The following is a 118,846-nucleotide window of genomic DNA, read 5'->3' on the forward strand; positions in this document are numbered from 1 at the left end:
TAATCTGAAGAGGTGAATATGGGGCATTATTTGGACTGTCACTTGCTGGCTAAATTCACAGACTCACTATTCTGAACGTTGCTTATGCTCTCATTCAATGCCACATTCCTTTTCTCCATGGTTTCCAGTCATTTTAATGATTAACTTAAAAGTACACTAGGTATTGACATTTTCTTGTCAGTTGAACAAATACTTTGACTGACCGGTGCTCACATGACTGGCCATTCAGTATGTCATAACAACAAGGTAGTGGTATCCAGTAGCACCCTGACCAGAGTCAACTTTCACTTGAATACAAAAAGCCTCGGAAGCCTCATAATCTGAATTAATCATGAAGTATTTCATTGTTGAAGTATTTCACTGCTGCTTCTGGTTGGCAGCTTCCAAATGACGATGAACAAATCAGTGAGCAGGAGAGAGAGACGGCCGAAAAGAATAGTGAAGCGCTTCCTCTTGAGAGCTGGCCACTTGGCATCTGCTCTGTGGTGAGAGAGATGAGCACCATGCTGGGAAAGCAGAGAGCTGAGCTCAGACATACACAAGTGCGCCTTAGAGGCCAGACTGAGAGAATCTAAGGCACAGGTCCAGGAGCTGAAAGCAGAGAACCAAGTGTTCAGATGAAGAACTGACAAGAAAGTTTGAAGAACTACAGAAAGAACATCAAGGTAAGAGGATCAAACAGTGTTTCCTCCCCAAACGAGGAAAGTCACAATACATGGAAGCAGTTTTTTTGTTCGCTTTTCAATGAATGACCCCCCTCAGGGACCCCCACATCGACGTCAAAACTGGCCAGAAAAGCATTTTTCTGACGTTCAGTAGCTTCAAAGGTGCTCAAATTGCATTGATGTCGGCACTGCGAATCAATGAATGAGCTGCCTCAACTCGCCAACCAATCAGCACTCAGCAACAGTAACGCTAGAGCCCTATTGCCAAAAGACCTATTTGCTTTAAAAAAAAGGAAAAGTAAGTTATCGTGGATTTTTTTTTATGTAGGCCTAATACGTTCTTCTACTTTCCCAATATTAAAGCAATAGATTACTAGAAACATATGTCATTAAAGTTAACGTGAATCAGAAATCATAATGCTTTTTCCTTCCGTACTGGGACATGGGTCTATGTCAGGAAGAGTGTAGTATCGTAGCAATTCTCCCCTCTTACCGCTAGGTGGTGTTGTATATGGCTAGTTAGATTTCAGAACTGACCGGGTGTGGGCAGGAGAAAAAAAAGTTGAAAATGGCGAGTCCACAGTGCTGGATCCTGTAAAGGAAACGAAGTTAATAAACAGCCAGTACGTTCATCCTTGTACCGAGTAATTATTATGTCAAGTTAATACAGAGAGTCTCTGAGCTTGATGATAGGTGAGGTGGTGGGAAGGGAGTCATTACTGGTTAGTAGTATTTTATCCCCCCTGCTTGTACACGGTCAGAAGACTTACTAAAAGTCACCACATTCTGATGAAAGAATACGGGAAAACAAAAAGCATTAGCTACATAGCTTTTTATTGCTAAGGCACTGGAGCAGCTCTTTGGCTGAGTGAAGTGGTTTGCAGCAGTGTTAAAATGTTTTATGCTGTTATTGTGCTCAGGAAATGAATGCATTCAGTGTTTAAAAATTATGATTTTGCTCAAATGCTCCATATTAATACATTCATTTTGCCCTCTAGCATTTGACAAACCCGGTAGACAATACAAAGTGGCAGTTCTCTCTACAAATTCTCTGCTTTAGCTGCATTTACATTCATCATGTGGACTCTCTCATACATTCGCTCACGAGGTTTTATTTACGGGTATAACTGTAATTATGCGCTACGGTAGAACATTTTGATAAGGTAGCACAGCTCGTCGGAGCAACGGCACAGCCCGCATTAGTTTCGTGTAGCTTAGTGACATCAAATTGATGCGCAGTAGCTTTAGCTCGCATGTAGCAATATTAGTATTATAGCTCTTTAACGACCTCGTAATTCGCAGGATCCAGTGGTATTCGGGAGAAAAATGTACACAGAACGAAACGTTTAGGGTTCTGAACATTTTTATTTAACACGGGGGGCGATGGAGGCGATTTTTGGAAAACCCTATTCGTTCTGGTTATAGAGAAATGGGGCATAGACCCGGAGTTCCTAATATGGGCATAACGAAGACTACCGAATGACGCACGACTACAGTGTTCTATGCTGACAGGCTTCTTAAGCGCTCTCTACTACAGCTGTTTTGTGAGGTGGGATAGAGCAAAAATCTGGGCTGTCTGAAAGTGCCTGAGGACTGGATTAGAAGCGCCGAGCTTGTTGTTGAGGTCTTTTCCATTTTAAGCTGGTATTCTCTCTCATTTTCTGTTGCTATAGTTCAGTCAGTGAAGCTCGGAGTTCTGAGAGACAGATCCGACATCACTGAGCGAACAGTGGAGGAGCTGAGGAAAACAACGAAGGTGAGAGCTAAGACACTTATTTCAGAGACTTTTTAATTTATTTTAAATCATATTAGTTACTTGTGTGGTATATGCCTAGGCAATTAAGTTGTGTATTACTACAACTTAAATGCAATAATAACCTTTGTAATATTGAAAAAAAAACACATAATTGCCCAACTTTTATTTCATACTTCAACCAAACATTGCTAATGTGGCTAATGCCAGCTACACTAAAATCTATGACTCTGACTATGTACTGTTTATAGAGTAACTGTTTTTTTCAAAAGAGTGGTCCTGTGATGAAACAAAATCAGTAACTTATCCAAAGTAGCCTTTGAAAACAACAAAACAGTTGCATAGATATAAACGATTAAATATATTAAGAGACAAAAGACGTTCTCCTTCTGTCATACATTGTTTCTCATAGTGCAAAGCAACTTGGGATACAAATTCTTAGTATATAAAACTATAAAAACATTTCCTCCTTTCCCTTCCATCACTACTTTTTCAGATATGTACTTATATATCTAAAAATAAATTCAGTTCAATAAAAACAAAATTAATTCATTTTTTGCTTGATATTTAACTTTGACAATCTACATTCAAAGAAAAACGTGCCTCTTTGAAGTTTAAAGAACCTCCATATTATATAAATGTTCTTACACCGATCAGGCATAAATTATGACCACCTCCTTGTTTCTACGCTCATTGTCCATTTTATCAGCTTACTATATAGGTTCACTTTGTAGTTCTACAATTACAGACTGTAGTCCATCTGTTTCTCTGCATGTTTTGTTAGCCCCCTTTTCCCTGTTCTTCAGGACACCCATGGACCCTCACAGAGCAGGTACTGTTTGGGTGGTGGATCATTCTCAGCACTGCAGTAACACTGATGTGGTGGTAGTGTGTTAGTGTGTGTTGTACTGGTAGGAGTGGATCAGCGCAACACACACTAACACACCACCACCACATCAGTGTTACTGCAGTGCTGACAATGATCGACCACCCAAATAGTACCTGCTCTGTGAGGGTCCATGGGGGGCCTGATCACTGAACAAGACCAAGAACAGGGTAAAAGGGGGCTAACAAAGTGCAGAGAAACAGATGGACTACAGTCTGTAATTGTAGAACTACAAAGTGAATCTATATAGCAAGTGGAGCTGATAAAATGGACAATGAGCCTAGAAACAAAGAGATGGTCATAATGTTATGCCTGATGAGTGTATATTGATGTAGAGCCTTTACATACTATATTTACTTCACCTTAAGGGAAGGTTCTTTCAACTTTAAAAGGATTATTCATGCTAACACATGAACCTGGCTTCTAACTCGCTGAATTACACTGCATATTGTTACTTAACTAAGATAGTTTTTGAACTTGATGTTTAATTATGGTCACACACTGTACATCTTACAGTTAATCACAGTCACTCATTCACTCTTTCACATTTAGCATTCAGAAAACTCTCTGCCTGCAACTTCTACAAGGGGTGCTGTTAGCACACAAAAAGCTTCTGGTGCTTCTTAAAAGCAGTGCTTCTCATCAGTTACGCTGCTTGTCCTTGTTCAAACAGGGTTCTTCAGGAAACTAAAAGTTTGTGGCCCCAAATACTTTGTTTCCACAGCTGTTCTTTTGATACTTTTTCTCTGACAGTGAGAAAGGTGGCATTCTCAGCCTCTCTTCTGGCTACTGGAGAGGGACACGTTGGACCCATCAGTACTGAAACCATACTAATCTTTGGAAAGATCCTCTCCAATGTCGGCAATGCTTACAATCCATATAGAGGTAAAGTTTAAATAGCATATACTCCGTGGATCCACAATTTTTTTACTTTCTGGTGCTTTACTGTTCTTTGTGTTTGGTCTTTTACAATAGGGATCTTTACTGCCCCAGTTAGAGGCATCTGCGAGTTCAAACTCTTTGTCTACAATCATGCTACTTCCTCAGTCTCCTCAGGAGCATCCTTGCATAAGAATGGAGGAACATCTGGTGACCGCATACGCCCACAACGATGACAGTCAACATGTCAGCAGCTCCAACAGTGTTAATGAAGAAATGAACCTTTTTTAGCCAACTGTGTCTGAACACATCGGAATTAGACCTCTGTGTTTAACCCATCCGTGCAATGAACACACACACACACACTAGGGGGCAGCCCTATCCACGGCGCCCGGGGAGCAGTTGGGGATCATGTACTGTCAGCCGAGGGGATTGAACCGGCGACCTTCCGGTCACAAGGCTGGTTCCCTAACCTCCAGCCCACGACTGCCCGTAATGTACTGATGGAGCACGGAGATGTGGTCTTTGTGAGACTGTGGGCTAACAGGAGAATATTTGACAGTAAAAATCACCACAGCACTTTCAGCGGACACCTACTGTTCCCTTTGTGACAAACGCTGATGGAAATAAAAGGAATCCTGTCATGTATTCTTTTAATACAGATATGTGATGAGTTTTGTGATCAAACAGCAATCACACATCAGTGTGGAGCAGAGATTTTCAAGTCTGGCCCTCAAATTCTGTTTGCCTTCTCACTGAAAATGGAGAGTGGAAAATGCTGGCAGAATGTTTTTTCGCATTTGAATATATAGGAAAGAAAGACAGAAAAAAGCAACAAAAGTTGCAGCACTGATGCCTTCAAATGTTTAATTTAGTATGAAAATGCCACAGAATCTGTCCTGTCCTAAAGTGATGAAATTCTGTATAGTTATATGATCATCTAATAGTACCTGTTAGATTTTGTTTTTTTCTGTAATTTTTAATACTCGCAACTAAATTTTGATTGTCTATAATTTCAAATAAAATCTGAAAGCATTGATTCCATCTAAATTAACTTCAACCTATATTTGAACAAAACAATACAAAGACAAGATATCATGATATCTATCATCATATCAAGATATAGGTAATGATACTATGACAAGGTAAGGCATTACATATGTTAACATCATCCAGAAACTCTGCCAACTTCTCTGGGCTCTAGCTCATCTGAAATGTACTGTCGCATGGTGGAAACGTCTGATGAGACAACCTTTCAGATTGTTTATGGAAAAAACAGATGTGTTCTGTAAGCCAAGGAAGAAAAGGACCATCCAGATTGTTACCAGCATAAAGTTTTGGTATTGGAGATCGGGATATTAATGGGTAACTTGCACGTTGGTGAAGGCACCATTAACATTGAACACCTATGTTCGATGCTTATTTCAACATGACATGAAGCCTCATTCTGCAAGTTTCAACAGCATGGCTGCTCTTCTGGAGTCCAGAACTGTCTTCTATTGAAAATGTAAATCTTATTAAGCTCAAAATATGACAACAAAGGCATTGTATGGTTGCCCAGCCAAGGACTTGTTTGAGAGAAGAATGGCAAAAAATTATGTTTTTTAAAACTGGATCAGTTGGTGTCTTCAGTTCCAAAATGATTATAAATAGTTGCTAAAAGGAACGCTGATGAAACACGGTAGTAAACATGCTCCCATTTTTTTAGTGTGTTACATGTATTACATTTGGAATATTTACGAAAAATAAGTTCATATGGTAAAACATAAATATTGTAATACAGGTCAAACAGAATTTACTAATCACTGCTTTCTTTTTTTATTATAATCTTACATACTTCTGAACTTTTTTGAAATTGCCTTTGTGTTTTGTTAAAAATTAGAAGATCCGTGTGACCCCTATTAGATTAAATATAATGATTTATGTAATAAAAACTTCATATAAAAAGCTCAGGCAAGCTCAGAGAACATATGAACCAAAGGAAAAGTAACATTTCCGATATGGACATTAATTAAAGGGGAGTTTTGCTTAAAACTGCATTTGAAAAAACAGTTTTATGTTTTATGCTGTGGTAATGAAGACAAAACTTGTAATAAGGTGAACCTACTCTCTCTGACCCCTGCGCATATTAAGCAAGAAGAAACTGCTGAAGTGTTTGCTGAAGTCAGTTGGTTGTAGGAAAAATGGCCACACGTGCGTGAGTGCCCTGGCTGAGGAATGGTTCTTTAAACATTTGTTCTGCATCACACTGAAGCCCCGTAAACAGTGTCCTGTTCAGTTGCACTCACAATGCTTCTTATGAAGACAAAAAAGTGTCTTCTTGCATTCTCTCAGAACAAACAAACACACACACACAGGTTCATTTACAATTGCATTGTTCCTGACGTTTACTAATCAGAGCATTTAACCTAAGCCTGGTCATGGAAATGGCAAACAAAGCCTGAACCACATCTAGGCAAAACCTTTATTTGGTATGGAACTTGTAGATTGTGAGAAATTCTTTAAAATTAAAAATGGTCTTCATGCCAGCACATCTCATTGTACTAAATGGTTCTTTAGAGAATCATCTGCTTGGTTCTTTATGGGACCAAAAGTGGTTCAGTGCAGCAGCGTGTCACTAAGATAATCAAAATTGAAAGCATACATCCACATGACCTGCATTTCAAAGGTCATCAAATGAATATTTTTCTCTTTGCTTTATTTTTTGAGGTTTAAGGATTTTTAAAAAATAAATATTAAAAGCAAAAACCCAATTTGTGCGCACAATTCTACAGTGATCAAACACTGTAAAAAAATATTTGTTTTAACTTTGAAGTTCTAATAGTAAGTTTCTTGTTGCATTCCCATATTCCTGTAGTGCTGCATAATACTCCTTTAAGAAATTGTTTTCCTGTAGAATTGTCTTATAGTAATCTGTGATAGTAATCTATAATACAGTGCACTGTCCTGCAGTATACTACAGTCACTGTCTGAATTTACTATAATATTCTTGTAGGAATCACATAGAAACTCTTTTTTATAAGTATAAATAAGGCAGCAACATTTTAAGCCAGAAGTGCTTGAGGGCTGGTGTCCAGCCCAGTTGGGTGATTTACCTGCTCAAACACACCTGATTACACTCATCTGTTAATTGTCAGGTTTAGTGGTTTGGTTGAGAAGTAAAACTACCAAACTCCTACGCTTTTAATCCACTCGCTCTACATCCTCATGGCATTTCCAGAAATAGACCTGGAGGAACTGGATATTGAAGGCAAGAAGCTGAAACTGAAACCTGACTTCATAAAATACTTCCTACGCTCACAGATATAGTGTCCTTCCAAATTATTGACCCAAATGTATTTTGTGTTTACGTATTTTGTAGGTATTGTACATTCACATTAGCATAGTGGATGTATAATGGATAATGGACGGCCTGGCACCTATTAATTATAACATTTAACAATGAACAATTTAGCTAAACAGTGAAGCTAAAGAAGGAAAATGTCCAGAATTGTAAATGGAAAGATGATTTGTTGGTTGGAAAGCATTTTACAAGTGCTATATCAAGAAAATCATGGGTGTAAACTTACTACTTACTACTATTAAAACCAGTGGTGAACCGTGACTATTAGAGCTAGGCCTTCAATTCAGAAAAGCATGAGGAACATCCGTGACAAAGTTAATTTCTGTTAGTGTCACTATGGGATTCTGATAGTGTGTTAGTGCTAAGCTAAATGTGCTTTGAATTAACATTTTTTGCTGATAAAATATCTGTGCTAGTGCTTCATTCTATATAGACAGACTGGAAAACTGGGCAAGGCCTTCTGGAACAGTCCCTGGCTGGTTCTGATCCTATTTGGAAGATAGGAGCTACTTTATATTGCCATTAACAACCACAAATCTAAATGGGTAATGCTGACCTGGGATGTCCCATAAAGATCCATTCTTGGGCCCCTACTGTTTAATCTTTATATAGCACCACTGGGCCAAATCCTTAAAAAATAATAAAATATCTTACTACAGCTATGTGGATGGCACCTAGATCTACTTAGCTGTCTTGCCAGATGACTACAGTTCTGTTGACTCTTTATGTCATTGCCTAGTGTCAATAAAAAACTGGATGAAAGAAATCTTTCTCCAGCTAAATAAAGTCAGAAATCTTGGCATAATAATTTTTTCAGATCTGAATTTTAACAACCATGTAAAAGTAATAATGAAAGTAGCACTTTACTATTTCAAGAATATATCAAAGTTTAAAAATGGTTGGACTACTGCAATAGTCTCTTTACTTTCCTTCCCAAGACCACAAATAGACAGCTACAGCTTATTCAAAACACAGCTGCTAGAATACTTATGAAAGCTAAGAGATCCCAGCACATTACTCCAGTCTTCAAGGCACTGCACCTGCTACCAATTAACTACAGAACTGACTTTAAAGCACTTCTAATTGTATATTAATAACTGCATGGCCTTGAACAAAAATACATTGCTGATCTGCTTGAAGTATGCAAATAGGCCTCTCTGATCACTAGGAACCACTCAGTTGGTAGTGCCCAGAATTAGAACTAAACAGGGTGAGGCAGTTATGCAGTCATTATGCTGCCTCCTGCTGGAACAAACTTTCAGATGAGACCAGACATGCTTCAAATGTAGCCATCTTAAAGTCCTTTGTTTAGCACTGCACTTTTTCTTCACACAACAGTATTGTTATTTAATTTAATTTCTTATTTTATTTTTTTGTCTTATTGCCTTTTATCTCTGCACTGTATTTTAACTTAAATTTTTGTAACTATTTTTGCAAACGCCTTTCTGATCCCTCTAGGACCAGAGTTTGTCACAAAATATGTCCTGCCTATTGGAGATCAAAACGTGACTAATTGATTCCTTTGTCACTTCGTAATTATGATGATGGTTAATTTAACACATCAAGCCTTCTTTTCAGCTCCTGAAGTCATAACCAAGAGAGCTTTCTTAGCTATATCTACCTTCCAATCATCCGATCTGCCAATCTTCTGATGTGTGTTTCAATAATTAAGCCCCTTTGTTTCCATCTAAAACTTAACAATGGAACAAGAAAAGCACTGTAATATTTGCAGAGTTTAAAACAGTCATGTTTCTACTGAATAAAAATCAACTACAAATTACAGACATGTAAATCATTAGGTCTTCTCTGAAGGTCTAGAAGGCCTGAGTTTTCCACTCTGATTAAAGTATATTTAAAACAAGACTTGGGGATCTTAGGTTCAAGGTTTAGACATTTTTAGCCTTATTTACAATAACAGGCCCCCCTCCTATTCCACTGCTTAAATACTACACCACAAGATGCAAATTATAGTCTATAGTCAAGAACATGACTCCATTGGTTGGTGCTTCATCAGTAAGCAAAATGACCCAATTCTTAAATCTGTGTTCACCTGTGACCAGAAGAAGATGAATTTTTGAGTCTTGGTTCCTCTTTATTTTTTCCTCAGTTCTTAGGGTTTTTCCCCCATTGTCTCCCTCAGCTTATCATATCATTAGCTGAATTGAATGCAATATTGTTTCTGTTGTAATGTAAAATAGTAAATTTATAAGAGAAGGAAAAATATTCTTAAGCATACATTAATGCAATGACATTTTGGTAATTTTGAACCACTTCTGTCGGTCTATTCATCGTGAAAAGTTCACATTGTAAAGTGTAAAGGGCAGCTTGTTGTATTTGCTTAGACTGGTATGTTGCGTTTGTCTATGGTGGTGTTAAAGGCATTGTTATGTGTGCACACAGCCCCTTTCACACCAGAGGTGTACAGAGCAGTGACTGTATCTGCTCTGTAAACTCAGGCTCCTGTTTGGGGAGCTCACAAAACTCCAACAAGGGTGGTCCAATAGTAGGCAAAGGAGGGGGTTGGGGGGCGGGCTTGGGGTGGGGTGGGGGTGGGAGGGAGAAGGAGATTGTTAAGGAGGAGCCATGGGGCTCAAAATCATCTAAAAGAAGACCTAAGAGGAAGATGAAGACAGTAGAAGACAGTTATGGACAATCTCAGCTTTGACTAACAAGTGGAGAAAGAACAAAGCACAAGGAACAGGAAGACTAGAAAAGCAGCAGAGATGCCATTTAACTGGTAAAATATTTTATATGCATTCCTTCTATAACCCAGAAGTGGCATTTTAACTTGGATAAAAATTTCAGCACTTTAATGACTCAGTAAGTGTTTCTGTAGAAAGGAAGATGAGACGTACTGAGAGGTAAAAAAAAGGCAGGTAATTTTACTGTATTTTTTAACATTATACTTTCATTGTGCTGAAAACAAATAAGACCTTATTGATTTTTTCTACCATCATAATATTACCAGACTGGAACCCTCAGGGCCCTTCAGAGTAGCCCTAATGACAAAACATACCTAACATAATTAAAAAAATGACTGGAATAAACTACTCACGTCTTGATTTCCAGTGACCAGTTTTGTGAGAAAAATTTGCTCCAGGTCTTCTGGAAGTCCATATAGATTCATCACTGCCTGTCTAACCAGGTTTCAGTTCGTTTTTTGAAATGGTAAACAGTAGTGGCTTTATGCCGGGGCTCTTTACTTTAACAGTCACTGTAAAACTCCTACAAGCTAAAATATGTTATTTTGTCTATTACAAGCTTTAAATAAAATATAGAATGCTTCAAGTGTTTTTGTTTAATGTAGAAGAGTGAATAGTGTCGATGTGAACGATACTGAAATACTAATTTGCTACTAGAATCCCATAGGGATGCTATCAAAAACTATTGTTGTCACAGATGTTTTTTTTTCTGACTGAGTTTTGACATTTGTGGCCTGAACTGAAGGCCTCCCTCTAATAGTTACGGTTTCCACTGAGCATTTCTATGGTATTATTGGTTACTATGATAATACTAAGATACATATGGTATCAGTAGTTACTGAGTCTAGTGACTGAACTAAAATGCAGTTCTTTGCAGTCAGTATTTTCACAGCTTCTCTTTATTCGCTCATTCTTGCAGGAAACTCAGCTGAGAATTCAAGAAAGATGATCTGATATAGAATGAAGAGTGATGTTATCACATTGTCAGTGCAAGAAAGGAAAGGGAGAATCTAGCAGTCCATCTTCCAACTGCCAGGAAAAGAAATTGTGGAACACAAAGTCACAAGGAGCTTCATCAAAGCAGGGTCAAACATCTTGAAACAACCCAAGAACCTCACTGTTTTTTTTATGCTGCCATCTGCCTGTCACAACCCATGGTGGGTTGATACTTATCCATTTATCCTTGGATTTTTTATTAGATTAACTTATCAACCACAGAATAGTGCCACTACTTTACAAGGACCGATATACAAACTCAAATGTACACAACCTATACAATCCAATTCAAAAGATTTCATGCACTAGTTTCTTATTTAAGCAGTTAACTGACATAATAACAAATGAAAATCGATTAGGTTGCTAGGTCTTCTCAAAAGACCTCAGAACAGAGGAATTCTAAAGCATCTACTTGAAGGAAGAAGCTCATATTTGTTGCTGATGTTCTCCTCCATGTCTGAGTTTGAGTGGTCCCTCGCCTCCCCATCCCCCCTCCCCCAGTGTGACTACAGTGAGTGGAGTGCCACCCGGGTGGTGATTCCAGCTGTTTATCTCCTAGCCTTCATTGCTGGCACGCTTGGTAATAGCTTAGTTCTGTGGGCATACCTGGACTGCCATGGCATAGGCCGTAGGAACTCCCAGTTGGAATGGCCTCAAGAACCTTCTCCAGGCCCGTCCTCCACTTCACGTACTGTAACAGAGTCCCTGATTGCCAGCCTGGCCCTGGCTGACCTGGCCTTCGTCATGACCCTCCCCCTGTGGGCAGTCTACACAGCCCTGGACTACCACTGGCCATTTGGTGGTGCTCTCTGTCGAGCAAGTAGCTACCTGGTGGCTCTGAACATGTATGCCAGCGTGTTCTCTCTGACCGCACTCAGCGTGGAGCGCTACCGTGTGATTACCCGCAGCAGCAGCAACAATGGCATGCAGAACCAAGCCACAGCAAGGGCTTGCTGGGTCGTAGGGAGTGTGTGGGTGGCAGCTTGCAGCCTGGCACTCCCTGCTCTGCTTCTACGAGCTGTCAGAGAAGTGCACTTGGACATGGGGACAGATGATAACTGGCTGGAAGAGGAAGACAGTAGGAATGGTGAGGGAAGTGCCACAGTTTGCTTGTGTGACATGGACTACTCCAGTGTGGTATCTGCAGACCTGGACCCCATGGCAAGGGAGCGAGCGGAGTTGATATGGTCAGCAGCACTAGGTCTAAAGTCCACGCTACTGGGTTTCTTGCTTCCTTTTGTCATTTTACTTCTCTGCTACTGCTCCCTGGGGCGTCTCCTTTTCCGACACTTCAGCCTGGGCCCACGACCTGATCGTCAACGCCAACGCAGGCTCCTCCGAGTCATTGTCACCCTTGTCCTGGCCTTCTTCCTTTGCTGGCTGCCCTTTCACGTCAACAAAACCCTTTCAGCCTTGGTGGAACTAGACCTCCTGCCCTACTCCTGTGGCTTTGACCGTTGGTTGGTGGCAGCCCACCCGTATGCCATCTGTCTGGGCTATGTCAACAGCTGCCTCAACCCTCTGCTCTATGCCTGCTGCGATCCGGCGTTCCGCCGACGTTGCAGAGGCGTGATCCAATACAGATGGACAAGTTCAAGAATGAGGGTCAAGGAGGAAAGAGAGCCAACCAGCAAAAGCTCCGCCATGCTGTCAGGTACAAAGGAGGATGTGGAAGAGGATGACAAGCACAACAGAGTGATGGAAGGCGAGGCAGAGAAGAAAGCGCACAACCACAATAAGAGAATGTCTAAAGAAGAATACTTTGAAAGGCTATAAGAGGCTTTTGTTCACATTTCAAGTCACGCATTAAAGAAAAATATGCCTGTTTTTCTTTATTGCAAATGTAGTTGCTGATCAACCATGAATTGTCTGGTGTCTTAAGTTTGCTTCTTCAGTTTTGCATTGAAGCATTGGATAATGTGGCTAATAAGTAATGAAAGAGGTCACCAATTAGTGCTGTTCTTCAAATCCAGACCTTGAATCTTTATGGTCCTGGATTTTGTTATCGCTTATAGTTAAAAGAACTGTTAATGCATTCGATTGGCTACCTAGATTCATATATGACAGCTGTCAATCAACACTTTGATAACTCGCGGAGGACCCTCAAAGGGCATAGGTAGATACCTCTGTGCCTGACTTTTTGTGAACTGAAATATATTTGTAAATACAACAAAGCTAGCACACAACTGAATTAAAATCAGTGGCAAGTTTTACAGCTGACTATAATGACTTGCTTGATAATGAAGACAATGTTAACTTGCCAACTCTGCCCATGGGTCCCTGGGAAATTAAGTCAGGATGGGGATGTGATACTGGGCTTCGCACTAGAAACTGAATTTATGGACTAGATCTGAATACCTAAATCATCATTCACTTTCTGCAAACAGCTTCAACTTTGACACTAGCGTTCAGAAGTTTGAAATCACTTGCCAAATTAATAATTTTGTTTTATGTACAGAATTAACTTGTACAATGTGTTTGCAAATACAACAACTTCTTCCCCAAAAGGCATTTCAATGTTTTATTTTATATTTTGGGAAAATCTGTGAAGTGAATAAAATGATAGTTTTACATTACTTTTTGTCATATTATCTGCCTCCAGATTTAATGTCCACTTTTAAATTGTAATGAATTTTATTACAACTTACTTCTCAATGTCATTACAGCTTTCTCAGCCATTTAGGAGTCTGCTACAGTTCTACACTTCTTTTTATCAATCTGCACACATCTAACATTTTTTTTTCTATTTTATTTACAGCTTCCTGGGGTCCTAATTATATGAAACCTGTGGACTAGCATATTAGAATCATTTTTATACATTTATCTGCAAACAAATGGGTTTTGTATTATTGAAACATTGACTGAACTTTTGAACAGCACTGTATGTAATCTGAACATATATTATTTGAGCATCTCAAATGATGACATAATACAAGTCTTCAAAAAGTTTACTGTAGTTTGTGTTTGTGTATCTGCTGGCATTCAATGTCCGTTCACAGGAAGTCTATACCCACACAGTGTGGGAACTGCAAATTTGGAATAATCACATTACAGTTTTTCCCATGAAGGGGTGAAATGGAGTCCCACAACAGACTAAACTGCAGGACAGGGGCACGTAAACTTTACAAAGAAGCTTCATGATTCACAAGAATGTGCAAAGTACAACTACAGTGTAAGCTAGAAAGAAATGTGCAAACCTGTATGATAAACATTTTAATGCTGTAAAATATTAAGTAGCTAGGCTGATTAAATTTGTAAAATGTGTATAAGTGCATGCAAAAAAAAAGGGTTTCCGTTTCTCCAAATCCTGGGATTTGTCCAGTCTTGCCAGAGGTCCCCAACAAACAAAAACACAAAAACACATCAAGCTTCGTAGTGAAAAAAAAAACAAGAGTTTATTTTTTTTATGGATTTTGACAAGCAGTAGACTGAAAAATACTCCATACAGGTCGTTACTGAGCCAGTCAAGTCCAAGATGAGCTAAACTGACGTGTTTCCATTTTGATCATTCACACAGCTGAATCCATGCTTTATCCTGACACTTGACCGCCTCTCACACTTACACCTATACCCAATCTATTTCAAACACACACCCACACACACACCCACACACACACCCACACACACACCCACACACACACCCACACACACAGACAGTCAGTTGTCAGGCTTAAGCATAGTATTGCAGGTTGGCTTTTTTCTTGGCCTGCACCTCCAGAATACCCTCCATGTAGTCTTCATGGTTCAGCTCAGTGGCCCCACGACGCAAAGCAATCATACCCTGGAATACAGACAGAAGAACAAGTCTTAAGAATGAGAATTTTTTTGCAGTGATTCAGTTGAGACTGATTGGGATTATCCATTAATAGAAAGACTACATTCCACTGCTATTGTACAAACAACTACAAAAGGTAGTTGCTTCGCTACAGGCCACCACACACCGTACATCAAGCAGGATTATGCCAAACAGTTTTATCCCTTTTGATTAAAATGTAACTGAAGGATATGTAAATGAAATCTAATAGCATTGCCTTCACTTTGGACACACAATATTTCACCTACAAAGGCAAGACTACATTTTAAAAAGCTCAGGGGTCTTTTGGGCTATGTTCACATTACCAGGCAGAAGTGGCACAAATCAGATTTTTTGCCCTAATGCAACTTAGATCTGATGTTTTCAGAGCTGACTGGACACGCAAATCTGATCTTTTCAAATCCGACCTGAGCCACTTTCATATGTGGTCCTAGATATGTATCCATCGGATACGTATCTGATTTGTGGCCATGCGACCTTAATGTGAACGCTCAGATCGGAATTCATGTGCTTTTTTTTCCACTGTGCATGCACCATCATTCAGCGTTAACATGGCAGCAGCGGCGAACAGAGGTTAAAGCCTGTAGACGGTCGAAAAGAATCACCTTTTCGCCTTTATCTTGCTCTAATAATGAAAAGCTGAGAGCTGTTCAGAGTTAATTATCTTCGCAGTGAAGCCTCGTTCTGCTCGTTCGTTTGTTTACTGATGATGAACGTGACACACATGCGGGTCATTTCAGGACACTGTTTCATTCACATTATTGACAGATTTGAATTAGCTACCTAAACGAGCGTAAACCATCCTGTCAGACAGATCGGATTTGAGCAAAAAATCGGATTTGAGCAATGAGGCTTGTAATGTGAATGTAGCCTTGGTCCTCAGGGCCTCCTTGGTCTTCAGAGAATGCCTAATGACTTCTGAGTATGAAAAACTCTTTAGTTTTCAGTTCATTTTCAATTTAGTGGAATAAACATGCTTGCTGTATTAAAACTCTGCAAGTTTTGTAGTACTACTATTTTTTCATTGCTCAGATTTGGTTGGAAAAACCTGAAACTGACAAACTGCAAATTGTCCAATCAAATTTTAACCAATGGGTATCAACCAGTAGTTAAAAATAGGCACCAAATACATACATACATACATACATACATACATACACACACACATACATAAATAAATGGGAAATGAACAGAAATTAGCATTATCAGAGATGTTTTTTTCCCTCTTTTTTGACATTTATAGCTCAAACTGAAGGATTAGTGGTAAAAGTCACAGTTCACCACTGAACATTCTCAATTACACCATTGCCTGAGATGCCAGTCTTTGCCAGAATTATGGTCTTATGTACATCAGACCCCACTGAAATCTCCCCGTTTCTCTTACGCAATTGACAATCTGTGCTATAAGCTAAACTGCAGAACAAATTAAAACAATACTCACTGCCTCCACACACACAGCTTTACACTGAGCACCATTAAAGTCATCAGTGCAGCGTGCCAGCTCCTCATAGTTCACATCAAGGCTAAAGAGAGGGAGAGAAAGACAAAATAAATAGAGGGGCGGTTCTAAAAAAAAAATGCATATACTGAAATCCTTTCACATGGTTAAATGACTCAGACAATCGTTGTGTACCTAACATTCATCTTGCGCGAGTGGATCTGCATGATCCGAGCACGGGCCTCCTCGTTGGGCATGGGGAACTCAATCTTGCGGTCCAGCCGTCCAGAACGCAGGAGTGCAGGGTCCAGAATGTCCACTCGGTTAGTGGCAGCAATCACCTGAAAACACACAGTCAAAAGTTACGGTTATGGAACTGTGCGTTTTAAATGGAAGTTAATTGATTTGCATTTTATCAGGCTACAAACACCCAGTGAGGCTGCAGTAACAGGGAATTTAAGAAAAGGAACAGTACAGACCGCACATAGAACAAATGCGTATAACACTACAATTTACATTCAGCATGAATGTTCAAATGAATCAAGCTACTATTAAAACAGGTGTGTATTACTTTTAACAAAGTATGTACCTTGACTTGCATGTTAGGCTGAAAGCCATCTAGCTGGTTGAGCAGCTCCAGCATGGTCCTCTGCACCTCTCTGTCTCCAGCCTTTTCACTGTCAAAGCGCTTGGTACCGATAGCATCCAACTCGTCAATGAAGATGATTGAAGGGGCTTTCTCTTTAGCCAGAGCGAAGGCATCACGCACTAGCTTGGCTCCATCTCCTATAAACATCTGCACCAGCTGCGGACCAGCTAACTTCAGGAATGTAGCCTGAGAGAGAGGGCAATACCAAAAGGTTGGGTAGGGGGTTATCACAATGAGACAGTGAAGACTAGTCAGCCTTTTGTCCAAAATTAAGTCATGTCAATGCACGTAAGCATCAGAGCACTCATTGTGAACACGTTGAGCGCAGATGCATTAACATGCACAAAACATTGTTTTGGAATATATCCAGTGGGGTATTTCACAAAGCAGGACTTCTCAGTTTAGCAAGATAACTGACTACTGGCTTGACCCGACTCAAGTCACCCTTTTTGGTTTTCCATTAGGTAAACATGGTACCTGGTACTGGGTACTATTTCTCATGGAGCAGCAAAATCTTTCTTTTTTTTAACATTTGCTCCACAGTTGTGAAGCAGGCAGGTAAAATGTTGGAAATTGTTGCTTCTTCCAGTGATGCAATCAACTAAAAGGTTATGCTGTAGGCCCCTTTCAAACACATACAAATGTTTCTGAAAACACCTTTTTCTCCTCTGCATTTTGGCCTTCCATCCACATGAAATCGAGCCTTTCGTCATTAAAAACAGCACCTTTTAACTCTTCTTTGCAGTCTTATATCTTCTTAGGGTCGATGAATCATTTTTGTTTATATTTTATTAAGTACATATGGCTAATAGAGTAAATACTGAGACAAAGTCAGAAGGGGGTGCTATTCGCTTTGTTAGCTGGAATGTAAAGGGCTTAAATGGACCTGTTAAAAGAGCCAGGATATTTTCCCACCTTAAAGCATTGAGGGCAGAAGTTATTTTTTTGCAAGAAATGCATTTACGTAATATCGATCATATTAGACTTAAAAAACCATGGATTGGCCAAATTTTTCATTCCAATTTCAATGCAAGAAACCGAGGTACCGCTATTCTTTTCACAAAAAGGTACTTTTTTCTGTCCAAAACACTGTCTCTGATCCTCAGGGGAGATTTATTATAGTGGCTGGTTTGCTTTTCCATACTCCAGTACTCCTTGTAAACATTTACGCTCCTAACTGGGACGATGTTAACTTTGCACATAAAATAATTTCTTCAATACCTGAAATAAATACCCACAGATTAATTTTTGGAGGAGACCTAAATTGCGTGATGGACCCTGTGCTGGACTGTTCTAATTCTAAAACATTTAACATCTCAAAATTTGCACACACTTTCTCATCGTTTTTGTCTCAAATTGGCTGCATTGACCCTTGGCGTTTCTTTTATCCAGATAAAAGGGCTTTTTCTTTTTTTTCACATGTCCACCATTCTGACTCCAGAATAGATTACTTTTTTGTTGACAAAACTCTTATTTCCTTTATTAAAAGCATAGAATATCAAGCCATAGTAGAATCCGATCACGCTCCTGTTTCCTTAGATTTAATGTTCCCCTCACATTATAAGACACAACCTCCATGGAGACTGAATACTATGTTACTATCAGACCAAAACTTCTGCTCATCAGTGTCAACTGCTATAGGTAATTTTATCCTGAAAAATAAAACTGAATCAATCTCTCCTTCAGTTTTATGGGAGACTTTGAAAGTAGTGATTAGAGGAGAAATTATTACAACAAGAGTTAATTAATGATTTATCAAGGGTAGATCAGCAATATTCAACATGTCCTTCCCCACATTTATACAAAGAAAAGATAAAACTTCAATCACAGTATAATCTGCTGTCTACTGATGTAGCAGAACAGGCCCTGCTTAAATTGCGTGGATATATATATATGAAAATGGAGAGAAAGCAAGTTGACTTTTAGCGCGACAACTCAAAACTAGAGTAGCTGCTCAGCTTATACCACAGATTCGCACTACAAATGGGAACCTCACAAATGATCCTATACAAATAAATAGTACCTTCAAAGAATATTATAAGGAACTTTATTCCTCAGAATCTTCAAATGATTATTCAGAAATGACTAAATTCTTGGAAGGTTTAGATGTTCCTAAACTCGATTTTGCACTTCAAACACAGTTAGATGAACCAATACAAATTGAGGAAATACTAGATTCAATTTCTAAAATCGGAGGGCCTGCGATGGACTGGCGACCTGTCCAGGGTGTATCCTGCCTTCCGCCCAATGACAGCTGGGATAGGCTCCAGCACCCCACCGCGACCCAGAAGGATAAGTGGTTTAGATGATGTATGTATGTATGTATGTATGTATTTCTAAAATGCAAAGTAGTAAGGCCCCAGGTCCGGATGGTTATCCCATAGAGTTTTTCAAAACATTCTCCAATCAGTTAGCACCTCTTCTTTTGCAGTTGTATAACCACACCCTGGAATCAGGTTGCCTACCGCAAACTTTGACAGAAGCCACTATAACACTCCTTTTGAAGCCTGGAAAGGATCCAAATGAGCGTAGTTCTTACAGACCCATTTCTTTATTGAATGTAGATTTGAAGATTCTTGCGAAGTTACTTGCAACTAGGTTACAAAAGGTAATTCTCAAAAATTTTTTCGAATATTCGTAGGCTCCTTAGCATCATATATTCGCCTTCTCCGTCAGAGTCGCCAGAGGTTATATCGCTTGACGCAGAAAAAGTGTTCGATACAGTGGAATGGGAATATATGTTTGCAGTACTAAAAAGGTTTGGTTTGGGCCCTACATTTACATCTTGGATTCGTTTGTTATACACATCTCCTAAAGTCTCTGTAGTTACTAATGGGATAAATTCAGATTATTTTCCCCTTTTTAGAGCAACAAGACAAGGGTGCCCACTCAGTCCAAGTTTATTTTCGTTAGCAATTGAGGCCTTATCGATCTGGCTTAAAACAACTACTAACCTTCAGGGTATTTGGAGAAGGAGAACAGAACATAGAGTAGCTTTGTATGCAGACGACCTGCTTTTATTTATATCTGATCCGGCATCTTCTGTACAACAAATTATACAGATGTTGAAACAGTTTGGTAGTTTCTCAGACTATAAAATAAATTTTGTGTACGCTTCCCCATAAGTAACAAAGATATCCTTCATCCCAGCACTGTATTACCTTTTTCAATATCAGTAACAGGGTTTAAATACCTAGGTGTGAATATTACCCGATCATTTAAAGAACTTTATTCGAAGAACTTTCTACTGTTGTTGGATAACTTGAAACAAGATCTTCAGAAGTGGGAAACCTTACATCCATCATTGGCAGGTAGAATAAATTGCATTAAAATGTCGGTGCTACCCAGATTTATGTTTTTATTTCAGTGTCTTCCAGTATTCCTGAATAAGGCCTTTTTCCGCATGGTGGATAGTATTATACTGTCATTTGTGCGGGGAGGACCTGTGCAACTTGCCCTGTTGTTAGATCGACTTTGAAGATATGGTCCCAATTTCGGCGGCATTTTGGCCTCACTGAATTTTCTAATCTTGGTCCTATTTGTAAAAATCATTTGTTTATTCCTGCTACCATAGATCGGGTCTTTAATGATTGGCATAAAAAGGGCATCAGTGGATTTGCAGATCTGCACATTGATGGAGTCTTTGCTTCTTTTTCTGATCTTTCAGTCAAGTTTCAATTATCACCTTCTTCATTTTACAGATACCTTCAAATTCGGAATTTTATGCGTAATCAGTGCTCTTATTTTCCTTCCCTGCCACCAAAAATTCTCCTAGAGGATATTCTGGAATTACCCATGATAAATAAAGGTTTAATTTCAAGAATTTATAATAAAATTGCTCCACCACATAATACTCGTTTAGAGAAAATTCATACAGCTTGGAACGAAGAGTTGGGTCTGACTATACCTGAAGAAACATGAAAATCAGCTATGAACATAATTAACAGATCTTCGTCATGTGTGCGGATTAACCTTATTCAGTTCAAGGTCCTTCACAGGGTTCATTACTGCAAAGTGAAACTGGCAAAAATTCAACATGGGATAGATGAGCTATGTGATCGTTGTCATTTAGATAAAGCTGACCTAACGCATACGTTTTGGACTTGTCCTGTTTTAGAAGTATTTAATTTAGAGATTGTGCCAAGTTTTGAGTTATGTTTATTTGGGTTGATTAACACAGATTCAAAAATTCCAAATAGGATTAAGGAGGCCTTGGCCTTTGCATCCCTTCTGGCAAGAAGGAGGATATTGATTAATTGGAAATCTCCATATCCACCAAAGACCTCACAGTGGCTCTGCGATCTTATGCTTTTCCTTAAATTAGAAAAGATTAAGTTTTCATCTAGAAAGGATTCTATAAAATTCCATAGAACGTGGGATCACATGAATGCATATTTTGAGAAGCTGAAGTCTCCCAAGTAATTAGCATCCCTCCCCCTCTTCTTCTATGTAGAGGTTACTGTTTAGCTTAAATAATTACTTTCCCAATATCCGTATGTACAGTGATATGACCCTGTATGTATTTTGTATATATATATATATATATATATATATATATATATATATATATATATATATATATATATATATATATATATATATATCTGTTTTCTTCCTAATTAATAGTCAAATTATGTACAAGGTACAAGTATTTCCTGACCTACTCATCACTATGAGAATATATATTTATGTAAGTCCCCTCCAGTATTGTTTTAGTTCTGGTTATGATGTAAAATGTGGAACACATAAGTGTCTGTAATCCTGTATCTGCATAGACCCACAAATAAAAAATAATGTAAAAGAAAAAATAATAAAAACAGCACCTTTGGAAAACACTAATTTTCTTAGCTACTGTGTTATTGCGTTTGCAACATGGTGTCACAACCTCTCATTTCCTATGTTCTTTTCAGGACTTTTGAAATCAAAATGTATGATAAATTACTGCTTTCCTGTTTTATAGAGGAGCTAAATAATGTATTTTACAGAAATATCCAGATACATGTGGATGGGTCTGTAATCAAGCCACTTCAAAACAAAAAGAACTGAATTTCAGTAAATGTAAATTGTAAAATGTAAAAAAAAAAACAAACAAACAAAAAAAAAAAACAAAAAACATATATGTACCTTGGTCTGTGCAGCACAAGCTCTGGCCAGCAGGGTTTTTCCAGTACCTGGTGGTCCATACATCAGAACACCTTTGGGGGGCTGGATGCCCAAATTCTCAAATTTCTCTTTATGGTTCATAGGTAGGACAATCGCTTCCACCAACTAAACAAACAAACACACAAACAAGAGTAATTTCTATATTTTATACATTCTACTGTTAGTTATTTTAAGCATCCTAAGGATTTATATGTACTGTATTATAGTACTGGATTCATTGTCAGTCATTTTCAATTTCATAAAGCAATATTGGGTCTGACAAAGGAGCTACAGTAATATGAGAAAAATGTTATATCCAAGTGTGTTCCTTGTAGAGGCTGCGTCAACTTATTTTCACTTAGACAATCAACAAAACATGTAATCCGACTAGGGGTGTTCAATTTTTTGCATACAACTATATATAAATACAACTAGTAGACCTTATTACTATTACATATTAGCTCTGACAGTTTGCACCTCTTGGATCTGCTTGTCCAGACCACCAATATCACTATACTGCTCAGTAGGCCTCTCATCCACCTCCATGGCTTTCACTCGGGAGTCATACTCAGTGGGCAGAGTCTCCAGAATCAAGTAGGAGTCCTTATTAACGCCCTGCATTCACACACAAAGACAAGCTGGGTTACAAAACTCAGGGGAACATAAAAACTCCAACAGTCTTTATACAATATCCCTGCTTAAATAGCTACTGGAAATGTTCACTCACCACAAGATCCCCAGGTTTCAGTTTCTCAGCATCAACCAAGCCGATTACAGGCAGGAAATAAGTCTACACGCATTACACAATAAAAGAATTCAGTCAGTGAGACAGTAACGTACAAAAAAGATTGGGCCTAATAAACTAAGAAAATGGCCTTCATGTTCATATTTGTGATTGAGTTGGTAATGTCAGTAATTGTGTGCTGAACCCACCTGTCTTGTGGATGTTTTGATGACCGCACACTTGCCCTTTCTCTGCGAGTCCAGATCTATATTGGCACCATCCTCTTCCTGGTCATTTGGGTCCACATCCAGCAGCTGCAAACCACACACAGACAACATTCAGTCGCCATCCATCTCTCAGAAACAATGCACTCCCAGAGGCACAAGACAACTACCTCTAGTGTACAACACAAAGAAATGCATTCTTTTTAAAATAATGTACTTTGCAGCATGACTTGCATTTACTGGCCATATACACATACACATAAGTCAACACTTGTTTCAGTTTTTTTTAGATTAAAGGATATGAATTATAGTTCAACAAATTACATTCAAACCACATATTTTGTCAGGGAAGATGTATTTCATGTTGCAGTTTGCTTCTTTAGTAAAGAAAGAAAAGACGCTACAAGGCTCATTTCACTAATAAGTAATGAAAGCTTATACTGATATCAAAGATGCACAATGATATCAAAACCACATAGGTGTTGGCAGATATTTGTTTAGAAAGAGATTATTGGCATTAGACAGATGTTTAGATATGACCGATGTTCAAAACCAATATTTGACAATGGATTTATCGTACTCCAGAAAAGCTGAATGTTTAGGCGCTGGGCTACTGCCCTAAAATGTCAGCATTTTACTTTTACTGCATATGTAACTCTTTGCAAATCAGTTATATTGCTCTGTCATGCTAATCTAGGTGGGCCTAGTTCCAGTTTCTACATTATATCATCGGCATCGGTCCAGAATTTTCATTTCTGTATTTCTCTAGACTATACCTTAACAACCAGCAATGTGCTTTACACCAGCATACACCTTACCCAACCCATGTATAATTAAAGTGAAATAAATGTGGATTCCAACACTGTATGGCATACTATTATTACACAATCAAAACTAATCTTTAAAGAAACAGAGTCAGAAACCAACTAACATTCTATTTATGATTACTTAACAACTTGACACGTTGAGGCAAATGTTTACTGACAGACAGTTTTCATTATGCCAGATGGAGATCATACGTTTCCATTATTTTCTTCAGATATCAAACATGTCTTGGCTGATCAACTCAATTTTGATCTAAGGGGAAAGTTGTACAAATTAGATTTTTTTTTTTTGAGCAATGGCTAGCAAGTCTAGACTTTCGACACTTTCACAAGGAGTATTTCATCAATACAGCTCTTCTGTTTAGAAATAGCATTAACTTCAGAAAACATGTTCAGAAAACCAGACTTCTACAGTGAGGACTCCAAAAAGACTCCACATAGAAAACAAAGGCCTCATTTGAATTCAGAATAGCTTTGCTTACCTCTATGACATTGGAGACGAGGTAGGGCAGAGTCTTATTCACTTTAATCTTCTCTGTGTTTTCTTTGATCTTGTCCTTCATAGCCTGCAACTCGTGAGTGACTCGCAGCACCTCGCTTTTCATGATCTATAACCAACAACACAAGGAGCACAGAGATTAAACAAGCAAGTCATTAACTCGTTTAACCTGTGGAATGAGAATCATCACCCATTTTTGTGATAAGCATTCAGATCACCTACTTTTATTTCACTGTCCAGTAGCCGTGTCCGCTGAACAATTTCCTCAGTAGACATCTTGAGGACTTCCTCGCCGATCCCATCCTGCAAAACCGCAAGAGGTAGCAAGCAAATCTGTTTAGCCATAAATTTAGGTTTCCATCAGCATTCTTGCGCTTTGATGTACTAAAATAGTAAGACTGCATCAAGTTTGTAGAAACACGGCACTCAGCAGCGAAAAAGTTTTGCGAGTTTTGTTCAGTCAGTGATACACATGATCTATTTATTACTCTCATTACCACACAATTTGTGCATTATGAAAATAGCCATCACTAACAACATTTAGGTAGATAAACTGCTTAAATCTAATGCATTCTTCTCGGTCCTCCAGTACAAGGAACCCATGCAGCTCTCTCTCTTTAGTATAGCTAAAAGGACATTAGCCATTTTAGCAAAGTGGTAAGACTTCTATAAACAAACGTATTCACTAAACAACATTTAAGGAATAAAACACAAGAGGGAGTGTGTTATCGCAAAATAACATCACAGCTGTGATGTTATTCGCGATAACACATGAGCTTGAGTGTTCTATTGCTTTTATACAACAGTTAAAAAAATAAAGTAAGAAATAAAAAAATTGGGACGTGAATGTGGCATTTAACATGTTTTAATGTTAACAATTCCTTCCACCAAATTATAGCTCCTTAACAAACAGCTTGTTGCTACATCAGAGTAACGAGCTCCGCTCACCCGCTGCACAGCAGGCAGTTCATTCTCCAGCTTCTTACACAGACCAACACAATAAGCTTGTTTTTTCCTTGTCCACTTGTTTTCTTCTATTCTATTTCTATTCTTGCTCAAGGCAATTACCTTACTTCTTGGTTCATTGTATGACTTCTACTTTCGCTGCACTAATTCCTGTCTTACTTTGGTTGTGTCAAATAAAACCAGCTTTAGTGCCTTTTACTTTGCTGCTAAAATCCACTTTTTTACTGCCGAAAAATTTTACACTCTCATAAAATAAAGAAAAATACAAAGTAGAAAATGCATCAAGAAACCGCGAAACATTTTATCTAAATGTGCTTTAATATTCTAAAATCTTTAACCCATTTCAGTAGTTCCACCATGTCTGACCAAATCAGCTGTAGGTCAAATGTAATCTTAAAAGTATCAATTTTCTGTTTGTGTGCAAAGTAAGAAGTAAAAACGGTCAAACGTTCAAACGTTCAATTGCTTGGCAACAGCCTCTCAGTGGAGTGATACAGTGTTTGTGAAAAAAAAACATGCTGTTATGGCAAAATAACAGCACAGATGGAACGCTTCTCAACCAATCAGCTTGTGTGGCCAGAACTAACTGTTGTAAAAAATCTTACCAAGTCAGAACTGCTCAGTTTAATGCCTCTAAAAGCTACCTCGCAGAAAGAATTTACATGTAATGGTTATGAATAAGCTGCCTGATTTCTGAGACGTTGTGTTGCAATAGTTTTGTGAAAAAAGGCCTCAAAGTATTTAAAAAAAAAAAATAAAACATTCTTGGCAGAGAGGTACTGTAAGGCAAAATAGTCCCCAAACAAAACGTATTTCTTTAGATTTACCACCATTTTACCACTATCAACATTACATGTAACGACATGTAGGTTCACTGGTTGTTTTGGAAAGCAAATAAAATGGCTATCTATGCATTGTAGACATAGCAAGTCCTTTCTTCTATCAAGTTTCTCTAATGTGCACTCATATTAACGTAATCTCATTTCAATAGACTTTGGGTGACTTTGTTTGCATCTTAATGATCAAATTATACAGAATTTGTAAAAAAAAATTAAAATAAATAACAAGTGCAACTCCCCTTAAAGTCAGATATTTGGCAAATTACTAGTAAAACCAATACATACTCATTTTTAATTTCATGGGGGCTAAATCCTTTTTTCAACTGAACACTGTGGGAAATAGCTTGATAGCAGGTACAATACCTATAACCGTTATAATAAAGGGTTGGCAATATGGCAATATTGTATCATTATGTGATCAATTGCATTACAATGCTTTTCAGAGCATATCGTGGATATCTTCAGTACTTACAGAACAGTGACCAACTGCATGTTTCATTACAAAGAGAGCATAATTTGGCCTGTTGCAATATAAGAAACACTGAATACAAATCACTGTATTGATGGGTTTTATAGTATTTTTAAACGCAATATTACTGGTTCTTTTTCTGTCTGTTTCAACTTATCAAAAAGGTAAATATCGTGGGACACATCTTGCATCCAGAAAATGTGTTCAAATATCGTGATATCAAATTTCTGCCACATTGCCCACCCCTACTTTATAGTACTGCCATTACAGAATTCACAAGCACAGCTTAACAGTTACCTTAGTACCTAGTTTTGTTTTTTAAACGAGTACTTGCTACACTAAAAATATTATAAAGCTTACGGGACCTGGCAGGCAGATAAAGTGGGCTAACAAACAGCTCTTAATGTACAAAACAACAAATCTGTGTTCTTGAGGTTTTAAAAGGTGTAGCAACGTACTGACGCGTCCATTCGTTTTCACTGTACGTTCTCTTGTGATAACGCTCTGAGCCGGTTAGCAGCCTGTGCAGCTAAACATCGCTAACTTAGCTAACTACTTCGCCACTATTATTCTAAGAAGCCATCATAAAGTACTCTGTTATGCGAACGTCTGTACTTTATTATTTCGCGTTAAGTATCTGACAGGTTTCTCCACAAACCAGTTTCTGCTTTTATAAACTCATTAGACTCCTCCAGTGTGCTGGAGTGAGAGCTGTAATTTCACTGTGTCATGCTGCGGACTGTTAGCAACCCGGCAACGGCGAGTTGGCTTCATGACGAACTCGATTTGCTATGAACTAGAACCGTCAGATTTTCAGACGTTTCTGCCTGTGCTGCTGATGTAACATTTTAAAACTTCTACACATGTTAAAAGTACTATTATAACGAAAAAAATAAAAACTAACCTCCACCTCATCCCAAACGGATCTGTCATTCAGAGACGCCATCTTGCAACACTTCGCTTCTTTCTTCTTTGTTGTCTAATTTTCGGAGGTTTTAACTGCTGTGGAGATCTGCTGCCGCCACCTGGCTCGGGTCGGAGTGTCAATGTTGAGGGAAATTTCACCGTCTCCGGAAAATTCTACGTAATTAAATCATTAAGATGTAAACATCTAGAGTGGTTTGATGAGGAATGATCATTTTTAAAACATTTTTAAATTACCACCCTGTCCATGTTATTGGGATTAATATCCCATCATCTTATTCATCCATATCTGAGATTCACCCATCAATCTGTTGGAAACAGCCATCCCTCTTGAAAATGTTTTTGACCATGAGTACACCTACCATATAGATACACTTATACAGGTACAAGTATACTGCACTTTCTGTAGTTTATCTGTTAGTGCACAATTTATCAGCCATTGCCTCTACTTCATCCATCAATAGAGAGGGCCTCCACTTATTACCTTACACCTGGACCACTCAACACAGCAGTGACACCAGTTTATTAAATAGAGCAGCACTGTCCTTTTTAAACACTGCACACTAACTGACCACTTTACTAGATACACAATCCCATGCAAGTGATGGTGTGAGAGAAAGAACACACAAACAGGCCAAGAAAAGGCATATTTAAATTTATTTGGATCAATCAGAACGTTAATACAAATATACGGCCCGAATGCGTCTTAACAGGTAAGGAGCCGAGGAGAGCGGGGGAGATGTTTCACGCCGTCTCACTCATGCCATCGGACTGGAGGGACTCCTACCTGGCTCAGCAGTTTGTGGGTGCGTTCTCCATGGCCTAAACCTTGACCCACACTCAGGTGAGCCAGGTGAGTCTCAGCGCCTCGGGCTGCGTGAGGACACAGACACACACGTGCACAAACACATGTGGGCACACGCAGGCAGACAGCTGGGCTGCCGTTTAACAAAACTCATTTCAACAGCTACATGCACAGTGCCAGCACAGGAGGAACTTCTCTATTTAATCCATCATTTAGTCAGTCAGTCAACATGGATGACGGCTAGGAGACAAAAACATCTTAATTGATAAGCACCTTCCAATCAGAAACATGAAGCAATGGGGATAATAGGAATGATAAATTGCTATAATGTCAGAAATCAGGTGGCAGAGTTTAACCCTTCTTTTTACATTTTTATTAAATCTATTACTTTATTCTTATTTTTCAGAGGGAGGTACATGGAGGAGGCCAGCACATTCATAGTTTCCTGTCTACAGCCCACTTGATTTTAAAACACTAACATTGAGGTCTATTTTGTCTGGGTATGTATACAAATCTCTACATATTAAAATAAAGCTCTTTATGTTTCCAAATGAAAGCAACCTGCAGTGAAAATAATGGGAAAAAAATGAACAATTATTTTGGAAGCTGACAAAGACTGATTTTCCAAAAGGAAAAAAAAAGTCTGTTATCGTAAACAAGTGCATACAAAGAATTAGGAGTTCCCCGACCCAGGCCATCGGGCCATCTCATTTATATTATCACAATTAAAGACTATACTGTTAGCATCCTATTCAGAAAAAGCGCTTCTGGTCAATGGCGTATGTCTTCCCCACTGGTAACTTCCTGAAGAATAAACTGTTGCCTCTGCTCATATTGCCCTGTGAGAGAGAAAGAGAAATAAGAAATTAAGCAACGACTGAGGAGCTGGGGATGTAGAAGAATGCAATTAACAGTTTAACCCAGTTTAAGGCTTACTTCATTAAACCTTCACTCCCATTCGTTTACAACTGGGAATAGTGAAAAATGCAGAAACTTGGCTGACAGTGTGGAGAAAAAGCTGAGCTTTATGCAAAATACAACTGACAGGTGTGTAGAACTGATCAATCAGGCAAACCAAATTTTCACTGTCCATAAACATATATAGGTTTGTCTTGATGAAAGCTGTTCAATTAAACTATGGAACTCCTCATTCTTCTTACAGCTGCCACACTCTGTTCTTTGTTAGGTGCAAGGTGTAGCTTATTTAGAGCATTCAATTTCTATATTTAAAGCCCAATAAACAAGATATTTTTTTAACTACATAAGTCTACCATGTTCTACATAAATATTAAATTGAGAGGTCTCATTCTAGAAGTTTGCAAGAGTTTCCCACTTTAATAAAAAGAAAATTTAGTCCAAGATTTCCTGAACAACAAGTTTGCGCACATTTTATTACTGACTAACTACATGGGAAACAATGCTAACTGAGTTATTCTTAAGTTATAAGAGTGGAATTGAAGCCTGGACCCAGCAGCTCCTGAACATTTAAGGAAGGGGTGTCAATCTTATCTGCAGGGGGCCAGTGTGGCTGCAGGTTTTTAATCTAACAAAGCAGGAGGTCACCTGATGTTTGAAAACTAAGACCAACTGATTAAACAAGTAGAATATGGTGTGCTTCAGCTTGTTTGGAGTGAAAGCCTGCAGCCACACTGGCCCTTTGTAGATAAGACTGGACAACCCTGATTTAACGGGTTCATTCATATTTAACAACCCTTTACATTTAAAGTTTTATGTTTTCAACAACTAGAAACACAAACTAAAATTCAGCATATGGTCGTTACAGTCTCTAAGTTTATTATCCAGGTTTGTTTCATTGATGTGTCTGACCTCACAGCTACTATCAAATACTCCAGTAACAAATGCATCAAGATTACACAAGCCATACATTATGCATGTTTCCCACGTTCACAGAACTAGCTCTGTTACAGCCGATGTAGTTTGCAGTTTCTGATAAGAGCTTTAAGCAGGGCACATATAAGGGCATCCTCAGTACAATGTGCAAATTGGAATCAGAGAGTGCATGCATGTTTACTGACCTCTCGGCTCAGGTGACTCCAGCAGTCAAGCCAAGTAGGGTAGATGGGAGCATAGGGAGGTAGACCCCCAGCCAACCTAGAACAGGTGCAGAGAAAGCATCACTGGGCTTTAATATCTGTCTTACTATATAACAAGTGGGCACACACAATGACAACAATTAAACATGTTAAAATGGACCAAAAAAGGTATCAAAACAAAGACTTCCTGAGAGATTTTTTGTCTACTCACAACATGTAAAACCAAAAAAGGCTCAAACCAAAGTAAAGTGCCCCACTCACCCACAGTTATTGACTGCCATCAGGTTAGACACCAACACAAATGGATAAGTCAGCATACTGGCCAAAAACTGAATGTGAGAGAAAGGTATGTTATTAGATGGCAATCACCAAACACTGCAAGTGGTTTGTCCAAATGATCCTGGTCCTGTTACTCACCCCAGTCACAGCCTGAGAGCAGTTCTTAATCTCGCTTGTGTGACTCATCTATTAGAGACAACAAAACCAGAAACTGTTGTGATTTCTCAAAAAGCTTTGACAATGTTAGACTTAAATAAAGCAATATGCCAGTGGAGGCTGTGGATCACAGTGACTTTACCATAGCTAAGTGATGTTGTTATCCACTATGTGAAGGACCATACCGCAGTATCACTGATTTCTCCAATGCTTATTTTTTGTACACAGATAAAGGTGTCAAAAAGGATTCTTTGCAAACTGCCATAGAGGAGCCAATTTAAATCCCCCCCCCAAAAATTTTAATGGATGGTTCTTTTGAGAACCATTTTTTAAATTGAGAGCATGACTGCGAAGAACGTTGTTAGTTAGTTAGTTCAAACAACCTCAACATAATGTGAATGTTCTTGAAAGAAACCTTAAATTATTATATAACATTTACATTATATGAACATTCCTCAAACTCACAAAACCATTTTGAAACATTTTTTTAAAGAATCAAAAGTAGTTCTTCTGGTACTGCTCAATATTTTTTAAGAGTATAATTTATTTTTTTAAGTGCTACAAACCACCAAGCCTACCAAGCAGTGTAGTTTGCTAACAATAGGCTATGTCTGCCAAGCAACATAATGCTTAAAGACTATGACATTAACAGCATGGTTGTTTTAAATAACTTCCTGCAATAATACACAATTTAACTAATGTGTGCAGTCATGTGTGTTAAAATTAAGTGTTTCACAACTGAATGTAGCTCACTCAATCAGACTATAGAACAGGACCTATCCATTTTATTAGCGTTATTGTGTTTGCCTGCTGCAGCTGAATTGTTTGTGTGATTCTGATGTATGCACAGCTGTAGCACATAGACTTACTGAGTCATCTATTGCGTATGTGTTGATGAGATGAGCGAGCATGTTGCAGATCCACAGAGAGAGAACATCCCCAAGAAGACGAGGAATGAGACCACTAAAGAACACAGAAACAAGGAAACACACACACACATACACACACTGTTATTGATATGAGGTGAAAGAACAAGAAACCCTTGACATAAAAGCCCAAACGCCCAAATTATTATATTCAAGGCCAATTTCAGTACATACGCAAAAAATCCAAGGATTCCCTCTTCTCTGTAGACTGTGATGATGGAGTCAAAGACACCACTGAAAAGAGTGACAGGTCATGTCAATTTTGCAAAATGAAAACCACAGAGAAGAAAGAGAGAAAGAGATAAGACCAAGGCTGACCTGTACTTCGCTTCTCTTCCAATAAACTGGACCATGCATCTAAGGGTGATTACTGAAACCAGACAAACAGAGTGACCTCAGTACCAGATCATACTGTCTGGAACTTGACAAATGTAATCAAAATTGAGGAAGGAAAAAAAAAAAAAATTCAAAGAGCAATACCATGGAATGGGTGTGTGACTATTGTGGCACAGGAGCGTGCTATCATCTCCCTGGTTGTCTGTCATAACAAGAAAGATCAAAGCATAAGTGAAGCTATTTAAGAGAAACTGTGAAGCACAGCAGTGTGACAAATCACACAATATTATAAGGAAGGATGTGAGCTATTGAGGTACACTGAGCCAAAGGTAGTCTTGGTCAAGGCATTTGTGTTTGTTTTGTTTTTTTACCACAAGTAATGAGTGGTAAATATAACTTTATAATATAAAACTAACAGTAGCCCATCATTACGTGTTCCAGTCATTTCATCAACTTTTTATTTTTTGGTCATACAATGACTATATTGTAGTTGTCAGCCGCTCAGATTAAACAAAATAGGGGTCTTAAGTAGGATATGTTTAATAATGTTTCAATAATTTACTTCATATATTTGCTTATGCCTGGCCCCAACTATCAGTGCTACCTTTCATAATAAAAGGAATACTTTAATATCTGCATTCATACAGAATTCAGCTCTGTCTCATAAATGACAGGTATTTTACAACAGCTTAGAGTGTAGCAGTTACTGTTTTATAACTGATATTTTACGGGTCGTGTCCTTTATTTTAAGCACGATTAATCGCCGACTAATGACAGCTGATTTTTAAGAATTGGAAAAAAAAAAACTGCATCACTGTCTGCCAACTTGAATTCTGCGTCTCATATATACACATACACACACACACACGTTCCCAGCATGCACTGAGGTAAAAAAAAAAAAATTACTGTGTGAGCTAAGTACACCCACATACGCATTCTATCATGGTTTAAATGGGAGACATACCTCATTGACAACATGCTGCAATGAGCCCTCCTCTGCTTTCCGCCCGCCACCCACGACCTAAGACAGAAACAAAACGATATGGACAAAACTGGTCTGACGAATATATATTTCAATACACTCCTTCCATTCAAAATTATGCAGCACAACCCTTCTTAAATATCCAGTATTATCAGTAACTGCCACTTAACACATCCATTGCTCACAAACCACAGCACTTAATACCATGTATTTTTTTAATTCATAGTGCTGCAGTGCTATGATATTAGCCTTAGGCTATTAACTGATATCCTTGAATATTGCAATTATTTGAATAAGTGCTAATATTGTGCAAATTATGGTTCTTTTGTTCTATTTCATGTGCCACACATGATTTTTTTTGCCTTACTTTTTTTTTAACCATTTCCTTTGTATAATCATTCTAATCTATGGTTAGTTTAAAACTGTATATCACAGAAAACAATTAACATAATTATATTATACAAACACAACAACACTAACTACTTAACTGCATATTTTGAATGTCACCTTGAAAGATTAGAACAAAGAAACACCAATTAATAAGAACTTATTTTCGTTTGAAAGTTACATGGATAAGCTTATTCAGAAGAAGGGTTCCAGTACACCAATTTTGAACCATTTTGGCTTCAAAGCAAATAAATGTGGACTGAATGTTAACAGTGTTACTAGCCATTTGTTATCATTATAAATTAAGTAATATTAAAAGCGAGCCCTGTTGGTAATTACGTGGTAATTATATCACTATCAGGAAAAATACATGGTATAGCGTAAGGCTCTGTAATGCTCCCATGGTACATAATAACTGAATTTGGGTCCCAATAATATTGTTTATTGCGATAATTCTGCAGGTGACAATCATTTGACTAAGTTTACATTACTGTTTAAGCTTAAATGACAATGTATATACGACAAGTACAGTGTATGGTGACCTTACCTCAAATTTGCTCTCTTGGGATTTCTGGGGAGAATAAAAAAAGTCAAGAGTTAATAAAAGCTGTGTATAAATAGCCTTCTGAGCTGTCAGTCAAGTGCTGGTGCCAGACTAGGGCCAAGGTCAATACAAAGCTCTTCAGTAACAATACTAACCACTTCATACTCTCACTAGCGCATGCACAAAAAGAGACAAGAGTTGCCAATAATCTTCAACAGTCAAATAAACATGGAGCCAAACTCATGACTTACTGTTATGTTACAGATGTACAGCATTCTTCTGAGTTGCCAGGGGTTACATAATAAGCATACTAAAGACAAACCTGCATCATACCTGCAACACTCTACTGTGAACAATGGTGCCAATGGTCCCTGCACAAAGTCTGGGGGCGAGACCGTTGAACAGGCCAGATTTTCCATCAATCTTTATTATGTGTTTAGCTATTAAAAGACACAAAATACAGTTTAATTCTGAAAAGTTAAGCATGGCAGCTAAAAGTTCATACAACACGCAATTTTGTATACCACCATACAAAATGATACCTCTGCAGCAGTGTGTTCATTAAGGCATTATTTGATCACTACATTCCAGTATATGAAAGTAAAAGGTGATGGCGATTCTTACCATATGCGAATAGCCCTGGAAGCTGATACACCTGTCTGCCAAACAAATTTCTTCCTAGAGTGGGTGGAAGAGGTTCATGTCCCACCTGAAACAGAGAAAGTTATACTGTTTACGTTGGAATACAATTTTTCCTGTGGCCATTGCAGTTTTATCATCTTAGGGGAGACCCTTAATAACGAAAGTTTCCAGTTAAAATCTTGTAAATGAATGGGGCATCAAAGAGGTTCTGTAACCGAATTTAAAGAGAAGAATATACATTTTTGTGATATCTGCAGGAGCACTGAAAACTGTAATATTTTAATATCCTCAATCACTCTGCAGATGTCATGGATATAAAAACATCTTACATGACAGTAAATTCATGTCATAAATGTAATATACTACAGGTTACTAAACAAGTATTATAGATTACTACTACATATTAATTTAAGAGGTGAAATCATGACACATTTTTACAGAACTTTTATACAGCAGAAAACCTAAGTTTACTGTAGTATTACTACAGATTTTTGTGTAAGGTGATAGGAAAAATCAAGCTGTTATTAGAATATAATATTTAGACAGTGACAATCACCTAGCAGTGCTTTCAATTATTATCATAAAATGCACAAAGCGTGGCCTCAAAGCCTTTCTAAAAACTGTGACAACACCATACAGTCATATAAATCCAAGTGGGTAGGAGAAAAGCTACAGCACTCACTTTCCGTTTATAAACATCCACAGAACTACACAGTGTAACACTGACCCAGATGTACAGTTTTGTGTCACAATATAGGGTCTCTTATATGCAAAGAGGAGCTCAGTAACCTTTAGACCTGGCCAAAGGACGCGCCTCCATGAAAACGGACTCACCAACTAAGCACAACAATAACCTTGTTAAACTGTTTAGCTAGCTAGGTGGCTAAACAAAAGAAGCTAGCTAGCTGACTTTTGGTTTCGCTTGTTATTCCGCATGAACGTCAGATCTAGCATAAACACTGGACTAAATTAAATGACAGGATATGTCTTTTTACTGTCCTAGCGAGAAGACTACTGCGACCTCTTCATGACAACAAGTGTACGTTAGCATTAGCAGCAGCCCGACTAGCCGGCACTAAATAGATTTTGCACTAGCACTCAAGATAAGAGACAACAGGCAATAAGTTGCAGCCCTGTACAGGTCAAGAAAATTACACAAAAGGCTTTGGTCCTTCATTAAGAGAGTGCTGCAGTAGACCCACACTGCTTCACAGGAGCCTCCCTCTATTTCAGGACCTTCTATAAACTAGATAGCTAACCTAGCTAACGTCTACCCAGTAGACTGTTAGTTAGTTAGCTGTCTGGCCGGCTGCAGCCCCTCCTGCTCGGCTAAAGCAGACAGTGCGGACAATCAGCGTTTATGTCTTTTGTAAATATGACACCAGCGCTCGTACCTGTACTAAAACCTTGATGTACATAAGAGGGTGGGAAAGGACAGTCAGCCCAGACCCTAGGAGTACTTGGCCACATGTGTCCGCCATTGTCCAACGTCCCCTCCTTGACGGGGAAGGAATTTTGGTAATGCAAAGAGACTAATACGGACGTCACGTGATAAGGGCAGAGGGTAAACCTCGATCACGTGATCAAGTCACTATTTCTCCTTTACTCCGGCAGGTGGCGTAAAAGCAAAGACATTCTAGTAAGGAGAATTGCCATTCACTACTGTACGCTGCGCTGAAAGGCCAGAGACGTTATAAATAAGGAGACAGGTCACTGGTGAAAATATAAATGGGGACGCTCGTAACGCTCGACATGGCGTCTGTTTACGGAGAAAGTCCCGCCCTTCAAAAAAAGAGCGAATCCGCTGGTTAGGCCACGAGCGGGTAATGGCCGAGGATATTGTATGGCAGGCCAGGTGTCTCCGGCGTTATTCACGCATGCTACCTCTGCGTGGTGTGTGCGATGCAGCAGCGTGAGCGCTACAGCTCGAACGCACTGGCCTTTCGTACATACAGCGTTTGTGCTGCAGAGCGGAGCACCGAGAAAGTTATACACACATTCCTGTTTCCAGAGGGATAAATGGTCAAATCAGTCACTCTGCTCAACAAAACTATAATTTGTGAAAGTGCACGGTATATTTGTCCTAGACAGCATTCTGACTTGTGAGTAGGAAAAAGTTCCAATGCTAGACCAACCGGAGAATCTGTTTGCAGCACAGAATGTTTAACTAGTATGTCGTCACGAATTAAATGAAATAAAAATAGCGTTTTTAAGTTTGTATACGGTTTTCTATTTCACTTTCATTGATTGTCATGGCTTATTTCAGTGTATTTTGCTGCGTGAAGCGTGCGGCGCGCGGCAACAAATCGTTGCCGGGTCTGTTGTCTAAATACCATCTAAGGCTCTGCCGCTCTCCACGCCACGCAGATGCAGTATGTGTGAATAAAGCCTCAGAATCACCTTAAACGATAATGTGGCGAAAGAGGGGGAAGCCCCCACTCGTTGTGGAAATCTGCCCAAGTGTATAAATAGCCTATGCAAACGATTTATGTTTTTTTGATAGATTTTATCAAGGATTTTTTTTTTTTTTCTAAATGGTGAGTTGACCTTCAGTTTCGAGTATTCATGTCTCTCCCCATTCAAAGATATAGGAGTCTGTTCTTAAATGGCTGGAAATAACTGCCAGGCAGCGTTGTAGAGATGGCTGCAGAGTGAACAGACTTTCTGATAAGGACTTTGAAAGTGCACAAGCATGGCTGCTTAGTTTATCTGAGATTTAATAAGTTGGAATAGACAAAATAAAACCTGTAGTGTCACATTGAGGAATACTGTAATAATAAAACATAAACTACTACTACTATTACTAATAATAATAATGATAATAATAAACCTACAATTACAAAGATTTTTACTGTTTTACAAATTGCACTGCTCTAAATTCAAGCTGGACTAATTTTGCTCACTTTGTAATGAAAGTACATGTTATGAGAAATTCTAACTTACTTCTCACACTCACTATCAAACTCTCTCACACTCACTATCAAACCTCTCACACTCATTACCAAACTCTCTCACACTCACTATCAAACTCTCTCACACTCACTATCAAACCTCTCACACTCATTACCAAACTCTCTCACACTCGCTAGCAAACCTCTCACACTCACTAGCAAACCTCTCACACTCATTATAAAACTCTCACACTCACTACCAAACTCTCTCACACTCGCTATCAAACCTCTCACACTCGCTATCAAACTCTCTCACACACACTATCTAACTCTCACACACACTGTCAAACTCTCTTGCACACACTATCAAATTCACACTATCAAACTCTCACACTCACTATCAAACTCACACACTATCAAACTCTCTCACATACACTATCAAACTCTCACAGTCACTATCAAACCTCTCACATGCGCTATCAAACTCTCACACACACTATCAAACTCTCTCAGACACGATCAAACTCACACACGCTATGAAACTCCCTCACACTCGCTATCAAACTCTCACACACACTATCAAACTCTCACTCACTATCAAACTCTCTCAGACACGATCAAACACACTCGCTATCAAACTCCCTCACACTCGCTATCAAACTCTCACACTCGCTATCAAACTTTCTCACAGACACTATCAAGCTCATACACACACTATCAAATTCTCACACTCACTATCAAACTCTCACATTCGCTATCGAACTCTCTCACACTCGCTATCAAACTCTCACACTATCAAATTCTCTCACACAGACTATCAAACTCTCACACTCGCTATCAAACTCTCTCACACACACTATCAAACCCTCACACATGCTATCAAAGTCTCACTCCCTATCAAACTCTCACACTCGCTATCAAACTCTCACACTTGCTATCAAACTCTCTCACAGACACTATCAAACTCTCTCACACTCACTATCAAACTCTCACAGACACTATCAAACCTCTCACACGTGGTATCAAACTCTCTCACACACAGTATCAAATTCTCTCACACTATCAAACTCACACTCGCTATCAAACTCTCACACTCACTATCAAACACACACACTATCAAACTTCTCACGCACTATCAAACCTCTCATGCGCTATCAAACTCGCTCACACACACTATCAAACTCTCACACATGTTATCAAACTCTCACACTCACCATCAAACTCTCACACTCACTATCAAACTCTCTTACACTCGCTATCAAACTCTCACACTATCAAATTCTCTCACACACACTATCAAACTCTCACACACACTATCAAACTCTCACACATGTTATCAAACTCTCACACTCGCTATCAAACTCTCTCACACACACTATCAAACTCTCACACTTTATCAAACTCTCACTCCCTATCAAACTCTCACACACACTATCAAACTCTCACACATGTTATCAAACTCTCACACTCGCTATCAAACTCTCTCACACACACTATCAAACTCTCACACTATCAAACTCTCACTCCCTATCAAACTCTCACACACACTATCAAACTCTCACACATGTTATCAAACTCTCACACTCGCTATCAAACTCTCTCACACACACTATCAAACTCTCACACATGCTATCAAACTCTCACTCCCTATCAAACTCTCACACTCGCTATCAAACTCTCTTACAACACACACTATCAAACTCTTACACTCGCTATCAAACTCTCACACACACTATCAAACCTCTCACACTCGCTATCAAACTCTCTCACACACACTATCAAACTCTCTCACACACACTATCAAACTCACACATGCTTTCAAACTCTCACTATCAAACTCTCACACTCACTATCAAACTCTCACTTGCTATCAAACTCACACACACACTATCACACTCACACTCGCTTTCAAACTCTCACACTATCAAATTCTCTCATATACACTATCAAACCTCTCACACACACTATCAAACTCTCTCACACTATCAAACTCTCACACTCGCTATCAAACTCTCACACACACTACCAAACTCTCACACTTGCTATCAGACTCTCACACACGCTATCAAACTCTCTCACACTCGCTATCAAACTCTCACACTCGCTATCAAACTCTCTCACACTCGCTATCAAACTCTCACACACACTATCAAATGCTCACTCACTATCAAACTCTCTCAGACACGATCACACTCACACACGCTATCAAACCCCCTCACACTCGCTATCAAACTCTCACACACACTATCAAACCTCTCACACTCGCTTTCAAACTCTCACACTATCAAATTCTCTCATATACACTATCAAACCTCTCACACACACTATCAAACTCTCTCACACTATCAAACTCTCACACTCGCTATCAAACTCTCACACACACTATCAAACTCTCACACATGCTATCAAACTCTCACACTCACCATCAAACTCTCTCACACTCACTATCAAACTCTCTTACACTCGCTATCAAACCTCTCACACACACTACCAAACTCTCACACTTGCTATCAAACTCTCACACACGCTATCAAACTCTCTCACACTCGCTATCAAACTCTCACACTCGCTATCAAACTCTCTCACACTCACTATCAAACTCTCTCACACACACTATCAAACCTCTCACACTCGCTATCAAACTCTCACACACACTATCAAATGCTCACTCACTATCAAACTCTCTCAGACACGATCAAACACACACACGCTATCAAACTCCCTCACACTCGCTATCAACCTCACACACACTATCAAACCTCTCACACTCACTATCAAACTCACACTCACTATCAAACTCACACTCACTATCAAACTCTCACAGTCACTATCAAACTCTCACATACACTATCAAACTCACACACACTATCAAACTCTCACACACACTATCAAACCTCTCACACTCGCTATTAAACTCTCACACACACTATCAAACTCTCTCGCACATTATTAAACCTGTCACATTCGCTATCAAACTCTTATACTTGATATCAAACTCTCACACACTCACTATCAAACTCTCACACACACTATCAAACTCACACACGCTATCAAACTCACACACACTATCAAACTCACACTCGCTATCAAACTCTCACACACACTATCAAACTCTCACACACACTATCAAACTCACACTCGCTATCAAACTCTCACACACACTATCAAACTCTCACACACACTATCAAACTCTCCCACACACACTATCAAACTCACACACACTATCAAACTCACACACACTATCAAACTCTCCCACACACACTATCAAACTCTCACACACTATCAAACTCTCACACACTATCAAACTCTCTCACACTCGCTATCAAACTCTTACACACACTATCAAACTCACACTCGCTATCAAACTCTCACACACACTATCAAACTCTCCCACACACACTATCAAACTCACACACACTATCAAACTCACACACACTATCAAACTCACACACACTATCAAACTCTCCCACACACACTATCAAACTCTCACACACTATCAAACTCTCTCACACTCGCTATCAAACTCTTACACACACTATCAAACTCACACACTATCAAACTCTTTCACACACACTATCAAACTCTCACACACACCATCAAACACACACTATCAAACTCTCTCACACTCGCTATCAAACTCTCGCACTCGCTATCAAACTCTCACTATCAAACTCTCACACACACACTATCAAACTCTCACACTCACCATCAAACTCTAAGGCATTCTTGATGGTGAGTGTGAGAGAGTTTGACAGAGAGTGAGAGAGAGCTTGATAGAGTGTATGAAAGAACTTGATCTTGATGAAACGTCACGTTTTCTGATTGGCCTAGAGAGTCATCATCTAAATTAACAGTTTCTGATTCACTCATAGTCAAATATGCCCGTCCCTCACGTGCGGTAGTTCACTCTAAAAAACAGATGGTGTGATGTGTGTCTTGCAGGCATAAGGACACTACAGATTACACTCGCGATTTTGGTTGTTTCTGTGTGTACATAACAGTTCATCCTCACTTTTCCTTCACAACAAACAGCACAACAGGACCTAAAGCCCAACACAGAGTCTCGCAGTGAGAGTTTAGTTTAATGTAACCGATTGCGCTGATTGGTGCTTCTATCGGAGATGATGAGTGTCTTGGTGAAGAAGGAGACACGAGAGAGGCTACAGAATAACACAAATAACACATACGTTTTAGACTCACAAAACAACAACATTAACTGTTGCTGAATGTTGTCATTTGGATGGCTGGAGCAGAAAAAAACAATTTACAATCTTTGTTCTTATTAGCTCCTTCAATTATAACTGAGGAAACACAGGAAAGTTTAAGGATGGTCCTACAATTAAGCTTGGTGACATTGCTGTGGATGGGTTTACCAAACGCTGCCCAGTGTCTTTCTTGAGAGCCAGGATGCAAGAAAGCACCGATGGAAATGTCTACGTGCCCTACTACATCGGCAACCAGTACTGTGAGTAACGGTTTGCCCCCTGGATTAAAAGAATAATGCTTGCAACTCAATATAACAAACAACTTTTTATGTCCTTTGCAGACCCCAATGAGAGACGTCTCATCAAGGAAGTTTTAAGGACCTTTGACAATGCCACTTCCATCCGGTTCAAACCTCTTGTAAATTAGGAGAGCTTCAGTTATATTCTGCCTTACTCAGGGTATTTCAACTAAAGTGTAAGTTTTCCAAACACTTCTGCAAACATACAAGCTGTAACATCCCTCCTGGAAAAACAGCAGAGACCAGCTGGTAACCTACAAAACCAGTATATGTTGTGTTTTGGATGCCAGTATGCTGATCAGCAGCAATCGAAGCTCAGCTCAGCATGCTGGTCCAGGCTGTTTTTCTCAGCAGAGAACTGTTTCTTAACAGGACTAATCTAATTTACCCTGCTCCAGGTCTAATCTATATTGTGCAGAATATAGATTCTGCATGATAGGGCAATTTAAGGTTATTTAAGGTGTTAGTTTGCTGGTCATATTTAAAGGGGCTGATTTAGCACCCAGTGAAAACTAAGGAAAAGCAGTTCTGTGAAGGCTTATCCACAAAGGGCCAGTGTGGCTGCAGGTTTTCATTTCAGCAAAGCAGGAGGACACATGATCAGTCGTTTAAGGACTGAGACCGACTAATTTAACAAGTAGAATCAGACATTCTCCAGCTTGTTTGGAATTAAAACCTTCAGCCACACTGGCCCTTTGCAGATAAGACTGGACAGCCCTGACATAGGGAGTTTGGAGCCATTTCAGATTCAACCAATGGTAGAAAGTTAGTTATCACAGTCCTCCTGTGAACTCTAGCAGCAACAAGCTAATGACATAAAGCTGTCAAACATTTTTGATCATTCACTCTTTAATAAAAATGATAGACCAGAATCATAACTTATATGAACAATACAACATCTAGCTACATATACCTTCTTGTCTTGTGTCAGTGTCAGCAGCTTTATTGTCATTTTGAGCCCCAACAGAAAATGGTGCTTCCTGGGGTGCAGATTTGGTCTGACAAGTGGGGTGATACAATGCCACTTTTTCTGTTCCAATAGCGATGCTAAAACACATAGCATTGGCTGATATTGATACAGATCCAATATTTCTTCTTTAACAACTATTAAGCATTCAAATGGTGATGATCTCAAATTACGCTATCATGCTGAAACTTGTCAAACACTCTGCTACCCCACAGGAAGAACTACACAGCTAACATCACATCACACAATCAGATTTACTGGAACAGATTCATTCTTTTCTTCTCCTCTAATATCTGATCCAATATTTTCCAAAACCAAACTCACTGATATCGACATGCCAAACTCACTGATATCGACATGCCACAATATTATTAACAGGAAATACATATGTGAACACTTTGAAGTGTAAATAGATAATCACATAATATTAATACAAATAAGTGGAGGTAGTGAAGTTGCTGTTAGGTTACTGGCTTCACTAGGCACTGCTGCACACTGACAGAGACTCCTTTTTGGCTCAGTTCAGTGTGTGCATTGTTGATTTTCACTTATACAGTCACTGCTTTTTTTTTGACAACCATCCTGCTACCCCTCACAAATTATCTCTTGTAATTTCAAAAATTGTCCCCTTGTCCCCCCCTCAATTTGCGGCAGTGGGTGTCTCAAAGCCATCTTGTCACATCTGTTGCTACTGTGTCCATATCAACGGCAGAAAAATAACATAGTTCATTATGGTTACAAGTTATTACATGATATTTCAAATTGCTTAGGCCTGCTAGGGTATCCTGTGCTCTTTAGAAATATATAATAGACTTTTCTAATACATAGCTATAAAATATATAATGCCATTCTTGCCATGGTGGGGGGCCCTTGGCAGGGGGGGGGCACTACACAACTTTTCCTTTATTTTTTCCTCATTGACATTATTTGCAGGGTGCTGACACAGAACAAGCATTTATGATTTATTTATAATACTCATATAATCGATTTACTCACATGAGCAGAACATGCGTTTAAGAAACAAGAGACCAACTTGGACACCCCATATGACTACACTTCTATAATGCATTATCAGAGGTACAGTTAGCTAATACTCAATGAGGCATTTTCCCAGCTGGTTTCAAACACTGATGGCCACACTTTTGACCACTGAGCCTACTGATGAGATCTTTATGGGTCCAGGGATGCTTTCTCCAGGAACGGTCAGCCAACTATCGTTGCCATTCCATGATGATATTCTACTCATCAAGAAAGTCTGCTGTGGTGCTACATAGTCTATCTTGAAAGTAGTAAAGTTTGATAATGAAACTCTGCTAAAAATGAAACTCTGTATTTCAAGGAATCTCTCTCACTTACAACAGTAGCACAAATTTAAAACACTATTGTTTTACATACCACAAGGGATTATTTTGTTGCTCAAACAAAAAAACATGCACATATGGAAATTATCTTCTCAATAAATATGCAGGGAAAAATCTGAAACTACACATAACAAGAAATATAAATACACAACAAAATCAGCCATATTAAAAGTGATTAATGCTCTCAGAACTTGCATATCCATAGTGTACACATGCACTATATCGCCAAAAGTATGTGGACACCCCTCCTAATTGCTGAGTTTCAGTATTTTAGCTACACCCATTACTAACAGGTTTATAAAATCAAATGCATAACCATGCAGCCTCCCTAGACATACAGTGGCAGATGAATGAGTTGTACTGAAGAGCTCAGTGACTTTAAAGATGGCACTGACATAAGACTTGTGCCCTGCTAGGTCTGCCCTGGTCAACTGGAAGTGCTATAATTGTGAAATGGAAGAGTCTAGGAGAAACAGCAGCTCAGCCATGAAGCAGCAGACCATGCAAACTCCCAGACTGGGTCTGCTAAGTGCTGAGGTGGGGAAGTGTTTAGGGCGTAAAATCGTCTATTCTCTGTTGCATCACTCACTACAGAGTTCCAAACTGCATCTGGAAGCAACGTGAGTACAAGAACGGTGTGTCAGGAGCTTCATGACATGGGTTTTCATGGCCAAGTGGCTGCACACAAGCCTAAGCTCACTATGGAGTAAAGCATACCGCTACTGGACTCACAGTGACAATTTTTGACCTGCTTAACCAGTCCAAACAAGTCAATTAAGACCTATTAAGTTAATTAAGATCTGAGACTTTGCAAATGGAAGGGTGTCCACACAACTGTTGTGCATTTACTGTCATTTTTTAATTACTTATTACTTACTTAATTACTGATTTAATTACTTAAATCACTCAAATCCTGTATTTTATTGAAAATAGTACAAAGACAACATATCAAGTGTTGAAACTGAGAAAGTTTATTGTTTTTTGAAAAATATAAGCCCATTTTGAATTTGATGCCAACAGCATGTTTTAAGAAGTTGGGATGGGGGCAACAAAAGGCTAGTAATGTTGTGTAATGCTAAAAAAACACCTGGTGGTTGATTAGCAACAGGTCAGTAACATGATTGGGTATAAAAAGAGCATCTCAGAGAGGCTGAGTCTTTCAGAAGTAAAGATGAGGAGGGGTTCACCACTCTGTGAAAGGCTGCACGATCAAATAGTGCAACAATTCAAGATGAACATTTCTCAGCATAAAATAGCAAAGAACTTTTGATTTTCATCATCTACAGTACATAATAACATAAAAGAATCAGAGAATCTGGAGAAATCTTTGTATGCAAGGGACAAGGCCAAAAAACAATTTTTGCTGGCTGTGATCTTTCGGCCCTCAGCCAGCACTGCATTAAAAACAGACATAATTGTGGGGACAAATTAACATTTGAAATTCTTTTTGGAAATCATGGACACTGTGTCCTCTGGACTAAAGACCACTCAGCTTGTTATCAGTGCACAGTTCAAACGCCAGTAAACATGATGGTATTGGGGTGCATTAGTGCACATGGGTGACTTGCACATCTGTGAAGGCACCATTAATGCCTAACAGTATATATAAATGTTTTGGCAACATATGCTGCCATACAGATGACATCTTTTTTAAGGAAGGCCTTGCTTATGTCAGCAAGACAATGCAAAACCACATTCTGCATGTATTACAACAACATGCTCCACATTAATAGAGTCCGGGTGCTAAACTGGCCTGCCTGCAGTCCAGACCTGACACCACTGAAAACATCTGGTGCATTATGAAATGAAAAAAAAAAGTCAAAAGAGACCGGAACTGTTGAGCAGCTAAAATCTTACGTTAAGCAAGAATTGGAAAACATTTCTCTTTTAAAACTACAGCAGTCTGTCTCCTCAGTTCCCAAATGCTTTATGAGTGTTGTTAAAAGAGGAGGAGATGAAACACAGTGGTAAACATGCCTCAGTCCCAACTTTTTTGAAATGTCTTGTTGGCATCAAATGCAAAATTGGCATATATAATATCAAAAAACAATAAAATTTCTCAGTTTCAACATTTGATATGTTGTCTTTGTGGTATTTTCGTTTAAATATAGGGTTTACATGATTTGCATATCATTGCATTCTATTTTTATTTACATTCTGCACACAGCATCCCAACTTTTTTGAAATGGGATTGTATACAAAATACTATTAAAACAATATTTCTTATTAAAACTTGAATTTTGTTTGATGAAATAGCAGTATTTGATTATTTAATGTATTAACACATAACAATGTCTACATTGTATTTTGACATGTAATGATTAATCAATAACAATACTACTACTACTACTACTAATAATAATTATTATTATTGCTGTATTTGTTATAGTATCATTGTTATTATTATGCAACTAAAATTACACAACAACAAAACAACAACAATAACAATAGTATATAGTGATAACTTGGTATAAATGTAACAAAATATTTATACTATTCTAACACATACTAAGAATATAATTTAATAGAATAATGTTAAATATTAATATTTAATGTATTTAATTTAATGTAAGCAATGTTTACATTATTAAAAAGTCTAATAACAATTGCCATTGTATGAACTCACTTGACTTAATTTTTTAAGTCAAGTAAGTTCATGTTGCACACAAAGAGTTCTAAATATTTCTACACAATTTATGAATTGCAGCTCCTACTAATCATAAGGGTCAAATCTGGCAAGACTCGTCCCTCAACATAACATAGTTACATGCAAAAGTTTGGACGTCCCTAATTGCAGTAGCTTTAAAACAATTAATCAGAATGCACCAAACTTGTACATAATACATTCTGAAAACAAGTTTTCTGAAATAATTTCAACAATGAGTGCGTTTACATGCACTCAGTTATGCGATCATAATCGTATTTCTGCAGTTATTCGATCATTCAAATGGTCATGAAAACACCATACTCCGATCTAGAAATCTGATTAAGAAATCTGATAAAGTGATCTTAATTTTAGCTCAGTAATCAGATTTTTCAGTGCATGTAAACTCTTACCCGGATTTATTTTGGATTTCTCAGTATGCACATGTGTGGAACAGACGGTAGTGTGGCATGAAGTTTGAGGTTTACATTAAGATTACGTCACGTCTTCTTCTGTGAATTTATTGGCCGGTTGCAAAGCAGAAATCAGATTACTGACTCATGTAGACCCGTAGTTTTCATGTTATATGTCAAGAGCATATAAATACATTGATCTGATTACTGACAAAATCAGATTTTCTTCAGTTATCGGATTAGTTCAGTGCATGTAAACGCACTCAATGTTTGAAATTTTGGAATGCTTAAAAACAACTTTATTAAATGCATCTCACATGATGTACTACAACCTTTAAATTAGCAAGTGTAAGTTCTGCTAAATTCTTGTGACAGGTTTATGAAAATTAATTTTGAACAGTTTGCTCCAAAACAAGTTGTACTTAATTAAGTGCTACCAATATGACATACATAAACTCTTGTACTGGTCTGCTGGCCTGTGGTATTAGGTTTTTTGTTAGTTAATTTAAATTTTCAACTTTTGAATTTTTAACAACATTGCTCCAGAACAAGTTGTACTTAATCAATTGCAACCAACATCTCTTATATTGACAACTTGAACATGTCAAAATGTGATAAGAGTCAGAGGTCATTTTGAATAGTAAATAGAAATCTAAGGTGGTATGTTTCTCTACAACGCACCATTTCTTATCCTACAACTCTGAATTTGTTTACGTCTGAACGAATGAACTATGCAGAAAATGTTAAAAAATCTGTGAAGTCTTGAGTTATGCTGCTACAGCTAGAGCTATCCATTGTACATTGTATCCACTGTATTCCTACAACTATTTTATGTGAACTGTCTAGTTAAATTAATTACAGAATAGATTACACTGCATTTTGAATGGTGTTCAGGATTCTAATATTTCTCATCGTCTTAGATTCAGCACATATCCTTCATTGATGTTGGGTTTGCACTTAAGTAAAACTAGTTTTAGAATAAGACTCCTTAACTTCATATTCTGCCCACTGAAGACTATATTGGAAGCTGGTATTCTAAATTTCTTCATAATAAACCTAACTTCTGCAACACAACACAAACTCTAGAACAGAATACTTGACTTGAATATAGTATCTTACCAGGAAGATCTGATGCCTCATTCCTCCCAGCATTCCCAGCAACACCAGCTCAAACCCAACATCGATGAAGGATATGTGCTGAATCTAAGACAATGAGAAATATTAGAATCCTGAACCTCATTCAAAATGCAATGTAATCTATTCTGTAATGAATTTAACTAGACAGTTCACATAAAATAGTTGTACGAATTGTCCCCAAAATACAATGGATAGCTCTAGCTGTAGCAGCATAACTCAAGATTTCACTGATTTTTTTACACTTTCTGCATAGTTCATTTATTCAGACGTAAACAAAGTCATTCAGAGTTGTTTGATATGAAATGGTGCGTTGTAGAGAAACATACCACCTTAGATTTATATTTACTATTCGAAATGACCACTGAACCTACACGTGTTCTGAATGTTTTATGAATAATGTTGATAATGGTAAAATATTTTGCCTTAGCATGTCTGGCATGTAGCTTTCTGTTATGAATGGATTAAACCAAATGTTTTAAGCCAAAACCTTATCTAAAATCTATTGTAAATCAATGATACATCTGTTAGGCAACATACTCATAACAATTTTGTGTATTTTTTTTTTCTGTGAGGTAGCTTTTAGAGGCACTAAATGCTTCAGATGATTGTTTTACTTGGTAATTTTCTCTAGACTGGTGCCTTTTTACATCGAACCACTATAAATTACTTTGCTTACATCGCAGTGCAGAGTTATGCAGAAATTTTGAAAAAATGGTATATGACCTTGTCTGTTTTTAGGTTTTATTGTTACATTACCATGAGCTTAGAACAGAACTATTATTACACCTGAAGCTCCAGATGTGTGAATTACAGAAAGTAATTTGCTCTGGAATTCTTACTCAGGCCAGTAAAATCTACAAACAGATTTTCTACTTTCTACAGCACTGTAAATAAAAAAACAGAACATACCTTTACATACTGTTAAACTACTAGACTATTAAATAAACATGAACAAAATTTATATCAGTAAGAAGTTTCTAAACATATTTCACACAGTTACATCACAAAATACAAGAATCTGGCAAAAAAGAAACTAAATTCGGCCTAGTAGTTTGAACACTGGCAGTATTTTTTGAAAAGGTGTTTTAGCCTATCAAAATATCTGCCTAGATACCTAGAATATACCTACCTAGAGGTTGTATTTACATGTATACCTGTAAATATGTGCTACAGTAGGACATTTCAATAAAGTAGCACAACTCGCCAGAATACCACCATAGCCCACCTTACTTTTGTGTAGTGTAGAGATATCAAATTGATGCGCAGTAGCCTTAGCATCCATGTAGCATTATTAGTATTAAGGCACTTTAACAACTTCGGAATTCGTATGATCCAGTGCGATTTGAGAGAAAATGTACACAGGGCAAAACACATAGAGTTCTGAACAATTTTATTCGCCACAGGGGGGCGATAGAGGCGATTTTTCATAAACCCCATTCATTCTGGCCTTAGAGAAATGGAGCTTAGAGCTGGAGTTCCTAATATAGGCATAAGGCGGACTACAGAATGATGCACGACTACAGTGGTCTATCGCCCCACTCAACTGCTACCTTACACACTCTATCCCCCAGGTGTCAAAATAAAGGTCTCTAATATACAAAATGGAATAATGTAAGAATACTTTTAGAATTAAAACGAAAATAACCATCTCACATTTTTATAGGTGCTTGAACCAGGGAAAAGTGGGAGTGCTGAGGGTGCTGCAGTTCCTCCAGATTTCAGTACAGTAAAACAAGTTCTGAACTTTGAGCAATAATTTGAGTGTAGTAAAGACTTGTGTGTGTTTGTTGTAGAGTTGAGTGTATATTTTTTCATATTCTATTTATATATTTTAAAAACTGCAGTAACCTGTATTTTCATTACAGCGAGCTGAATCGCTTCAGTCCACAATTCTGAGCCGCTTAGGGTGTCTTCACTAAAACACACACACTATACAAAAATAGTAATCTAAGTTTTATGAAAAGTTAAATCCGTTACAGTTTGATTGGTCGTCGCTCTGTTCATTTGCATAACGTTCCTCCAGAACAAGAGAGCAGATCTCGAAAGAAGATGTGGATCAGCGGTCTGATGTGTCAGTTATGTGTATATTTAATCTCTGGTTGTAGCAGTAACGTCATCATTTACATCACGTGCTTCTGAAAGATTTTGGCTCATTGGTTTAGAACTGCAGGACCACCTCCAGGCGAACTAAGGTTGTGCAAGGCTTAATCTGAGGAAAAAAAAGCTTGAAATATTTAAGTGCAGGTTTCTTGTTTTAAAGTTAATAAATAAACAAAGGAGCAAGTTCTGTAATACACATAATATCTTTGCATTTTCTAGGTATTTATTTATTTATTTACGTATTTATTTATGCATTTATTTATTTATTTATTTATTTATAATAAATATTTATTGGCCATCATCGCAGCATAAATCATTACTGGAAAGCAACCATGCGCAAATGCACACCTAGTAGATTGTTTACGGTTTAGTTTGTTTTGGAGTCTTAACTTCGGTTTATTTATATATATATTTGAATTTTAATCTCTTGGATTAAATTTACTCTCAGCAGAGAGACATCTGTTTCTTTTGACTGACTTGAATGAAGTTTAATTTTGTACCTTGTGTGTATTTGTGACAGCGAACAGCAGAGGGCGCCAGATCTGTTTTGGACGAAACCGCAGTGTAAGAAGTTTTGCTGTAAATCGATACTAAATACCGGATATTTAAAAGGTGATGTTGGGGAGGATCCATAAGTGTCAGACCTCCACATCGCGAACTAAAGCAGTCTCGTCCTCTTTGAGTGTTAAACCTCTTTCGTGAATGCGGTGAGTAAAGAACAGATTGTTCTTTTTGAAAATCTACGTTCTGTCTTTATTGTGGTTTTAGAAGCCGCTACTACTTAGACTAAAGAAACGACTTTCGTCATAGTTTTTTTTATGCATGTTTATACTTATAGAATAATCTTTTTATAACAGCCTGGTTAAGATGTTTTACATTTTGTTCTCACTGTAGTTCCAGTAATGCACCGTTTGAATTAGTCCAGTGCTTCCTCTCCTGTCATGCAGGCTTAATGAACTGTAGCTGTTTTTGTGTGTGCTGGCTTCTTAGCACTGTGATGAAAACAGAAGAGCATGTTCTCCCTAAAAGGATTTACCATCTACCAGCTGTGTCTTGTGTCTGTTGTCCTCGTCCTTTTCCATGGAATGCCATCTTCTTCCAGCCTTTCCAGAAGAACTTCGGAGCTGATGTCAAAATATCCACTGATAGATGGGTAATAGCTTTTTTTTCCTCTCTCTCCCTTTAGCTAGGCAGTAATGCTGTCTAGAAATAGATCACAGGGAACTTTGGAGTCTTTCAGTGTCACATTAAGCCCTTTGTACTCTCTCTCTGCAGCCATAATGACCTTGCTCTGCGCCTCAGGATGCAGAAAAACAGCTTGAGCCAACTTAATTTGTACAACTACACCAAAACGGCAACCAATATTAACAGACTTAGAGCTGCTCATGTTGGAGGACAGGTAGTATGCGTTCTAGTAATTACAGACTGTAAAAAGTGTTAATACAATGATACATACTCATATGTGTGTGTATACATCTGTGTGTCTATGTGTGTGTGTGCATCATTGTATTAACACACCAGAAGGCTGTTTTTTGTCTTGATGTAGCATGCTGTGCATTCATGGTACACTGGTTTTAATTAGCCAGCCAGTAATCAAGCCAAATATCTGACCTGTAAGGTGTCCCACAGTGGGTCCCAACCCTTCACTTGTTGGTCTTTCTCCTTCTCCCAAAATACTTGATCCAACTAATCAGCTCATTAACATGCCCATCCTGAGTAGACGCGATCGTGTTAGGGCAGAAAAACACCAAAATACGCAAGGCAGGGGTACTTCAGGACCAGGGTTAGGAACCACTGGTGTACAGTATAGGCACAAATTGGTGGTTCTACAGCATGAATTTTAGATAGATTCTTCTGTTTATCAGCCTTAACATTCACACACGCTTACTTCTGTGTGTTCAGATTCTAAAGTAAATGTAAGGTGAAATATAACTAAATGTGCTCTTCAGTCAAGACTCATGAGTTTGGTGCCTGTTGAAGATCTTTGCATTCTAGTAATTGTATGTTTATGTATTGCCGTCATGAGCTGATCAAGGCTTTAGATGAAGTCTAGCCTAATCAGATGGGAGTGGTTGCCAAAATCGTGAGAAAAGAATATGATTTCTCATCTTAAAATGTCTCATCTTATGTAGGGTCACGACTTATTTGAGATATATATTATCTGGAAAAAAATCTGGCTTTATTCTCTGTTCTTCTGTGGTCTTCTCATATTTCATAACCCTGTTTTGGTTTAGCAAATAGGAGCTTCGCATACAGGGAGATTTTTTTTCTTCCATTCAGTATATTTATAAGGGCTTGCTAGAAAATCATATGAGGCCTGTATTGTAACATAAAACCTATTGTACCTATAGTACATGGATTGAGCAGTAACTGTAATACATTTTTCCTGTGTCAGATGTTTGCGGCGTATGTGATGTGTACGGCTCAGGACATGGATGCGGTCAGGCTGACCCTGGAACAGATTGATTTGATACGGCGTATGTGTGACCAGTACCCAGAGCTGGAGCTGGCTACCACAGCAGAAGGTACAAATTCAAAAAGGTTTTTTTTCTCTTTACATTTAAAAAAAAGTGCTAATATGCAAATGAACAGTCTTGCAGTGAATTTACAGTTTTTAAATAATGCATGTGGATTTGTTATAATGACTATGTTTATAAATATATACAAAGTAGAAGATGACATATATATATATATATATATATATATATATATATAGACACTGATTTTTTTTCTCTGCATTATATGAGCACAGCAGCTGTCCTTTGTTCCAAAATTGCTTGGAATAAATCTCTTTACATTACTTTACAAGTAAAGACTGTTTTGCCTCCTCCTATGAAGTTACCATTTTAGATGTACTTTTTTTGGGCAGCAATATGTATACATCCTTATGGTTATATTTTGCAAACAGAACGACACAAATGTGCTATTAATGTGCATTTGCCGCTCATTTTTTTGTTTTTATCATACTGTTTCGATGTGGAAGTCTCAAAATGAGAGAGACATAATGGTAGGCTAATTATTGGCAATTAGAGGGAATGTCAGTTTCCGGAACAGGCAGTTCTCCACATTAAGACCCATTTGTCTAGCTCACATTCACTTGCATGAAGATTGCCTCTTTGTTATAGAGCATTCTCAAACACTGCAAACACAAGTTGCCTTTTGAGTGGGTTTTTCTGTGACACTGATGTGCTTATGTTCATATGTGTGTAGATATGAGGAACACAAAGAAGATAGCCTGTCTGATCAGCATAGAAGGAGGCCATTCAATTGACAGCAGTCTCGCAGCATTGCGCATGTTCTACCTACTCGGAGTGCGATCAATGTCCCTCACACACAACTGCAACACACCTTGGTAAGCACATACATGCACATGTCTTCATCTCTGAGCACTTTACAGTTAAAGGCTATGTTGTTATACAGTACTGACCACTTTATTGGAAACACCTACACTGTATTGACTCTTCCTGACCACTTTAATAAACCCACTTACCTTATAACTCCACTATGTTTACAATTACACAATGTTTGTTAGTCATTCTCTGCCTTACTTATCATCTGTCAGTTAACCAGATATTATTTGGGTAGTGGACCATTCTCAGCACAGCAGTGACACTGATGGTAGTACTAACTGTGACTATTAGATCAAGTCCTTCAATTTTAGCCATAAATGTCAATATATGAGGAAAAAACCTACCCCTATGATAATGCTAATTTCTAGCATCCCTATGGGATTCTAGTAGTTTGTTAGCGCCAAGCTAATGGTGATACGCATGATAATTTTTTGCCCTGTTTTAGATTAAACACAGACATCTGAAGCTTCTAAAATACATTTCATGTTTTACTTGAAGCTTGTGGCAGACATATTAGTATATGTTTTATCTTGTAGCAGCTTTACAGTGACTCAGTAGAGAGGCCTGGTATAGAGGTGCCACCACTGTTTTCCATTTCGAACAACGCATTGATTAGGCTACTGCTCCTGTTTACAGTTAGTGAACAATCTGCGACTGCCAGAAGGCCTAAAGTGACTTTTTTCTCACAAAGTTGGTTCTGCCTGTCGTAAATCAAAATGTGATTGCTGAATTCCTCTGTCACTTTGTAATTATGCTGATAGATAATCTAATGCGTTAGGCCTCCTCTTCAGCTGTTGAAGTCCTAACCAAAAAAAAAGTGCTCGCTTAGCTCTGTCTAGCTAGATGGCGCAGAGAAATACAGCTCCTGTTTGGCCAATTTTTGGCTTGGCATTTGAAGAATGTAAGCTTTTTGTCTCCATCCAGAACTCAACAATGAAACGAGCAGCCCTGTAATACTTGTACTGATTACAAGCAAACAAGCATGATTCTGTTGAATAAAAAATTACAGACATATATTTCTTAGTTCCTAGAAATCATTAGGTTTTCTCTGAAGGCCTAGAAAGCCATGAGTGTAGTAGTTTTTGCTGGGGTTTTACACACATCACTTAATGCTAAGTTGAGAACTTAGCAACACATGAACTATAGTCTCTAACTGTATACCACCAGGTGAAGCTACAATATAGGTATTTCTATTAAAGTAGCCAGAAAGAATATGTAGGCAACAGTGATTTTTAACAGAATGTTCTCATTTCAGACTGTTTACTTTATTTTCCCAACTATTTCCTTTCCTTAGGGCAGAGACCTCTTCTGTTTTTTACTCCTACTATAAGAGAGAGATCAGCGGCTTGACAGACTTCGGTAAGGTAACGAACTTTCTGTCTGTACTTTGGAAGAAAAGCTGAAGCATACAAATAAGCTCATCATGTGCAGTCAAAATAAACACAGTCATAATTTGTTTGCCTTAACACAAGAAACAAATAGTTCTTTATTTTTTTACATAATCATCTGGTCACATGCTGGAATGCTCCAAACACACATTCCTGCATACAACATGGGGAGAGGGAAAAACACTATTACAAAACCTAAATAGAAGAGACTTGCTTTAAGTTTTTCAACAAAATCTGCAGGGATATTTTCCACACCAGTCAATTCATCACCTTAGAATGAGAACATTCTATGATTGCACTTTCAAAATAGCTAACTTTAGTATATTTTAGCATGTTTAATATAATTGAACTTAGCTTTTAGTTAGATATTTCTCTGTTTTGTAACTGGTAATTTAGCTTGCTGGCTAACAAGCTAACTAACTTAAGTGAACATTAGCACTTAGCAGCAATAAATCTATTTTTAAATTACTTGTTCAGTTTTGCAGTATTACTACCCTTTCAGGTTAACTTTTGATACTATGATTTCTTTTTAAATCAGTTAAAAAGTTTAAAGGTTCATTTGAACAGGCTTCATAGCCAAGCTTTTAAGCCCTCTAAACAGTGTATTGCTGAGCTTGTGAACATGGGTAAAACATGAATTGTGATTGGTTATCCCACATTCATCAGCTACACTAATTGACTGATGTAGATATAACCTTATAACACCAACTTAGTATGCCATTTTCAAGAAGGAATCTTTTACTTTTTTTAAACACATACAAAAAAAATTATCACCACAGGAACAACAAACAGCGCTAAGTCATTAACTATAACTATATTTCAACAAAATTGTTAGATAGAACCTTATAATTCTAAGCTTGGAGATTGTTCTGAGAACACCAACAGCTTCTTTGTTTGAAGAGTGTCTTGATCTTCTCAGCACTGTGCTTGTGTCGTTATATTGCTGTATAATTAATTTCTTCCCAATTCTTGCCAGAGAATGTTGTAAGATGTATTAAAATTTGTACTTATGAACATTCATGATGCCTTCATAAAGCAAAGAGTGGAGCTTGATCTCTCAAAGATGAAAGCTTTAAATACAGTTTATCTGATGGTAACAGTTCTGGTCGTCTGTCAGGTCTTCCATAGTTGTTAGGAGTCCCATTGTCTCTGTGTATTTTAATCTTTTTTCAAACTCCACTTTTAGAAACACCTGTTATTTTCTTTCCCCTTCTGCAAGAGGATTATCATATATCTAATCTTAGCCATTTCAAAAGCACATGAAAAATAATTTTTTCTCTTTGAAGGGGAACATAATGTCATTGACACCATTGAGAACCACCATTGAGTTTAGCATGGATCACACTGTGTACTCAGTGTAAAACATTTGCTGTGACCCTCAAAGATTGAAGTTGTTTATACCTGCTAAGAATGTTTAGTTCTCATTTAAAGCTGAAGTGAAACAGAAGTGATGTGAACTTGTCATGTCAGATTGTTCATACAGAAAAAAGAAAGAGAAAATAGTGTGTGGTATGTGTTGCCTTATTGCTTATTTGGAAGAGCTATGATGAATGAAAAATGTTTTTATTACTACACAGGATTTACATATTTACTTTTTCTATGTTACAGTAAGTACTTGAGGGTGTGCTTGTGTGTGTCTGTCACCGCAGGCAGTGGTGGATGAGATGAACAGACTGGGGATGCTGATTGATCTGTCTCATACTTCATTGGCTACAGCACGTGCAGTGTTGCAACGTTCCAGAGCTCCTGTCATTTTCAGCCACTCCTCCTCCTACACCATCTGCAACCACAGCCGCAACGTTCCCGATGACGTACTTCTGATGCTGGTGACACAATGTCTTACACAATTGACCTACTAATAGGGGTTTGGATTGATAGGCCTTATTTTATAATTTTACAGTTTCACCAACCTTTTAGCTGCATTCACTGGCCATTGTATCAGGTTAATCTAGCATGAGCAATGAACCAAAACACTTTCGTCTTTTATGCTGGTCGTCCTCTGTGTGCCAGCAAAAACATCTCCAACATGACAAGGCATGAACTTTACAAGACCTCTGAAGGTGCCCTGTGGTATCTGGTACCAAGACCTTAGCAGCGTGTCCATTAAGGCCTGTATGTTGCGAGGTGGAGATGTTGTTGTACATCCCACAGATGCTTGATCGGATTGAGATCTATAGAATTTGGAGGTCAGAGCAACACCTTAAACTCGTTGTCATGTTCCTCAGACCATTCCCAAACAATGGCCCATATTCACAAAGCTTCTCAGAGTAGAAGTGCTGATCTAGGGTCAGATTCCTCCCTTATTTATTATGAATTTACTGACAGGAATAGATCCTAAATGAGCACTTCTACTCTGAGAAGCTTTGTGAATGTGGGCCAATGTGTCAGGTGTGGCAGGGCACATTATTTTACTGAAAGAGGCCACTTCCACTGGGAAATACCACTGCCATGAAGTAGTGTTCCTGGTCTGCATTGATGTTTAGGTAGGATGGCATGTGTCAAATTGATGGCCAGATGATTGTGGGGACCTAGGGTTTCTCAGCAGAACATTGCCCAGAGCAATTTGGCTTGTCTTCTTCCCACAGTGCGTCCTGACACCATCACTTCCCCAGGTAAATGGCACACACGTACCTGGCTGTCCACATGATGGGAAAAAAAAAACACTCATCAGACCAGGTGACCTTCCATTGCTCCAAGGTCCAGTTCCAACATACGCATGCCAATTGTAGAAGCTGTTGACAGTTGACAGGGGTTAGCATGGGCACTCTGACCAGTTTGTCCCTCTTTGGAGCACTGTACTCACCGCTATTGACCGAGAGCACCCCCAAGCCTTGCTATTTCGGAGAAGCTTTGACCCAGTTGTCTAGAAATAAACATTTGGCCCTTGTCAGAGTTACTCAGGTATTCACTCCTGCACATCTGTTGCTTTGCAACATGTCGTGTTTGCTTACCATCTAATATATCCCAGACCTTGACATGCGCTGTTGTTATGAGATAATCAACGTTATTTGCTACATCTGTGAGTATTCATAATGTTTTGGCACATTGGTGTAGTTGCACTTTGTATGTGTAGTTTCCGTCTGTAGCCCATCTGTTGCTATGCACAATTTAACTGCCACTCTCCCCATCCATCACTGGAAAAGGACCATCTCAAGATCACTGACCAGATATTATTAGGGTGGTGGACCATTCTCAGTGTAGCAGTGATACTAACATAGTAGAAGTATGTTATGTATGTTGCGCTGGTACGAGTGTATTATTCATTGATTTTTAAACACCTTACTGTTATTACTGGTATGAGAATAATATCCAGTCAACAATGGTTCTGTGGTCAGAAACTGACAACAGTTGAAGGATTAGAGCAGGCATCTCAAAGGCCTGTTCTGGAGGGCCATAACTTACTGATAAGAAAATGTTGTTTATATTATTTTATATTTTGTTTTGATATTAATATATTTCTTTCCCATTGGAACTGTTATGCATAATTACATAGGTTTTCTGTCTTTTAGCCTGGCTAGCTCTCACTGTGAGTTGTTCACATGCTTCAAAACGGTATTATATTACAGCCAACTACCAATGCAAGACCCATTTACATGCCACTAGTATTTTGATGTCATTGCTGAGAATGGTCTACTACCCAAATGGTATCTAGTCAGTGGTGGTTCTATGGTTTCCTTTCCTGACAAACTGTGCAGCAAGAGTTGGACTACAGTTAGTAATCATAAACTGACTGTGCCTGATAAAATGGCCAGTGAGTGTGGGGACAAGTCAGGTACCCAAATAAACTGGCAACTGATTGTATGTTGAAGTGGTTTGAACTCATAAATGAAGTTTTATCTTATTCTATCTTTGTTATTTAGCTTCTAATGTCTTTCTGGCATCAGTGTATTTTACAAGGTATCTGTTAATAATCTTTAATAAGATTGTATTCTACCTTGTTCTAAGCTGCTTTGAACAATTACTTTGTATGTCAGAAAAAGAATGGAGGGCTCATCATGGTGAACTTCCACAATGGTTTCATAGCATGTGGAGGACAAGCAAACGTCTCCACTGTTGCCAGTGAGTGCAGCACTTAATGCAATGCTTTTTTGAACCAGATTAGTAATCAGTCCAGAATAAATATATTACATCAACTCAATCAACAAAATTCTTCAGCATGCTTGAACTTTTATTCTTAAACTCACATCTCTTGCAGACCATTTTGACCATTTAAAGCATGTAGTAGGAGCGGAACACATTGGCATTGGAAGCGACTATGATGGGGCCACTGGGTAAGTGAGTGTTTCTGCTGAGTGCAGCCTGAATTCCAGCACACTCACTCACTCTGCCATAGATGGCAAACAGCTGCCCTCAAACATGCAAGGCTAAAAATCCTGTGTTTCTGCCTGTGTGTTTGTGCACATGTGCGTTTAGATTTCCTGAAGGGCTGGAGGATGTGTCTAAGTACCCTGCTCTGATAGGTGAATTGCTGTCAAGGAGCTGGAGTGAGGCAGAGTTGGCGGGCGTGCTGAGGCTCAACTTCCTCAGGGTGTTTGATAGTGTAGAGAAGGTGAGAAGCAGCCTCCTCCTCTTCAAACACCTATGATACTCCGAGACACTGTTATAAATTGACAGATATGAAACACAACTGATGTTAAGATCACAAAACTAAAATTTACTCCTGTGTTTTCTATTTGTGACAACAGAATTTGCTTGCAATTTGCACTAGGATACTAATAGGAAATAGGAAATATTCTTCTAGGAAGGATAAACAAAGACCCTTGGTCCACATGATTTGGGAACATTTGCATAGACCATAAATACCTCTCTTCCTTTTCCTCTATCTTCTATTTCCTGTCTTGTTTTTCTGCCGTACAGGTACGTGATGTTCTACACGACACTGCCCCCGGTGAAGTTCAGATACCCTTTGCAGAAGCCAATAACTCCTGTCGTTTGGAGCTGAAGCCTCCAGTCATCCCCCAAATCAGGAATGATTTCAGTGTGCATGGAGATTCTCCTTTACTGTCAGTGAGTGCTTTGTTTTGGGCTATTCTCCCACTTCACTGTCTTGTGCTGCACTGGTAAAGCAACATAGTCATTTCATTGTATTTATGAGGGCAACATATCTATATAGTTCTGCTAATCAATCAAATGTAAATGTGTAGCATGTAAATGTTATAGCATTCCAAAGAAACATCAACTTGACTGGAGTGTTCCATCCATCTGCCTTTGAATATGAGAGTTTGAGGGTTTTGACATCACTGTTGACTGTCAGTTTCCATCGGCCTCTTTTATGTATTCTGACTTTCTGATAACAGGCAAACTAGGGTTGCAACAATATGCAAATTTCATGATACAATATGCATTGTCATTTTTGCATCACAATACATTTCAACACAGAATTAGAACAAAAATGGTAACATAACTTTCACTTTTATTTAGGCTACTTTTTTGGTGATTTCCAAAATTTTGTTTTTTTCTCTGTAGTTCCCACTGTTGTCCCACAAAGACAACAGTGCTTATTGAAGGGATAACTGGCACAAGTAATTTTCTCAGAACAGCAAAAGTTTAAGATCTATATTACATGATGCACGTGTGTTTGGCAAACACATGTTATGGCTTATAAAATTAAAAGAAAACACAAAAAAATGTAGACTATGAGGCCAAATAGTAAAAGTAAATGAACTGAGCATTTACAATCAGATCCTGTGTTTCTACATAAAGTTTGGCTCTTACGTTTTGGCTGAAAATTAATATGAGAGGGGATTTTCTAACATGGCTTAATCACTCCTAGCAAACTGTGAAATCCACACTCTCTACAACAGAAAATTGAATAATGAGAAAAAGTGAATATTAACACGCATATTGTAATGCCCCTAGGCCGAATGTATATAAAATTGCATATATAACTATTTGGAAACATTTTTATGCTTGTTGTATGCTTATAATACATGTAACTGTAAACTCAAGACACATGTAGCCAACCTACCTTAGATGGTACTGTCTGTGGTGACTGCATCTAAGACATTGCCTTGGTTAGGGAACAGGTATTGTTCACTACAGCTTTATTCATAGTTATTTGCACATACAGTATTGATAGGCAATTACAAATGTAAACTATTTTTGTACTTTCTAACAAGTACAAGGATTGTAAAGTACTTCACAAGTACAGTATAGAAAAAAAGGTTTATGAAAATATACAGTTTTTCTTTTTTGACATATGGTGGCAACAGGCATTGTTATGCTTTTATTCTAAAATGATGTTTGTGTAGTTTTGAGTGTAACAGATATTAAAGAGCTGAATGTATTTGTGATGTATCCAACCAGTAAATTAACACTTGTGTTCAATGTCCTGGATCAGTCCAACAATTTATGGAAAATAGGCATGTAAATTATATAACAAGATTCAGGAACTAAGATGGGTTTTCAAGCAATTCATACAATCACATTCAAAACTAGCTTGCAGTGTGCTCGCATGTATATAGTGCATTTAAGTGCATGTAAAAGGAAGGTGTGCAACAGGAGAGCAACAAACAGATGTGCTTTCCATGAGTCAGAAGAATAGTGTCTGTGCTTTTACAGCTTTCATGATCTATTATCTACTTTCCATTATCTACTATTGTCATCATGTCTTCATCAGTATGTTCATTTTGCATTTGGGACCTAAACATTGGACAGAACATGGTCTGAAAAAACTCAAAACCTGACCTGACACCCCTGACTTTATTTATTAATTATATCAGGCTTTACAGGGTGACTCACAGCAGCACACAGATACTATGTTTAACATGTGTTTTCTTGATTTAGTAATGCTACCTCTTTTAGTTTCAACAAAAAAACTGAAATGTGAATTTTAATTATCATGTACTTCTTATGACTGACATAGCAGAAAGGTTAGTTATGTTGTTAAGAAAGCTACTTACCTCCAAGCATAGCAACCTAAACCTATGTTACCCCACCAGTGTTGTTTTTCAAGAATTTGTTGCAGTAAACAATCTTGCTATCTGTATAGTTTCTAATTGAGGCTTTAAAGGTAAATTATCCAGTCATTCAGAGTGGTTTGGTGTGAATTACTCCATTCCACAGAAACAGAGTCAGAATTGATCACAGCGGTGATGACAAGAACCAGACATCCGAAGTTTTCATGCCTCAACCAAAATCTACTAAAATGTAATACATGAATTGTTAATGAATACGGTGCCTGAAGGATGAGACAATTGAAGGATCAGTTAAAATGCAAATCCTTTGCTGTCAATGACTGCCTGAAGTCTGGAACCCATAGACATCACCAGGCTCTGTGTTTCTTCCCTGGTAATGTTCTGCCAGGCCTTTGCAGCTGTCTTCAGTTCCTGCTTGTATGTCAGTTTTGCCTTTATTAAGTGAACGGCATTCTCGATTGGATTAAGGTCAGGTGACTGACTTGGTCATTGCAAAACATTCCACATTTTGGGAAGGTCTTGGGTTGGGTTGCTTGCGCAGTAAGCTTTGGGTCATTGTCCATCTGCACTGTAAAGCACTGTCCAATAAATTTCGAACCATTTGGCTGAATCTGAGCAAATAATATAGGCCCACTTTAGACTTCATCCTGCTGCTCTTTTAAGCAGTCACATTATCAATAAATAGATGGGAGCCAGTTTAATTAGCAGTGTGAAGCTTTTTCTTCAGCAGGGAAAGAATTCTTCTGTCATTCACCACAGTTGTTTTCCATAGTCTTCCAGGCCTTTTTGTGTGTCTGAGCTGACTAATGCGCTCTTTCTGTTTAAAATGTTCCAAATACTAGATTTGGCCACAGCTAATGTTTTTGCTATCTCTCTGATGGGTTTGTTTTGATGTTTCAGCCTAATTATGGTTGCTTCACTGGCAGTGACAGCTCTTTGGAAATGGACATATTAGGAGTTAACAGAAACACTCCAAATGCAAATGCCACACTTGAAATCAACTGTAGACCTTTCTATCTGCTACTTGATGATGAAGTGAAATAATGAGGGAATAACACACACATCTTGTCAAGGAACAGCTAAGCAGCCAATTGTCCAATAATTTTGAGCCTCTAAAATGGGGTGCTATATATTAAAATGGTTGTAATTCCTACATAGCTCGCATGATTTGGATGTAAACATCTTCAAATTAAAGCTGAAAGTCAAATAGTTATAGACCTGAATGTATATGCAGGTGGCTGTAAGACAAAATAGTCCTCAATGAAAATTAGATATTCAGAATTACCTCTGTTTTACGATTTTACCCATTTACCAACATTATATAAACTCAGAACTCAGAAGACGCATACAGGTTCATTAGTGGATTTGGATAGTAAATAGAATGCCTCTATTTCTATTGTAGACATCAACCTCTGGTTCCTGTCACCACAATCAGTCTTCTGCAATGAACCATTTCACATCAAAACACTGTGAAACTGTGAACTTTGCTTACATGATTGAATTATGCAGACCATTTAAAATATGTGTGGAATTCCCTTTTAATATCTTTATCTATATTATTCCTCTTTAATGGTGCAGGCCACATTGACTACATTCTGTATCAGTTTTCACATATAATGTATGATATTGTAAGTTTTTACGTTTGATTTTTATTAATATGTATTTTCTATATTGCAATATTTATAGGGTGTTTAAAGAGTAATACATATAATTTGACAGTAGAGTAGTAATGACATATAAACCTGTATTAGGGTAATGTTTCTGTACTGTCCTTTCCCTGGGGCTGTGTATTTCAGATATGTTCAGAAAATTTGAATATGTCTTGTAAATATGATAATGGCAAAATTAGTTAGATTAAAAGCAGTAGAACATTGTAGGCTGTTGGTCAGTTAGGAGTGTTCCACTTTTATTTCTGAATTTGCATATGGCCTTTAGACTGGTTTGCATCAACACAGAGTTTTAGTTCATGGTAGATCGTCACAGAGCCAGTCATGGTGGCTCTTTCACCTTTTATTTAATATTATTTATTTATTTTTACTGTGTAACAAATGCATTTGTTTGTCTGTACAGATATATCATTCTACAAACAATAATAAAGCTTTTACATAGCAATCATATATGCTTTCAAAACTTCTAGCTGTGTAAATGCAATTTTGAGTTTGAAAACGTGTTTCATTTACAAATTAAAAATCAAATCTCGTTTTCAAAAGTCCAGTACAAAAAGTCATAATTTATAAAAATCACTGTGTTTCATCACCCAATATCCACATCTGAATAAAATCCCACTGCTTCCTCTCTGATCATTATCTACAGCCTAATGCTCTCAATACAATGGGGAGTAAAAGTAAATAAATAAGAAAATAAATAAAGCATAACTTTTCAAACCACTCTGAGTAAAATATGAGTTTGGCACATGTGATCTAAAAGTCAGTCTAAGGGGAAAAAAGCTAATGCTTAACAGAAGCTTATGGACTAATATACATGCACCCAATTTAAACTGGGTTAACCATGATTCAGCATTATTTCTAATCAGTAGATTCAATACATGCTCCCATTAAAGGAACACATTACTATTTATTTGTGCAGACTCAGAAACTTCCCTTGTACTATCACTACAAAAAATACTGTGCAGAAGTCAGAGACCACTCTTTCATTTATTCAGTTTCCTGCCAAAACGGCCATTAAGAACAAGTTGTTTATTTAATATGGTTGTAATCCTCTAACACTAGTAAGTAAGTAAGTATATCACATGTCAATATTTAATTTGTCCACTATTTACTTTTGTGCACACTACATCCACTTTAACTCTTCTGTACTTCCCATCTCAAAACCAGTGAGTTACAGCTGTGCCCTTCCAATAAAAGCTTTTCCCAAAGGAGTCACTGACATTATGTTCCCATTCAAAGAGACACTAACATTTACACAGACTACTACCCAAACACACCTTAGCTGCCCTTCAGATTACTCTCTCAAGCACATCTAAAATGACTAAAGGAGATATTAGAGATTAGATATAAGCATAAGGAAGGGGAAGGTCAAAGGAAAATAACTGAAAAAAAGTAGTCCCCTAAAACTATTATAAAAAAAGATATTAAATCTTGAGAAAACAGAAAAAGCAGATAATTTCTAAGACTGAACTTTGGATGTACGGAAAAATACCCCTGCAGATTTCTTTGAAACACTGGAAGCAATTCTCCTGAACAAAATGGAAGCTGTTATAAAGGTGAAGAGTGGACACATGATGCTGAAAACACTGATGTTTAGTTGTTGAGGCTTCTGTGCAATTTGTTGTTGCTTCTTTTGTCCTGACCTTGGTGGTCATTTTGACAGAAAATGAAATAAATGGAAGGGTGATCTGTGACAGTACAGTTTTAAAGTGGCATTTCTGATTAGTAATGGAAAAAGTTTGATTTGGTCTGCTTGACAGGCATAGCTTCAGATGTCTTTTCTAGGAAGTAACAAATTCAAAGTGCCTGAATCATCAACTGAGATATGTTTAAGTGTTCTGTTTCCTGGAAACTTGCCATGCATTTTATTGCTGGGCATGATTGACATCTTGCCTTGGAGCACTGTGTGTGGTGTGGGCGTATTTCTTTCAACACTTGGCTAAATGCTGATACTCTCTATGGTCTGCTGCAGCAAAGAATGTGTCCACATTGGTTCATAACTGCTTCAAATGGATCCCAAATTACACTTGTATATGAAGTGAAATCAATGTATCTTATGATACAGTTCAGTGTAGAAATCTTGCATTAAAAAATCTATAGATATATGATATCTAGATTAGTATTCAGGTAATATCTGTATTGTGCTTCACCATTCTCAAACATTTAGGGGCAAATCTGTTTCCTAGTCCTGCGTTGACCTTTTAGGAGTAGATGGTGATGACCTCACGACCTCCTCCCCTCACAAGCAGTACTCTCTCAAGTCCTTCAGTCAGCACCTCCAGGAACTCCATATCTGAAAAACTTGAGTTAGGGAAGATGCAGACTCTACAGAATCTAAACTATGCAGAATCTCTGCCTCTAAATGATTCTGAAAGTCTTTTCTTTTAATACTCTATGTGTATATGCTCTATGTGGTAACCTTCTTGAGTAAGCCACTGTTTTGCACTGAGCATAGGATACAATTCTCATCGCCTTCAGGGTTGCGTGGAGGCCCAGGCATGTTCAGCAGCACCAGCCTGGCGTCATGTGAACGATTCACAATAACTTCATTGAGCTTTACTGCTGTGTGCATTCGGCGCACATTGGATTGATCTCTGTCCAGCACACAAACAGATGAACACACAAATAAGAAAAGCAAATTCACACAAAACTGCATAAAACACTGCATAAAAAAACATTGGCCCATATTTATCAGGCACCTCAGAGTAAGAACCCTAATCTAAGGTCAGATTGTATTAGTCCAGTCAGTTCTGTTCAGTGTGATATAGTGTCAGATCTTTGTTCTCAATCTAAGAAGCATACAGCATATAGTTGTACACAAAAGTTTGGGTGCCTTTTTTGTTGATTTTCTAAGTGAAAATAAATACATTTATTTTCATTTATTATATTTATTATTATTCTTTACAGAGGACACACATTTTAATGCATGATTACTGTTTATTTGCTGCCTGTGCAAAAGTTCTATTTTATGTGTTATTGTTTTCCAATATGTTAAACTCAAATAAATAGAAATTAGCAGAACAATGACATCTTCATATAATGGGACACCAAATTTCCCTTGATTTTTTTTTTTTTAAATAAAGGGGTTTGAAGTAATATGTAAGCACTGTTAAAGTTCAAAGTATGAAAGCATACCATTTGCTATCCAGTCCATGCAATCTACATAGGGAAATTTAAGCAAAAACAGCCTTTGAATTCATTGTTTCTGTGATGTCATGAAAACCAACACATTTACAAACAGAGTTCATAAGACATCAGTGATAAAGGCACAGTAACGAAAAACAGTCGGTTTAAATCGATAAGCAATAAAGGGAGGTTGGAAAATGGTCATATAAGAATGTATTATGAAACCATACAAATGTTTTTAGTGGATCTCAAGAGGGAAAATAAAATACCAAAAAAAAGTAGGATATGGGCCCTTTAAGTTTGTTCCCTGCAGAGGGTGCTTTAACTTATTTTCACTTTGAAAATCAACAACATGTCATTTGACTGGAACTGTTCAAACGTTTGCATATGACTGTAGCACTGCACAGACCCATCTGACAGCGTCCAGAATGCAATGCACTTACAGACAGATCCACTCTCTTTTGGCAAGAAAAGATAAAGAGGAAAAAAAGAGATTAGCAACTTCAAAACAGATACCAAACTAGAAGAAGAGTTAGCATGCAAAACGTTATCAGAAAGATCAGCATGACTGGCCTGCTTTTGTTTCTGTACTCACGGCTTAATACTAATAAGTTCTCTGAAGGTTTCTGGAGCATTGTTTCGGGTTCGTCTCTCTGCATCCAGCTTGTCCTTGGTCCATGTCATCTGGATCTTCTCAGGAACTACATCTAGAGATTCCTCTTCTTCATCTGAGTACAAACTGCCCATTCGCACCAAAGAATGTCTGTCCTTCACCAGCTGGGCCTAGCAGGAACATTAAGTAGATTAATGCCAGAGCACGGAGCTTTTTAAGGTTTTGCCTTGCTTTTTTGGTTGAGATCAGAGTCTTGAGGTAAGAGAAATCCACGACTAAGTATTATTTGAGTTGTAGTAAATGCATAGTCAGGGTAATAATGGTGTCTATGCTATGACGCAGTAACCAGATACTGAATCAAGCAGATACATTGCACATACCTCTCTGTTCCTCTCAGCACTGGACAGTCTCATCTGCCTTAGCATCTGTGACCTCTGCTCCATCATTAGTGTCCTCTCATATGTGTATGCTGAGATGTCACTATCATGCTACAAAGAGCAAAAAACAACATTGTTTAGTGGTAAGTTGCAGGAGACTTGAAAGTGAAAAGCAGGACACATCAAAATAGGTAAAATAAATGTCTTTATACAGCCATATGCAAAAGTTTGGGCACAAAGTACATGGTTTTGTTGATTTTCTAAGTGAAAAGGAGTATACATCTTCTGCACATTTTAATGCACACATACTGTTTATTTTACTAAATATAATATATTGTAAAAAATAAAACATAAAATGTGGCCTTTGCAAACATAATGGCACATTTAATATTTAATCTTTTTCCAAGATGTTGTATTTATATTTAAATATATATTTAAATATTTGTCCAGGCGTGTCCAAACTTTGGCATTCAACTGTATGTAACAATTTTGAGGTAGAATATGTTAAACCGTTTTGGAGTTCATACCATTTCCACCACCTCCACTTCCGCCTCTAATCTGAGCTGGTACAGGAAAGTTGCCAGATCCTTCTTCATCTGAATACTGTTATCATCCATCTGAGCCACTGTAAAGATGCGCATCTTACACTTGCGCCAAACCTAAAAAAACAAAATATGGAGATCATGAGGTAGTGGTGGAGAATTCTCCAATTTTTTTCAAATGTCTGTGTAATTACAAGGTTAAGATGTAAACAAAGTCATTCAGAGTGATTTGATGTCAAATAAGCCATTCCAGAGAAACATTCCAGAATGAGAACGAGTCAGAATTGTTCACAATATTAGCTATTTCCATCCACTTTCTGTGCAGAGTGCAAGCAATAAAATTAAAAAAATATGCTATTTTTTGTTTCCATCAAACACCCTTTTGGTGATAAAAATGCTTTATGTAATGTCATTTCCTGCCAAAAACTGTTGCTGCATAAGTTTTGGTTTATTAATAAAAAGGTTTTCATTTCATGTATGTCGCAACTTGTACTTTAGATTCTCTGACTTCTCCATACCCCTCACTGTGAAATGTAATTACGTTTAAAAACTTGGAACACATGTAATTTTACTGGTCACTTTGGATGGTACATAAAATAGTTACATTTGCATTGTAGATATTGAGACCCCTGAATCCTATCACCACCACTGTGAAGACTCAGTAAATTTCTCTACAATGCACTATTTCACATCAAACCACTCTGAATGCCAACAGTTTGAAAAATTGGTGGAAATCCCCTTTCAGGTACATTTAAAGAGCTCTTAAACCCTATTTAAACCACAAATAATGAGCTCTGGTGCTGAGGTCTCAGTAGATATCTACCAAAAATAAGCAACTAAATTCCTTCAGTGCCTTTAGACAAAGTTTTTAAAAGCTGAATGCGAACCTTGTGCTGTTTGAGGAGAAAGGGCAGCAGCATGAGCATTCCTCCATCATGGACTATCCACCAGACGTCAATGTGCCCATCAGTAAAGCGCTCATGGTTGCTGGGGTAAAACGACACATTCTTTGGCACCATCAGAGCCAGGTGGGCAGCCGTGGTACAGCGGACTGTGTCTGCAGTGATAAACAAAAGTTGTGGAAATTCTGACTAAATTCTGAGAAAATTCCAGGTTTTGAATTTTTGGTTGAAAGTTCAGGAGATTTTACATTTCTGGAATGCCATTGGAATCAGGAAGCCCCTACACTGGGAACAGTGAATATTTACTCATACTTTTAACATACTTTTCATTTCCAATAATAAGTATATGGCACTTGTACTTCATCTGAGCCTTTTTAGAATGAAAACTATTGGTAACCTTATGGACAAAGACAAAGACAAGCACTCACTAATGAAGGTTTTCCATGCTCGAGGATCCTCACTCTGTCTCCAGCCATATGGCCAGCCCATAACTACTGTGTTATGTTTCATTCCACCCAGTCCACAAGATTGGATGAGGTGGGAAATTCCCTCCCGCACCTTTGAAGCCACCACCACCTGGCAAAAGCCCTTTACTCTCTCTATTTCCATCATGTTCTTAATTGCCTGAAAGAAAAGAGACACAGTGCAACAATTTATAACAGGGACCCTCTGGTCTATCATGTTTCCAGTCAGAATTTTGGGTTTTACGTTTGCTGTTGATATATCTCATGTCATATTCAATAGGGTAAATGATGTGCTTGTTGGATGCATGCTTTATAAGGTAGTGTTGTGTTTCTGTTAACCTGTGTTCTTGTTAATATGTGCTTAAACTTGTTATTATTTTGTTTTTTTTATATGGTGCTGTATGTAGAATAATGACTGTACTGCTGTCAGCCTCGTTTGGAAAATGTATTGTTTGGCAGCTTGTTATTGTTTTTATGCAAAAAAACTGTTGTTTTATGTGCAGGTCAACACAGTTCCTCCTAAATAAAAGCAAAGTCTGTCATATTTATCAGAAACAAGTATTTGCATTCCTATCTAATTCAGTACAAGCTTTTTCATTCCAAATTGTATTATCAGCATAGCAATTTGCATGGAAAGTTCTTTAAAATGTAACATTAATTTCAGAATCTTTTAGTATTTGGGATGTGCACCTTTTGCTTTAGAGACAGTGTGCAATCGAGCTGGCAGTGAAAAAAGCCTAGAGAATAGATCAAATCCACCTAAGAGTGGTCCAAACATGAGTTTCAATGGAAGAGATAAGGAAAAGAAATCTGACCTTAACATAGTCAGTGTCACAAATTTGCTAAAATTTGAACAGTAACTTGTTACTTGTCATAATCTTTTTGTTTTAAATTTCTCAACATTCTAAAACTTTCTTTTTATTTCCAAGTTTAAATTAAAAATATACCACATTTTCAATGTGGTCTCAGAATTGTGGACCCCACTATATACACACACACACACATGCACACAATTTCATGATGAACAGAACAACAGAAATGATCCACAATTACCTGAAAAAAAGTAATTAAACGTTAAGAACATTTCTTCTTTGTTCTGAATATTTTTGAAAATTCCCTGACCACCAAAAAATGTAGCCCGATAGGGCCCAACTAATGATTATCCAGTCTGACTTTCATGAAAGCATCAGTTTTTGTCATTTAAATTGAAGGATTTCAAGAGCAGCCTTGACACTAACGTAAAAAGCATTACCTGTTCTGAGGCCTGAGTTTCTCCATAACTGTCCAGAAAGTTGCCCTGGATTACTGATCCCACTATTGTGAGACCCTTTCCTGCTTTCAGTTGTGATGCAAAGGTCAACATTCTGGGATATTTAACATGCAGATCTTCGTCCAGCTTCAGCAGCACAAGCAACTGTGGTCTACAAACAGCGTTACAATATTCCTGTCAATGCAATGCAGCAGTATACATTCCCTATTACTTAACCCCTTAAAATCCCAGGCTTATTACATGCTAAGACGTATTACTCAGTAACTACGAATGGACTACAATGCGAACTGGCTGAGCTATTCCTAGGTTAGGTTAGGTGTGGAAAAAGATCAAATAAACAAATCAAAAAGCATAAATACAGTTCAGCTTAAATGTAAGCTATCCCAAAAACAGTTTCTTATTTAAGGCAGAAAAGAAGCAAACCTCCAGTTTTTGGTGTGGGGTGGTCCAGCTTCCAAACGAAGGAGAGCATATCGAGCAGCGCTGAGAGACAGACCACGGATGCCATCGCCCCACTCCTTCTCTGCACTGAGGGATGAGAGCATTTTCCTTAGTGTTACTCCATTAAGCTCAGCAAAGTGTTTTCAAACTGTCTGTTGATCATCACTCACCCCTGATACTCAATGTACTTGTAGATCATGCCGGCGATGCCCATTGCTACAATGGCATAATACCAGGAGGAGATGAACATGAGAGCCAGGCACATACTCATTCCCAGGAAAGACAGAGCCCTAGGTGATAGACAGATGGACCACTGAGTTTAGTACTAACAAAACAGACAATGTTAAAGCTACATTATAATTAAGCAATAGAACACGAGGGAGTGTGCTATTGCGAAATAACATCACGGCTATGATTCTCGGCTAGTGATGTTATAGGCGATAACACACGACCTTGAGTGTTCTATTGCTTTTATACAACAGCTAAGTAGATAAAGTAAGAAATTAATGGATTGGCCCGTGAACGTGGCATTTAATATGTTTTAATGTTAACAACTCCTCCCGCCAAATTATAGTTCATAAACACGCAGCTTGTTGCTACATCAGAGTAACGGACTGCGCTCACTCGGCAGTTCATTCTCCACCTCCTAACACTAAATTCCGAAACTGTCATTACCAGTGAGCAAGCTTTTTTGTTTTTTTATTGCGGCAGTTTTATGGCTCAGTCCGATTTGCTCAGACTCTCAAGATGAGACTACACGTTTGGCGAATATTCGGTTCATTTCTGGCTGATCACAGGTTGTTTAGGTGTTGTACTGCTGCCGACTGAAAAGCTCAGTGGTAATGACAGTTACAGAATTTAGTGTAGTCTCATCTTCAGAGTCTGACCAAATCGGCTGTTGGTCAAATGTGATCTTAAAAGTATCCAAAGTAAGAAGTAAAAACGCTCAGTTGGCTTTAGCGTCTTCTACAGCTGTCAAACTCGTTGCGTAGCAGCAAAGTGATACAGCGGAGTGATACAGTGTTTGTGAAAAAAACGTGCTGTTATGGCGAAATAACAGCACGGTTAGAACGCTTCTCAACCAATCAGCTTGCGTGGCCAGAACTAACTGTTGTATAAATGGGAATAGTATATGTCGCTACAAAGTTGTAAGCAAGCCTACTTATTTTAGAACAAATGATAACACTCACTGTAGGGTAGTGTTCATAGGCTACATGATACCTATATATGCTCATCTTAACATATAAATGACCATCATGACCTATATATTTATAGAGGCTTCTTCCAGCAGGTGTAATCTGTCGTAAAGGTTGCTTTTGTGACCTTTAATGTCAAGTCAACATCACACCTACACCCCTTCTAATTATTTAGTCCATCACATTTATTGTTAACAGGATAAAATTAAGCACATTGTCATTCAGTTTCTATAGACAAACATTGGCAGTTGAATGGGTTGTACTGAAGAGCTCAGCGACTTTAAATTTCTGCCCGATTAGATCTGCAACAGTCAACTGTAAGTGCTATTATTGTGAAATGGACACTTTAGGAGCAGTTTAGCCACAAAGCGGTAGACCACATCATCTCACAGAGTGGGGCCACTGAGTACTGAAGTGAGTAGCATTTAAAATTCACTTAACATCTGTTGAATCACTCACTGCAGATAATGGTCTGGGCTGTTTTTCAGTGTTTGGGCTAGGCACTTTTGTTTCTGCAGTTCATTCTCAAAACAGATTTGCAAAACAAAAATGTACTGCAAAGCCTGCTCATCCTTTTAAAAACAAAATAAACATCTTGAGATGTATATTGAGAGGGATAGGTTGATGATGGCAGATTCCATTTCAAAACCCATGTTGGTTCTTTGCCATATAATTTTTAACATAACAAATGTACACTGTAAAAAATGCAACAGGGCAAATGTGGACATGTTTTTGAGATTGGAATTGATATAAAATATTGTTTTTGTTTATCTAAACCAATGGTCACCATTCCTCCTCCTGGAGCACTACTGTACCTATATGGCCAAAAGTATGTGCTAACAGATGTTCTCACTATATGGCACACTGATGAAAAAAATCTGAGTTTGGCGGATGCCATGAGAACGCTACCTAATGGAATGCATGACACCAGCAGAACTGTTTGGTGAAGGAGGGATAATGGTCTGGGGCTGTTTTTCTGGGTTTGGGTTTAGTTCCAGTGAAGGGTAATATTAATACTATAGCATACACAGATATTTTGAACAATTATATGCTTCCAACTTTGTGGCAACAGTTCAGGAACGGCCCTTTCCTGTTCCAGCATGACTGTAACCCTATGCACAAAGTGAGGTCCATAAAGACATGGTTTGATGAATTTGGTGTGGAGGGACTCCAGTTGTCTGCAGAGACCCCTGATTTTAACTCCACTGAATGCCTTTGGGATGAATCAGAACATCGACTGTAAGCCAGGCCTTCTTGTCCAACATCAGAGCCTCACAAATGCTCTTTTGAATAAATGGGCACATATTTCCACAGACACACTCCAAAATCTTGTGGAAAACCATCCCAGAGGAGTGGAGGCTGTTATAGTGGCGGGGGCAACTCCATATTGGAGTTTTGCAATGGGATGTCCAACAAGCTCATATATGTGATACTCAAGTGCTTTAGCCATACACTGCATTTCATGTGACAATGATTTTTTCTGACAGTGGGTTGTGTCACTACAAATTTTTAGGTGAAGTGATATTAACAACTGACTTTATACCTTAGCGTATATCACAGTGTCATAATGCTGATGATATAACTCACATCTTATAAATGGTAAAATGAGAGTATAGTGTAGCACGAAAGGCACAATACACTGCTTAAAATCTCTTTTATTCTTTTAATCAATCTTTATAGTTTCATTTATATACCTTTTCCTTCACACAGCCTTAACTAGTCTAAAGTGAACTACCCACAACTCAAACACAGGTCACGGATGCATCTGCCCACACATGCATGCAAAGGAACACTTACCAGTGGTAGTATTTAAACCTTGGTCTCCAGTTTGGGGTTCGCAGGAGAGTTTGTACAGCACATGCCAAGTTTACAAACAGGTAACACATCAGGAAAAACCTAGTAGGAGCACAGAAAATGAAAAATTGCAAAATAGTCTATGAAGAATATAAACAAAAACAAGACAGAATACACTCACTGCCACTTTATTATGTACATCTACCTTGAGTGTAGTCAGTAGGGATGTAACAATATATCATATTGCATTAAACTGGACTGTAGTGTATCGTATCATATTGTATTGTATTGTTTATCTTGACGAGTATATTAGTCAATATTAGACTGGCTGGAGTTCATATTCTGCACTTTTATAATGTGGAACACTATAGTGCTGTAATTCACTTTTTCAGCCACCCTTATTTGTGTTGTTTCGAAAACTATTGTATCGAATCAAATCAAATTCTGAATTTTGTGAATCGGTACATCTATTAGTTAGATTACAGACTTCATGCTACTGCAAAAACTTAAAATCAATCATTTGACCCTTAAACTAGACAAAGGCCTAAAATGTACCTAAAATTTATATATATAAAGCTATTTTGTGAAAATAAACTGGATGCTTTTAAACAAAAGTGCCATCCACTTAAAACAGATACATACATATCTGCGTCCTAATTATGTTATTAATACATTTAATATAGTAGTGGAATGCACAAGGCTACAAGGCTGAAGTTGGCTTTTTCCATGCTGCCTTAAATGGAACTGCAGTTACATTCTGGCACCTGTATACGTGACTGAATGTAATTTAAGGTGGAATGGGAACTTAAACTTTGTTGAATATCTCAAGTAGATACACATGCATTCCATATACTTATGCCTCAAACTTCAGACAGTGTTGGAATTTGCACCAGCTGGTCCACAGCTTGTTTCGCACACAAGGCCCCAGCTGTAACCTCATTTGATGCTGATTAAGTTAGGCAACTTCTCAGCGGTATGAGGGAGAACAGAAGTGCAGCATTTGCTGTGCTGGCTCTATTGTATGCTAGGCTAAACCCAAAAGGGTGTGCTTTATGTCCAATACCTTAACAAAAGCTAAACTACTTCAGTTGCAAAACACAGGACAGTGGGAGGTGATCAAGGGTCTGTTGCCTTTTTATATTTTCATTTGAAACGTGACTGAAACATCCATGACTCAGGCACTCAGCTAAATGGGATACACTGGCATGGTTTTCATTGTTTGAACATTGCATCATTTGCGCATACGAGTTATGACAAAACTCACACCTGAGGAACAATTTCGACTAGATGAACCGGTATTCTGCCTGCTACTGATTTAACCCCTTAAATGGCCAGGACCCACTAGCAGGCCCAACGTTTTATTACACACACTTATAACCTAGGAATAGCTCAACCAATTCACACTGAAGTCTCTGTAGTTACTAAATAATACGCCTTTATAATGTAATATGTAATAAGCCTTTAGAATGTAATAATCCTGGGATTTATAGGGGTTAATGCTGTTTTTTTTCCTTTGGTGCACATCTGAAATTTTAAACATACTTTCAAACCACTTAAAGTTTACACAAGAGCAGAAGAATACTATATGAAGGGGCAAAAAAATTGGACAATGGCCATATGAACAGGATCCAGAATGTGTGCACAAACCTGGGTGGGTAAGTACTTAGAAAGTGTGCATTTTGCATGTTTACATGTGAGTGCGTGTTTGTGTGAGTTCTCACATAGAGAGAATGGGAGCCACCATGTCTAGTGAGGCGATCAAAATGCCTAGCTCTGCTATGAGCCCAGTCAGCAGCAGTGCCCATGTAGGCTCACCATTTGCTTTACCATGTCCAAACACCTGGAGGGTTAAAACACACACACAGATAAACACAGATGAACACACAGATTATCATATTTAAAGAACAATGTTTTGCATACCAGCATGCAAACTTATCTATCTGTATCTATGGGATGTTCAATTTAAAAGCCAAAACTTTCCTGTTTTTAAACAACAGAGAGTCCTCATGCACATTCAACTGCTTTACATAAGTACTGGACATGCTGAAAGGACTTCTAGGATATGGGCATACAGACTGGAAGTACTGGAAGAATACTCTATAACAGGAACAGTGAGCATATTTTAGTGACCTGCTTCTGGCTGGTTCTGGCCTCTGGAATCTCGAGAGGCATGGCCATGCTGACGGCTGCACCAGGAGGATCATGGCAGGAGTGTGACCTCCAGAAAAGGGACTTTGTTGTTTGATTTTCCTCGGTTATGTGATATGTATTTATTGTGTAGTTCTGTGTGGTGGAGTGGGTTTACTACCCCGACACCGCAATATAAAAAGAATAAATGACGTTCCAATCTTAGTTTTTTTGTCATTCAGTTAATGATCATGTGAAAGTTGTTGATTATTGTTGGGAGGGGACTTACACGAAGGAAAGGAATAATGTTGTCTTTAGCGATAGCCTGCAGGAGGCGGGGAGCTCCGGTCAGGGACTGCAGTCCTGCTCCCACTGTGGAGAAGAAGGAGCCAATCACAATGACCCAAGGGGAGGGCCAAGAGAGCGTCCCAACTACCAGGTTTTTACTGACTGCATCTCCAAACCTACATGTGAAAAGCCATGTTTATGAAAGTATTCAAAAATATGTGCCATTTCTAATTGTGATGTAATAAAATGTTTGGCCACATCTTTAAATGAACACTTACTTGTCTCTGAGAACCACACCCTCAATACACGCCCCAAATAGGACCACAGAACTGAAATCTGACAACTTTAATTAAGGAATAAATGAGCTGTTTCAGTTGCTCTAGGCTGTTTGGAGTTGTTTTTAACATCACAAAGCGTTCACAGCAAGCTAAATCAACAATATAATTAAAGCACATTACAGTTTCAATTGCTGATCAGCATAAGCTTCTACACAGGCCGAAATTTCTAAATAAATTCCATTCATTTTGCTTATGCGGGGGATACAGACAAGAGAGGTGGTGGTAATGGCCAGTATTGTCCCAACAGGAATGGACTTCTGAGCATCCCTTAGATCTCCTGATCTGTTGGATCCAGCCATGATTCCTAAGGACAGTAAAGCAAAAAGTAAAGAAAATGTAAGCCATCAAATACACACAACAGCAGTTCCTTGGAGGCTAATCAAGAAATCTGATCAGCATTGATCAGAACATTGACATAAACTTGTTCAGCAATTTTTCCTTTTTGTTTTTTAGTCTGATGTTCAATAAGGGCGCAGGCATGCATGACAGAATTTTTATCTTGCTCGAATGAACAGCTGGCTGGGCATACCCGTTGCTGAGGGAAAGAAGATTCCGACGAGGAGAGTGAAGGAGGTGGCGATGTCTGCAGATACATAAAAACCGAAAGACTCCATGGAGCCATGGACATCTACAGAGGGCAGACTAGGTTTTTCCAGAATCTGTCCTTTCTCCAAGTAATCACCCCACATGTTCTCTGCAGTGAATACACAGTAGAAAAGATCACTCTAAAAATGTGAGACATTACATTATTATAATTCTTATTATTATAAGATTCAAACAATGCTAGCAGAAACAAACAAACAAACAGAGAATTGTAGTGGCCCCATTTATCACCAGACAAGCCCATCATGGAGATGATGATTTTAACACGGTTGATCATTCCTTCGTGTAAGTCCCATATCTCTGGCATTTATTCTGTCAAGCATTTTGGTATGTTCATATGAAAATATCTTTGCACATTATAGCAGTTGTTGAATAATTAAGTGTAGCCGGCAGGGCTGAAAGGCATTGTTTTTACGGGACTTGTATTTTGACAACCAAATCTCAGTTGTGGCATTCCTAGGATGCTTAAAGTCTCGCGTGACTAGAGTAAAGTAGCCTTTGGTCTCGTGCGTGGCAGCAGACAACGATGGGCTGTGAAAGTAAGCCAAAAACTTTTTTCTAAGTTGTGGAGGAGAAGTTGTATACTGCTTGGTGAAAGAGTGGAGATGGCAGCCAGGACACTGTAGTTACTGGCGACATAGGAGCTGTGTGTGTGGCATTTTCACGGTGTGCAGGTATGCTGTTTTCATTTGTAATGAGGTGTGGGGGGGCTAATAGCGTTGATGCTCTGTAACATAATGGGTAAATAGCATACTGGTAGCAATAGTAGAGAGAGTGGTTGTTTTCCAAGTTTTAGCTCAAATATTAAAGAGTAAGAGTGGTGTGCGTTTGGATGCTATCTTTTTATGGGTAATATTTGGCTAAAACTTGAAATATATGCTCCCTTCATGTTTACAAAGCATTGAGTATTTGTGTGCGGTGAGACAAAGGGAGATCAGGCATTGAGTGCAATTAGTGCTGTCATTTCATCAAGTACAAGCCTATTGAGTATATTTAGTTTTAAACTTTGGGCTCAGTCTATACAGAGCTAATTGTATGTTTTATCTGTATTACAGATTGAGCAGTACTGCTGGTGATGATGGTCACTGATTTTTTCCTCCTTAGCTTTTTCTCATTAGTGTCTCCTTTTAGTGTTTCCTCTTTGTTCGCTTGTTGTTTAGTTTTTAGACTGATCAGTGAGACTATAGGTGCCCTAGCCAGTTGCGCTTAAGGCTGTTTTAAATTAACAGCATACTGTCTAAGTAGGTTGGCTTTTCATCCCACTAATTAAGTTGGTGAGTCACAATTTGGAGTGAGTGTACTTCTTTGTGTGTATCTTTTTGGTTGTTTATTTATTTGATTACCCTTTCTTTTGTAGTGTATTTGTGATGTTGGTTTGTTTTTGCATATTGTATGGTTAGTAGTAGGGTGGGGCCTTACCTACAACATCAGGGTCTGTTCTCTTTTGAGCCATAGTTTAAGCTGCATTTTAAAGGTTACTTCCAACTTTTTTTTTTTTTGCAATAGTCAAGAGTTGTTAACGATTTTACATATAAATGTATAATTTTTTTTAAATTGTTGTTTGAATAATTAGTCTTACTACTATTTTAATTTATTGAGCTAATTGTTAAATAAAGCTGTCCAGTGTGTCAGGCTCATACCGTATTCTGTGTGCCTTATTGAGAAGTGATTGTGTTTTGGCTGTGGTAGAGTATTGCTCCAAAGTAGAAGTTGGGACCCTTTAGCACATAGGAGCTGTGATTAAGGCAACAGTGATTAAGACCACAGTTTTGGCATAATTGGCAGGATATGAGTGCTGATATAGGGATAAAGTAAGTACAAAGTCATTAGTGAGCGGCAAGTTGGGGACACCTAGTATTTTTTTTATTGGAGGGAGGAAAAACAGTGGTCATCATCAGAAGGTTCGTCACAACCATGGATGAAGTCAACAAGGATCGTCTTTGGGACGTGCTGCCGATTTTGTCCCGAGCTCTTTTTTACTTTTATAAGTGTTTCTTTTTAAAATTTTTAGGGGGTGTTTGTATTTTTTTTTTTTTCTTGGTACTCTATGTCTCTGACCATTTCTGATTTGGATGAACAGCTTAGGGCTCTGACAGAGCGTGTGCAACAATTACAAGCTGATAATGATCGATTAAGAGCCATAGAAGGGGTTAGTGTTGGTGCTAGTAATGCTGAGGCAGTTAGAGGTAGTGCCCTCCCTGAAACTGATCAAATTAAGTTTGGTCAATATGTGTATGTGCCAAGGGAAAGGAAATTCCCTAGGTTTTCTGGTAAACCCTCCGATTCATTAGCTGTGGAAGATTGGGTTGAGCAGATCCTTGGAAAGCCGTTACATGTCCCCAGAGGAACAGGCCTTGTTTATATATGAACATTTTAGATGTGGAAGCTAAAACCAAAAGTGATGCCATCTGATGGGTGGAAGAAGGGGAACATGTGGGTAATACAAGGGTCCGTGCATACTCCTGTGATGCCCAAATTGAGGTAGTGGGTGAGTGTAATCTTTCCAGTCAAGCTGTGGTAGCTAAACATGGTAATGAATTGTCTGAATTGAAAGAGTGCCTTCAAAAACAGCAGGCCCAATTAGATATGCTGCTAAAACATATTTTGCTTTGGGTAATAAGCAGCCACCGGTAGCTGGGGCACCTACAGTTCAACCTGCTCGAAAAAAACGTTATGATTCTGCTGGTAAGCCTGTTTGTTTTCTCTGTAATCAGTCTGGGCATATAGCGAGGTTCTGTCGAGCGGGTAGAGAGCTAGACTCAGTACCTAGGGGTTCTAGGTCTCAGGCCAGTCTGAGGGTAGAAAGGGTGGCTAGTACCTTGAGTTCCCTGAGTCACAGGGAAACTAGTTCCCTCTGGTGTGGAGAGCCAAGCATCAGACGGGGGTAGTGAAGGCTCCATGTTGCCCACTAATGGGTTGTCTAAACTAATGGGGGAGTGCCCTGTAGTGGAAGTGTGTATGGGAGGGGTTTCTGTTCCTTGATTACTAGACACAGGCTCTATGGTGACTACTGTCACTGAGGGATTTTTTTTTTTTAACCAGGATTTCCAGTCCTCCTCTTATCCTTTACAGAAATGTCGCTGGCTTCAGCTCAGAGCAGCCAGTGGATTAGAAATTCTGTATTTGGGGTATTTGGAGCTGGATATTCAAGTGTTGGGTAGGACTTTACCAGGGATGGGTAATTTGGTGGTCAGGGACCCTAATGACCCCCATACTAAAGCCAAAAGGATAGGGTGCCTGGTTTGGTGGGCATGAATGTGATTAGCCAGTGCTACGATGAGCTGTTCCAGTGACATGGCTCTGATTTGTTTCAGGCCCCACCTCTGCAGTCAGCGGGGAGTGTCTGGAAACAAGTTTTTAAGGAATGTCACCAGTTAGACTGTTTGCCACCTACTGGTTGCTTGGGGTCCGTTAAGGTGGCAGGATGGACAGCTGTGCATATTCCTGCAGGTTCAGTTAAACTAGTCAAAGCGGTTGGCAACCAACATTTAGGGTCTTCTGTGCTTTCGGTATTGCTTGAGCCAGTGAACAGCAGGCTGCCATTTTGCTGTTTAGAGCCTATCTCTCCATTAACAGGGGACAGGTTTATGTGCCAGTTGTTAATGTTGAGACCAGAGATCTGTGGCTACCTCCTCATACTGTGTTGGGAAGCCTATTTTGTGCAGAACTTCAAATAAATAGTCAAGTGGTCACATTTGAGGAGAGGATAGAAAGTCAAGGGTGTGTTGCAGTCATCCAGTCACTACATACAGAAGGCCAGTTACTGGATTTGGGTAGTCTTTAATGGCCTACATTGTCCCCTGCTCAAGTAGAAAAGGCTAAGGCTTTGCTTCAGCAGTATAGTGCAGTTTTTAGCCAGAGTGAGGGTGACTTGGGGTGTACAGATTTAGTACATCATAAGATCTCTTTGATTGATGATGCCCCTGTCCGTCAGCGTTACCGCCACCTTTCACCCTCACAGTATGAACAGGTCAAAGTGCACATTCAAGAGCTGCTAGAGAGAAAAGTTGTGCGGGTGAGCTGTAGTCCTTATCCCTCTCCGATCGTTGTGGTGCGGAAGAAAGATGGCACCATATAATTGTGCGTAGATTATAGACAGTTAAACACAAAGATGAGGAAGGATGCATACCCCTTACCACGGATTGAGGAATCACTGGATGCATTGGCGGGAGCTCTTCATGACAATCATGGTCATCAGGGGTGTGAACGAACAACATATCTGGTGTGGCAGAGATGTTATTGGCCCCAGATGAGAAGAGATATTGAACAGTGATGTCAGCAGTGCTCTCACTGTGTGACTGCCAAAGCTGTGCTTCCCAAGGTGCGGACCTTTGCTGGTAGTCTGCTGGCTTCAAGGCCCTTAGAAATTGTAGCCATTGACTTCACTGTCCTCGAATGAGCAAGTGATGGTCGAGAGAATGTTCTTGTGGTTACAGATGTCTTCTCCAAGTTCACACAGTCATACCCTACCTTGGATCAAAAGGCGAGCACTGTGGTACGTATTTTGACTGAAGTGGTTTTATGTTTATGGGATCCCTCAACGGCTCTATTCAGATCAAGGCCACTGTTTTGAAGGGGAGATGTTGAAGGCACCGTGCAAGGTGTATGGGACTGAAGAGTCAGACCACTCCATATCACCTGGAAGGCAATGGGCACTGTGAAAGGTTTAATTGCACCATGCATGATCTCTTGCGAATGCTGCCAGCAGATAAAAAATGAAGATGGCCCCAGTGTTTACCACAGTTAATCTTTGCCTATAATACAACAGTGTGTCAATCAACAGGCCACTCCCCCTATGAGCTGATGTTTGGCTGAAAGCCACGCCCACCTATTGATGCGCTCTTGGGTGTTCAGGAAGAGGAGAGGGGGAAGGAACGGTAGGAGACTGGGTGAGCGAACAACAGGAGTTCCTCCAATTTGCCTTTGCTAGTGCAGAGCGTCAACTGATAACGGCAGCAGCACAGCGTGCTCAACGACAGCCTACAGAGGTTGCCCCTGTACTCTCAGCTGGTCCTGTGGTTTATACAAGAAACCATGTTCAGATCAGGTGGTGAAGTGTCTGGATGGAGGAGGATGAGTGTATACCATCTGCCCAGTGGGGAGTCTGGGTCCTGAACGAAACCTTCACAGGACAGAACTGAGGGTGGTTCCCAAACAGGCTGCTTTTCTTCCAGTTGACAATCTGCGAAAAGATTGTAAGTCTCCAGAAACGGGTGACCAGTCACACCAAGATTGTAGTAGTGAGGAGGAAGAGGAGGTCTGGTCAGTGGGTGGTGAGACAGGAGGTAACCTTTGAACCTATAGTGGACTCTCAACAGCAGGAACCAGAGTTGGTTCCCTCATTGCAATCGGTATTGCCACCGCCAAGGCATTCAGCACGGAAGACTGCAGGCAAACATTCTAATCTACATAATCTTCCTTGTTCAGTGGCTCCCCAGCAGGAGGTGGGGGGGCGGCTGCAGCTCAGCCTGCTTTAAATGTGGTGCATTGTTATTTTAGACCCTGGTAATAGTCCATGTTTTGTCTCCAGGACTGTGACCTGTCAAAGTGGGGGTGGATGTAGCCGGCAGGGCTGAAAGGCGTTGTTTTAGGGGACTTGTATTTTGACCACCAAATCTCAGTTGTGGCATTCCTAGAATGACTAGAGTAAAGTAGTGTTTGGTCTCGTGCATGGCAGCAGACAACGATGGGCTGTGAAAGTAAGCCAAAAACTTTTTTCTAAGTTGTGGAGGAGAAGTTGTATACAGCTTGGTGAAAGAGTGGAGATGGCAGCCAGGACACTGTAGTTACTGGCAACATAGGAGCTGTGTGTGTGGCATTTTCACGGTGTGCAGGTATGCTGTTTTCATTTGTAATGAGGTGTGGGGGGGCTAATAGCATTGATGCTCTGTAACATAATGGGTAAATAGCATACTGGTAGCAATAGTAGAGAGAGTGGTTGTTTTCCAAGTTTTAGCTCAAATATTAAAGAGTTTTTTTTTTTTTTTTTAAGAGTGGTGTGCGTTTGGATGCTATCTTTTTATGGGTAATATTTGGCTAAAACTTGAAATATATGCTCCCTTCATGTTTACAAAGCATTGAGTATTTGTGTGCGGTGAGACAAAGGGAGATCAGGCATTGAGTGCAATTAGTGCTGTCATTTCATCAAGTACAAGCCTATTGAGTATATTTAGTTTTAAACTTTGGGCTCAGTCTATACAGAGCTAATTGTATGTTTTATCTGTATTACAGATTGAGCAGTACTGCTGGTGATGATGGTCACTGATTTTTTCCTCCTTAGCTTTTTCTCATTAGTGTCTCCTTTTAGTGTTTCCTCTTTGTTCGCTTGTTGTTTAGTTTTTAGACTGATCAGTGAGACTATAGGTGCCCTAGCCAGTTGCGCTTAAGGCTGTTTTAAATTAACAGCATACTGTCTAAGTAGGTTGGCTTTTCATCCCACTAATTAAGTTGGTGAGTCACAATTTGGAGTGAGTGTACTTCTTTGTGTGTATCTTTTTGGTTGTTTATTTATTTGATTACCCTTTCTTTTGTAGTGTATTTGTGATGTTGGTTTGTTTTTGCATATTGTATGGTTAGTAGTAGGGTGGGGCCTTACCTACAACATCAGGGTCTGTTCTCTTTTGAGCCATAGTTTAAGCTGCTTTTAAAAGGTTACTTCCAACTGCAATAGTCAAGAGTTGTTAACGATTTTACATATAAATGTATAATTTTTTTTTAAATTGTTGTTTGAATAATTAGTCTTACTACTATTTTAATTTATTGAGCTAATTGTTAAATAAAGCTGTCCAGTGTGTCAGGCTCATACCGTATTCTGTGTGCCTTATTGAGAAGTGATTGTGTTTTGGCTGTGGTAGAGTATTGCTCCAAAGTAGAAGTTGGGACCCTTTAGCACATAGGGGCTGTTGCCAACAGTGATTAAGGGCACATACGCAGTTGTGAATACTTGGATTGTGAGAAGAAAATTCAGCCAACTTTTAAGAGTGAACTTTGTAAGTGTGAACAAATCCCCCTACATATTTCTTTGAAAAACGGGAGGCAAGTCTCTTGTAAAGAATGGAAGCTGTAGTAAAGTCAAAGGTTGAAAATGTACATTATATTTAGTTGCTGAGACTTTAGTGTAACTTTCTGTAAAATTTATTTTCTGTTTTGACAGTAAAAATAAATCAATGAAAGGGTGGTCTTTCTTTTGAACAGTACTACAATTCAGACAACAGTGTGTTCACTTCTCTACCTCTGATAATTCCACTGGCCAGTCCAGGAATGCCCTGGATCTCGGTTACGTTGTTTTGGGCAAAGTACTCATCACAGTGAGCACTGCTAGCGTTCTCTGAGACGCAGAAGTTCCTCCACAGCTTGCTGGGGACTGTCTCATTCCCCTTAACTTCCATCTTCTGACACACTTCAAAAAGATCCCGCACTAATGTCCTGTTCCCCAGCATACAGATACTGCAACGGAGGCGCCACAAACAATGAACAAGGACAAAAACATTTGCAAGAGCAGCATATTGATTTGTGTTGCAGCATTTTCAGCATGACAGCATGTTGCTCACAAGGGACGCAAGGACAAATATAGCAGAGTTCACAATTAAGAAACATGCAAACATCAAGCAATAACAAGAAGTCAGTTCACTGCAAAGCAGTTTCATTCTTAAATACCTTGAGTTATTTCATCGAATCAGTTGTGAACTACAGGATCATTATTAGCACATTATCCTTGGGCTACGTTGTACTTAATTTTACACTATGTGCATGTGTGCACACAGCTGCTACACAAACAGCATTGTTTACATACTGATTTGCATACAGTTTGAGAGATTAAAAGCTACAACCAGTGACGAGCAGGTCAGAGCCAAAATATCTCTAGACGGCACCGAAAAACCTTCCATGACTACTAACTTTCGGGAGTAACTGATATTAGCAAATATTGTGATAATAAATAAATTCATCAGGTCACAATGATTTCTGAGCTAATTCTGCTGCTGAAGTCCACATGTGTGCTCTCTTGGACCAAGGGCTAATATAATAAACTTCACTTGAGCTAATTAAGTAATGGAATGTCTGTTAAAATGGTGTCTGGTATTCCCCGAGGGGAAATAGCAAGGTCAAGTGGACAAGGCCATGTTAAAACCAGTATTGAAACAGGTGGCTACTCTTTGATAGAGAGTAAAACAGATGGCATTTTGGCAATATTTTATTGTCAATTTTTTGTTACATGCGGTCGGTGCAGAATATAGTATTCATATCTAGCCAACTTGCAAATGTGCATGCCTAGTTAAAATCAAGCATAATTCAGCCCTGAAAAAAAACATGTATTGGCTCAAGGAGGAGGCTATAAATATCCCAACTGAACCTTCCTTATATCCTGTTTAAAAGGTAAGTGTGCATGAACTTACGGGAAATCCGGAGGGTGGAAAATAGATTTTATTGCCCCAGCATAGATGGAAACAATGGAGATGATGACACAGGCTAGGAAGAGGGAGGCAAACTTGTTCACGTACTTCACCCCTACAAACACCACGACAGCCATGAGACTCAGGCAGATGGTCCCATAGACTCTCATGTTGTTCAGCATGGCGCTGCTTCCTGCATGGATATCTACAGTGTGGAAAATGGCTGCCTGAGGCACCAGATATTTCTGTGGATGAGAAGTGTTGCGGGTTACAGAATATATTATCTGAATACTAAAAATCATCTTATAATTCAGTACATCAGCTCAGTACATGAACCATGGGTCGGTATAGTGGACAAGACTTCAGCTTCGTCCTTAAATACAAGTTATTCTGAATGGAAATTCTTCATTGAAAGAAAAAGGTAGTCCAGGACCAGACTTAATCCCTGACTTTGAAACTGACCCTTTATGTTGAAAATTATCCAGACATGCCTCCTAATTAGTGACTTTAAGGTGCACCCATTGCTGACACAGGCAATCAGTTGCCCACAGAGCTTGCATAATCTCTTTAGAAAACCACTAGATAGTGGTTAGGTAGCCAATAGAATGAGATGCTCTGGATCAGCAGCACACAAGTCTAAGATAACCATGCCCAATGCCATTCATCCGGACTAGAACCCCAGCATTGGGGTTTGGAGCAGTGGAACTGTGCTATCTGGAGTGATGGAGCACCTTCCAATACTTTTGGGATGAGCTGGAGTGATCCAGAACCAATCATCCAACATCAGTACCTGATCTCATTGTGTTCAGACACACAAGCATTAGTCACATTCTCACAACAGTGTTCCAACATCTTGTCTAAAGCTGTCTCTTACAGAAAAGTCACATATATTTTACACGTGAAGTGCAAAAACCATGTGTTTACACGTGATTTTTTTTTTTTTAGCACGTGAAGTGTGCAAAAATATGTTTTATTCACATGTGAAATTCATATGACTTTTCTGTAAGGGTTCCCAGAAAAGTAGAAGCTGTTAGTGCAGAAAAGGGCGAACAAACTCCCAAACAAAGAGCAGGTGTCCACAAACTTGTGGACATATAGTGCAGTTTGCTTGCAAAACTACTATCTTGACTACATAGGAAATAGTTTATTGTGAGTTTTTCTTATGGAAAAAAGAATAGGATGGATCTGGCTCACCAGAAATATTTCTATGGCACCCAGGATGTACATAGCAGCAGCAAAGGTTGTGCCCAAGTAGAAACAAAGACCCACAGCGCCTCCAAATTCAGGCCCCAGAGATCGCGAAATCATAAAGTATGCTCCCCCAGCTGTAAAAACACACACAAATATCAGCACTGATAACTGCAAAACAGGAAACAATCACTATGACAAAGTGGCTGTTAAGTATGTTTACATGAAGGTAAGTAGGTCTATGTGTATTATCTGCACAAAGTTAAAAAAAAAGTTTAGTTCCAACTTGCCCCACCAGTAACAGAGAAAACATGGTCTTTCATGTTAGTACTTGCAATGCCTCAGTATGAGTTGATAGAAATTAGGTGATTCTCAAAGAAAGCTGGCTTGGGAGATTACCTGGGACAACACCGTTGGTAGCAATTGCGCTCATTGATATTGCTGTGAGCATTGTCTGTAAACCAATATGAAAGTCATGTTCATTAGTCATTGAGGTTTCCAGGCTTGTGAATTGTAAGACAAGATTAGTACCATTTCTAAAGCAGAGTACAAGCTGACAACATCCAGATATATAGCCATTATTAATACTGTAATTTACAGTTAAGATGAATACGCTGATATGTAAATGAGGTTCTGATGTTATGTTAGCAGCCAGACTAAAGTCTCAAGATCTGCAGTCCTCCTTTCTTTGCCATGTCTAATGCCAAGGCAATACATCTTCTGCAGTTTCTCAAAACATGTATACACAACTAAAATGCACTGCAAAGCATGCACATCCTTTTATAAACAAAATAAATATCTTAAGATTAGTATATTGATACGGATAGGTTGAGGTTGGTAATGATTGCAGATTCCACTTCAAACCCAAATTCAAGTTGGTTCCTTGCCATATTACTTTTTTACTGAACAAATCTATTTTTTTGAACTGATGTAGAATATTGCTTTTGTTTGTCTAAACCAAGGGTCACCATCCCTCTTCCTGGAGAGCTACATATATGGCCAAAAGTATGTGGACACACCATCCTAATTATTGAGTTCAGGAGTTTCAACCATGCTAATTGCTATCATATGTATTCACTGTCTAGCAGTCTGATGAACACATCTGGATTTGGCAGATGCCAGGAGAATGCTACCAACTGGAATGCATAGCACTAACAGTAAAGTTTGGTGGAGGAGGGATAATGGTCCAGGACTGTTGTTTGGCTTGCACAGAGCCCTGATCTTAAAAACACTTTTGTGTGTACTGGAATGTCAGTTGTGAGACAGCACTCCAACATCAGTGCCTGACCTCAGTGCTCTTTGGACTGAATGCATAAATTTCCACAGACACATAGAAGACAGAATATGGAGGCCGTTGTAGCCACAGAGGGGGCACTAACTCCGTATTAATGCCTATTTTTGGCATAGGATGTCTAACAAGCTCATATAGATGTGATGGTCAGATGTCCACATACTTTTGGCCAAATAATGTAGTTTCCTGAAGAGTTTTGTTTTCACATGCTGCTCCCCCTTACCTAACACTAAGGGTAATGAGCTGGAGCAGGCATGGCAGATTGTGGTTGGAAGTAAACACTGCACGAAGGAAGATGTCTAAGGCCAGGATTGGTGACTGCTGTTTTAAACTAACAAATTGTATTATTTCATTTAATTATTTTAGTTGAATAGACTAGTCAAATTACTTGTTACGACATGAAATTCTTTTTTTTAAGTCGAACGGACAAACCGTTTTCACAGTGTAGGTCTTATATCCCTGATAATCAATGTATTTGTGTAAAACAGACCTATGTCGGAGTTAATGCTGTATTTAGTGTCTTTCTGGTAGGCTAGTATTTTAGCTGTGATAAGGTTTCTTAAATCCTGGACCGTTGTTGCTGCATGTCCTACTTTTGGCTATACTTGTCTATTAGGAGGCTGTCTTACACATAGTAAGCTGGTGTGTGTGTGTGTGTGTGTGTGTGTGTGTGTGTGTGTGTGCACATAATACAAAATCAACTCACACAGGAACAGCACATAAGGACTATGAGGAAAGACTGCACAACTCCTGCTGTGCCTACAATCCAGGTGAGACGCAGGAAAAGAATGACTCCAAATATATTCTGCAGACAGGGCAGGTAAACTCCCATCAGTGTCCCCATGTTCGGAGACTAGACAAAGAGAGAAGAAAGAGCAAGATCAGATCTGATAATAACTGTTGCCTGAACGTGCATTCTCACACAGGAAAACTGAAACTTCTCCGTTTCAGTTTATCAGTATTAGTCTAAAGATATGTGTAAATATGAGGATTACAGTGACGTTTCTTTCAAACAGATGTCTATGACAGTTTAATTACAACAGTCATCAATTTAATCAGTCAATTCCTCTCAGTTTTTCCCTTATTTAGTCATGTTAATGTCTCCCCCCAAACAAATGATACTACTAGCGCGGGAGGGTGAAGGGTAGTACAAGTTTCCTCTGAATGTGAATGCATCCTTTCATATCGCTGCTAACAAGAGTCCTAAGATCTATAGTCACAAAATTGCATTATTCATATGCCTTTTATATGTATGAAATGTTTAAATGACATTAGTTAGAACTGCACTATGTAAGATTTAGGGATTTGGAAATGTTCCTGGTGGAAATATGTAATTGCATGCAACATGCAAAGAAATCGCAGCAGAGCACAGAGACCATATTTTAGTGTGTTTTTTGTCTCCTGACTAACTAATGCTACTTCTTTCAAAAACCTTACATAGTGCCACTTTAACAATTTTTAAACTTAATATGGTCACATTATAGCTTAACTATAACCTAAAGCCCTCATATTTTATTTATAATTGTTGTTTTTTAACTTATGAAATGTATTTAACTCATTTATTGTAAGTAGAAGTTGATATAATTTTTTTTTCAAACCTTTGGGATTTTCCTCTTAGACGCATCTGCACTTTCTGCCTCTTCATGTTCCTTTGCGCCCTGAGTAATATTTGTGTAGTTGACCAAGCGGCTAAGAAAGGAAGACACCTTGGGCCGAATGTCCAACTCCTCCTGTAGGAAAAGTTCCATAAAAAGAATTATTTGTAGTACAGTGGTGAGAAGAAAGAAGGAACAGATACTTCAGAACAATGCAAACAAACGTTTGAGATGAACAACTTCTAATCTTTTTAAACATATAGTAGAAAACATTCCTGCTTTTGAGCACTTAGATCACTTGAGGCTGTCTTTTGGTGAGGAAGTTCATTCAGTCCTTGAGCAGAGAATAAACCTACAGAAATATACTAGATTACTGACGAAGTTCAAAAAGTGAAAAACCTCAAACAAGGCCAGATTCTTGTCATAGTAGTCATTCCTCTTTGACGAGTCTGTAGTGTTGAGGAAAGGACTGTCTTCTTTATGATTGCCATGTCCTGGGGGGTGAAAGAAGGAGAATGAGATGGTGAGACAGATTAGATAAGGATTAACTCACAAATATCGATGACAAAATCTACTTTCCATTTCACAACAAATGGACATGTTTTACTTTAAACCATCAGGTACGCATATTCAACAGTACAGTGCAAAGCAAAATTATACCATATAACATACTACTGTATAACTATAGGGTAAAATATTAATCATACATGCTATGCTGTACTCTTCATAATAAGCTTTACAAATAATGAAAATGTTTAGTTTACTGCAATTCAACTAATATCATCATCATCATCATCATCATCATCATCATCATCGTTAACCGCTTAGTCCAGATAGGGTCGCGGTAGCAGTTGGGAGAGCAGAGAATCCCAGGTGACCCTGTCCCCCGCAACTTCCTCCAGCTCATTCCCGGGGACCCCAAGCCGCTCCCAGGCTAACTTGGAGATATAATCCCTCCAGCGGGTCCTAGGACGACCCCGGGGTCTTATTCCGGTAGGCCGTGCCTGGTACACCCCCACCGGGAGGCGTCCCGGGGGCATCCGGATCAGATGCCCGAACCACCTCAGCTGGCTCCTCTCAATGCGGAGGAGTAGCGGCTCTACTCCGAGCTCCTCCCGGATGGCCGAGCTCCTCACCCTATCAAATAGAGTGTAGCCCGCCACCCTGCGAAGAAAGCTCATTTCTGCCGCTTGTATTCGCGATCTCATTCTTTCGGTCATTACCCACAGCTCATGACCATAGGTGAGGGTCGGGATGTAGACTGATCGGTAAACAGAGAGCTTCGCCTTACGGCTCAGCTCCCTCTTCACCACTACAGTCCGGTACAGCGACCGCATTACTGCTGCCGCTTGTCCCAGCCTGCGGTCGATCTCACGATCCTTCTTCCCATCACTCGTGAACAAGACCCCGAGATACTTAAACTCCTCCACCTGGGGCAGGTCCTTTCCCCCTACCTGGAGTGGGCATACCATCCTTTTCCGGGCTAAGACCATGGACTCAGACTTGGAGGTGCTGATCCGCATACCAACCGCTTCACACTCAGCTGCAAACCGCTCCAGTGTGCGCTGGAGGCATCCATGTGATCCAGCCAAAAGAACAACATCATCTGCAAATAGCAGAGACGCCACCCTCCGGCCTCCACACATAATGCCCTCCTGACCCCGGCTACGCCTTGACACCCTGTCCATGAATATCACAAACAGGAGTGGAGACAGGGCACAACCCTGGCGGAGTCCAACGCTAACACTGAAAGAGTCCGACTTAATGCCGAGTATACGAACACAGCTCTCACTCCGGGCGTACAGAGATTGAATGGCCCCGGCACCCCATACTCCCGGAGGACCTCCCACAAGATATCTCGGGGAACACGGTCGTAAGCCTTCTCCAAATCCACAAAACACATGTAGACTGGGTTGGCAAACTCCCATGCCCCCTCAACAATCCGTGAGAGGGTGAAAAGCTGGTCCATTGTTCCACGGCCGGGACGGAATCCGCATTGTTCCTCCTCAATCTGAGGTTCAACTATCGGCCGAAGTCTCCTTTCCAGCACCTTGGCATAGACTTTCCCAGGGAGGCTGAGCAGTGTGATACCCCGATAGTTGGCACACACCCTCCGGTCCCCTTTCTTGAAAATAGGGACCACCACCCCAGTCTGCCAGTCCAAGGGTACTGTGCCCGAGGTCCATGCACTATTGCAGAGGCGTGTCAGCCACGACAGCCCCACAATATCCAGAGCCTTAAGCATCTCCGGACGAATCTCATCCACCCCCGGTGCCTTGCCACTGAAGAGCTTGCCAACTACCTCAGTGACCTCCACCAGGGAAATGGAGCTTGACAAGCCAGAGGCCTCTGGCCCTGACTCCCGTGAGGGAGGCATGTCACCCGGATTAAGGAGTTCCTCAAAGTGCTCTTTCCACCGACCGACAATATCCTCATTTGAAGTCAGAGTTTCTCCACCCCTGCTGAATACAGCCTGGGCGCAGTCACCCCGACCACTCCTGAGTCGCCGGACAGTTGTCCAGAACCTCCTCGAGGCCGACCGAAAGTCTTTTTCCATGGCCTCACCAAACTCCTCCCACGCCCTGGATTTTGCTTCTGCCACAGTTGCAGCTGCCACCTTTTTTGCATGTCGGTACCTATCTGCTGAATCGGGAGTCCTTCGGGCCATCCAGTCCCTAAAGGCCTCTTTCTTCAGCTTGACGGCCTCCCTCACCACCGGTGTCCACCAGGGGGTTCTTGGGTTACCGCCATGACAGGCACCGACAAGCTTTTGGCCACAGCTGCGCCTGGCAGCTTCCACAATGGAGGTTTTGAACAGGGTCCATTCAGACTCTATGTCCCCTACCTCCTCCGGGACATGAGAAAAGCTCTCCCGGAGGTGGGAGTTAAAATCATTCCGAACAGGGGCCTCCGACAGTCGTTCCCAGCACACCCTCACTATTCGCTTGGGCCTACCGGGTCTAACCCTCAGTCTTCCCTGCCATCTGATCCAACTCACCACCAGATGGTGATCAGTTGACAGCTCAGCACCTCTCTTCACCCGAGTGTCCAGAACATATGGTCCCAAGTCAGATGAAACGACAACAAAGTCGATCATTGACCTTTGACCCAAGGAGCTCTGGTACCATGTACACTTATGAACATCCTTGTGTTCGAACTTGGTGTTCGTTATGGACAATCCATGCCTGGCACAGAAGTCCAATAACAATTCACCATTCGGGTTTAGATCGGGCAGGCCGTTCTTCCCAATCACGCCTCTCCAGGTCTCCCAGTCATTGCCAACATGAGCATTGAAGTCTCCCAGTAAGACTATGGAGTCTGTAGTTGGGACCCTTTCCAGAACCCCGCCCACTTGCTCCAAGAAGGCCGAATACTCCGACCTGTTGTTTGGTGCATAAGCACACACAACAGTCAGAGTTTTCCTCTCTGCGATTTTAATACGCATTGAGGCGACCCTCTCGTCCACCGGGACAAACTCCAACTGTACTGCCGCCAGCCGGGGACTCGTGAGTATCCCCACACCCGCCCGGTGCCTCTCACCTTGTGCAACCCCGGAGTAGGAGAGGGACCAACCCCTATCCAGGAGTTTGGTTCCAGAGCCGATACTGTGGGTGGAGGTGAGCCCAACTATATCTAGTTGGTACTTCTCAACCTCCCGCACAAGCTCCGGCTCCTTCCCCCCCAGTGAGGTTACGTTCCACGTACCAAGAGCCAGTTTCTGCCGCAGGGGCCTAGGCCACCAAGGGCCCCCCTGCAATCTCCCACTGCCTGTACGGCACTGCACCACTCCCCCATGCTGGACCTTGCGGGTGGTGGGCCCACATGGTCCCCCCACGTTGCCTCTTCGGGCTGAGCCCGGCCGGGTTACGTGGGCTGCCCGGCCACCAGGCGCTCGCCGAGGGACGCTACCCCCAGGCCTGGCTCCAGGGGTAGGTCCCGGTGACCCTCTCCCGGGCAGGGTACACGATGTTTTGCGTCCGTTTTTCATGGAGGTTTTTGGATCGAGTTAGTCTGGGTCTTCACTCCAGACCTGTTCGCCCTGGGAGACCCTACCAGGAGCATGTTGCTCCCGACGACTTAGCTCTGAAGATCCCTAGACCACACAAGCCCTTCCGCCACGACAAGGCCCCGATCCAGGAACTAATATTCTTTTTTAAAAACCACAAATAGACAAGTAACGGTGCATTTGTCTAAATCAGGCATGTCAAACTGGAGACATTCCGGGCCAAAATGCCATGGAGATTAGCATTTGCCCTCATCTAACACTCCAAATTCAGTTTATAATTAGCTGATTAGCTGAATCAGGAGTGTTCAATGAGGCAGTGTACTGAGACCTGCAGTGATGTAGCCCGCAAGGACTGGAGCCTGATGTGTTGTCTAAGCAATAGAATATTCACTTAATCATTGTAACAATAACAAATTCAGTGTTACTGCCAATGCTGAATAAGTTAACTACATTTACTAGCTAGTTAAACTAAGTTATTCTACTAGTGTATAGTAGGGGATGCATAGATTAGTCGACTAATAAATCCACTAGTCGGCGATATTGTATTTATTGTATCAGTGGTAAAAACCGCCCTGAAAAAGCAGGAGGACACAAAGCCCAAAGTCCTTAAGGTGGAAATACTACATGAAATGAAACCAAGTCCACTGCAAACTGCGTAAGGTTGCGCTGATATACAGGTTTGAGAGCCAAACTGTGTAGGTTTAAAGAACCGTGAGAGGAAATTGCCGTTTGACTGGCATACTAACCATCCAACCACAGACCATTCGACGGCACAATGAAAATTAACTCGAGTCGTGGCAAGTTCTCTGGGGGTAACGTACGATGATATCTCGTTGCTATTTACACTTTCAAACACAATTCATGAATAACATTTTAAAATGGGATATCATTAATGTTTCCTGGTTTAGCGTTTAAGCCTATAGCTACCTCGCTCTGAAATTACTAGTGAGTGGAGATGAAACTTCTTGCTACTGCCATTTAGCTTGATTAACAATCGTTTGTTTCCTATCGGACAGTCCACGGACCAGAGCTAGTTTAAATTCTCCATCAGTGTTCTCAGATTGGGCGGGTTCTTGCCAAACCCATGAGCCCTTTCTTTTCTAAGGGTGATTCATGTAATTAAATAACGTGAAAACAGTTGTTTGTGTTTGACTAATGCATGAAATAAAATAAATAAATAAATAATAAAATCGCTGACATTCATTTGCCTTAAAGTTATGCAGCCCAAACTATACAGCCTAATTAACTTATTGTACTTGATGGATGTAAAAGAGCAAAAGCACTGGTAGAATATGAGCAAGGAACTTGGAATGGTCCGTGATCTGCAGAGGTTAGCAAGTTTTACAAATATGTAGGAGGAATAGTTATGCTTGAAATGTTATTGCCATTCATTTGCCTTTCTGATTGCCTGGGATCATGTCTTATTTTCAAAAGAAAATATTTCCCAAAAGGTTAATACATTAGTGAGTTTGTGTGAGTTATACAACTTATGGAAATCAGACAAACATTGCTTTGCAAGTACATAGTACATGTGCATAGTACATAACATAAAAGTGCAACAGTGAACACCTACATTTTCTCATTCCTGAGCCCACAGAAAACAAACTACAACCAAATATATCTCAAAAGTATCTCTCGATAAATTTTGCTGAACGTAATGGCTCCGCACTGCAAAGCACTGACGTTACTTTTTAAAGGAACGTCTAAAATGTACACAACCTGTAAAACTGTGAAGGTCTACATTTTAACACATCAAAGTCGTTATTTAGGGTATGTGATGATTGAGGCTCTGACAGTTGAGATGGATCCATTAGCAGGGTTTTAATTCCACAAAAACATAATCCAAAGAGCAAAGTAAGGCAAAAGTATACAAAGGCAAAGGGCAAAAATCCAAAAATGCGACCCCAGGCAGGAGTCAAAGATCACTGTGATCTGCCCCTGGGCCTGCGAGCAAGGTGATCAGGATGGTCACGGTGAATGTCATTAATGAGCAAAAGGGTTCAGGATATCATCTGAAAAGACCCACGAGTTCTCCCCAGGGCTGTAACCTTCCCAGTCAATAAGATGCAGCTGGTGGTGCCGATGCTGAGAATCCAGTATGTTTTGAACCACATAGACAGAACTGCTGTCAGTGGCCAGCAGAGGAGGGGGTTTGACAGCCAGCACTGGAATTAGACCTGCTAGGGACACTGGTGTTAGTAAGGAAGCATGGAAAGTGGGAAAGATTCTATAGCTGGGGGAGTGAGCGCAGTCTTTAAGACACAGGGTTTATTTGCTTAAGTATTTTGAACAGACCAATGTAATGTTTGGTCTTGTTTCAAGCATAGATCTTGTGTGGAAAGCCAGACCTGTTGTCTAGATCTTAGTGGTGGGACATCACGGCAATGTTTATCCACGTGCAGATTCTGAAGGTGGAACAGGAGAGTAAATATAGGGAGACTAGTGAGGGGTGAAATGTGTAACTATAGCATCCGCTCAGAACTCTGGGGAGAAGGACCTCTGGTGGTTAGGTTGGCTAGACAGCAGAATTGATAGGGTGTTTGTCAGCTTACTACACAAGAGATTTTACATAAAAGACCAATACCATGGATACAGTAATAAATCTATACATTTAAAAAAATCTAAAAAATAAAAAATAAACAAAGTAATTTTCAACACTTTGAAGGTTGTAGTAGGTACGTAAGGGAATGATTGATTTACTACAGATGAAATGCTGAATATACACTATATTGCCAAAAGTATTCGCTCGTCTGCCTTCACACGCATATGAACTTGAGTGGCATCCCATTCCACAGGGTTTAATATGATGTCGGCCCACCCTTTGCAGCTACAACAGCTTCAACTCTTCTAGGAAGGCTTTCCACAAGGTTTAGGAGTGTTTTTATGGGAATTTTTCTTCCAGAAGCGCATTTGTGAGGTCAGACACTGATGTTGGACGAGATGGCCTGGCTCGCAGTCTCCGCTCTAATTCATCCCAAAGCTGTTCTGTCCGGTTGAGGTCAGGAATCTGTGCAGGCCAGTCAAGTTCTTCCACACCAAACTCACTCGTCCATGTCTTTACGGACATTGATTTGTGCACTGCCGTGCAGTCATGTTGGAACAGGAAGGGGCCATCCGCAAACTGTTCCCACAAAGTTGGGAGCATGAAATTGTCCAAAATCTCTTGGTCTGCTGAAGCATTAAGAGTTTCTTTCACTGGAACTAAGGGGCCGAGCCCAACTCCTGAAAGACAACCCCACGCCGTAATCCCACCTCCAAACTTTACACTTGGCACAATGCAGTCAGACAAGTACTGTTCTCCTGGCAACCGCCAAACCCAGACTCGTCCATTGGATTGCCAGATGGAGAAACGTGGTTTGTCACTCAGGAGAACACGTCTCCACTGCTCTAGAGTCCAGTGGCAGCGTGCTTTACACCACTGCATTCAATGTTTTGCATTGCGCTTGCTGATGTAAGGCTTGGATGCAGCTGCTCGGCCATGGAAACCCATTCCATGAAGCTCTCTACGCACTGTTCTTGAGCTAATCTGAAGGCCACATGAAGTTTGGAGGTCTGTAGCGATTGACTCTGCAGAAAGTTGGTGACCTCTGCACACTATGTGCCTCAGCGTCTGCTGACCCCACTCTGTCATTTTACGTGGCCTACCACTTCGTGGCTGAGTTGCTATCGTTCCCAATCGCTTCCACTTTGTTATAATACCACTGACAGTTGACTGTGGAATATTTAGTAGCGAGGAAATTTCACGACTGGACTTGTTGCACAGGTGGCATCCTATCACGGTACCACGCTGGAATTCACTGAGCTCCTGAGAGCGACACATTCTTTCACAAATGTTTGTAGAAGCAGTCCGCATGCCTAAGTGCCTGGTTTTATACACCTGTGGCCATGGAAGTGATTGGAACACCTGAATTCAATGTTTTGGTAATATAGTGCAAGTCATGTAGCATAGATATAGCAATATATTTACATTTTAAATATATGTTGAATATAAATCTTATTGTACATTAATAAATTAAACATCACAAATTATTACTAAAAATCAATCAAGTAATAGTGAAACACCTTAAAGGTTGTACTAAGCACCTAAGGGGAGAGTGACTTACTACCAGGTTTATTATAGTTTTTGAATTTTTCATTTTTTCAAATTTTCAGTTTTTATTTTTATTTACTTTTTCTTTTTGGTTTTGATTGTAGTTTAGTTTCAGTTTGTGCAAGGGTGCTTTTATTTTTGTCTTTTTTTTCTGAAAAGTACAAGTTTTAGTTTTAGTATTATGATGAACAATGTGACTACGTGTATTTGATAAGCATGGAATAAAATTATTGCAACAGTAGATTGGGCTCAGCTCAAAGTTTTTTTTCTCAGTAATTCTATTTCATTTAAGTTTTCCCTAACAACCCTAGTTTTTGTGTTTTTGAAATTTTTATTTTTTGCTGCTAGTTTTAGTATACTATAGTCACCCTGCTTACCAACAGATGAGACATTACATTAAAGTCATGTAGCATGGATACGACAGTACATTAAAGAATTTATATTATTACTATACACCAATAAAGTAACCTATCAACATGTTGAAGGTTGTAGTAGGTACAAAAGGGGCTGAATGGCATTCAGTATTCAGTAAGTCATATAGCATATATACAGTAATACAGTTAAAATTAATCATTTTAAATTATTCCTAAATATCAACAAAGTAATATTGAAACTCTTTGAAGGTTGTGGTTGGATGAATGACTTATTCCCCCATTGTTCCTACCACAACCTTTAAAGTGTTCCCGTGTTATTTTGTATAGCAGTATATGTTGCTCCAAAATGTGTATATATCTTTCAGCATTAATGGTGCCTTCATAGATGTGCAAGTTACCCAAATAATCTGAAAGTTAGACTCGTCAGACCACAATACACATTTGCACTGTGTTTTAGACCATTTCAGATGAGCTCAAGCCCAGAGAAGTCAGAAGAGTTTCAGGATGTTGTTGACGTATGGCTTCCACTGTGCATAGTGCAGGCTGGCATTTGTGAATGCACCAAAGTATTCCCGAGCACATGTGGTGATTCCATTACAGAAGCATGCCAGTTTTTAATAGAGTGCTGTCTGAGGGGATGAAGGTCATGGGCATTCAATTGTGATTTTCAGCCTTGCTTGATACACACATATATTCCCTGTGTCTTTATTATTATTTATATTATTTTTAATAATAATTTTTCTTATTACTACTGTGTCTAATCTATATAATTTATATAATCTATATAATTTATATTAAATATTTCACCTAAGATGACAATCACTCTAAATAACCACTACAGCCACTGCAACCTGTGTTAATGTGTTAAAATGTAAACTTCTACTCTTTTAAAGAGTAAGGTGTCTGTGTTTTGGTGTCCGGAGCCTACTTTTAAAATATATTTGGTTGTAGTTTGTTCTCTGTATTCTGAGGAGTGAGAAAATGTAGATGATTTTGCACATTTCTTAATGAGAAATTAAAGAGAGTAGTGTCCAGTGAATGTCCAACATAAAACCACTTTACTGCACTTAAAGACAACTTAAATACATATCTGCAAATTGTCATAAGCAAGACATCAGTGGTTAACACACCCAAAAGCTTATTATTGATGTAATGTTTGTTGAATGTATTTTTTTCATATTTTGGATAAAATGACCTTCCAAACACAGTTTTTGTTGTGTACTTTTTCATGCATTTTGGCAAGATCTGTTTTGGCTAGAAACTGCAAAAGCCATCTGGCAACCCCATTCTCCATGAGAGGTGGATTTCTAGAGAACTGTGGTGACCAGTCCCTATTAGCAACAAAAATAGTTTAAAAAAATGTCCAGAACATTTGCTTTTTTAAAAACGTGGTAATGATGACTAGTCGACTAGTAAAAATGAACATTTATCAAGTTACATATTAAACCAACATAAAATACTCTGCGATGCACACACATACAAATATCTACATTTATACAGAGTACTATGTAGAGTCGAGCAAAGCTGACATTTGACTCATAAGAGTCAAAATATGGGTTTGAAGTACTCGTTCTGTAGGTAATTGTACCATTGAAATTATATTTTCTAAGTTGTATTGACTCACCTCATCCTGTCTCGTCTCCAGACTTATAAAAAGGTAAGAATATATAACCAGCCACTTCATCAAAACTACCACTAGCTCCACTTACCATATACGTGCCATTTGTAGTTATACAATTACAGAATGTAGTATATTTATAGCATGTTTGTGATGCATCAATAATTATCTGAGCCCTTGTACTCAAGTAAATTATCACCTTTACTTATGTAGTGATTTTCTGAACACTTTCCCCCCCTGCAAATATATAAGCACAGAGTAAATGAGAATCAGAAGCATCTCCTGCACAACTAAACCCAGAAATATGAGAGATGTTGAAACTATTTCCAACACTGCTAGCTTTTCTGCACACCTGCATTCATTCCCCCCGAGCTATGACACCAAGTCATGGTTACTTTAATTACTGAACTGTGATCCACTGTATTTTTACCACGCCAGCATTCTTCCTTTCGGGCAATTATACAATCAGTTTATGGGGTCACATGTTTAAATCATGTTTCGGGTGAAAATATCTTTCATTTACTCGCAGACAATGTATAATTAAGTTGTTTACAAGAATAATGTGGAGATCTTTTTCGTCACAGTACAACCCCAAAGGAGACATGACAAATCCTAATGGATGGCTTAATGTCCAGAACAACGTCTGGGTCAGTGTTTACAAGAAAAGCAATGCTTGAAGTGTTGAGTAACATTTTTTAATGTTACAAACGCTGAAATGAATACAAGCCTTCCTTCTCCTGCTCTCTCTTTCATTTTCTGATAATTACTCTGCACTCTCACAGACTCAGTTCACTGAATTTGATTGTTTTCATCCCGTTCTCTGTGCTTTACTTGGAATGCTCTTTGCCCAACAACTGAAGCTTTCTGAAACAAATCTAAAGCAAAGATGTGCAAACAGTCAACATCCAAACAACTACTGCTACATTTAACTAAAATTCACAATTAAGATGAATATCGACACTGTCATTTTAAAACCAGGCAAACTGCTCCTTACATTGTGTGAACAGTCCATGAAGAATTGACCAGAACAGAAATGGTCAAAATATTACATTAATGTACATTGAAGTTAAGAATGGTCCTCTTATAAAGCAAATTAACAAAATTTTGTTACAACAGTCATGATATACTAAAATCAACTACTAAATGTGTTTCTTTCAAAAATAACTTCAGGGTAATCAGGGTCCTCTTTTCTTCTCCAGTGCCCCAGTCCATGCTAGAGCAATGATTTTTCTACAGCAGGTATGGAAAAGATGCAGACAGATTGAGATGTTTAATGATGGGCAGATTTCCTTGGTAGAGGAACTTGTCAAAAAAAAACATGTTCTTGTTGTGGAAGCACGCTCTTTAACCATATTAACTCCACATGAAATCTCACACCAGTCGTGACGCATCTGCCTTCCCCTTGTGAACCCACTCTTAACACGAAGGTCATATGTCCCAGAGTTTGACCCTCTCCAAAGAAACTGTCCATCCAACCTGCTGCCTTGTATGTAGACCACCTAAACATACTTGAAAATGTCTTCATTCTCTTTGCATATTCTGAAGGCTGAGTCCCACTCACCTTTGTCTTGGGTTAGTATGCCATTAGCGCAGGAGTTAGCATTAGCATTGCTGTGGGTCAGCATGTCTCTCTGAGTGATGTAGTGTGAACAATGTTATGAGCCCTGGGCATAATCGACCTCTATCCAGGCCACTGTAAACTCGCGCGCACACACACACACACACACACACACACACACACACACACTCACATATAGGGCGAGAGAGTGAGCCTAATACTATGCTGCTGCCCAGAAAAGGGGGGGGGCACACACTCATGTGCCACACAGAAAGAGAGAGCAGGGGACTCATAAAAAAATTTCTCAGGAGGGGAGAGAGAGAAGGAGAGGGAGAAAGGCAAATACAACACTATGCAGAAGCTTCAGACACCTAAGCATTGTGTTTAAAACCATTTATTTTAGAAATAAATGTGTTTTTGCTCATAAAAACATTGCATAGAATATTAGAATAGATGCATAAATACAGTAAAAAGTAAAAAGACCTTATTTTATTTTAGAAAAAAAAAACTGTTGATGTCTTGTGATCTAGTTTGAAGAATAAAGTTTGGTTCCAGATTTCCTCGATGCCTAAACCATCACACAGATTTGTTAAAGTGCATCACTCTTGATTTAATTTAATGAAGTGATAAGATAAAGATAAGGTAAACCAGGTACTGGATAATAACTACAGCAGTATTTAGCTTCCTCTGAGTGAGATTTGGAAAAGATGAAATTTGAGTGACGATATTTATTCTATTCTGTTTTTCAGCAACAAGGGCTGAAAATTTGCATTTGTGTGTGTGTGTGTGTGTGTGTGTGTGTGTATGTAGTTGAAAGTAACCCTACCACATAAATGATGAATTCACAAATTCACACACACACCCTTGCATCCCCTTAGGGCTCAGATAAGTATTGATGCATCACAAACATGCTCCAGTTCCAGTCACATGCAAGTATGAATGTGAATATAAATACTATGGCCAGCCACTGCACTATGGCCAGTACTATGACCAAACATAACATTATTTCATTGTCTGGTGCCCTTTATTAACGCTTATCGATCTAATCATTCTATTCATGTCATTCCTGTTTTACATGCTACTGGAAATCCTATACAACTCAATAGCATCATATTTTAGCATCAAAGCCCTTTTATGCCCTTTTAAAAACTGACAACTTCTGAAAACTTCTTTTTTTCTCCTGGTGGTTAGAGTTCTTAGAAAATGATTTTAAATCAGCATATAAGATCATCAGAGGAGAGCACCATTCCCTTAACTCCAGCCTCCACTTGTCCGAATATAACCACATTCAGACAGTTGGGAAATGGAAAAGGAAGATGTCTATTAGGTTTTTAATGATGTAGAATTAGAAATGGAGAGTGGAAATCCTTTTTTTTTTTTTACTAATATTACTAAGGTCTTAAACAGTTACGATAACAGGATGCTTTCCCTCTCAGGAAAAAGATTGAATGTGAAATTTAGTATAATGCTGCCCTCTAGTGAGCATGAACATTTATGAAAAAGTGACCCATGTGTTATTTGGGCGTTATTTCAGCATTGTTCAAAGCAATGAATCTGGACTCATTTGGTTCAGTGCATTATACTTGTTTCTTCACTGCACATGGATTGACAATGTATACTACAACACATATTTCTGCTAATAAACTCTGCTAAGATAGTTCTGGAGCAGTTATTCCTGTTTAAATAGCAATTTTTTCTAGGTACTGTTGCTACTGAAATGCTATAAACTCTTTGAATTACCGAATTCTAAAATGGCTTGCCTGGTCCTGATTCATAAAAGTTTAATAGGGGCACAGGGTGGGAGCTTATACTGGAAGTCTCATTGTAAAGATTAAAGTCTAAGAGTGTTTTAACACAGAATCACCAACTGTGCAGCTGCAGGAGAGAAAGGAACAAACTGTGTTGACAAGTCCGAACACATTAACAGTGCTCTGTGAAGCATTCCATGCAGCTTTTCAGATCAAAGGCTGACGCAGCACAGAGAGCAAGCCTACTGCTTACATGTTATGTTTGTGTGTGTAGGTGAATTAGGGCCTATACCTGCTCTGTACTTTACACAGGAAGAGGACTGTGCACATGGTCATCTTTTCTTATCTACTACAGATGATTATAGCACTATTAAGGAACCTTAATGACTATTACAAATGCAGATATTCAATATTCAAGAACTTGAAATGGCACTTCTTGAGAGTCAGCAGTTTGCTGTGGTTTCTCCCTCTGCATACATGACTGTGGGAGGTATACTAGCACCTCTGCTTGCAAACCTTTAGATTAGTCTTTGAGCAGTGTTGGGCAGTATAATGGTAATAAGGTATTTGTGCTAGTGGTGCTGGTATTTAAAATGATGAAATGATAATTTCAAAATGTAAAAAATGAATACATTTCACTGTGTTCGCAAATAGGTAGTAACTTACTGAAAGAAAGTGTGGAAAAATCAGAGTCAGGAAAAAACTAAGCATGACATTAGGTCAGCTAAAGCTATGAGCTACACACACCACAGAACACAATTGATTTTCGCTTTCACCTAACACTAGTCACTTGACTTTGCACTGAGATATCCTCAAAATGAGTTCATTTTAGCATCAGTTAGCTGGAGCCAAGCCTGTGCAGTGCTGTGTGGTACCTTTAACCTGCTAACTAAGCTATTGTTAGCTTAGCCAAAATGCTACAGTCCCAAACACCACAGAACAGGTTTCATTTTGGCTTTCTGTCACTCCAACACCAGTCACTTGACTTCTGCTCTCTCAGACATAGTGTTTTACCATCAATACTTGTTTCAGTGGAGCAGCAGTTAGTCAGAATCAAACCTGTGCTGTGGTGTGTGGCACCGTTGGACTCTGTAGCCTGCTTGCTACAACAACACTGAGTTAGCCAAGCAGGCTAAACACCATGGAACAGGTTTAATTTTGCCTTTCTTAACCAGTTGCTTGACTTCACTCCCTCAGATTTTAATTAGATTATCATCTAAACTTGTGTTGGTGCTTTAGTTAGGCAGTTAGTTCTGTAGTGAGCAGAGCTGTTATTGTATTATCCAAGCTATTGCTATAGCCATTTAGCAATTGTTAGATGGCTTGACATTTATGGAATGACAGCTTGAAAGTTATCCACTGTGTTCACTTATTTCATGACCATGTAAACAAACTAAAGTTTTTTTTTTTCTATTTTAAAATAACACAGGACAAGATGGCAAAAAACAGACATAAATGCTTTTACATCACTTACATTGCTTTTGGATACCACCTGACCCTGCCTTTGAGTCATTGCTTTCAGGCTTCCCATACTTCTTGAAAATTTTATAATTTAGGAAAAAGCATGTGAGGGACAAATTAAATGAGATCAGGAAAGTGTATGAACTTGAGCTTTTAAATATGAGCGCACAATGAAGATTCAAGAAAACATAAAACTTTTATTGTTATGATAATGAATAGTATAATTTTGAAGCACTGGTTGCTTAATCTGTGATTGTTCGTTTTGACTCATCAGTGTGCGTTACTATATTTATATATATAATATAGAGTATAGGTATCATGTTAATATGCAGCATATATCTAGTATGTATGCCTATGTAGTTCTTGCAATGTTCTGATGACACACACTCTTAACAATCAAGGTGCCAAGTTGAACTAAAAAGGGAGTCTTTAAGGTGATGCCATGGAAGAATCCCTTTTAATTCCTAACAGAACCTTTAACTGGAAGGTATCTTGTAAAGGAGATGTTACAGTGTGAAGAACCTACTTTTTCCACGTCTTTAAACTCTGCACTAATCTACTACGTTTTTTTAAGCTTTATTATGTCTTTACTTCTTGTTTTTTTTACCCTCTTTTATTTAAGTTAAGCATTCCAATTGCTTTTGTGTATAAGTGTGCTGTAAAAGTAAGCTTGACTTTCCTTTATGTTTAAGAACACATAATATGAATGTTTTTCATCAATTAACTTCTTCCTAGAACCTTACATCAAAGCCAGCCATTTAGGTATCTTCATTTGTAGTAGTAGAAGCTGCTGTCTTGTAGTACACTGAAGAAGAGAAAGAGTAAACACATTTGGTATCCAGCTGCTGACTTTGCCCTCTTCAGACATCTGTGTTTGTACAGTTTTCTAAGGAAACAACAGTTTGGTCTGAGGCATATAGGAAATCTGCATAGGAAATTCTGTCTTTTCAGTACAACACAACAGTGATGTTGCCAGACATAATGTACAGAACACACAACAGGCACAGTACTGACAATGGTTTTTGGTCCATTGGCCTTCTCCTTGAGATTTGCATGGATACAACATGAGATCGGTTTAAGCTTGCTTTCGTACATAGTTATTTCCTTGCATGTAGATATTTATATGTTTGTGTTTGTGAATTCTGTGTGCACTTAGATTCATATATCATTATTACCTTAATTCTCTTAAGACCCAGGGGGCTAAAATCTTTTTGTGCGTGCATGTGAGAACACTGAAGCCGATTAACCACAGAAAACATTTACCACCATATTAGCAGCTTACGTTTGAAATCCTATTGGCCAAAGTTCTCATTAAATGGACATTTAAAGATTTCATTAAGGTGGAAGTCATGCTGGTTAGGCTGATTAGCCACTGAGGTTTGTCGGAAGGGATTTCTGTATGGTTGGCATGCGAGACTGTTTGCCCTAATAGTCCGGATAATGAATGTTGGGCTCCTGTGTGTGCGTTTATGTGTGTTTTTTTGGAAAGGGTTTACCTGCAGTCATGTAGCGTTTTAGTGTAATCACTATGCTAAGCATAAGGCATTATTTCTTGTTGTTTAGAATGCTGTGCACACCTGGCCAAACCATCTGTCTGTATCTTCTGACCTCAATAGCCATGAAGGCTATTAGCTAAATGCTAATAGCCACAAGACAAAGGCACATTTTTAGCCCTCTTTGAATGGCGGTGACACATCAGAGTGACTGCGGTCAGACGTAAACTGCCCAAACAGGTGAGTCTGGAATGATAAAAACTTGAGTCCTTAAAGCAGAAACTAGTCTGCTGTCCAGTAGCTATCAACTAACTCATATGCACAAAGTTAAAAGAAAAACTTATTGATTCATGATGCTAATCACAAAAATGTAACTTTTTTCTTTTCTATGAAGTATTTTTTTTATGTTATACATATACTTCTAATACTTAAAGATTAAAAGCTAAGTTTAAGTTATGTCAAATATAGCTGTCTGTATACAATTTCATAGTTAAATATAGTTGTTTCTTTTTAAGCTCAGAACAGATTCATGTTCTAAAGAGTATTACATAATTCTGTGCAGGTTTATGCTATTGCCTGCTGTCTAACTGTCTAATTTTCTCACATCTCATTGTGCTGAATTAACTCAAACTTAACAGTTTATTTCAAATGTAATGTTTCCCAAAATGCTGCTTGCAACTTTCGGTCCAAGTGTTGTTTATACAGTATGTTTTGCACATATATAGTACTGTGCATAAGTTAGATATCAGCCTTCATGTATTTAATTTCCAGTCAAATTGTCTATGAAGTATGCGTTTTTAGCAACAAGAAAAAGCAGGAAATGTACATTTAACAGAAAATTACACAGAAGCCTCAACAACTAAATATAGTATCAAACTGACTGTGTCAACTCTTTGCCTTTATTACAGCTTCTGTTCTTTTACAAGCTTTCAGTTTTACAAACAAATTTACAGAGATATTTTGCCACATTTTCCACAGGGTCAGACATAGAAGTTGGTTGCATTTTCTGCTTCTCACAATCCAAGTAATCCCAAACACATTTACTGGGGTTGAGGTCTGGGCTCTTTGGTGGTCAGTTCATTGTTCTGAGCACATCAGCAGCTTCACTGTTAAATTTGCAAATGTTCTGATTTCCTTTTCTCTGTAACAGCGTCTTGACAGCTACACATCCTTTCAAACTCACAGTGGAAGGATGGACAGAAACATCTGTTATTTTCCTTTGACTCCTCTTTCCTTGTGCAAGTGGATTATCCCATATCTAATTAGAAAAAGTAAATAACTTTTACTTAATGGTCCTTTTGACTGTAGATTAAATAAATGTAGGGGGTCTCTGACTTTTGCACAGTTCTGTACACAACATATAGCTTTAAAAAACATTCAGTACAGCCAGTTATACATTTCTATTTGACTATTTTGTCTCTGATTTAAATTTTGAATAGTATTACATTCTGTACAAGCATTGTGGCATCACTTTCAACCAGCATTGAATAAAGTATAAGATTATTGGGATCAGAAAATGTCTTTAATAAGATTGAGAATTTTAGAACTTTAATAAGGATATTGCATTTTACTGGCATTAAAAAAGGCATACTTATCATTAATCTTGGTGCTCAGAGATGTAAACACAGTGAGATTTTCTAGTTTAGCATGCAAGTTCTTAACTTTGGTTTAATGGAGACATGCTAACAGCTGGTTTCCAGCACATGGATTAAGTCTGGTCTTGAACTAAACTATAATGTCAATAGTGAGTCACTACTGGATATCCTTTTAAGTCCAGGCTTAGTCTTAACTTGGGTCTGGGGCACCATCTCTAAGAGTTATAAAGATTGAGAAGCCTCTCAAACCCTCTTCAGATCATTCCTTCAGGTGGACCTGGCTCAATACAATATAACACAACTTGTACACAGGGCTTGTTAGTTTCATTTTAAGAGGCTGAAATGAACCTAAACACTACTTAAACACAGTGCAAACAGTTCCAGTTCTACGTACAGTAAATAACAGTGAGCATTTTGACTGCTCATTAGTAAACTAATTGGAATCAGTTGGAATGAACTGTAAGTGGTTCAGAAGGACAGTCTTATATGTACAGTTGTATGTAAAAGTTGGAACATGTCAAATTAAATATTTTGTTGATTTTCTAAGTAATAAGTAATATCTCTATACAAACAAACTTAATTATGCCATTTTTCTGCAAACTTTTAACATATTTAACATATTTAACAAAAAATAAAACATATTATATTTTACTTTCAGTGTGTTAAATTCTGCATATAAACAGTTGGAATGGTTCCATTTAAATGTTTGGTTTCTAGAGCATTTACAGCTTTAATAAGACAGTAATAGGATCGTACAGTTGAAGCCAGAGGAATGCTAACCTGCTGTGAGAGGACCACACTAATAAGGGCTTCAGAGTGCTCATCTCTGTGTGTGTGTGTGTGTGTGTGTGTCTGTGTCAGATGGGCAAGTTAAGTGTGTGGATGATTAAAAAAAGAATTTTCAATTTTCAGTGCTGAAGAACAATTAATACCATTCATTTTTGAATATGTGATTTAATATTCAGATAGAAAAGGATGCATTAAAGTCTTATTATTATTATTATTATTATTTTTTTTTAATTATTTTCACCCGATTTTCTCCCCAATTTAATCGTCTCCAATTCCACCTGCTAGTTAGGACTCCCCCAATTACACAATGCTATCAACGCTAGGAGGGTGAAGGCTAACACAGGCTTCCTCCGAGACCTGTGAAGCCAACCACTACTTCTTTTCTAGCTGCCGCTTACGCAACGTCTTATTATTTTGTATTTAAAATGGCATAAAGATGCTACACAGACTAGGGTGCACTAACACTATTCACTCCTAAATGTACCAAACTAATAAAGTAAATTTAAAAAATAAATTAACCTCGTAAATGTCCAGAACCCCTTAAAACCTAAAGGGGAATTTATGTGATGTTTCAAAGTTTCTGCATAATTAAATGGTTAAGATGTGAACAACAGTAATTTAAATTGGTTTGATGAAAAATGCTCCATTCTAGAGACTCAAGAGAATTGTTTTCAGTGGTGGTGATAGGGACCAGACGTCTGAAGAGTTTAATGCCTACAAAAGCGACATCACAGAATGAAATGGTTATGAACATGCTGCCTGATGCCTAAGACATTGTTTTAACATAGTTTTGCAGTTTTGCATAGTTCTGGGTCAGTAAGTTTCTCTATAAACATAATTTCATATCAAACCACTTTGAATGACTTTTTCATTTCAATGACTTAATTAAGTAAGGCAAAGGCATACTAACGCCCTATTCAAGCTCGATTAGTTTTGCCAGGGAAGGTGCTGTAATTTGAGTGATTACCAATGAGGTCTGTGTCCATAGTTTTTACAAGTCGAATTACTGAAATCGGAGCTCTCTCAGTAATAGCAGTGCTGTTCGAATCAACACCAGAGTAATGTAATAACAAATCCTGATCATAGAAGACATTACCTCCATTAAGCTTTCTTTTTTATGACCTGAAGACAAGGCTAACAGCTAGCCTAATGCTATAAATAATGTGTTGTTATTGTTAAGAAGCGTGGCACCTGTCACATAATGCTGACGTAAATGTCTGTGCAATGTTTTGATCTGGGCTATTTGGAGTAATCTGGAGTAATGACACACATCATCATCATATTCTGTATGAATCAACAAATCATGCACATTACATTACCAGACCTCCTCTGGTAGAACTAATTCAGCTCGAATAAGTCTTAAGCTGATGAATTGTCAAGTAGAGCTTAATTTAAGTGAAATCTATTGATGTCTATTGTTTGTATTTGTTATGATAAACTGATATTGTTATGATATGCTAATCTCCCTACTGTATGTAGTACAACCCCAAAGGAGTTGTACAAATTCAACTGACAGAATCAAGTGCACTTGAAATGATGCTTGGTATTACAACTAATAGTATGTTCATTAACTAGTTGGTGTAGATACAGACTGCTGAATGGAAAATTCTTTTGGAGTTTGCAGGGTCCTTTGAGGGATTAAGGAGACTTTTATATGAGCTCACTGGCCCAGTTCCACTTCTTAATTGAAGTCGGTGAGACAGTTCAATGCAAGGGGCTTGTAGCAAGCTGCTCAGCCGGTGGAACAGACTGCTTTCTTTCAGCGAAAACTAATAATGCTCTTCTTTCAGGAGGTGAATTAGTTGTAGCAGTCAGAAAGGATGTGAAAAGCATGCAGTCATTCCCTGCTTTCAGGACTGCCAGGCAGATCCCACTCCAAAATAGCACAGGCTTGTTTTTCTGTTTCAAAAGACCATTCCCAATGGGACTAACACAACCCACTACTTCCCCAGTTCCACCCGCTCTACCTGTTATTGCTAATAATGTGGCTGACTGCTCGCAGACACCATAGGTGAGTTTCTGACTTATGCTGACTCTGAAAATTACAGATGGGAATTGAATAGCATATATTAAAGAACCCATTTTTCACACATTTTTCTATCTAATTTTTAGTTTTTCCCGAGTTCCACTTTAGACGGTCATAATTCATTTTTGCATGAGCACTTTCTAACCTCTCTTTATCCCTTAGAATTAAACAGGGTGTTTTTGCAACTGTGCCCGTAAGACAAATATACACTGGTAGTCAGCTCCATAATTATTGGTACACTTGGTAAAGATTATAAAAAACAAGTAATGACAAAATGTCTAGCTCAGTCTCACACTCATGTATATATGAGAGAAATCCAACCTTTCATTTAAGTAAATGTTGTCTAAGAAACAAAATTATGTAAAAATAATGGAACTGGATCTTTTTAAACTAGGGGTGCCAATAGTTATGGAGCTGACTGTACGACCTCAGTATGTTCTGACCATGACTGTATGTTCTGATTGTCTGTCCTGGACTGTGCTTTATTCAAAAAGCTTAAACTTAAATGAGCAGATCAAATGTATTTGTTTTTGTGACATCACAAAAACAGTACATTAATAATGGGCTGTTTTTTGCAGCTTAGTTTCATGTACGGAACTTTAACATTTACTCACTACATCAATTCTTTTATTTCAAAATTAGGAAAATTTACCCTTTAACAAAACCCATCACTGGCACTCCTATTATGGATGATGTTCACAGCATGTATCATATTGAACATGACTTGTAAATAAATTGCACTTTTCTAATGTAATTCTATGTGATTAATCTGTTGTCATAAGAAGATGACATCTTTCACTTGTCTCACATTCAGACTAAACATATGACCAATAACTTTAGTCATGCTCTCCAAATTATAGCTGCTCCTCTGACTTCTGGTTTCTTCATCCTATCATTTGTAACAGAGCTGGAATAAGTTTCCTTCCCTTGTGCTTGCCTTGCGAATCAGCTGTCTAGCACACATGCGCACACACAGACCTCTTTTCCTCGTCATCCCTCTTACTTCCCTGGTATGTGTTTATCTTTCCTTGGCTAATGCTGCCTGTGTGGTATGCAGCAGGCTGTAATGCTCAGACCAGGTTTGGTCTTCACAATCCAGTGGCTAATGTACTGTTCTTCTGAAGCGTATAGTGAAAAAAAATTGTTGTATGAGCTAAATTTAATCATGCCACACATATTCTCATTTAATAGTGTTGATGATTTGTAGACCTTGTTAGCTCAACATGATTGTCCTCTATTATCTATTGTTTTTTGTGATGTTTTCACTATGAACTGGCAGAGAAAGAATGCTGTTGGTGTTTGCTCTTAAGAGATTTTTAAAACCACTATTTCTGAAGTTTTTTCTTCAGTTTGATTTGAGATGAGCGGGACTATATTTGGTGCAGGTGAAGTCAATCTGCCAATGTACCAATCAGAATTAGCAATATGTATACGTCAGCAACCTGCGCTCCTCTTCCTCATATAAAGTGACTGCTCTTCTGCTGCTCAGAGTCCCAACGAAAACTTCCAGCAAGTAAGTTATTCAACCCCTTAAATGGCCTAAGTTTTATTACAGACTTCTACAACCTGACATTAGGTCAGCCAGTTGGCGCTGAAGTCCCTGTATTTGCTGAATATTTAGCATTAGTATGTAATATGCCTGGGATTATAAGGGGTTAAGCTTCTCTAAAGTTGTTCACAGTGCTTGTTATGAAGATTTATTACACCGTTCTTTGTAGCATAGCCACCTGCTGCAGAATTCTACAATGAATGATTGACTTCATTTATATTAGTTATGTTTTTGGAACATTTATTTATTAATTTATATAGACTTCTTGAATATAACAGTGATAAACGGTTTTTCAACAGTATATCTTCACTATGACAACAAAAATTTAAACATTTGAAACCATGTTGTCAGGGCTCTAAAGATGTAATAGCTATTGAATATGTAAGGGAAAATCTAATTCCACAATATAATTTATAATACAGATAACTGCCTCTCAAAAGTTTAAAACATTCTGCCAGTATTTTGCTTGCTGAAAATAAATAAAAATGTTTTCTAACAAAAACTATCAGTGAAAATACAATATTACACTGGAACCAGTAGCACTGTAAAAAGATAGAACAGGGTAGAAGTTGAGATGTGTTTTTGGGGTTTAATTTGATGTAAAATTGCTTTGGGTTATTTCATTCAAAGAATTTATTTGAGTTAAATAAAACCAGGAAAATTGCTTGAAGTTTATTTTCCCTTGAGAAGGGGGGTATTGAATTGACAAACCATTTTTACAGCCAGTGGCGACAGTAACACAGAAAAACTCCCTAAGAGCAAGAGGAAGAAAGGAACCAAGACTCAAAAGGGGAACCCATCCTCCTCTGGTCAACACTGGATAGCAAACAATAACAGAATAATAAATCCACTAGTGGGTGCAGTGGGCAACTAACAGTTTGAAACACAGTTTAGAAATTTCTTTCTCAAAATGCCATAATAGTTCAGTGACTAGGCCTACACTTTGCTCTGAAAGACTTATTGGTGAGCACCTACTTGCTACTAACATTAAGCTTAGTGAATGATTGCTTGTTACCATCAGAAATTTAACAGAACCAGTGTAAATTCTATGTGACAGGTATTCGAAGAATCATTCAACCCCTAGTTGGTATATATGGATGCAAAAGCTTCATATAGCTTCCTGTAAACTTCCTAGAAATTTCCATCTTTACCTTCCATTTCCTGTGATGAAGTTCTTGAACTATACCACTTCCCCATCTCCTGTTCCTATCTTTCAGTCCTACATCTGTTTATCAAGCTGAGGTCCAGCCTTCTAGCTTAAAGCAGAAGCCATCTAGAACTCCAGCCCAAGGTCTCTGAGTTTTCCCATCCTACAGTCATACAATCTTTTTATACTACAACTATTCGTTACAGGCATGGTTGCTTTTTGTGAAAAGCGATTTTAAACCTGAAGACTATTTTGTTTTAATTGTATTGTATGCTAACACTGTTTTCCATTGGTTTTCCTACAAAGACCTAGAGTTTATAGGCTTATGCACTGCTGCCATAGCTGTTCCACTGCAGGCCTCATCATACACAGTGTGCGCAGTGTGTGTTGTGCTGGCCTGCACAGTGCTCAGCTCACACTGGAACAAAGTTAGCACTGTGTCCACTCCACTGCTCACCCTATCCTAATGACACATCAGCCACTTCCAAGTCAGTCCACAGCAGCACTGGGCCAATCTTCTGCATCAGCCAGCATACACACACATATGTACACCAAAACCTTTAAACTCAAACATCTGTACACGCATTGCCCCTCAAACAAAACATGCATGAACATATAAAGAGAAAACTTTCAAAACTTAGACTTCATGAGTTCTCATGACAGCCTATGTGATGTTAACATTACTGTTAGTTGTCATAACTAATGCCGTAATGCTTGATGTCATGACAGCAAACCCTGTGTACAATTAGCGTGTGTTTAACATCAAACGTTATGGCATCTGACATGACATTGTTATTGTTATCATTGCTAATGAACAAAATCTGTCATGATAACTCATAACAGCACATGACATGCATGGCATGGTTATGTCAATGTCAAAGTGTTACTTAATATTCTTGCAACATTTTGAATAAACCTTGAATGAAGTAAAATGACTGTATTTATGTCTGCACACAATGTACTAATGAGACTACAGGTAGTGTGTTGCATACCCTTGAACATGCTTGTTTAGGTTAATTTGGTGCCAAAAAGTGTACCTTGGAGTGATGCCATAAAACAGTAAGGTCCTGGAGATCTACCTTCTGCAGAGTTAATGGCTTAAACCACAAAAGTTCTTCAGAAGTCCTTAATTGTCTGGATCAGATACATTAGTCTTAGGTAGGGTGGGGCAGAGATGTGATGGTAGATGCAAGTTTGTTCTAAGCTCTGCAGAGAAAGAGATCTCCAGTAATTACCAGAGATAACTACTACCATAGAGGAACAAATTGTGTTTCAGCTGAACAACATTTCAGTGAATTGTCCTTTAAAGAACCTTTTAAAGTTGCTTCATAATCTTTCTTCTACATCAATTAAGGACTCTTAAGTACATTTAAAAGCAAGTACTTTTGTACTTCAACTCAAGTCAAAAAGTAAATGGAGCATGTATAATTTTACTTAAATTTTACTGGATTTGTGTACTTTGTCCACTAATGGATAGATGCAGCTGATATCGCCCATCTCCACAATGACATTCTCACGTCACATTCTCGCGACATTATGATGTATTAATACACCCCTACCAAACACTGTCACAGAGAGAAACTTTCTCTTTAGTAGTGATTCCTTATCTTACTTTATACATACATTAAAGCAATATTACAGAGATAGACAGACAGACAGACAGAGAGGGACAGACAGACAGAGAAAGAGTAAGGAAAAAGTGAGACAGAGGTGTGGGAGCAGCCCACACAGCTGTCGAGAGAAAAGAAAGACAAGCCATGCAGTGGGACAGAAAGAAAGAAAGAGGGAGAAAGTTTCATCTTTTGTGTGGGAACACTTGAAGCCTGTCTTATTATTGCACTGCCCCCACCTCCTCTTCTCACCTCTCCCCCACTCCAATTGTTTTCCCTTTTGTCGCCACAGTCCTGTTGGGCATGGCAGCCTACTGACAAAAATGTCTGCGGCAGTTTCTCCCAAATCCTCCCTTTCTGTCTGAAAATAGAACTATCCCAAAAGAGAAGTGTGTCCAGGAAGAGTTGGAAAAGTGAGCTGTCAGAAAAAAATTCCCATGACTCCCACGACTGGAGCATTGCCATGGTTATAACGGAGCTCATAGTTAGACTGTCCTACGCTTTTTCTTTGCCTTAAGTCTCAGACACTCCCAGTTGTCAAGAAAAGTTAAAGTTACGTATGATCACTTAATAACAGTTCGGAGATTGGACTCCAAAATAAGAGTTTAAAGACTTTTTCAGTAGTGATCTTCAGATTTTCTTTGCAAACTCACCATCGGAGCTGACTGTGTCTCCATGCCCAGGGTATCCTCCTTGCCCCGTGTCCCTGTAATCCACCCAGTTAATTCCCTCCAGGCTGTCATAGTTGGACGGCGGGTTGTCCTCCACTGGTACCACAGTGAAATGGGGCATGTTTACATTTGTCTAGCAGCAACAAGGTCTCTGTCTGTCTCTCCTTCTTAGACAGATAGCACTGGGCTTAGTGTTCTCAGCTGAACTCCGCTACTTCCAAGCGCATTCCACTGCTCTTCGCTCACTTCCTCTCAGCACAGCCACATTACCATACTCCCCTCCCTCTCTCTCTCTCTCTTTCTCTCTAACTCTCTCTCTCTCTTTCTCTGTCTCTCTCCACTCACTGCACTCCCCCAGCCCTGCCCCCCTGCCCTCGTCTACAAGAGCTGTGAATACAGCTGGCACTTACGCACTGGCCGGCCTCACTCTCTTCCCACTTCCTCCTCATTTCAGGGCCTGCAAAAACATGAATCACACCCGGGGAGGGCCAGGGAACAATGACGGGGACAGGGGCCTGACACCCCTGCACAGATGTCGCTCAAATGTGAAGAGAGCAGGGAGAATTACAACTAACTGTCCATGTCGTCCTTTGGCTGATTTAGAGTCATTTTCAGAAAGGTTGAAGTGAAACTAGTTGCTCGCAGCCAGCATAAAGCTGCATCCTCCTTCGAGGGTTCTTAAGTAAAAGCAGTGTTTATATATAGAACCATGAACCACTTGAATGCGTAAATAGTTCTTTGCTTGGTTAAATGGTTCTTCTCTATGATGGAAAACCTGTGATAAATGCTTTTTTAAAGAACCTTTCAAGAATGTTTCTATAGGCCTGTTTACACTTTGCATCAAAATGCATTATTGATGATCTGATCACATTTTTTTTTCTTTTGTACTATTTACACCATTAAACATCATTGTGATCACAAAATTGAGTAATAGTGACGTATCTATGTTTGATAGGGTTAATCCGTGTAATGCTATCTTAAGTTACGTGAGCCCTGCTACTGTTTTGATGTTAACTGCATTCATGGCTAGCTAAAGCATAAGAGATCTAGAAATAAATAGTTAGACTGCATTAGTCAATCATCAGTCAATGTAAGTTGTTAATCATGAGCAATTCTCAACAGAATTCATCCTCAAGCAAACTGTATATCTGTAGCAGACTGATGAGAGCAGAATTAACGCTATGGGGAGATGCTGAAAGGTTTTCCTGTTTATTCTCGATTTCTCCTTCACTGCCTCAGCTCTTCAGGCTCCGTTTCCTTATGACATCAGAGAGAATGGATGCTATAAAAGCACTGTTTAGTTTTTTTGTTGCTTGGCACTAGGGCCAGTATGTCATACTGCCCACGTACACTGAGTGTGTGAACTTTGTTTCTTTAAATTTGCACTGGAACTACAAGGCTAATGTAGCTAACAAGTTAAGCTTATATCCTGCCAATAATACACACTGTGTACCTAAATTATCACATACGTCCCTCAAGCCACTCAACATATGTTGACTGATGAACTACATTTATTGTAAGATGACTTTTTCTTCTCCAATTCCTCTCTAGTTTCCTTTAGTAAATAAATGATTATGGAGGGGTCATGCAAGTGCAAGACATCAGACCCTTTTTGGAAAACTGTTGAGTGGTAAATTGTAAAAACTCATGTTTTGTGTGTTTTTTGCAGCTATACTGTTTAAATGCCCACTCATCCATTTCAGCAGGTCTAAGTTACCTTAACCACTCTTCCTTCTTGAGGCAGCTTTTCCTTGTTTAGAATATGTGGTCATTTTAGAGGCTGGCTCACAACTAGCAAGAAAATAACACTGCTGTTTGTGACTGGCACACTTTGGGTACAATTTGAATCTAATATTTTCTCCTCTTCCTCAATAAATAAGATGCTTAGAAAACTATTGGTTGCAGGGGTATTTTTTGCTATAAGAGGTATAAGCAGGCATTTAGGGCTCCTGAGCCACGAGGGGTTCTGAGTATGTTCTTTTGAAAATGTAATGATTTCTTTTTCCTGAGCAAATTTATTTACGTACGAATTCACTTTTTATTCTTGCATTCAAAGATTATGATTGGTGTGGATGGGTGGGATGTAAGTAGGATGTTGCTTAGGGTCCATAAATGTTCACAAACAGCCCTGGTTGGTTGAATAAGAAACACATGCACTATGAGTCTAGAATGATATGTAGCTGTCAAGAAGCCATTCCTGAGAAAAGTAAATTGACAGAAAAGAAGAAAAATTGCAAATCAAGTCAAGAAGCTGTTGGTGTTCTCAGAACAATCAACTGGTCACTTTAAAGTCCAGACCTCAACATCACTGAAAGGGTTTTACGATGAGTTTGATTGTGAGAAGCAGAAAATGCAACCAACTTGTAAGGCAACTTTAGAG

At 38.9% G+C, this 118,846-nt stretch overlaps 5 protein-coding genes and 1 long non-coding RNA gene across 7 annotated transcripts; 3 read left to right on the forward strand and 3 right to left on the reverse strand.

The window, feature by feature from the left end:
* Positions 1-945: 945 nt before the first annotated feature.
* On the forward strand, positions 946-4,533 carry LOC118817376. Its single transcript, XR_005008008.1, has 3 exons — positions 946-2,421; positions 4,058-4,189; positions 4,280-4,533. It is a non-coding gene; the product is annotated as an uncharacterized LOC118817376 (long non-coding RNA).
* Positions 4,534-11,668: 7,135 nt separating this feature from the next.
* On the forward strand, positions 11,669-13,003 carry aplnr2 (apelin receptor 2). The gene has a single exon (XM_036584120.1). It carries the CDS (start codon positions 11,678-11,680, stop codon positions 12,998-13,000), a length of 1,323 nt encoding a protein of 440 aa, XP_036440013.1. The 5' UTR covers positions 11,669-11,677; the 3' UTR covers positions 13,001-13,003.
* A 1,594-nt stretch (positions 13,004-14,597) lies between these two features.
* psmc3 (proteasome 26S subunit, ATPase 3) lies at positions 14,598-27,844 on the reverse strand. Of its 2 annotated transcripts, XM_036584039.1 has the most exons (12): positions 27,717-27,844; positions 24,761-24,841; positions 24,522-24,647; positions 23,201-23,305; positions 22,995-23,057; positions 22,745-22,882; positions 22,250-22,393; positions 17,066-17,311; positions 16,672-16,817; positions 16,480-16,561; positions 14,866-15,005; positions 14,598-14,829 (listed from the first exon to the last, which is right to left on the reverse strand). In XM_036584039.1, exons 1-11 carry the CDS (start codon positions 27,756-27,758, stop codon positions 14,895-14,897), a joined length of 1,284 nt encoding a protein of 427 aa, XP_036439932.1. In that variant the 5' UTR covers positions 27,759-27,844; the 3' UTR covers positions 14,598-14,829; positions 14,866-14,894. The 2 variants fall into 2 exon arrangements, with proteins under 2 accessions (XP_036439932.1, XP_036439931.1); XM_036584038.1 differs by having other exon boundaries at positions 14,598-15,005.
* Positions 27,845-28,375: 531 nt separating this feature from the next.
* mtch2 (mitochondrial carrier homolog 2) lies at positions 28,376-36,385 on the reverse strand. The gene is made up of 13 exons (XM_036584025.1): positions 36,242-36,385; positions 34,830-34,914; positions 34,539-34,645; positions 34,209-34,232; positions 33,257-33,313; positions 32,437-32,494; positions 32,275-32,326; positions 32,131-32,190; positions 31,900-31,993; positions 31,013-31,060; positions 30,857-30,924; positions 30,578-30,653; positions 28,376-29,380 (listed from the first exon to the last, which is right to left on the reverse strand). The coding sequence occupies exons 1-13, from the start codon at positions 36,326-36,328 to the stop codon at positions 29,294-29,296; spliced, it is 903 nt and encodes a 300-aa protein (XP_036439918.1). The 5' UTR covers positions 36,329-36,385; the 3' UTR covers positions 28,376-29,293.
* Positions 36,386-51,432: 15,047 nt separating this feature from the next.
* Positions 51,433-61,107, forward strand: dpep2 (dipeptidase 2). The gene is made up of 12 exons (XM_036583876.1): positions 51,433-51,571; positions 51,855-52,017; positions 52,140-52,263; positions 53,260-53,389; positions 54,075-54,216; positions 55,509-55,578; positions 57,252-57,428; positions 59,577-59,661; positions 59,798-59,873; positions 60,016-60,151; positions 60,460-60,609; positions 61,069-61,107. Exons 2-12 carry the CDS (start codon positions 51,878-51,880, stop codon positions 61,105-61,107), a joined length of 1,269 nt encoding a protein of 422 aa, XP_036439769.1. The 5' UTR covers positions 51,433-51,571; positions 51,855-51,877.
* A 4,047-nt stretch (positions 61,108-65,154) lies between these two features.
* On the reverse strand, positions 65,155-116,587 carry slc12a4 (solute carrier family 12 member 4). The gene is made up of 24 exons (XM_036584016.1): positions 116,449-116,587; positions 91,131-91,225; positions 90,735-90,866; positions 89,843-89,989; positions 88,245-88,299; positions 87,852-87,982; positions 86,661-86,902; positions 85,499-85,713; positions 78,194-78,358; positions 77,870-77,968; positions 77,605-77,662; positions 77,328-77,502; positions 76,633-76,751; positions 74,915-75,013; positions 72,092-72,211; positions 71,904-72,008; positions 71,463-71,631; positions 70,175-70,370; positions 69,732-69,901; positions 68,830-68,961; positions 68,306-68,413; positions 67,908-68,095; positions 66,647-66,780; positions 65,155-66,479 (listed from the first exon to the last, which is right to left on the reverse strand). Exons 1-24 carry the CDS (start codon positions 116,585-116,587, stop codon positions 66,388-66,390), a joined length of 3,285 nt encoding a protein of 1,094 aa, XP_036439909.1. The 3' UTR covers positions 65,155-66,387.
* Between the last annotated feature and the right edge of the window lie 2,259 nt (positions 116,588-118,846).

Source organism: Colossoma macropomum, unplaced genomic scaffold, assembly GCF_904425465.1.
Source record: "Colossoma macropomum unplaced genomic scaffold, Colossoma_macropomum, whole genome shotgun sequence".
In the NCBI taxonomy this organism is placed as follows: domain Eukaryota; kingdom Metazoa; phylum Chordata; class Actinopteri; order Characiformes; family Serrasalmidae; genus Colossoma; species Colossoma macropomum.

Excerpts from the sequence above, each read along its gene's own strand:
- aplnr2 (XM_036584120.1), top strand. The coding sequence starts at position 11,678 with ATGTCTGAGTTTGAGTGGTCCCTCGCCTCCCCATCCCCCCTCCCCCAG.
- psmc3 (XM_036584039.1), bottom strand. The coding sequence starts at position 27,758 with ATGGCGTCTCTGAATGACAGATCCGTTTGGGATGAGGTGGAG. Across the intron at positions 24,842-27,716 it reads CCGTTTGGGATGAGGTGGAG|GATGGGATCGGCGAGGAAGT; the intron begins GTTAGTTTTTAT and ends GCGGTTTTGCAG. Across the intron at positions 15,006-16,479 it reads AAGCTGTGTGTGTGGAGGCA|GGTATGATTGCTTTGCGTCG; the intron begins GTGAGTATTGTT and ends TCTGTATTCCAG.
- mtch2 (XM_036584025.1), bottom strand. The coding sequence starts at position 36,328 with ATGGCGGACACATGTGGCCAAGTACTCCTAGGGTCTGGGCTGACTGTC. Across the intron at positions 34,915-36,241 it reads ACATCAAGGTTTTAGTACAG|GTGGGACATGAACCTCTTCC; the intron begins GTACGAGCGCTG and ends TCTCTGTTTCAG. Across the intron at positions 34,646-34,829 it reads TCCAGGGCTATTCGCATATG|CTAAACACATAATAAAGATT; the intron begins GTAAGAATCGCC and ends GTCTTTTAATAG.
- dpep2 (XM_036583876.1), top strand. The coding sequence starts at position 51,878 with ATGTTCTCCCTAAAAGGATTTACCATCTACCAGCTGTGTCTTGTGTCT. Across the intron at positions 52,018-52,139 it reads AAATATCCACTGATAGATGG|CCATAATGACCTTGCTCTGC; the intron begins GTAATAGCTTTT and ends CTCTCTCTGCAG. Across the intron at positions 54,217-55,508 it reads CACAACTGCAACACACCTTG|GGCAGAGACCTCTTCTGTTT; the intron begins GTAAGCACATAC and ends TCCTTTCCTTAG.
- slc12a4 (XM_036584016.1), bottom strand. The coding sequence starts at position 116,587 with ATGCCCCATTTCACTGTGGTACCAGTGGAGGACAACCCGCCGTCCAAC. Across the intron at positions 71,632-71,903 it reads CCCCACACCAAAAACTGGAG|ACCACAGTTGCTTGTGCTGC; the intron begins GTTTGCTTCTTT and ends CGCTGTTTGTAG. Across the intron at positions 66,480-66,646 it reads CCCTGAAGGCGATGAGAATT|ATATGGAGTTCCTGGAGGTG; the intron begins GTATCCTATGCT and ends CAAGTTTTTCAG.